We start from the raw sequence: 121,896 nt of genomic DNA, 5'->3' as shown, positions 1-121,896 counted from the left end.
ATATATTAATTAACCTTAACCACTTATCCGAACACAGGTAGGTTGCATACCCCTACTTTGATTTATTCATGTTTTTCATTTTAAATGTTGACCTTAGTAACATTCCACCACTGCCCAACACTGAATAAAAGTATTTGTGAAACTGTTGTGATGCAGCAGCTTGAGGACCTTCTGTTGTTACCACGGAGACGCTGCGCGCCCCCGCTGCAGGCTGCTGGTGCTGTTGATGTGATTGGAACCTGCGCGCGCTCACGCTCTCTCCCACACGATCCCAACCAACACACACCACCCGGAAAAAAAACAGCTGATGTCATGGACAGGACGAGACACGGCAGATAAGGGAAATCCTCCTCTCGTAAGTGATTCAGTATGTTTTTCTTAAGCTGCCGCCACTCTACGGGCCGTGTCTGTTAGCCGGACATCCAGCTGCTGGGCTTTAGGGAGGATGCTACTGACGCTTCATGCTAGCTTGTTGGTTTTGTCCAGGAAGTGGAGACACTCTCATCCTCCGAAGTAGGCCTTGATCAAATATTGTCGTGTATTTGCGGTTCTATCACGTGGCCACGTTGTCACATATCATAATAGGTTTATTTAGCAGCTATGCATGTTGACATTTTCTGTATACGTACTGTTTTTAGCCTGTTTTTGCCGAATGTAGCACCGTAGCTCTCATCCGTTTCCATAGTAACCTTGGCTCCTTCGATGTCATTCATTCAGCTTTCAGTCTCAGTATGGAAATGCGTTTTTTTGATTGACGTCCAGCTGTGTGACAGCCATTTTACAGGACGTACAAGTGGGGGTATGTCTCAGAAGCTTGACATGTGTTAATAAGGAGGTTGAGCAGTTTCCCTAAAGGGCTTTTAGGGTTTCACAGTCGCCCATTGAAGCCCATCAAGCCATTGGGGGTCAGCCATAATGGGGCCTTGTGCCCTAACTGCTCCAGGTGTATTTTCAATTTTATTTTTTTGAACAATATATTTATTGTTTTTGAACATTTACATCCAATGACAGACACTGTACAAGTTCTCATCAAAAGTAACTAGTATAACAAAGGCAAATAGGAAAGGACAATAAGATATATGTGGATAAATACATTGAAATGACATCAACATAAAAAAATAATAGAGTAGCAAAAAAACAAAACAACACTTTGGGCAAGAGCAATGTCTTAGGAATTGCATATAGTCACATTGGTTTAATGAGGTATTTTAAGGCAGACCACCAGTGAATGCTGTCTATGCCTCTGCTCTGTGTAAATGTTAATTTATCTGTCAGTTTACATAATTATGCATATATATCCATCCACCCACATCTTCACACATTTATACATGTCCACACAAATATGTACACATGTAAACATAAACACATACTTATCCAGGTGTAGTTTTTACCATGATTAGCAAGATTAATTTGTTATTTTTCTTTAAGATTATTATATATATAATTTAGGCAATCTTTATGTAAACTCACCACTCTGTAAAATGCTGCAAACACTATACTGTTAGACACTGTAACATGCAACTTTAACAGGCATAAATAAGCAATGATCCAGGTAATGTACACCATATTATATAACATAATGTATACCATATAACATTGATTGTAGAACAGATCTTGACAGTTTTGTTTCTTATTAAGAGTCAAAGCTGAGTGTTGGAATCAATCTCTCAATACCTATATATACAGTACGTATATATTTGAGGCTGCTCTCATGAATATTTTGATATCCACAGTGGGTCAAATGACTAAATGCAATATGAAAGGTGTCTCACATTACTAAGTTTACAGAGAATAACCACCTTGCTCTGGAGTGAAGTTACATTTCCAGTTAGAAAATCTTTATGTAATTTGGTTTGAACTGACCAATCTATCTAAAATGCTGCTTAAGATGAAAGGTGTCACTCATGGTACCAAGTTTACAGAGCATTATCACATGGCTCGGGAGTGCTACCTCAGCTCTATGGAGCATCACAGCATCTTTGTTTTGGTTTTATTTTCCACAACTTTGCTGTTTTTGGCTCATTCTCACTGCTTTCATCAGCATCACTTTTAGATGCAGCAGGCATGTGCTTTCAGTGGAAAAGCACTCTGATAAACCCACTGTATGATGGCTGCCCTGCTCCCAACAGCAGAGAAACAAAGTTTGCTTTAAATACAGTGTTATATTGCATATTATCACCCTATGAAGTTGCAAACATGTTCCTATTTACATATCAAGCAGACACAGAGCAACTTCAGCATTCATTTAGACTTGTGCTTCTGGCCACTTGATGCATATAAACCCAATATTCACTTTCCTTTTAGCTCTGTTGTCAAACCTCTAAAGAAAATATCCACCATGTGGCTTTTTAGCTACTAAATGCTCCACAATGTTCAGCCAGTTCCTTACGCTGTCTGTCTTCTGTTTGGTGCTGGGCAGGCAGTGCACAGTGGATTAACAGTATTTACTTTTCAAAAAAGAAATGCCTACTGGAAACATCGACAATGAGATGAAGTAGAGGGGAACTGCTGAATTTTATTTTATGTGTTTGTTATCATGAGTGGCAGCTTTGACATTATACTTAATAATTTGAAAATATTGATGAATGCAGCTTTACATTTAATTAAAAATGGATTCAAAGAGGGAGGTAAATGTTGATGTGGTCACTGTATAGTATTTACACCTCCTCGGGAGCTATATGAGTGCAGTATTACCTTTCCATAATTTGAACAAAGCATGCATATTTGGGACCCATTTGTATAATTGCCTAATTTCCACTCAAGGCTATGGTCGAGAAATAAATAACTGTACAAATGTGCTGCCCACATCAAAAAAACTTTTTCTTGTCTGTTGTGATTAAGATGATGCTGCCAGAGTGCTCTCTTCAAGAATAAAACTTCAGGGAAGAAAGTTTGCAGACTCCAACAAATACTCACAGTTACAATTAATGTGCCCAGTGATCACATCCTACCCGTGAGGAACATGTCCTCTCTCCAAATGGGAAAGTAATTGCAGTCTTTGCCACCTATACTCCCACATAATAGCACTTAGACCCTGTAATTTAGTTTTCACTCTTCTTCACGTCTCCATCTGCATATGTTAAGTGTAGCAATTACACTGGGAAATTGCTTCTAACTACATGGGGTTTATGTGGACAGTTTCTTTTCTTGGTAAGAGCATAAAAGGAAACAAGGGTGATACAGTTACATTGTTCCATCTGCATTCCCATTGGAACTAAGTGTTTTCGTTCTCATGCTTAGATCGTTAGTCTTGTTTTTAAGTTTTTAAAGGTGTACAAAGTTTTTCCCATCATTCAGGTTTTGTCACTTGTGTTGTTAAATTGCAGTTGCATCAGGACAGGTTCGACATTTGATTCATTATTTATTTAGTCATTAATTTGTTGTTTGATTGTGAAAAAAACATTTTTAGACCATTTGCTAATATATATCAACTATTCTATTCAGAAAACTCTACAAGACTACCAGATCATATTTTGCTCAATTTATAGTAACTGTAAATGTCATAAATTAGTTTTTGATATATTTCACTTTGATGGAAACACATTTCAAAACTGAAATCACAAACTTTGCACCCATGATGCAGTGACATATTTCATTTGGGTATTATGAAATTGATTGAATCGTCTGTTCTTTTCCTGATATTTTGTGTTTAGGTCAATGGCATCTACAAATTGAGTATACTGTATTATGTGATATACCTTCACTGTCCCACTTATTGAATTATGATTCAGTGCTGTTTTTGAAGAATTTTGAGATGACAAAATATAGAGTTGTACACATTCCTATGTAGCCAAGCAGATTTATTTCTGCTTGAATTGAGCTCGTCTCTCTGTTACTCTGGGTAAAAAAGTTTTAATTGAAACTACCCTGCAAAAGAAATAGCTCCTTTAAAAACATTTTGGCAGTTTGTCTTGTAGAAAGGGTTTGTAACTTCTAGAAACAGATATTTTAAAATGTGCCGGAAGCCCCACAGGCTTTGTATCTGGGTGTCGCCAAAGATATCACATATCTCAAAATATGGACAGATACACCAAAACTGTCAGCATGTTTACATAGAGACTGTATGTTTTATGTAAGTTGGGTGGGCTGAATTAATATCATAGATCTGTAATAAAGCTGCAGCCTGTGGCACTTGTGAATATGTCCTCTCACCTCTCTCTACTGCTCTTATGACTGCTACCATTCACTGACTGCTGCCGCAGGACCTCCAGGCCTTTAGGACATTCTCCTTTTTGCATCTCTAGTCTCTCTCTCTGGTTGGTCTCTCCACCCCTCTGTGACCTGGGGATGAACGCACCAATGAGGAGCCTCACAGTGAGTCCCCCTGGTCCTCCTCCACCCCATCTTCTTCTTCCACAACACCTCAGTCACTCACTCACTCACAGAGTGTGTCGCATATATGCCTTGATGTCAGACGTGGTGGGCATTCCTGTCTCTATGAGCGTACTGTAGATGTGGGTAGTGTACTGTACACCATATAAACCATGATGTTGACTAACTGTTGTGTGTTATTTACAGGGTATGCCTGATCGCATGTTATGTGCAGTGCTGGAGCAATTTCAGCTTTACTTTTCCCTTTGGTATGTGCGCTTTGTCTCCATTCAGAGTGTCATTTCTTCTTGTTTTCTTATGTTGAAACGGCCTGTATATTTTTCTTTTTCTGCATACACACATGCACACAAGCATACACAGACAAGGACATGCACAGGTAACACCAACTCAGATCTCATCACACTGTACAGTAGGTTGCACAGGTTAATCTTCTGGCGCCTTGGTGTTCAATACGATGAAGATCATATATGATCTTTGAACTGGTAAGTTACTGGAGCCTTTCCAATGTGAATACACTCGTCCTGTGTTCCATGTGTGCTACGTTGTGTATCACGGTGGCCATTCAACAATGCAACACTTTTAATTTTAAATCACACACCTCTGTTCTGGCAATTCAAGTCAGGGTAGTTTATGTTTCTGAATATACATCACAGTATATTAAACCTAATTCTACATGTAATAACATTCAAAAGCCAGTATTGATACACATCTTTTTTAATACGTTAATACTGTATTCAAATATTGGTTCACCTACAGTACAGTAAGCTCTGTTACTAATAAAGACGCGCTGGTATTTTTAGTTACTGTTAATGTGGCCATTCAGTATATGGCAAGCCAAGTGCCTCTGAGCCGCTTTAAATACAGTTAAAATGTATTTATTAGGATTTTAATCCCACATGATTGGAGTTACAAAAAGGGGTACTGCCACTGCCCAGACTTGGATGCAGCCAGATTGTTCTCCTATTCCTCATTTAGCTTTGTTCACTGTTTGATTCGCCTCCCCCTCTCTGTCAGATCCACTCTCTGTATAGCACGGCAAGCCCCAGCATGCTAAAGAGGAAACAGAGCTCACGGGTCGAGGCCCAGCCCATGACCGACTTTGGGCCGGATGAGACCCTCGCTGACAGCGCTGACATCTTCTGGATCAACAAACCAGTGAGTATGCATGTGTGTCAAGGACCAGTTACCTCAATCACACTTGTTGATGTATTTCCCTTGAAATTTTGTTTTTGAAAATATAGCGACCTTATCCAAATAGTTGGACTGAGAGGAATGTAACAAAATATTACAGCACAGTTTGTCATTATTTTGTCTTTTGTCCTCTCTCTGCAGTGGGTGCACTCCCTGCTGCGGGCCTGTGCCATCATCAGTGTCATCTCTGTGTGTATGAACACTCCCAAGACATTCGAGCATTACCCTCCTTTACAATATGTGACATTCACACTGGACACGCTGCTCATGTTCCTCTACACGGCAGAGATGATTGCCAAGATGCACATCAGAGGAATCATCAAGGTAGATAATGACGGAATCATATGGTCACAAGAACCACTTAACCATCATCAAGTTAAAGTAAAAAAATATATATATTTTTTGCTGCTTGCTAACACCAGATGAGTAACAACTCTATTATCTGTAACCAGCATGAAAGCATGGCAGAATTAGCAAGCTAGCTAACTAGGCAGCTGTCCAATAGTTAGCTAACTTTAATGCCACACTGGTGATATAAAATGAGCCCAACAGCGGGCTGTGGCCAGCTGCAGTGCTGGGTCGAATGGTTTCTCCATTCCCTGATGGCAGTAGAAGGCTTTTTTCGTACGGAAATGGGTAGTTTTACTTCAAAGTGGGTTGGAAAAATAATGACACTGCCTGTTCCACCAGTGACAGACGTCTAGTGGCACTTCATGTGAACTACAATATATCGCCTCAATACAGCATCAGAGGAGCATCTGTTTTTGTACTGTAATCATACTGTCCAGATTTTTAAATACCTTGGTATACTGTAATACCTTGATACCACCGCTTAGCCAGTTTTTGCAAAGTGGATCAAGGTTCAACCTCACTAGTTGCATTGAGCTGCAAATTCAGATGAATCAACACAATCCAAATCCGAGGTAGACAGATAATGTTCTATAGAAGCATCCAGGAACAGACAGCTGGCAGATGAAAGGCCCATAATTACTGCCATAAAAAGTGTGGACAGCTTAATTGGGGAATCAAGGATAACAAGCAGGGAGGCACCGGAGGACACAGAATTAAAATCACCAGTGCAGGAAAACAGCACAAAAATTGGAACAGTTCCTCGTTTTCCTCTTTCTCTTATTGTTCCTTTTAGTTCTTGAAGACAGATGAAACCCATCTTTGACTGTAAAATCGGAATGTATTTTTCTGTGTGTTTCAAGTAAAAATGAACTTTTAGAAATGATACAAGCATCACACATTAAAATTTCTAGATTTTTGGATTTATTCAACATGTGTACAACCTTTTTGATTGACACTTGGAAGCTGTATTTTGTAGCTGGTTGAAAGTGCCTGCAATAAACAAATGATCCTCACAGCGTGGTAAAGTAATTGCATGCTTTTATTCTAGTCAGTGTGTAATCAAACATGGTCTTATCTGTAGAGTGTCTCAGAACACACCCTCCTATTTGCAGCCTTTCTTCCTGTGGAAGACTGACCCCCTAAGAGCTTCTTACAGACTCCCTCTCTTTGAAAGTGGTAATTAAGTATGCCCATTTTTGCTGGCCCCATGACATTCCAGTTTGTTCACACTTCAGGGGCTGAATCAGTTTTGTGTTATCATGTTGAAAACAAGGCTGTTTGAATTTCTTGGTAAGTCTGTCAAAGTATGCACAGTAATTTAAGATATTGTTTGTTGTTTGTTGTTTTCTCTGGATATTGCTTCACCATTATTTTTCCACACAAAGGCTTTCTATTAGAATGAAAGCTTCCTCTGTCAGATTTTCAGAAGGTGATGGTTGGTGCTTGATATGGGCAATTTCAGAACCATAAAGACTAACATTATTAAAGCCTTAAAAATCACAGAGTAGCTTGTACTTGTTAGAATACATGAGATGTTTTGGCCTTGGATAATGATGATGTTTATTTATTCATGTTTTTTGCACCTGTTCTTTTCTTTCAGTTCTCTTGTTTCTGGCTTTTTGTTGATGTCTCCCCTTTCTTTGTTTCTCATGGTGCAGGGGGATAACTCCTATGTGAAAGATCGCTGGTGTATGTTTGATGGATTCATGGTGTTTTTCATCTGGGTGTCCCTGGTGCTGCAGGTATATTGCAACATTTGCAATTACAGGATTGTCTGCAATTATACTGGCATTTTTCTTCCTGCTGGTGCTTGTCAGTTTGACAGAAAGCAATTAATTGAAAGAGTTGGGTTATACTTCTTAACAATCAATTTCTTTTTGTTTTAGGTGTTTGAAATAGCAGAACTTGTGGATCAAATGTCTCCATGGGGGATGTTGAGAATCCCCCGAGCGCTCATTATGATCCGGGCCTTCAGGATCTACTTCCGCTTCGAGCTTCCTCGCTCCCGCATCACCAACATACTGAAGTAGAAAACTGTCATTTTCTTCACTATGGTCTTTAAATGAATATATACGTACATGTAAAAAAGAAAAAAGGATTTTTTCACTCTTCTGCTTTGCAGGCGATCTGGGGAACAGATCTGGAGTGTCTCCATCTTCCTGCTGTTTTTTCTCCTGCTTTATGGAATTCTGGGTGTTCAAATGTTTGGAACGTTCAACCATCACTGCGTTACTAATGATACACAGAAAGGGTAAGCAAAATATAAAGAAGTGGGTAATGCTTTATATTAAGGTCCTTGTAATAACCATTAATTAACAAGTAATAAGGCCCTTGTAAGTCCTTACAAGATGCTTATTAACATTATTGTGTGTTTATAAGCTTATATAAGTGTTAATAATGGCATTACAAACACCCATGACCCACCCATTATGTCTTTGCCATGCCTTTATTAATCTTATTTTGTTTGCTTATTGATATTAAAATATACTTTATTGCTCATCTATTATAAGTTAACTATAAGTTAACTATGCTTTTTGCAACTACCGAATCTAAAGCGAGAACAATGCCTTATTACTTGTTAATTAATGGTTATTAAGGACCTTATTATAAAGCGTTACCAAGAAGTGTTGCTATTTGTTGTTGGTTGACCATCTTATTATTTGTTACAACTAAGCAATTTTACTAAGCTGTCATCCTTTAGCTTTTTATGAACACCTTTAAATACCTATGATGGAGGTAGCCTTTCCTGTCTTTAATGGAGGTGTTGCTTTTTTTGTTTACTGAAGCAATAATGCTTAATGAAGTAGTTCTAAGAGGCTAGAAGATACATGCTGTACATCAAGTGTCTTTCTTAGTACAGTACATGGACATCGAAGCAAAACACCATTTTAACTCCTAAAGTACAGGCTTATATGAGCCTGAAATCACCCAGCCAGACATTTAATTTGTACATTATGGGCTATAAAAGCCAATCTAAAATAATTCCCCCACAAGCATATATGATCATACCATAAATAGCTGATGAGTACAGCTACTGAAAAACCCCAAATAAATAAAATACTGTGGGCTCACTCATCAGTGTTGATGAGTTCTTCCGGCAGGCTTTGTGCTCGCAAGTTTATATTATTTGTGAGTTCTGGAAATTGCTTTGCAGAGGTGGTAGCTTTTTTTTCTCCATTCAAGCTCTGCAGGGGTCTGCACAATCTAGATGCTACATTAAAAGATCTGAAACTTTAAATTGACAAACTGTGTTTGTATTTAATGCATTAGACCCAGTAGCCATATTCCATATAACATTTATATTGAAATGAATTATACTGTATGTACTTTGTCTCCATTTCTTCATTTGTCATTTGTTTGTTTCAGCTTAAGATTTTTTGAGGTGGGGTTGTGTGAGGTACTTTTCCATAGTCAGTGTATGACCTACTGTAGATGGCAGGAGTCCTGACACAAAATCATTTGAATTTAGTTTGGCCGCTGGTTTTTCAACGATATTGTGATAGAAATGGTTTAAGAAATTATACACAATAGACATTTTTATATCATTTTTATTATATTTATTGCTATATTGCTATATTATGAAACAACCAAATTAATTAAACAAATTCATGTTATGATCATATATGCACTCATGTGCTGTCTATAGCAATTATACTGATGACAGCAAAAGATGGGATGCTATCACTGGTTCTAGCAGAGATAGAGCTTTGATAACTTGGTCATCTTTAGGAAAAAAATCACATAATCAAACCTACATCACTGTGGTGCTTGATGCATTATACTCTGGTTTTTGTAGACCAGCTGTTAACAGGATTGCAACTGTGTCCTTTGAAAACAAAACCCTTCCACTGAACAATGGCATGCTAGTACATTTACTGTGAAAGCTCAGTTACACAGAGTTAATGATGTTAAAAAATGTATCCAGTGTGGTGAACAAAAACTTAAAATTGTGTCTTCTGACATCCTGCTTTAATGAATTATCTCAAAGCAAAGCAATGATGAGTCACCCTGATCAGTCAGTAGCTATCACCTGCTGAGCTGAGTCCGACAGATCATGACAGCATCTCATCTTTTGTGATCACTTTGGTGTGACGGTCTAAGCAGTAGCCTTAAGCATTAAAGTGGATATTTTATGTGGAGCAGCACCTCTGCAAAGACTTCTCTCCATGACTAATATTCTGAAGTTGTTTTGGTCAAGGTTTAGTTATTTAAAAAAAAAAGTTTTGATTAAAGTAATTTTGAGGGTACATAGGCAGGAGCTCACTGCTAGATAAATTGTTTAATTTAAACATTGGTGGTCAACATATTCTACGAGCAGGAAACACAGAAAGTTGTGTAGGGACCAAAATCACGTTCTTTAAAAAAAAAAAAAGCATTTTGGGGGTAAAATTGATAATTAGTCAGTGAACTTAATAATTGTAGTTTTAACATACTCTTTTATTAAAATAGCAGCACTTTGGGAGATGTGGGATCCATGTGTGTACACATTGCTGTGAAAAATCAGTATTTATTTATGAAGGATTCGATTTGAAGTATTAAGTTGAGGATGATGATATGATACAGAAGTTAGGAATCCCCGCTGAGACAAAAGATGGGGGAAGCAAACCTCATGATTAAAGCCTCAGGCTGCAGGGAGAGTTAACACTAATTATAATAATTAAAATTTCCTACATTGTCCAGCCTTTGTATTAAGGTCATTCCTGCTCAACTGCCTCCCATCTATCTGTCCTTACTGATTGTGCGCCTAAGCACCCTGAGGACATCACATTGACCATTAGAAGCAGGAAAGATAGCACACGACATTATCACATTTATAGCTCTGATGTCCCTCTGTAACATTCCAAAAGTGGCGTGGCAGCTGCACATCTAATTTGTTTGCTGCTGTGCTCCTTTCCCTAAATCCCTCACATATATATACTTCTAATGGGATATTTTTAGAAATATGTCACACAAGGACTGATGTGTCTAATCTCTATCTGCCATATGCCCTTGGCACAAAGTCAAAGCTCCCTAGCTATTCACACACAAGGGATTTGATGGGAATTGGGGAAAATAGCAGGGGAGACATTTTCTGATATGGATGTTAAATAAAAATGGTTTTGGATTTGTATGAAATCTAGAATGAATTACATATACTGAGCTGGATTTTTTTTTTGTTAATGTTGTTGTTGTTTCTTTGACAAATTTGACAAATCATTGCTATTTTGCAACCATATGAAAGCATTATTGATTATATACTTTGAAACAATTAATGTAAAAGTGACATTTCAGCTCTCTTTTATGAAATAAATGTTTATCAACTTTCATTTGTTTTCAAACTGGATGGAGAACTTGAAATAAAAAAGGTATTGTTAGTATATTTTGTCATATGCTAAAAACCATTGATTCAGTGGATTACGGGAAAACTAGATGCTTGTTAGCCGAGGAGTGCAGCGGTTGTTGACAGAACCTCCCATTTTAAATTATGCAAAGCATTACAAATTAATTTTCGTTTGATCAAACAACACATTTAGAAAACAAATATCTTATCACCAATATGGTTTGTTTTTCATTTAACTCACTAAATTATTAATATCACGTTATTACTGGACATTTGGTCTCTCATTTGAGGCTTCATTTATCTCTTCTTGTCATCAAGGAAAATTATTAATTTGATAAGATACAGTGGTATTATTCGGCCCAGCATAATAAGCTTTATCGGATTCATCACTATGCGTCTGATTGCCCTTTGTGATAGTGCAATAAATTATCCCTTCTGATCCTGTACCCCTTAATAAACAATTTGGATGAATGTCTGGGCAGCCAATTTAAAGGCATTAATTTTCATTAGAGAAATCAAGCGGCTCCTGGAATAACACCTGTGGCTAAAAGACAGGGAGACAGGGAAAGAAGGAGTGTGTGTTTGGACTCTGTATGTGTGTGCATCATTTATCTGGGAATTTGTGTTCCAGATGTAAGCTTCTTCTCATTTTAAATAATTCTAACGAGTCATAAATGTTTCAACATAATCATAAACCCCCTAATTTCATTACAGAGGGATATTAACATCAAATCTTAAAAAGATCTCACACCTCATCATTGATACTTTGAAATCTTAATTTTGCTGTAACAATCTATACCACATGTTGTATAAATATGATTTAACACGTTTTTTCTTTTCTTTTTGTCAGTAATGTGACATGGAACAGCTTGGCCATCCCAGACACCCATTGTTCCCCTGATGGAGAGGGCTACCAGTGTCCTCATGGCTTTAAATGCGTGGACTTGGAGGAACTGGGCCTTAGCCGACAGGAGCTCGGTTATAGTGGCTTCAATGAGTTAGGTAAGCTCTACACTTGTTAATTGAATGCATTGAAACGTGTGAAAACAAACTAAACTCAAAGTTCCATTAAGAAATTCTGATTAGTAAAAACTACTAAAAAGTTATTGTGTTTTTCCAGCGCATGAATGCATAGTATATTCTGTTAAGCAATGTGGAGGAAAGACCATGTGCGAGAATGTTGGAACCAGAGTGTTGCAAATACCAGCTTCAGCATAAAGCTGCTCCATTCAGCAGCATCCTGCATTCTTATCAGCTCAACGATGCTCAAATCCAGTGTCAGTGCACAGTGCAGTGGCCCTTATCTGGAGATAGCCGTGAAGGAGAGTGAGAGCTTCACAGTAAACAGTACCTTAATTTAGACATTATGGACTGGAACATGGGACATTCAAGGCAATTTACAGCCACAGTGTATTGCTTTATCAAGTTACTTTATAAATATTTAAGCAGCTTTTACTGTGAAGCTTAAGTGCATTAACGAAAAACCCTGATTTTATTATTATGGAGGATATTATTTATAGAAATGGTTCTCCCTTCCTAAGAGTGTATTGAGAAATCAGATTTACTATTTTTATTCACATCCACGTAGAGGGAATAAACTATTCATACAAACACAGCAACTCTGCTATGTCAGGAACTATTTCTAGCCCTGAATCCCATAGGCCCAGATTCAGAACAGTTGAGATGATAAGCTTAAAACAATGATATGAGGTGCTTAATAGTGGAATTGGAAAATTCTGTCAATTGATACTGATGTGCCAGCTGTCAGCAACACTTGACAGCTGCTGTTAGCTGTTTAGCTACTTTACTGTATTTTACTTGTAGTAAATATAGAGTGGTGTTCCTTCCCTCGTTTAATCATCTTTGGCCGAGTCTTAAAAGCACAGACAGTTCATTTGAGGAGAGTACATTGACCATAAAATGGCCAAGACTTTAATTTTGTAGTTTGGCCAACTCACAGAAATAACGTTAATTAGCTACATCTGACCAACTTTGTCACTGACACTGACAAAGGCATTCATTAAAGATAATTTAATCAGGTTAATGAGACTGCCAAAATGTTAGAATTCCAAGTCTTGTCAAAAAAAGAGAAAGGAACCTTGATGGCAGCGGGGTGCTGTATTTTTTCATCCTGGAAGCTCTCAGAATGTACAGTCATTATATTTGGTTTTGTCTTTTTGAAAGGCTTAGTCTGAGGGGAGGTATGATAATTGGTGTGAAGCTCACAGACCTCACTGCATTGAGCAAAAGACTAACACTGATACTTCTATCAATAACAATCTGTGGTTTTCATCACTGTACATCTTTCTGACTCCTGTGTGTCTTTCTTTGTTTAGGTACGAGTATCTTTACTGTGTATGAGGCTGCATCACAGGAGGGTTGGGTGTTCCTCATGTACAGAGCCATTGACAGTTTCCCTCGCTGGCGCTCCTACTTCTACTTTATAACTCTCATTTTCTTCTTGGCTTGGCTTGTCAAGGTTAGAGCCAGTCTCACCCTACTGCACCTTTTTTAAATAATGCTTTCAGCTTCAATTGCATGGCAGCAGGGGACAGTTGAACACCAAAAGGTTTTGGTTAATTGACATAACCTAATCTTTCACCTACAGACATAATGATTTCCCCTTGTTAGTAGAATGTTCTCTGGCTAATGAGAGAATGAATATCACATCAGAGATAGTGAAAGGAAGTCAAGAGACAGAGCTGCACTTGGTCATTTATTTTTAATAGTCACAGCAGTCTTTCTCTCCCACTGCCTCGGTTTCACTCTCTCTTTTCTTTCTCCTTATAGAATGTGTTCATTGCAGTCATCATTGAGACATTTGCTGAGATAAGAGTGCAATTTCAGCAGATGTGGGGGTCAAGGAGCAGCACCACCTCTACCGCTACGACACAGGTAACTGCCACACTCACAGACACACAAGCGGACAACTTTTTAAGGCGCCCTAAATGTGACCTGATTCTCAACATTTCTTGAACACCAGCTATCTTTAAAGGTGGTCATCTTGGTACAGAGTGCAACAAAATTCTGCCTGTTCAGCTCATCAAAGTTGCATGAATTCGGAAGAATCAAAGGAATGAACACAAACACATTTTGACAGAAATGACTTTCTTAAGGGTAACAAGAGTGCATGGTCATCAATAAATGCCTTTACTTTCATCAGAATTGGCAGCCTAAGGGTGCTGCAGAGATCTGTTTTGTGGTAGTGGTAGAGGTGACTTAAGAAACGTTTCTGTAAATTCTGTCTTTCTGCCGGCTTCATCAGCTGTCTGGAATAAACAAGAGACCCAGCTACATTTATTTAAAATATAACTACATAACTACATAATACAAAATAAACAAAAAATAATGTCCTTTGCCATTAAACTTAATTTTAAATACTGTAAACTAGAGGCTGATATTTCTTCCGGAATCCTTTGCGTCACGAGATATACATGACCCTGAAACAGTTGGGATTAGAGTCAGTCCCTTGTAGTATGAGGCTATAATGTAACTGTAACTGTATTGCCTTTAAATGGTGGATTGCCCTTCTTAGTTTGGAAGCAAGCTACTTACATTAGTGAAGAAGTTCAGGTAAAGTAAAAAAAAAACTGACTTGTAGATTAGTGCATCACCAACAGTAGCTTTTTAGTAAAGAGCAAGCTGAGCCTGAAGGGTGAACTCTTGATTTGTCAGTCTGTGTTCCAAAGGTCATGAGCTCCAGGCAGTGACTGCATTTATGTGATCGAAGACTCAAGTGACTGAAATGAGTTTATGTCACAGGACGTAAAGAGTCATCCTTAGGCCATGGTAAGGTGCTTGGAACATTGGTAAGAACTGGGTGTTAAAAAATACCCTTTTCAGGTAGCTTGGGAATCTGATCAGGATGCTTTCAATATACATCCCTTTGGAGGTATTCTGGGCTTTTCCAACTGGAAGAAGAGCCAGAACATACAGTACTAAAGGATATGGATGGAGAAAAGGCCATCTGGACTAGCTGGCATAGCAATATTTTGCACAGCCTCATGTAGCCTTGTATGATTCACATTTGAAGCAGTGATGATGTAGTACTGATTCACTTCAAATGTATATGAAATGTAAATGTAAGACTTTTCATTAGTTTGTCTGCATTATTTCCAAGACGCTGACCGCAACATCCTGAGTTTGATCTGGCTGGGATCTTTGTTGCATCTTTCCCACTCATTTCCTGTCATCTCTCCACTATTGCGATCTAATACATTCACAAAATGCATAAGCCACTTAGTGAGTGGCAACTCAGAGTTTTAAGTAGGCAACTTTTGCAAATATTCTGAAAGAAAGCTGTTGTAAAGAGTTTAATTTTTATTTGAAAATAGCAACTTTTAATTTTCTTTTTCCACGATTTATTTTAGTCGAATATGGATATTGAAAAAGCAATTACAAGATTGTTACCCTTTAAAAGGAGCTTTGTGTTCATATTTTTCACCAGCTTTTTTCTATCGCTGTGTGTAAATTGTCATGAAATCAGGCCAAAGATGCATATGCACTAGAGAGAAATAATAAGGAATACTGACAGACTTTATGGCCTGAAAAGACATTCAGTGTCATAAAGAAGTGATTCCGGTGAGGGGGAAGCAATAATAATAAAGAGTTTTTTTGGAGGTTCATACTCTGAAATGAAATAAATGCCGTAGATTGTTTCCCCATCATTCAGTCCAGACATCATTCAGTTATGTTAGTGATTAGCATTGGCTTGACATTTTTTCAAGTTTGAACGTTTAGCTGAGCTACAAATATCCTTCTAGGTATGATAGGGGGTTTTACAGCGGTCTTGATTAATGCATATTTTTATCTTGACGTGACAGGCATTTGATTGCCTCTTCTACACTACAGTAGACTACTTTGGATTGAGCAAGAGGGTTAGGAGGTGGGTTTGAAGCAGAGAAAATCATGAGAAAAAGAGTCTCTTGTTAAATATGTGATTTATGATTTCATCACAATTGAATAGTGGGAAGATAAGGAGGCAGAAAATCGGAGATGTTATTTGTTTCAGAGCTGATTTCACATAGAATATATAACACTTCATAAGGTGTTGTATATATATGGCAGCCGCCAATTGAAACACTAATAAATGCAACAATAAATACTGCATTTGGTGGGTGGCAACATGGATATGCATTTGTGTTTCGCATATATTTTGTAAAACACATCTGAAGTTATATGTTTGGATTAAATTAGTTTAGATCCAATGATTTATATCCAAATTTCCTTTTAAACATTTGACACTTTTAATCATAGTGGAGTTGATTTGACAAGCAATGAACTGTTCAATGCTGTTATTTATTAAAAAGATGCATCTTGGAAAGTCATGAAACTAAAACCTCTGATGATGAAAAACAGGCTGATGCCACTGGCATCTATATACAGCTATGACCTTGAAAACAATTAGCCTTTCTTTTCATTATCAAAATTAATTGTAATCACATCGTCATGCCCCAATCTTTATCTTAGAGGGGGGAAAACTAATTAGCTGTGGTGTAACACTTAACTGTCAATCACAGAGGCTGAAACAATATGCTCCATTCCTCATATTCCCTAGAGAGGAATACTGGTATGAGGTTGCCCCAGGAGACACAACCCATGCCACACAGCCCATCCCTTGACTTTGCTATACTGTCTCCAGATTATTGATGCTTTTAATAGAGAATAAGCTTTAAAGCTGAACTGTGTTGATAAAATGACAATGGATTAATCCACTTTTGTTTCATAGGATCAGGGGTTTTTGTTCCACAAATATGAAAAGAGTTGTAGTTAAGGGCTGAAATTGCAGTTGGATTTCATTGAAGTCTTCTTTGACTTGTCTGAAGTTGAATGATAACCCTGTTTCTTTGACATCAAGGTTGTAGGTAGTATTCTGTTTGCCATGTTATATTTAAATCAACATGATAAAAGCTATGAATTGGCAACCATGGTCTTGGTAGGTTGTTATAAAATGTGAAGCCGATTTGACAGGTATAAGGCAAAACTCAATCAGAGGCGGAGAAGGCACAGCATTTAATTAAAGAGAAGAATGACGAATGAGTGGTTGAAGGATTTCTATATGTACAAAACAAGCAGCAGCAGTTCTTTGGAGTGGCGGCTTGGTACAACTGGAAGCTTTTAATTTTAGAAACTTCAACAATTAAAATGTTATTTAGTTCTCAGTTGCAATGTATGACATTGTCAACTTTTGTTAAGGTAATTTAGAATGACATTCACAAACAAAAGTTCAGGTTTGTGGCTTCTACCAAACAACATTGATATTGGATTATTTTGTAAAATTTGAAATATGTTCAAATAAGTTCAATGGCAGTGTTATTTTTTATTAGATTTTTATTTTTATTTGTGAGTCTGTTGGTTGCCATTTTGCTTCTAGCTGAAATGTCTTAATATTGGATAGATTGACATGGAGTTTGCATTGTTTGAGATTCATGCTAGAGAATTAATTCCATTATCTTCGGTAATTTGCAGGTCAAAGTTTTTACTTTTCACAGTGAAATATCTCATCTTCTATTGGATGGATCCACACAAACTTTTGCACAAACGTTCCTGTTTCCCTGATGATGAATCTTAATGAATTTAATGATCCCCTCACCTTTCCTCTAGTGCTGCATGAGGTTGGCATATTGTTTTGGATGCAGAGGTTGAATTTCCCAATTGTGCGATTAATAAAGTAATTAATCTTAAATCATATCTTAATCTTACACCCTTCATAGGATAAATGGACTTTTCATCCAGCCCTGCCATTAGGTCAAATTTTATCTAGTGCTTTAGTTTATGACTAAATACCAAAACTAATTCCCATCCCCACAATTCTCAGCTATGTCAATTGCAAATGTTAGCATGCTAACATGGTGATTACAGTAAACCTTGCATGGACATTAGCATTCAGCTCCTAGTACCGCAAAGTACAGCCTCACCAAGCCACAAGCATGGAGTTAGACAGTTTATTCTTATTATAAAAGTTGTTATGATATTAGCACATGCTAACTACTGTATGGTTCTATGGTTAGGAAGATTAGATCAGACATTGTGGTTATGGCAGCACAACTGCGGTTAAAGCATGGTCAAAGGGAGCTTTGGACTGTCAGAAACAATGATATCAAAGTCCTTTTGGGGTTCGGGCAAGTTAATTCTTAGCACAGTCGGTAAGGAGTGAGGTGAATGAGATGGTATTTTAAGAAGTTGTCACGTCCTTGTTTTATAAGAATGATTGGTATTCATGAGTGAGCCAGCTGTCTTGTGGGTTTGAACGTCTCTGCTGTGATATTGGTTTGTTTTTATTTCTGGTGTTAGGTCCTTAGGCCTACATACTGTATTTAGAAGCTGTTTTTTGTGTTTGTACGAATCTGTGTGTATGATGCCTTCAGCTTTTTTTGTGGCCACAGATGTTTTATGAAGATGTAGCCAAAGGGTAGATGTGTGTGTTTGAGTCTTGTCCAGTACTTTGAATAGTGTGCAGGGTTTTTTTTTTTGTGTGTTCTGCCCCTCATGTGCTGTCCTTGTGCCACAGATGTTTCATGAAGACGCTGCTGGGGGGTGGCAGCTTGTAGCTGTGGACGTCAACAAACCACATGGCCGAGCGCCTGCCTGCCTCCAGGTAAACACACCACATAATTAATATGCTGCTGATGTTGCTGGTGTAAAGTGTTTCTCTCACACACACACACACACACACACACACACACACACACACACACACACACACACACACACACACACACACTCACATGCATAATTCATCGAAAGGTGACACCTAAACATACACAATTTTAACTAACTTGAACTATAAATCTGAGCTGTGTGTCTGCATATGCATGCGTGTGTGTGTGTGTGTGTGTGTGTGTGAGAGACACTTTTTCTTGTTATTTAAATATATCTGATGTTGAAATGCTTTGTATTAATAGAGAATCGGTAAACCTTATTCATTTAACAAGTGCCACAGACACACCTAGTATCACCTCATTGTTTTCCCATTTGTCTGTGTCTTCAATGGCCGTGTCAAACGACTAAATGATGGGATTTTAAATTAGGGGAGGCTCATGTTTGATGTGTAGAGCTTCACTAATGATGTTGCGCGGGTGATAGATGAGTTTTAAATGACGTCTACATGATGGACACCACTGTTGCCTCGTGGTCGATGTGATCCAAATGGTTGGGCTTTAAAGATAAGCTGAAAGCAGCGGGCGTCGCTTACAGCTGGCCCACTGTTGATAGCAGTACGGTGTAAAAGGCTGGGCCCTTGCTGTGAGATACTGCCAATAGCGTCTACGCCTATGAGAGGGAGGATAGCTGTCAACAAACCCTCATGGTGAAAATACTGTTCCAGAGCTAGGCTTGAAGGAGGCACACACACAAACAGAGCGAGGAAGACAGCACAAATAAAAATAGAGAACTGGGTGACAGAAGAAGGGAGGAAATGAGAAAAGAAAGAACGTGAAATATGCAGTATTCCCATTAAAGCAGTATGTACCCCAGAGCCTCATCATCAGTTGGAGTAGAGATTTAGATAACCAGAGGGATAAACACGACTGACTTCCCTCTGAGCCTCGTGCTCCATTACAAGGAACACCCAAAGGCTGCTTCATCTGCCTCATTCACTCAAACCAAAATAGCGATTACTGTCATCCTGTGCCAACAAGAAGACCACTTCTCAATGAAGAGTTAACTGATTGACAAAAAGAGGCATTAGGCCATGTTCAGACTTACAATAGCACTGTGTCAAGAAATACAGCTTCCATGTCAATGAGACTGCTGCTTTGGGAAAGTGGGGTTCCCAAAACAATGAAGGGCTGTCTGGCCAAAATTTAACTTAACTTTTGCAGCAATACAACATCATATAGCATTGAATTTATTACCTAACATATGCATTCAAGAGGACATTCCTGGTGGATTATCTTGGAATGTGAATTACATAATTCTGCTGTTTACCTTGAGTAGAAATGATTGTCCTAGTGATAACTTAAAAGTAAAGAGTAAAATCTGGTTCAAAAGTAAACCCAATGCAGTGTTTTGGCACTTTGAACTTGTGGATTATGACTCATTATATTCTTCTCACTGGTATGTGTAACTATACACTCACTAAAGTAACCTTTGCGATTTAGTTTTTTTTTTTTCTCACAGAGCTATTTTCAGTTTTAAAACCACCTTAAGGATGCAGACTTTGAGGGGCCGTCGTCCTGTGAGACGGACTGAATTGCACTGTGTTTTAGTGGGTCAGAGTGCAGAACAACTCACACCTCCATCACATGGAGCATTTCAGCTCTGGGCAATGGCCCAGAAATTGTGATAGATGTCTCCTGTCAAAGCGAGCCTGACACATAAAAAAAGCACCACAGAAGAAAGAAATATAGAGAGGGAAAATTATCTTATCATTCCTCTTCATATTAATATTGGGGGAGTATATTTCATAGTAGGACCAGTGTAACACAAGACATTTATGGTAATGCTCTGCCAGTGATACAAGGTCACAGAGTGGAAGAGAGGTATGCAAATGAAAAAACAGAATAACGAATGAGGCAGTGTGGTTGAAGGATTTCTCAGTGTTAGAAAAAGCAGTAGGTCTTCGTACTGGACTGGGTGTGAACACCCAAGCCACAGATCTATAAGAATGATTTATTCTAGTGGCCGACCGATATGGGATTTTGACATCGATACAGATGCTAATTTTAGAAGAAAAATATTCACCGCATGCCAATATGAAAGCCAGTATAATGAGCTGAAAAAAAAGACCTATAATAATTTAGCACTGATTTAGCACTGAAATGACTGTTGAAAAGTATTCAGAAAGCTGCTTTCTTAAACAAGCAACTTTCTTAAACAATATTTATCATTATTATACATTATTATACAATGTGCATACCATGTACCACATTGTCAACTACATCACTGTCTTTGCAGAAGGAGTCCCAAACCTTAGGTGTTATCATCTGTAGGTGATAATAACTTTCTTGTTTATCCAGCGCTCTTCTGGTCAAACAATGTGCTGATGATACCATTTCTAATTCACAACACGCATTGTTTTCTGCAATAAAAGTTCCTCATATCAGTGCATTTTGGACAGCATATATACGCAGATACAGATATATCTATGATAGGCCAATGTCTGCAAATAATATTGTCTGCTTGATGTTTTTCCGGACTACATGGCGGTGTAGTGGTTAGCACTCTTGCCTCACAGCAAGAGGGTTCTCCCCGTGTCAGTGTGGGTTCTCACTGGGTGTGAATGAGAGAGTGATTGTCTGTACCTATATGTCAGCCCTGCGATAGTCTGGCGACCTGTCCAGAGTATACCCCGCCTCTCGCCCAATGTCAGCTGGGGTCGGCTCCAGCCCCCCGTGACCTGAGTGCGGATAAGCGGATAAGGATAATGAATGAATGAATGAATGATGTTTTTCCAATTATTTCTGAGTTTTTCCTCTCCTGATCCATTCATTATGTAACTGATCAATTCAGTTGTTTATCACATATTACTGATGTTCTTCATTATCCATGACAGAAGCCAACATTAATTATGATTGCATTGATTATATGACATCATCTGAAGGAATGAGCAGTATGCCTTGATTGAATGATGAAGGATGTTGTAATTTCTTAACTTTTTTAACTCTTTGCGTCTGTGTAACCAAAGTCTATGTTACATATCAAGTGGATTTCTTGTGCAGATTTAAATTTATACTTCACACACATTTTATTAAGTATCAGTATTAAATACCCTTTAGAGGCTTAAATGTTGCCATACTAGGTTGACATTTCTCACCATTGCATACAATGACGACATTGCATTTGTATTCATGTTAAATATGATGAAAAAAAGTTAATACAGTATATTTACAGTACATGTATATTTCTTTTATGCTGAATTGTTTGTTGTGGGTGCCCACTGTAAGCAAGAACTCCTCTATCGATTTACTACGAATAAAATCTTGTGTGTGCTGAAATATTTGAGTACTTTGGTGGAAATGTGAGTACTTTTAACAGGATGTACAGACAGATGAACAGCGGAGTACATGATTGTGCTGCAAAAAGTTTCCATGAATATATTCAGATTTTTCATCATTGACCACAAAAACAAACATATAAATAAAGTTACTATTTAACAGCCTCCTTTCTAGTTTACAGGACATGATTATTTAGCACTGAAATACGGATTTTGGTGAAAAAGTGTCACTTTAAAGTAATTTTGTTGGTATTTAAATTTCTTCCACGCTACTTGAGCATTCGAAGTGTCAAGCGTGAGGCAAATAATAATTATAAGTAGTGTAAAAGTTGAATAGTACTGAGAGTGACTTTGACATGCTTGGTGCGGTGCTTAATTTTAAAAAGTCATCTGTTGTTTTCAGTTGCCAGTCATACAGTGACAGCATTTTCTGGCATGTCAAGCCATCAAACCATTCTGAAAATGTTTTGATTTTCTGATTGTGCTGATTGTCTGATTGTGAAAAATATAACCCAGCTGTTCAAACAAAACCACAAAGGCATTTTTACAGAGAAGATATGGCTGCCATGTTCCATTGTGCGACAAGGTTTGGTCACACTAATACTAACTACAGCAAGAAAGTCAATTAAACGTGATAACCAAATTTTTTGGCAAGCAGAAAACCTATTTGAAACATATCTAACTTATGATGGAAAATCCATTCATGTGCACAACAAGAATAAAGTCAAAGAATCAAGTTTAAGAAATGAGGGGAAGTCTTGACCTGGAAACTGGCATCTTAAAGTTGCAGCTGGATTTGCTTGATAAAAAAACCACCACAAAACCAGCCTAAAACTCTAATAAATTGGCCTCGATTTGTCAATTGTTAGGATGGGCCTGCCCTACAGTGACAATGAGGAATACTTTAAAAAAATGTGAAAGCTACTTGATCAGTCTGGAATATAACCCCACACCAGCAATGATTGGAGTGCTGCGAATTCAAGCAAGAGCACCAGTCCTAGGGGCGGTGGAAGATAAGGTGGCCTTTCAATTTGCGCATAAAATCAGCTGAATGGAAACGCGTGAAACAAACATAAATGGCATATTTCCATCACATTTCCAACATTGGTTTCTACTGTCTGAAGTTTGACTGGCACACTTTTAATCAATCATCTCGTTGTGCCCTCTGCAATGTTTCAATGGCATGAGACTGGAGAATTAGCGCCACCAGCTGTTTATCTCATGGCTTAACTTCTGATAATCCATACCATACCATATGTAGTGCACCATAAGAATAATACAAATGTACATGAGCATTAGTAGTGCACAACTGTTTCTCTATGGATGCGTGTAATCTATTTTCAACAATTTCTATTCTTGGATGGTTTAATAGTGGAAAAGCATGTCATATAGCGTTTGTATCATTTTCCATAAATGATGGATATCCCCTGCTCTCTTAAAGCCCTCGCCAAACACCTTATTTCATTGCTTTTTCACCCATATCAGAAGGGAGCAGTGCTAGCTGAGCAGACAGGTAAAGTGAAGGCAGGCAGTGCAGATCCAGCCTGCAGGGCCATCTGCGAGTGCCGGGGAAGTGAAGTGTGAGTTTCTGTTCTGCTCTGCCTGGCTCCAGAGTAATTGGCCGTCAAATGATTAAAATGTTTCAGGGCTGGCAGGTGGGTGCTATCTACAGACAGGCGGCCTGTGTGTGTCGTCCTGTTTGTCTGCGGCTACCTCACCCGTACCTGTCCGACTGCCTTTAAGCCACCTGTATGTATCACTTGGGCCTTTGTATTTCTGACTGTGGGCCTGTCGATCTGCCTGATGATGTCTGTCCATTTGTGCATGTGTTTGGGTGTCAGTCTGGTCCGTCTGGGTCTAACGGGCTGCAGCAGTTGGAGATAACACATAATTGATTAACCACCTGCTCTTTTTTGAGACAGAGAAAACGGCAGCTTCCCCTTTTGGGAGACTACAAACCAAAATAGCCCTCAAATAGTGAGTGCTCCTCTCCCATTTTAACAGTTGTTTCTTCAGAGTTTTTATTATTGGTATAATCTTTGTCATAGTCTTTATTTGTCATTCTCTAAACCATGATTGCCAACTTTTCTGAAATTACTTGTGAGGGTGAGCGTAGCTATTGCTTTTCCATTATTCACAGTAATGGCGGCTGTTGGTGCTCATTGGACATACTAGTAGTATCCTTGTAACTGCTGCCAATAGTGAAGAAACAAAACATCATTACAGTGGGTACCACCAGGAAGTTTTTCACAATAAAGCCTTATGTCTTACCTGATACCTGAACTTTAGTCCAACAGATAAAATCTGATAAACTTTGAATCAATAGTGTGCTTTGGTGAAACCCAATTTTCAACCGGCTCTGTGTCAGCATGGGAAGTACATGTAAATGAATGGGGAGCTCCAGTGCTGGCGGCATGGAGGGAGATCAGGCTCTGGTAATCTGCGTATACCGTCCTCTCTAAAGTGACAGAACTGATTGAAAATCGGCAGATGTTTCACTTTAACTGTCAGTATTCTATAACCACTCACTCATTGGGAAAGCTTCTACACTGGACCTTATAAAGTGTACTTTTTTATTTTGAAAGAAATAGTTTTTCTTTTGCAACCTACACAAACACTGAAATGTAAAAACAGTAGTTGCTGTTACGGAGGGCTATGGTCTTGTTATCACCACTGCTGGTGCCAACAAATAGTGAGGCACATAACCCTTCTAAAACCGCAATTTGTTATTTTCACACTTTAGTTTTTCTCTCTCAGTGTTGCTCTTGTGGTAGCAGTATAGACCAATGGAGGTTAATGAAGCATCATGTCTCTTTCCTTACAGACCTGGTCTACCAATTAGCCTCCAGTGCTCCACCATACCATAATTACACTCCAGATTGGAGCTGTGGCTGCAAAAATAAAGGGTGACACTCTATACAGGTGTACCCAACTAGTTAAAGAAAGTTAAGCCTTTAAAATGCAACAAAGAGTAACTCAAAAACTTTCAACTTACAAAGAATTTTTGTATGGGAATATTTAAATCAGCTTTACAATAACCATTATGGAATAGCTTGGAAGCTATGATAAATGATACCGGCTTCATGAAATTGATTTAGAATCACCTCTTTGGAGATGATCAGCTGATGCTATTCACTTCCTGTGTCTCAGCCCTCTGCCCACAAAGCTAAATACAGTGCAATAGCCCAGTAGCTCACTGGGGGGTACTGAGGTCCAATGAAAGTACCACCTTTTTGACCTCCCCCTCCCAAGCCAGAGGTTATTGATTCTCTCGAACCCTCCTTTTCCCATTGCTACCGATCTTTGCCCTCTGGATTTTCCCACTGACACCACTTGTATCATTTGAAGCTTTAACACATATACAGACAATGTTTCAAGGTTGAGGTCAGTTTGTCTTTATGTGGAAGGAGAGGAAGAGCACATAGAAAAGGGAAATTTGCTGAAGAGAAAGAAATTTAATAGAGGAGGAGAATAATCACAGTGTGTAAGTGTATAATGCAATACAAAACAACCTTCAAGAAGAGTGAAAAAGATGTGAACAGTCCTGTGTGATCAACACTGTTAGACAGAACGAATGACTAAATCAGATTGTTTATTCGGTCTAGACAAGATTCAGTTAGATGCACATACTGTATAGCGATATATGCTGAAATGAAATAAACTGAACTCCATAAGGAATAGCCAGACAGGAAATGGACGCAGAGGTGGCAAAGCACAGCAGATATTATTAAGAGGTGGAGGGCGCAGACATGCAGACCATCATGTTTTATTAAGACCAGTTTTCCAGCCAGAGACATGAGTCAGCCTGCTCTTGTCAGGACTGTAATAAGCCAAGGGGCTCCCACTTCGCTAGATCCCCAACCCAGCAAGATTTTACACGCCCACTCCTTAAGCACAAAGTTTTAGTTTAAAATAACTCTGTGTAGATCACAAATTGAAGTAACATAACAAATTATCTCAATTAAAATACCTCTTCTACATCTTTTTTTATTTGTTCAATGTATCCCATACAGTAAAATAGAAAAGATCCTTGAAAGAATACTGATTATCACCACTTGTTTATTCATTGCCGTTGTCACAAATGCCAGTGAAGAGACTGAAGAGATAAGTCAAGTGAAGCAGTCTGTAATCCCACTCAGTTTCTCCGTAATCTCAGTAAACAGGAGAGAAAACTGTAGCAGGGGATGATGCCAGAACATAGCCCAGTCTGTTGGTGACAATTCCTGTGTGAATACTGTTATATCCTGCCAGCTATGTGCACATGTGCTACACTCGTCTCATGTACCAGCGGAAAGAGCATTTGTCGTCCTTGGCAGTCTGAGCGAACAGACGGAGCACGGGGAAGCAGTCATTGGACTGTCAGTCTGCCTCTCTGTCTTGGTTGTATTACAGTTGCGGCCGCTGGACTCGCTCCAGGTATGATTCATATAGACCCCCCTCCTCCTCCAGATGATTGTTATGCTTATTGACACCAGATCATGTCAGAACAGCTCTTATTAGCACAGCTGAAAGTTGTCTCACCTCCTCTGTGAGATTGCAGTTTATGTCACACTGACCACACAGCCTTGAGAGAGAAAGGCGTTGCTGCGCTGTTTAAAATTGACTGGGCATAAATTGGGTGATAAAAACACAAGTACCCACACGAGAAGCCAGAAGGCTTGATGAAAAAACAAATATCTGTGTTCATTTCTGCTTATATTTTAATTTTAATATTTTTTTTACTGCAGTAAAGCACAGCCAGTATGCATTTTCCCTAAATATCAATTTACATGCCACTTGAAATTGTGTCTTTTTATCTACAACACTACTTGCAGACATCATTTCTACCACTCTTTTGCAGTCAAGCAAATGAGAGAAGAGTACATGCTGTATTTTTCAGAATGTATTTTAAAATGTATTAGAAATTAAGCTTTGCTTTGCTACCAGACGGAAAGATGTGAGCGTTTCCTGGATAAATGCCAAAGCCGCAACTTAATGTGCGGCTTCTGTTTGCCGAACTTGACTTCAACATGCCTGTGTGTGTTTATGTGTGTGTATGTGTGTGTGTGTGCATGCTCGTGCCTGTGCACAGTGAGCACCTGGTATTTGAAAGACTCAGCCAGAGGCAACACAAATAAATAGCATCAATCAAACACGTGTGAAAGGATTTTGGAGATGCGCAAGCTAAGAAACATCAAACGGCAGGGGAGAGCCATCTTGTGCCACAATTGATGCTGTTAAATTGATTCTGACATCTTGAGGCCATATATGGAGTGCCATCAGCTGGGTTGGGCGAGCTAGGCCATTTTGCCTTGGGAACAACATGGAAAATGTTATCTGGTGAAGTGCACCACATCTTTAGCCAATTTGGAATAAAAAGGGGAATGTGAGGGAAAGATTAAAAATCGATTCTGTGGCAAAGCCGGACGGGCGGGCAGACTGTATCTCCATATGACAGAGGTTACAGATGCACAATGCTCTCCAGCTTTTATTTGCAGTTGGATTCCCAAAAGCTGACAGAGAATATGGGCAAAGTCAAGACCTTGAGAAAATCAACCGTTTCATACGCACAAGCATGTACTTTCTGTTCTCTGTCAGTTTGCCTCTGTCTCTCTTGCTCCCTGCCTTAAGCACACACACACACACACACACACACACACACACACACACACACATATACACACACAACTCTGTTCAGCCAAAACACCCATGGGGGAGAGCGTCTGGTTGCTGGAAATGTCAAACTGCTTTGTCACGTCCAATCTCAGTCAGGGAGCCTAACCACTATGTGTGCAGAGTGGGCATGTGTGCATGTTCCGTAGAAACACTCAAACCAAAGGCTAGCAGCTTGGTAGGTCTGTGCTATCTGTTGAGCTAGAACATGGCAAGAATTTACATTTGTAAAAAAAGAAAAGAAAAAATGAATGGCATGTTGCATTCAATATTAAACTTATCAAGTATAAAGATATTGAGACAGCAAGACAAACTAAGAGCAGAATATACAATAGTAAAACTGTAAAACAAAGTTATAAGAGCAAAAAAGTACCTCATTAAGAAAAGGATGTTTGTGTCTTCAGAGGTAAAGTTAAAAGATGCTACAGATTTGGCAAGCTTTTGATGCTCAGGCAGGGAGTTTAATCAGCTTAAAACTTGTTTTTGTTGACAAGAAAGTGGTTTAACTTCGCACCTTCAGCATGTGGAGGTTTACTCCAGGGTATTTCAGTATACTGTGACATCACTGTTGGGTGTTACAGGTTTCTGACCACATACAACCATGCCAAAAAGTTGGGTGTGAAGAAGGGAAACAGACTAGAAACCTACAAGAGAGGGAGGCAAAACACTGCTTTTTCAGCCTGATATTAAAAAACGTGTTCTGGGTTTTTAAGACGTTTAATTAATTTAATGGCAGAAAAGACTTACTTTAATTTGAACCTTGATGAATAGTTAGTGTAAAGCTAATGTTAACCCTCAAACAGCTCTTTGAAGAAGTGCACCAGGCTGTAAAAATACATATTTTTGCTGAAAATTGGGCATTTTAAAATAGGGGTCGATTGGGATTGACTCGTTTTTAGAACCAGTCTCAATTTGCCATTTGAGGAACTCCAGTTTTTGGCACTTTCGCATTGGCAACAACAACAACAATGCATACAAGTGTTTTTTTTATATCTGGCACCCCTATTGGCAGGATTCTATTGTTTGGCAGTCCCATCCAAAACCTTTAAAAATAACCATTACAAAAGTTTTATTACTATGCCACTCCTATGGTGAAGGTATAGTGAGGAAGCCTAATTTAATTTCTTAAGGTTAGGGAAAGATGGTGGTCAGGGTAAAAATAAACCAATGTAGACAGGTCGGAAATGGGATGCCAACTGTGGTTTCCATGTCAAAGTCACACACTTTGTTGACCCAAGCATTCACCCTAACCTCCTTCCAATGCCATTTAACAGTACTAACAATCTTGCTTCTTACTCTGCCCTTGCTCCTGACAGCAGTCATAATATGCATGACCATAAGAGGTCCAAAACTTTTTGTTCTCTTAAACAGCAGTCCCTCATTTAACCACAAGTTTAATGTTCCATCAGATCATTTTATCTATAAATTGTTTTCTGAACACCAATTGAAGATCAGGCTTTCTAGAGTTTAAAGAGTTTGTACTGTAAGTGTGTATTTGTGTGTAGGAGGTTGGATGGCAGTGGTCCCGTTTTCCTGGGGCGAATTTGATCTTTCCTGCAGTGCTGCCAACACTCTTCATCTGTCTTAAAGTCTTCCTCTCATTTTTCACTTTTTCAATCCTTCCTATTACCAGTCTCACATGCAAGTCTTTTTTTAGGGTGAGCTATTCTACCCACTCACAAGCTGTTCATTATGCCACATACATGCAGTTCAAGGCTGTGATCACATCTGTCATATTGTCTTCAAAGCAACGCACAATCACAGTGTTTGTCCAAATGGGCCGCTCATGTTTCGTCTGACTTTTTCGGGGTAGTTTCCCTCACATTCTTTTAAATCATGATTGTTTCTATTGTGTGATCTCGTTGTAGGCATTCTGTTCCACTGCTATTCCCACAGGAAATAATATACACTTATTGTCAGTTTCCTTTCCTGTTTCATGCTCCCTAAATATACACTGATTCTGCTGTCTGGGTGGATTTTTCTCCCAGCATCCAATGAAAGGCTCTTGATTGCCCTGAATTTCCTGCAGTTTTGCTGCTGGCCATCTTTGTCTGTTTCCACCTCGTAATATACAGTATAAAAAACATTGGATAAGAATAAAGAAGAATACAAACAGTAACATCAATGACATCCCCCAAAAAATCCTCAGCTTCAATCTTGAAATTTAAATGAAACATACCACTTTTCAGACACAAATAATTGTGTTATCCTTTAAAATTCTTACAAAAAAAATCCTGTAATCACATCAACCTAAGTCCTTTTTTATTAGCTGCTAGCTTATTGATACCTTAACAGACGGCTTATGTTGCTATTGGCTAAATACTTATAGTTAAACAGCTAGCGTGTGCTGCCGGCCAGGTTAACGTTTATGATAACTGTTTAACACTTCTATGTTATTGAAACGGGAACGTTACTAACCTCTCAAAATTTCACATGAAGACATAGGTGTCTGTCTTACACACGTTTAGCCAAGTAAGTTGTGCTACTTGTCTTAATTGCCACCACTTTGTAGCATTCCTTGGAAATAGTCTTAAAGACATCTTTCGCCTTCCCCTGGTAGTCTGTCTGAGTATCGATTTTTTTGACAACCCTAATAGTCTACCGTTGGCACAAAAGACAGACATATGCTACCACATTTTCTGTATTTTACTTTGAACATCTGACATCTGACAATTCTAGCTCAGTGGAACATTATACCTATCTTCCTGTCTGTACGCCTAGTGCCTGAGTTATAACCTCCAATTATGCTGAAAATAATTAATTTAAAACAAACAGCTGTACTTCATCTTCATGGTATTCCTGACTCATATCCAACCAGAATTTGATCAAGTTCAATGGAAAACCGAATGAAAATACACACTTCTTGTGTCCTCTCTGCCTGTTGTGTTCAATTTACATTGATTGCAATTGAACACTGCTCTGTTTCCACAGCAACTGATGCGATCCTCCGTGTTCCACATGTTTATCTTGAGCATGGTCGCCGTGGACGTCATTGTTGCTGCTAGCAACTATTATAAAGGCGAGAACCACCGCAGGCACTATGATGAGTTTTACCTGGCAGAGGTGAGATGTTTTTCTCTTTTTTTTAATGTTTTTTTTCCCTTTTACTTGTAGCTCAAAATGTGCACCACAAACTGTCATTAACATTAAGACAAACCCTTTCAACAAGGCTTTTATTTTTAAGTTTCATTTTTATTTGTATTATTTGATTTTTTTAAAAAGCATGATATCATCTTTCTACAAAAGCCTGTTCAATGACACAGACATGTTTTTTTTCTAGATGTCCTTATTTGGAATGCCCTCCATGATAATGTCTGTTACTAATAAGGATTTAATCCTGCATAATGCAGAGTGCTTCATGATATCCACTCACATGATGCAACTGGTGATTTTAGGATATCAGGCAGTTTATAAACCATAAAACTGTTTATAAGCATTGTTCAATAATGGCAGAATATTTTTCATTTCAATTGTCTGGTAAGCTTTAGTATGTTTATATTTGTACAGATGCTCTTAAATGCACAAGCCACTTCTGTACAGTATGTGTCATGCAGGTTGTTTTGATGTCATCAGTATTCAGGTGGTAAGGCGCCAACAAAGACAGTGAGGAGTGTGCCCACCTCCCCCATCTCCTTCATACCTCTCTCTCTCTCACACACACACGCAGCTGAATGGAAGAGATAAGAAAGGGGAAAAAATATCAGACATAATATTACCTTCTCTCACTCCCTCCATCCATATCATACAGCCATCGATCTGCAGATTTGTTCCAATCTGTGTGAAGGCTGTGAAGGGAAAATAGAAAATGGAGGCTCTGGGTTTAGAGTTAAATGGAGAAATACAAATTTTATTGGTGTGCTGCCAATTTTATTCTCTACTTCTTAGTGTGTTCCTTCACTACTGAAGACAGTGCTGGTAGAAACATTCAGATGCTTTACATAAAGGAGTCCTCTAAGGAATTAGGGTAGCACATAATGTGGGGGGACTAGCAAGAAACAGATTTAAAATGGTAAGGTCAAAATCTATGCAACAGAGATCTATATATGCATATATTTTCTCTATACTTCGGATCAAGCTCAAAAAAGACAAGACACAGCATTTTCCATAATGCAGCTTGGTAGCTTTATGTTCAAAACTACATTTTAGTGTTGTAGCTGATGGAGGCTGAGCTACTTTATACTCTTCGGTAGTTTAATCTGTAACAATGCATCATTTATAAATGAAAGTAATATATAACTGGCTGACTGTCCCTATTGTACACCAATTAGGGCTGTCACGATATCAGATATTCACTACATGATTATCATGGTCAAAAATGTTCATTATGAAGATATTATTTGCAGTTTAAAAAAAAATCAAATTCATCTTTAACTTTGTTGTGTGTTTTTTTTTCTTTTTTGGCAAATTATTTCATCTTAAAATATGACAGTAGGGAGGGAGATGGAGATAGGATCTGTCACCATAATTGTACAGGAATAAAAAAAATTCATTGCACGGTATTCTTTTCATTCAAGGAATAGTTTGCCTCCATTAACTGCTGTAGGATAGCTTTATGTTGAGAGAGATTTGTGGTGGCAGGGAGTAAATGCCAACCCTAATTGCCTTTTTTTCCATTCCATCCCAGGTTGCCTTCACTGTGTTATTTGACCTGGAAGCTCTGCTGAAAATCTGGTGTCTGGGCTTCACCGGCTACATCAGCTCCTCCCTGCACAAGTTTGAATCTCTGTTGGTGGTAGGCACCACACTGCACATCTACCCTGACCTCTACCACTCCCAGTTCACCTACTTTCAGGTACGGACACACACATACACACTTTTGCATGAATAGAAGCCTGCCTAAACACACATAAATCTCTTTATATCTTAAATGTGAAGCTGAATCATCCACACTTGAAATAAAATTGCAGTGAAGAACAGAGGCTGTGAATCATTTAGTGACATTTCTTTCCCGTGGCCTGCATTAATGAGTATAAATCAATCATATCAGTCTTCTGTGTTGAAACCTCTCCTCCATTCATTGGAAATGCTTTAAATGTACTGTCACCACAATGTCTAACAGCCATTCAGTAAAGTGATTTCTAAGTTAAACTGAAGCATTTTTCAGTCATGACACACTTTTGGGAAACATGATGTGTTTTCAGTGAAAATAATTGTACTCGGATAGTTTTATTTGATGATATTTTGCATTAACCTGAGCCTGACTGTGGGGTAATTAATTAATGTATGTGAGGTAGAAAGTTGGGGAAGTCCCTAATCATTCTGTAGGTGCAAGCAATAATGTGTGATCCCTTTGACCTCACTAGAGATGTTTATTGTAATGGTGGTCTGAATTTTTTTATTTATTACAAAATGTAGTATTTATACTATAAATTCAGTTTTTGCCTATACATTTGTGTGCGATCCAATATCATCCAAAGTGTGGACAGTTTTTTTTTTTAAACTTCGTTTTTCCAGTTCTTAAGGCGATTCATTCATGTGTATGTTCTGAGCCATGTGGCAATGGTGCCTTGCAGCATTATCATCCATCCAGAGCCTTTAAGTATTGCACTCTGCAGACTGTAACCCTTTGACCTTGCTGTAGGTCGCAAAATGTCGCCGATAAAAAGCTCTGTGGATGATCTGTTGGTAAAGGGCTTCCTGATAGCTCTTTAATTAGCCTTGACCACACAAGCTGCCCTGAGCCTTTTTGACTCTCTCAACAGCTGCCACCCACATGTGTGACGCTTACATTGGCAGCTAACACATGCAAGCGTGTATACTGTAGCTTTATTCTATTGAAAGTATAACTGTTGTGTGGCTGTTCTCAGATTTTTCTTTTATTTAAAACATTCTGATTATTACTGCTCCAAATCAAATTATGTTTTTTTTTTAAATTAGTTTTTCCATTCCTCCAGGTCGTGATTTCAGTATAAGAAGAAAATGAATTTGCAATAACTTTACACTTGCTTTAGATTAATAATTTCGTCCAGTAAAAAGCCAGATATCTTGTTTAATTTTTCCTGAATTACACTCCCTTATTTTGCATTTCTGAATTATGGTGCATTAATACAAAATGCATCCATATGACGTGCAGATGACAAAAAATTATGACCACTTTTGACTTTGTCCAAATAAAAATAAAAAACTGTCATAGCTAAACAACATGCACAGATAATACATGTTTGTAGAGCTGGACGATAAAACCTCAAATCAATATCACCATTAGTTGAACATTTTACCTCCATTATGATTATTGAACGATTATTTTGTTTTTGTTTTTTGCCCTCATAGTTAACTGACATGGTCTCTGCTGTAAATATGCTCAATTGAAGCTGGGATATTTTTTTCTCATGAAAGAGTGCATATCTATGTGATTTTAAAGAAATTAAGGAAACTATTATTGAATATTTTGTACAGAAATCTGAAAGAAAGCATCGCTTGAAATGAAAACGGCACAAGTAGAATTCAACTTCCCTAAAGTTTTTCCCTAAACAGTTTTCCGCAGTGTTACCCTTTGACTTCTTTTTGTTCGGAGTCATCCAAAGCCAAAATGTGTCCAAACGACGGACATGGCATTTGTCTTTTGTACAATACAATCCAGTTGCTCAGTACATTTTGTAAACTTTATTTAAATTATCTAAATAATCGTCATGGGCAAGATTACGTCGGTTAGAAGTTCTGAATGCCGGTCTTGATTCATTTTCGATAAATTGCCCAGCCCTACATGGCATAATGTCAGTAGTCTGCGTTAGGCTAATATGCAGTTTTTAAAGAGCAACTGGGAGTTAAGTGCCTCCCTCTCTCCTAACTCGTGGGAAAGCATTTCTTATCCACTTTCTCAGCTGAAATTTTTCCAACTAGGCCCCAGTCTAAACAGGTGACATTTAGTCACAAGTGATTAACCTTAAGGCTCTGTGAGGGAATTAGAAGTGTGTGCTCGCAATAGCAGAAGGCAGCAGGCTACACAATCAATGATAGTTTCAGGTTTTTATTTTATTTTATTCAACCAAAGGGCGTTTCACTGATAATTGGTTAGCCTTACCAATTGTCTTTCAGTCTGGACCAAATGTCAAATACTTTAGAGCCTATACGTACACACACACACACACACACACACACACACACACACACACACACGCACACACACAGACAAGACACTTGGCAGAATGATTTTTAATCAGCCAATGGAACCTACCTCGACACTTCCTTTCTATGTGTTCAGAATTGCAACGACTTCAGTCGCAGCACGATTTAACAGTTCAGTCAATGCGTTCATTTGGAAAGGCAGGGCATTGTATAATTTTTGGACATTTCTGCTAGGGATGCACTGATCCGATTCTGGTTTTTGGTATTGGGCCAATACGGGTTTAAAATTCTGGATGGGATATCTGTGAAGGCGACAATGTGACACATTATGAAATTCAATTTTATGTTAAGCATTGCTTTGTCTTGCAAGAGGCTAGAGACAGAGGCACACACTAGCAACACAGCTGGAGAGCCATTCTCTGAGTGTCGTTTGTTGTTAATCACTGGTTGCAGACACACAATACTCGTAGTAAAAAAACAAGGTTGTCATTCAGCTATGCAACAACATTCTGCTATTTATCGTTTTCCCTTCTGCAGATCTGGCCCTGAGCCTGAACTGTGGTTGGGATAGCCCCTTGTAAAAGTAATTTGTTCCGCACATCAAAGTGATTGCTTTCAAGATAGTCTCAGACAATCCTACTGTCTATTGCTCATTTCATGTCTGCATGAGTAGTTGAGATAAGTTTTTCTTTTGCAAGTGTCACACTTATTTGTTGGATCGCAGATATACTGTCAACAAAGAACCCAAGTATATAAAGTATAGTGCATTTTCTGTTGCAGTTTTTTCTGTTTTCCTATTTTATGTTGGGAAGAATAATCCCAATAGTATATGTATCCATATTATAGACCTGGGTGAATGAGCGTGGTTAAGAATTTAATACAAAAAGGAACAATATCAGATCTATCAAGCTACTGTACTCACAGTTCTATAGTATCATGTCATTAGAAATGGTATTGATGGCCATGGCGGCACATAATCAGAGCCTGCTTATTTTTTGATGCTGCACACAAATAAATAGTCAAATCACGTTTTTATTTTTCTCAGTACTATGACTGGTTGTTATTATTGAGAATAATTAACAGCATTGTCATTCTTGCACGCCAAATTAGATTTCAAAACTGTGTTGGCTTCAGGCTTGGCACATAAACCAAAATGAGCCACGGACTGGTTCTACTGTTATAGCCTTATATCCTCTGTGACCCTGCCTTACTTATGGTTTGCTCCTCGCCCCAGAGCTTTCATCAGTTGTAAAATGGATAGTGGTCATCATGGTCTGTCAGGAGTAGAAGGTATAGTGTCTTCCCATCCCATCTGTCATCATGCTGTGGGTGTTATTACTGTATTTGTTTACTGTAGGGTTCCCTTTTTGGCCCAGCATCCCCCGTTTGTCTCCTTTATTTAGCTGTGTAGCTGAGGAATCTGAGATAGTCATTCGTTTGGCTTAGAGCGGGGTTCTAAAGAAAAATCTTTGGCCAGAGGAAAGGCAGTGCTGAGCTCGATCAATAGCCACTCTCTGGATCCCCAATCAAAGCCTCACCAATATGCATTACCTTTTGGGGGTTGTTGTCACCGCAAGCAATATAGGGACTTAGCCTGTTGACAGAGTACAGTGTCACTGCAGCTTCACCCCTGGGCTTAGATCAATGCTCTGTTTTTTTAAACCAATATCTAATCAATGCACTTCTATGTTTTCTCTCTGATATTTATTTTAAACTATCGTCAAAATACCACCTCTCTTCTCTTTGTGCAGATTATAAAACTAGCGTGTCAATGACCAAAATTAATGTTTACACAAACCGCAAACTAACAGTAGAAATATATGTCTTTCTTCCCCTCAGGTGCTACGTGTGGTGCGTTTGATTAAGATTTCCCCAGCTCTGGAGGACTTTGTCTATAAGATATTTGGTCCAGGTAAAAAACTAGGCAGCCTGGTGGTGTTTACAGCCAGCCTCCTCATCGTCATGTCGGCCATCAGCCTGCAGATGTTCTGCTTTGTGGAGGAGCTGGACCGCTTTACCACATTTCCCAGGGTAAGAAACCACTCACTCTCACCCTATCACCAAAAGGAAAATAATAAAAAATAAATCAATAAATCAATAAATAAAAAAAATATATATATTATTTAGGGGTGTCCCAACTGTTTTTAATTCCTACTTTATTTAGTTTGGATCGCAGCTCATATCAGCGGTTATTCAGCAACAACCACCTGATTTTAAATTGTGTTTTTCCACTATGGCCGGCAGGTTCGATCCCTGACCATAGCAGCCTACATGACGAAGTATTGAACCCCAAATTGCTACTGATGCTGCGTTCATTGGTGTATGAATGAATTCCCAATGGTGGTACCGTTTAGGGTAGCCTCTGCCACCAGTATGAATATGTGGGTGAATGAGTGCCGTCTATAGTGTGAAGCACTTTGAGTGGTCGCAAAGCGACTAGAAAATGTGCTATTTAAGTGCAGGTCCATTAACCTGCAAACATGAATTGTAATTATAATAATAAACTTTATTTATAAAGTGCTTTTCTTAAATATGTGGACAGAACCAGCAAACTCTATAAGTCAGCACACATTTTTTAGAATATGTCAAATAACATGCAATGTAGTTAAAATTAGGAGATACAGGTAATTTATGAAATACATGCTATCAAAATTTAGAAAGGGGCCTGCAGATGCTAATGATGGGTAGCACGATGGGTCGACAGATGTGGTACCTCCTTTGATTTCTAAGTGCTCATGAGCTTCTCTCTCTCTCATTAGCCACATCTTTCCAGCCTCATATTTTTTCCCTCCTCTCCAACATCTCACTGATCCCAGGCACAGCAGGATATGAGAGGTTGCTCGTAAACAGATGCCACTTGTATGCTGTGTTACCCGTCTCGCTCTCATTTTCTCTCCGTGTTTCTGTATTGCTTGTGCTTCACACACCCGCATGTATGCACACAGACACACATCACGTCATAGTTAATGATGTTTGGCTGTCTCCCCTACAGGCAGACCTGTTGCTGGGTTTATCTTTATCTGCAGTGACTGGGATGTGGGAGCAGGTGGGAGGGGCTGGGAGGGAGGAAAGGGAGGGGGACACTGTCTAGAGGTGAGATGCTAGGGAAGAGGCGCAGGCGTGCCATTTGACTCCAGGGGCCACAGTGTTGCAGCTGGCTGTTTCCTATACTTTTATCTGACCTCTACCAAGTAGGTGAGAGGGCAGCAGGACAGAGAATAAAAAATAGGGTTCTTCTTACTTCCTCTCTTCTTTCTCTGACTTTTATTTCACAGTCTCAAATCGCTAGCTAGAGAAGGATGGATCAGAAGGGGATATGCGCGTCAGCTATGTGATATTTGCTCTCCTGTGAAAAAGCATGTTTCAAATGTCAGATCTGTCTGTTTCTCTGTGTAATTTCCTCCCTCTGCCTGTCTCTCTCTCCCTCTCTTCATCGCTTCCGCTTGTACACTCAGTTGCCCTCTCTAGCCTTTTGCATCACTCACCTCCTCTAATGCTGTGCTCTCCTCCCTATAGGCATTCATGTCCATGTTCCAGATCCTAACCCAGGAGGGCTGGGTAGATGTCATGGACCAGACTCTGGTCGCTGTAGGTCATATGTGGGCTCCGGTCGTAGCCATTTACTTCATCCTCTACCATCTGTTTGCTACCCTGGTGAGGAAATGACTGTGCTGTTTCAAATGTATTGGAGCTTTTTAATGTATATGTTAAGTTCCATAGTATATTTGCTGCAGTATTTTTGGTCAGTAAGAGCAGGTTGATGAAAATAAGTGGAAAAAGGATCCATGAATTGTTTTCTTAATGCATTCAATGAGTGCCCCTTCATTGTTCTCTCAAGTGGTACATCTAATCACAGTTAATCAGACTTGCAGCCGTAAGGAGTGCTGACATTTCAGTGTTTGGCCTTCTGATATGGGGAGCATTCAGACAGCACAGACAGTCTCTCGATGACTCACACTTCACCCCAGACAGACGGGATGTCTTCCAGAGCAGAACGAGCAACAAATGCAATTACTAAACAGACTTTGTACTTTTGAAAAAGCCTTATTTTTATGGTAATGGCATTAACATGTTGAAATGTGTTTGTACGCAGCATATGTTCTTATGCACTCCCTCTTGTTGCATTTTAGATTCTGCTCAGTCTTTTTGTGGCTGTCATCTTGGACAATCTGGAGTTGGATGAAGACTTGAAGAAGCTCAAACAGGTAGGAAGCTTTTGTAAATTATTTCTATAGAATAAACAATTCATGTGAAGGGGAATCATTATGTTGAAATATGAGCAGCTCATTTATTTGCATGCACAGCACTACGATTCCAAATATAGTGAAGTAGCTACTCAATAATGAGTATCTGTCTCTGAGTTAGTGGTTATATTGTGCAGCGGTGTAACATCTTGCAAACTCAATTTTCATTGCATTAATCAAATGTAGTTGCAACCACTTACAAATCAATATCAACCCAGTCATATACAGTAAGTACTGACCAATCAGCAAATGCTTTGATAATATTGTGACTATTATTGCCTACTTAAGGTGTTGCTGATATAAAATGAACCACGATTCTCTACCTGCAAGGCCTAACTTTCAGCTCAGAAACTCACTTTGGTGAAAAGTTTAAGAATTTAACAAGGTTTCTTGAAGTTTCTCAGAAAGGGCTTTTAACAGGCGGTGTGTATGCTTTCAGTCTTGGACAGTTTTGAATTGTTTTGTACTGAGGGAGAGGACTGTCAATCACCTCTTACATATAATTCTGTTTCTCTTAAGTTAACTCAACCACGACCATGAAAGAGTAGAGTGAGCTAAGCTAAGATTGTGACATGGCATTGCCACTTAGCTTAGCCACTGTGGCTGGTTGATCTCAAAGTTAACATTCTACTACAGTTACAACTACAGTTGTTCCAAACACTCTTTTGAAATGCAGAAAACAACCACAAAATAATAAAAAGATAACAGGGTAACTACCTTTGACAAAAATACGACCATAAGAGTTCAATTCAGTGTTGCAGTGAATAGCAGAAGTCTGTTTTCATCACCTACTTTTAGTTTTAATATCTGACCCTTTTCAGAAGGATGGTTTTATGTGAATTATTATCCCTGCATCCTGTACTTTTGACGGTCTTACTGTACTAAGTAATTGTGTTGATTCTGATCAACCATGGCACTGTTCAGGAAGAAGTACCAGCAGGCTGATCACTTTGAACTCCATGCATTGCATTATCGGCAGCTGCAGAACACTGCAACACAGCTGCCTTTTTGACACATATAAAGGAAACAAGGATATACAGCTTCAGTGGGCATGCCACAGTTTTCTTTCTTACTTGTGCAATATTAAAACAGCCAGTTTTATCCTGCAGACATGGGCTACCATTGTATAAATTGTGTATATTTTGTAAAGTTTCAATGGATTTGATTGACAGAATTGCCCTTTTATTAGTCATGATAGCATGCGGCAAGAAATGGCCAGTATACTGTATATTCCAGTATAAATTGGCAACAGATTTTTCTGCTGCTTTCTGCTCCTTCTTGCTGTTTGCTGCTACAGACTTTCTGTTGCTACCCAGGGAAGAGTGACAAGGGTGTAATACGCGCCCCCATGTGGGCAGGGCTCTGAGTAATTCCTTCATTTTCACCTTTTTGGGGTTTTCTCTAGAGGGCTGAGTAAGTGGGCAATTAGCTTTAACAAAGCAAAACCCTGTTGTGTGAAAAAGCTGGCAATTAAACACACACAGATACATACACACAAGACCTTGGTGCTTGTCATTGCTTAACGGGTGAACCAGTCATCCAATGCAAATGAGGTGCAGTTGCAGACGAACTTCTCTGTGCAAATTGGTTTTTGAATGGTCACATAGGGAGAAATGCTTAAAATTAAAGCCTCTGGTCAGTTCATGTCGGTAGCCATAGAATTCTTCAAAAATTAATTAATTTATAACCTGACGCACATTAATAGGTTTGCACACATTGCTCACATCCAACGCTGCACACTCGTAGACGGGTGGCAGGTCTCAGCTTGCCTGGGCAGGTTATTTCCCACCCACAGCTGAGTGATTAGGCGCAGTGACTGTAAAATTGCCTATTTTACAGGTGCTTCAATCACGGATACGGAGACTGACTATAAATAGACCATAGATTGTGATCACCCTCCCACAAGAGAAGGCTTCTGCAAACATTTGGCAAAAGCCCAATGACATGGCCAACCTTCCTATAAGCAATGCACACGTGGGCTGTGAGGGATGAGAAACCAATTACAGTGTATGTGATGAATCATTTTTGCCTGCTGTTTGATGAATGACTTTACTGAGTTGGTAATGTTTGTTATTTGTCCTTAATGTGACCATGGCAAGCTCTTTAAAAAAGAAATAAGATATTCTATACAGAAAATAGTATCACATAATGTCTTTCTTTTTCAAAAACAGTTATATATCAGTGAGCATATGGGATGGATATCAATCAATATTTAGAGTTTGACACACAAAAGCCATGTGTGTATTCTCCCCCCAGAGACATTTTTAATTCTTTCTTCTGCACAGTTGGTTGGACACACAGACAGTTGCTGTGTTCAAATTAATTAGAAATAATGGAACAACAAATTGAAGCAGAATGAAGAATTCAAAGAGCGAGATCATGCAAATCTTGGTATTTGAAGTGAACTATGCGAGGATGTTTATGTGTTTTGGGGTGAAAGCGTGGGATGCTTTACACAAGTTGACAATAGAGGGAATAATGTAAACAGTTACATTGTTGGTGGCATAATTAGTGGCAATTGTTGGCTAAGTGAGCTAATCACAGAAGCATTCACTGTCACACTGACTGCTGAATTTCGAGCTGCTGTGGAGAAAATGTTTTTGAAAGTAGTTGGTGACAGTTTATCTTGCCCTAACATCCCACTCCCTGTCATGCTCCATGTGTGTCAGAAATATTGTGTGTCAGAAATATCAGGAGGAAAACCAGTCAAACATGTCAGTTCTCCTTACACGCCATTGTATTTCTGCTTCTACCCATGAAAGACTTGAAGCACAGAAGACGTGTGTGGTTGCAGGTGTGCCAGCGGTGTTTGTTCGTGTGTGTGTATGTGTCACAGTAAAATGAAAATTCACATGTGCAGCGAAGCTTTTAGTGATAAGGCCCGTCTGCACAGCACAATTGTGCATGATGATGTTGAACTGTTCTTCAAATTATTTTCTGAATATGTTGGTAAGTCACTGCAAATGTCATATTCTACAATGTGACATTCATGCACGATTGATACAGTGTACCTTCTGTCTTTAATGTAAAGTAATCACCATCAGAATGTATTTTCTTTCTTTCTTTCATGCACTGAAGTAAGCCCTCTCCATTTAAAGTCATTCACAGCTCTCTGGATCTTTGACTCCAAAGTGTGCTGACTGGCAGCTTCTTCTCTAAAATGGGGACCTATGTTCTTTTCCTTTTTCTGTCATATATTTGAACTGTTAAAATGTCAGATTGTCATATTAAATGTACCCAAATTTTCAAATAATAATGCAGTAAACATGTGTAAAAATAAACCCTGTGACCATCGTGAATACTCCTTTTCAAATGTTTTCCCTCTTTCTGACGTCACCTTGTGACAGATATGAATATATGGTCATCTGCACTATGCACACTACTGCAGTGTTTATATTACATTCACTTTTAAATATAGCTGCATTCTAATGTCAGAAAAACTGTAGTATTTTCAGGTAATCTAAGCCGTTTTTGTTGAGTTCTCCCAAACTTCTGCTTACATTTCTGCTGATGTTTGATTTTGTGATTTTAAGTTTAAAAGCTTTATTGGTGAATTTTCATGGCAGAAAATACAGTTGCTATACAGTCATTCCACTGCCACATGTAGAAACTTGTAACGTCAGAGAAATCTCTGATATTTATATTTCCCCCCAGTTTCGGATTACATTCCTGTTGGCAATTGTCCTATTGTGTAGATATTTGTCTTGAAGCTTTTATTGGTCATTTTTCATGGTAAAAAGTGCAGCTATATTCTGTTACAGTCATTCCTCTGGCTGCAATGACGAACGCTACAGAGACACCTAGAGCACAGATGCAGACCCTAAAACTCTGGGCAAACAGAACAGCCTCCACTTTTTCCACAAGGGCGGCTTATTATTATTTTTTAACATTAAAGCATGGAAACATGTTCTAGTCGAAACAAGTTTGAACCGGAAAATTAGCATAATAGGACCCCTTCAAGCCATTCACTACTTTTTCATAATGGTGTTGCAGTCAGCCAAAGCTTTGACCAACCCATCTTGGGAATTCATTTTACTTTAAAGCGTAATAGGTCAGTAACATACTGTTTGCAGCAGTCCTGTGAGAATGTAACATTGCAACATTGGATGAATATAGAATGGGAAATACCTGTGAGTCATAATGCATAAAGAACTGCACACCTGAGAGGCCAAATAGTCTGTTTGGCTGCTGCTACGAAAAGAATCGCCTCATGACTCACAGCTGAAAATAGAACTAATGCTGTGAACAAAGCTGTAAAAGTACAGCAACTGTGACAGACTGCAACATAAATATACAACTTATAGGTCCTATAAGCCTGCTTAGGCCAGACAATACAAGGCAATAGCTTTTACCTTTTCAGCTTAATAAAGATGGTGATGTTAAAGTGGCAATATTTTACAAATGTCTGCTCCGTTATTACCTATATCTGTGCTCAGTGAAGCAGATCAACATGGACAGACTTACCAGGCAACACTTTTAGGGCGTCATCATGTTGTCATCAGGACTGGCTTAGGTTTCCACCTGTCACTTCCTGCGTATAAGTTATGTCGCCATAGCCAGGTGTGTGTGTGTGTGTGTGTGTGTGTGTGTGTGTAACAGCAGCACTCTGCCCTTGTCTGCTGATTTGATAATGACATCATCAATAAGGCATGTAGCTTAAAACATCTGTCATCATTTGTATGCTGATTGTAGCCCCACCTTTCAGGGGAATGACTTGCATCTGTCAACCTCAACAGACCATTTGTCTTGATTTGCTTTTTCATCTCGGAGTCAAAGCTTGAAACGTCAGGAGAAGCACAGAGGCTTGTGGGTAGTTGCGCTGTGATCAAGCAGATCAGTGTTAGCTCGCTGCGCTGTAATATCTGGTCGCTTTAATGTTGTGTGATGTGATGAAAGAGATCTGAATCCATGCATTGTAATCACAGCCTGAGAATAGGTTTTATAGTTATTTGCTTTCGACACAGAAACAGACACAGGCACACAGGTGCATGTGCATACACATTCACGTGTACGTTCACATAAAGAGTGGTCATTAATAATTAGGGAAGTGCGAGAAAGCACTGCCTCAGCTAATGAACAACTGGTTTATTGTGCCATACTGATGAGCCAGGAGCACAAAAGAAGTAGGAATTTCTTAATGGAAAATGCACTTGCACACACGCACACACATATATATATGCATTTGTTCACCAGTGCATCTTCCACTCATCAATGTTGATTAGGATAATGCATTTATTGCGTGAAATTAGGTTTGATAGATTTTTAATGAAATGAAGGCTGGGACAGGAGAAAGGTAGACAGCAGAGGAAAGCAGAAGTGATGGGAGGAAGTAGACAACCCCCCTCCCTCCCTTACACATACACACACAGCCACAACTCACATCGGCCTCCCAGGTGTGTTTCTGTTCATAGCTGATGTGAAACTTGGGAGAGTGCTGAACTACTCAGGAAATATCATTTTAAAACATTTATACTGTGCGGCAGAAACAACTATTACTTTGATAGCACAGTCGAAATCAGTGACTAGATTTGAGCATGATTCTTTGCATGAGTTATGCTGGGCTTACACCAAACGATTTTCACAGTCGCAGATTAAAAACTGAAAGTCTTTAGTAAATCTAGGAGTTTTACTGGAGTCACATCGTGCTCCCGTCATTTGATATTATCGCAAGTCGCAGTGACGTAACACAATCAACAACCAATAGATGAGCGGGGGAAAGGTTCGACAGGAAAAAGTAACATCACAATAATGTTAGTAAGCTCAGTCCTAAATAACAATATAGAGATGTAATATATTTACGGCCACAAGCAGGATTTTGGAGGGCGCTGTTTCTTAGTAAAGAGAACAGTAAGGAGACCCAGTCAAAATGTATAAATACATGTAGGCCTATACATAAATAAGTAAAAAGGAGGTAAACAATGTTTTAAAGTAAGTTTTAATTCAAAAAGAAGAGGAATTTCTCAGAGGCAGAAAGTAAAAGGCTGACGTCCAACAGGTGCAACACAACAAACTGGTTTTGTTTGGTAAACAGCAGAAAACAACAACATTTAATATCCTTGGCTGGTATTCTGTTTAAAGAATTTCACGTTTGCAGGGTGTATTTATCTTGGATAATGTTTTAATAATAAATGATGTAGTCTAAACATGTTTTGCTTTGTCACCATTAACAAACAAAACACTGTAGAGTTTTATCCGCTCCAGGCATCGTTACCATAGTCTAAGATCAATTCTCAGACTCAGACGTGTGGACTTTACGCTGACTCAAATTTGCGTACAAGAGCTGAGAGCAGACGTGGGATCTGATCGTACCCTCCGCTCACGTCCAAATTGATAAATGCCGAGGCTTGCGTAGAAATGATCTTACGCCCACTTTATGCTCACTTTCTGTCGTACGCTCGTTTGATAAATGAGGGCCATTGTCTGTAAATGGTTACAAAACAACACGCTTTAGAAAAAAATCTAAATAACATAAGCCTTTTGTTTGACCTGAATGTCAAAGTGCTTGATGTGAAAGTGCTGGGTAGCAATTAAAAACCTACCTGGTATTACTTGCTAGATTATAATTATAAATCAACTAATGTGCATTTCATCATCGTCTGATGAAATGCAGCTGAGGCTCAGATGGTAGAGCAGTCGCCCACTGATCGGAAAAACATTTTCTTTCTGAAAGTAACAGTAAACATTTCTTAGCAAATTGTACAGAAGTTGTTAAAGTTACAATCTGGATGATCTCATTTTCTTCTCTTTGGCGGCACCAATGGCAGTAAGCAGTATTGCAAGGGTTTTTTTGGATCTTATTTCCCAGCAATCCAAACATTGTTTAATACATCTGTCAGTTTCCATCAACTGTCATTCACTGCTCAATTATGAATAGATTTTTTCCCAAAATTGTCGCCACATGGACCCAGTTTTTGATAGAGCCAATGCAAGAGCTTTTCTCAATGGCCCTCAGACTCAATCAACTGATTTATTCTGCTATAGATAGTGACTTAACAGTCCGTTATATTGTTACTTTAAAGAGCAAAATCATCATTTAAAAGTGAGATGCAACCAATTTTGGCAGATGTTTATTTAGCTTAAACTGGAATAAGTCAAATTATTGCAGTGAAAGCTGAAAACCTTGTGATTTTTGTTACAATCTCTTGTCGAATTAGGGACTCATTACATGCTGTTTTTATTGTAAAGAGCGAACATTTTTACTTTTAATTTAGCCTTTTTTTCTCCAAACAAAATGCAGTGTGGATTTTTTTTCCTCTCTTTTTTGTGTTCATGTACCTCAGCTGACAGTGAGTCTGAGCCATACATGTAAAATGTCAAAGCACTACCCCAAAACACCATTTTTCAACACAACATGAACGGGCCAATAGCTGCATGTGATTTGAAAAACAAGTTTGTCTGTTGGATGTTGTTGCTGCCTGTTTTTGCTCTACCTTCATCTGTGGTGTCATAGGTCGCTGGGTTTTGTGATGGGAGAGACTGATGGTCCATCTCCAACCAACAAATCATTCCTGCCCACAGACAATGTCTGCAGGACCAAGGGGAGGTGCAGAGAGAGGGGAAAATGTTTATCCTGTGCCAGTAGATATCAACCAAATAGAAAAAGGTGTTTACCCCTAAGGGCAGTGATGATGATGATAATGTGTGTTTGTGTGTATCTCTATGTGTGTGTGTTTGGGTATGAATTGTCAGCGGTGATAAATCTGTGTGTGGATTTTTGTGCACACACTCATTTTTGCATTTCTGTATGTGTTTGTGTGAAAGTGGATACGTCTGGCAATCAAACGGGTCCTCAGGCCAGGCAGATGAGTCATGAGGAACACATTTGGGAAATTGATAAAAAAGGAGCAAGTAGAAAGCTCGGCAGAGAAGAAAAAGCGCTCAGAACGTAGCTACCTTGCTTTCATCTGCAGTCTGTTTACATGATGCATGGAGACGAGCTGACGTTTGAAAACTTTGCACATTGAGCTCTGAGACCTCTTATTCTGTCCTTTGTCATTTCCTCTTTCTCTTTTTCCAGGTATGTAAAATTCTTATGAGCAAAGGGGAGAGGATGTAGCTGTGTGAGTGTTCAATCTATAGCTGACATACACATATTTGTTTTACAGACACAGTAATGCTGCTGTTTTCGGGCTTAACAAAGTCAAGCCTCTAACAGAAGCTGTTTTTTAGATGTGGATGCGCGTACGCCTCCCCTCAGATGGTGAAAGTCTGATTCAGTTGCAGAAAATTTTGCAGAAAAAGTTGCTAATCCAGCATTGGCAATTTCTAAAGTCTAAAGACAGACTTATCAAAAAGAGAGTCTTAAAAAGTTTTGGACAATAAATGCGAAGTGGCAAAGTGTTTTAGAGATGGAAAGTAAATGTAGGCTCATGACTGCACCTAATTGAAGTTCATGTTCATGTAGCTAGCGAGAGCCTCAAATCTCAGTAATTTGTCTTCAAGTTTGCAAAGAAAACAGGACGATAATTCTTATAGAATTGCTGCTTTATTTCAGATTGGCATAATTGAAATTAAATACTTGTACTCTTGCAGTTGTGTGCATTTGTCCATGCTCATCTTGTAGGCCAGGCTTAGGACAGAGAATGGGCGCTGCAGGGCTGTACTTTCAAGTTTTGGTGTTTTATTTATTTATTGCCTTTTCTAGAAAACGACCTACTCCAGCTTTAAGTACAGTGCAAATAAATATATCCATCTCAAAAATACAGTATTAATTGGGCTATATTTTAGCAGGCAGAAAAGACGAGCAAATCAAAACTGTACAATTTCCAGAATGTAACTTGTGTCCGTGCTCTTTATTATTTGCCAAGGTGCTGCGATTGGTTCCATGATACTCATGTCCATGCATATACCTTGTAGCCTCTTGCCTTTGTGATTTTCGACCCACAGTAGCCTCAGGAAGGATTTTTTTCTGCACATACTCAGGGATAATTGTTGTTGTGAGAGCCCCCAGATTATCTGACCATGTGCGGTTCAATTAAAAGCTTCAGAAATGATAAAGTGGACTGCTGTGCTGCATAGCCTGAACTATCTAACCACACTGCCATCTAGTGCGCAGCCTACACTTGCAACATTTGAATTATGATTTGTTGTTGTTCAAGGATTTATGGCTGGAGCAGACAAATGGGTGTGTGTGTGTATGTTTATAATTGTGTGCCTCTTTGTATCGCGGAGGTCTATGTGGGCCACCAGTTGTGGCATGATGGATGATGACAAATGACTGCTCTCTCAGATCGCCAAGATGTTATCAGTGTAAGAGATATTGGTGTGAGGGAGGGCCTGCTACTAGATGAACATCCTTAAAGAAACACTGTGGGGAGTTCCACAGGCCACAGACAGAGGGTGTGATGTGGCACAGAGGTAATCAGATTGCTGCCCCCAGTGTGCCAGGCTTGTCAAAGCTGGCGTGGAGAGAAGCGTGACAGTGACAGTGTGTGGTTGTCAGTTGAGTTGCGTCTATGCTCTCGTTCCATATTTGTCAGTTGAACAGAGTATGATCTGGCATCGACTGTGAGAGATCAAACGGGAGGATAGGGAGGTGGGTGAGGGAGATTGACTGAGCGATAAAGGTGAAGGAAGAGATAAACACATGGGGAGGGGAGGGAGAGAAAAGGAGAACAGCAGGAGTGGGAAGATAGATGTTTGCTTTGGGTATAAATGAGGTTTAGGATGAGTAGACAGTGTTCCACAGCTGTTACAGGAACATACAGCATCACTGTGGCAACAGTGACACAACAGGGGCTTTTCTCTCCAGAACACAACTGATTCTTTACAGTATCTATATGTGCATATGTATATATATTCCTACATGCTGTCTGCTCTCTGCTCCAGCCACACTATTTCAGAATGCACTCAGCATTGAATACATATTTGGTTAAGGAGAATTTAGTTTGATCAAATGCGTTATGGAGTGATTGTTTCATGGCTTCCGACCAAGGATTTCCTTATTTATGAGTTAAACTAAAAGCCTGTCCTCCATTTACGTGATTTAATGGACCAATGACTTATTTGGGGATTTAGTAGAGGAGAAGAAAGGCAAAGAAGACAGAGGGAGCAGAGAACAGAAGAGCTAACCCCTTGGAGAATCCCAACACAATGTGTTCTTATCTTGTGAATGTCACCTTCATTTTTCTATTGGAAGACACTCCAGGCACTGTGCCATGTCTCTGCCATGTTCTCAAACTAGCACATGCACACACATACACACAAACATAGTCACGACGTACCCGTGTAGAAAATGTTCTTGACAAAGAAACATTCTTTTTTTTGTTCCTGTGTTGGCAAGTTTGCACTTGGCTTCAATCACACACATTTCATATCTATGATTGTTACTCCTTTAGTAACTTCCCTCTTGAGTATAGCATTCCTGGAAAGAAAACTATTAAAACAAGAATGGAAAGAATGGCTGAAGAATTAGGACAAAACTCTGTTCTCAGATTTTTTTCTCAAGTGAATGTCTTGGGTAAGTTATTGGTAGAACAACAAGGCACAGGTACATTTAGTTAAATAGCTCTGTTTTATAGTAAATATCGACTCCATAGAAGTAGAATAGGAGTAAAACGGACATTCAAATGCAATGGTAGTATAAACTTCAGTATAAATTAACTTAACTAATTAACTAACCCTAACCCTGACTCATTGAGGTGAAGATTTCCAGTAAACTGGAGTGGTACCAGAGCCAGCCACAAAATCTTTGTTATTTTACAACTTAATACTTCATCCAAGCATTACTTTCCACTACACTTGGAGGAGAGCAGACAGCTTTTATAGCTATCCAGCCATTCATAACACACTTTAGGGGCCCACTCACATGTGTTATCACCATACCATCTTACAACAATCGCCATTTTGTTATGTACCAGCCAAACGACCATGCCAACAGTGCAATATCTGTTCTATTTCTATTCTATTTCTATAATCCACAGAGAAGTACTAGTATTGATCAGGCAGATGTAGATGTATGTCCTTCCAGTGCTTTTACAGATGTTTTACATTTAGATTCAACGCTTTTTAAGCCTTTTTAGCCTTTAGTCTGTATAGTCAATGCAGGCAGGGGACATGAGGACACAGAGAGAACTGAGATCCAAAAAGCTTCCCAGCCAGGAATCTTGCAATAACTGTTAAAGGCATGAGCCCTAACCACGAGTCTAAGACTGTCCTGAAAAGACCCAAACCCAAAGGCACACAGATGAATGCATAAACATGTACTGGTACATAGGAATTGTATTACTGGTATCCGCAGTTGTTTTGGGTGTTGGAGGTAGCTATTAAGGGTTTACAGGCTGTGTGGCTTTTACAGCAGCTCCACAGCATGGCTCATTACTCAGCTAATGAGAGGAGAGGGTGACCCTGCTAGCTTGTTCTCAGCCCTTCCACCCCTGGGTATTACGGCTGGACTGGCCCAAGGCCGGGGGAACCCAACCAAGACTGTAAGGGAATGTGGAGTGCTAGGTTAGTATGTATGACAGGGACCACACATGATTTGAGATTGCTACATAAACTACAAATATAGTACAAACATCTTCTGCTGTGCCTACCATGCTGAGTGACTGTTCACGCAGAAAGTAAAGCTGTATTAATACTGAAATGTGCAGTCTATGATCACACAAGCGCACATTCTCACACATACACAGCTGTTGTCTGGTGTTGTTGCTGAATGGCAGCCTCTGATGTCTGAATGGCTGTACGTACATCCTCCCACAGGCACTCTGCAAGTGTGTGTGGGCAGCAGTTTTGTGGGCGGCTGTTCATCAGTTCCCCATTGTTCCATTGGCTGGTCTTGAAGATTTTCATACTCTGTGTTTGCGTGTCTCTGAGGGACTTTCACAGCAACGATCAGAGAGTTAAGAGGAATTACACAGTGGGAAAATGAGTACTTGCATGCCTATCAGAGTCAATAACTTGTGCTTGTGCTTTTTATGAAGGCTAATGCTAAAATGCTCAACTGACCAGAATGCCTAAGAGAAATATTGACTGTTTTTTTCCTGCCATAACAGTGACTTCCAAATTGTTTGTGTGCAGTCAGAGGATCAGTTGTAAAAGGGGTAAACCCTTCTCTAATTGGACCCAGTGTTCTTTTTGTCTACTTGCAGGGCAGTTTGAAAGAGAAGAATTTTAAGGTTGCACATATTGAACAGATAAGTGTCCAACCTCCAGATGGGTTAGTCATTCAGCTAAGTGTAGTTATCACCATTGTATCAGCATGCAGCTGCCATGGCTGGTACTGCAGTTGTTGAATAGCCGATGTATCATCATACTCATTATATAGAGGTTTTAATACTGAACACAATAGTAAGTAGTGTCATGTTGCAGGGGTTTCGCTTATTTTAAATGCTTTTCCTCCAGGCTCATTTTCACTCTCCAGCTGCTTGTCTGAGGCCATTTTGGTGCTGACTATTTTATCATCTCCCCATGCTCCCGCTGAACTATAGCTATGACTGAATTTGGTCTAATGCTAATAGTCAGCATTAGCTTTTTGTCCTCCTCTCAGCGTTGGTCAGAAAAGCTGTGGAAATCCCGGACGGAAAGCTCCTTGGCTCAGCCGAGCCTGAAATTGGCTTGAATGGTGGGGGAAAGCAGTGGCAGGTCACCTGAATGGATCTCAAGGCAAAACACATTAGTCTCGGCTCCATTGTTACACCACCATACACTAAATCTCATCTGTGGCAAGCGAGGCAGTAGTTTTGATTTATTAACCATTCATTGTGACACAAAGAGAAACACAGAGGCATTTTCCCACACACACACACATGCATGTATACACTTGGGAATACTGCTGGAATAACTTATTTTTGGGCCACACGATTGATATGGCAACTTTTTTGTGAAGGTACCTCATATCATCTGGCAGACACAGAGAAATATTAGCATTTGTTTGGAGGCTTTCCATGTCCCCTTCGCCTATATAGGCCCAGAAAACTCTTCTAGTGGGTTCATTACCACAAGCACTACCTTTCATATACGTAGGCTGCAAGTTCTGATCCATTGTTCCTAGAAAAGTATTGACAATTACCACTGACAAAGAAATATGCTGGGTGCACTGAAAAACATAAAAGTGCATGTACTTTATGAATTATATTGTTCATGAGTGCACTTATACAGGAGAAAGCAATTCCTCTTCTATAATACAACAACACCTAAAACCAATAATCAGTAGAGAATAGATTTTCCCGGTAAGTGCTCTGTTCCTGAACTCTTGCATGTCCATGTGTGCTTTATTGATCCTATGTATTGACTAGACTGAAGATCCAATGTGTAAGCACGTATGGCAACTTACTAGTGCACCCACTCACCAGGTAAAACCTTACCAGAAAAGCCTTACACAGTAATTTAGGAAGCTACAAATTTGGTATGTTAGCAGACTAACGATTTTTCTTACATTGGCTTCCTCAACATTCTTGCTATAATGCATCATTACACCTCCCTCCCCAAAAATAAACTAAATGGTCCATGGTACAGTGGATACCGATTTGTTTTCCCAGGGTAAATTGAAATTAAATTCACTGCATCCTTTGCTTATTTATTTCCACAGTTGGCGGGTCCCCAGATGTAGCATATAAATAAATAAACCGATAAATTGAATTACATGAATAAGTGTGCATCACTCACATTACAGTGCACTAGTCTGTTTATGAGAAAAGATTTTAATAGCAAATCTTTTTGAATGTTTGGTCTGTTCCTGTCCCTGCAGCTCCCTTTTCCTCTTTTGGGAAATTAGAAAGGGAGGAATAATGGGAGATCAGTGAGAGAAGGAGGCAATGAACTAAATCTGACGTTACAACTAAGATTTTAGGACTTATATGAAGAGATGTGGATACAGGAGATGCTCACTGTGATGGGGAATTATTCTGAGGGGCTGAGTGCAGCAACAATGGACAATACATGGCACAGAAAGTTTTGCTGTAATGGGACACTGCTGCAGATAAGGGTGTAGAGCCTCGGCTAAACTGTACATCTCGCTGAGTTGGCCCAATTGATTAGGACCTTTGGGAACAGTATGGTCCATATTAATTCTGCACTGTGTGTGTGTATGTGTGTATGTGTGCATGCTTGTTTGTGTGTGTTCTGCTTTCTGGGAATTCAGCAACCAAATATACTGTACAGGTATTATTTGAGATGACTGCAGCACTTTCTGAAAGTTTTACCGAGAGAACCGCAGCACTAGAAAGAAGCTCCCTAACATATTTTCTTTTCAATCCCATACTGCTGTAGCAGATGTAGTATAAGATGTCTCGTTTGTTGCTTTAAGCAATATTAGATCCACAATTCACTTGTCTATTTGTAATCATCCCTAAAGTTTTGTCTCATACTTATTTTCTCATGCTTTTCTTCCTGTCTTCTTCTTTCTTTTACTTATTTTAGTCTCTCTCTCTGTCTCTGCCTCTTTCTATCCCGTGTCTATCTTGGGAGACAGAATATAGACAGAAAGCCTAGGCAAGCAAATGCTGGTACATAATTCCGTCTTCACAGTATGCCACTCACTGCTCACCCACTCACAGTAAAAAAGAAGCTCCCACATTTTAGTCTGCTCGAAAAAGAAAATGGATAGACAGATTTCCATTCCCTTCTTTGTCAGGTCTCTCCTTCCCCCGGCTGTTATCCCTCAAATACGAGGGGCTGTTCTAGTCATTCGGGCGCTCCCAGTCAGACAAGCGCAGAGAGAAATACCAATACACACGAATAGCGTGAGGGGACGTTCGCATTGGTAGACAGACAAACGGCATGACTGACGGAGAAACATTCTTCAAGCCCAGTCAATATGCTTCACAGCTATTTCCTGCTCCGAATGATAAGCTGCCATTCACCATTGCTCTAAATGCAGTTCACTTCCAAGCCTAATCTGCAATGCATCAGGGGTTATCTCCAGGCACCCAGACAGAGAATACCTACAAGGGGATTTCAATCAGCCTCCCCCATATGTAATTAAATGGAAATAATTGGTTTCATTCCCTTTGTCATCTTTTTATTTCTCCAGCCTGTGCCACAGTGCCTGCACACATGCACATTATTCTAACTGTCGCTACCGTTTCTTTTCTCCATTAACCACTCCAAAGTAATCTTTCCTTTTTCTTTTGTTGCCTTCTCCATTCTTTTCTAAAAGTAAGTGGGATCTCATCCTAAATGTGGTTGTCCATACTGTATGTGGTGTGTGTGTTGTAGGTAAGTGTGTTGCTGCCATCATCAGGCAGAAACATAAAGCTGCACTCTTAAGTCCCTGATAACACCTCTGCATTGTTGTCTCTTGCAATACCAGGCTTAGTCTCTCATGCTTTTTCTCCATAAATACCAAGGGTAACTTCATTCAGTTCCTCAACTTTCCACACCCAGACTACAGTAACAGTGTCCTTCTTTCCCTTTGTATCTTTTTTAAATCTCTCTCTTCTTCATTTCCATCAAGTGGCTGACATTCCCCTTTTTCTGTGCCTTCTCCTGCTCTTCTGTTCTGTGCCTGAACTGGTTCTCTCACACCTCCTTTAGCTCAAGCAAAGTGAAGCCAATGCTGACACCAAAGAGAAGCTCCCTCTACGACTAAGGATCTTTGAGAAGTTCCCCAACAGACCTCAGATGGTGAAGATATCAAAGCTCCCATCTGATTTCACCGTGCCCAGGATCAGGTACACAGTCACAGCCGGACGCACACCAAATCAATTCATACAGCATATATTTTTGGGGATATTTTTTATGCCTAAATGTCTGTCTTACTGCTTTGCATCATGATGCAGTCATGCCATTTTTAATGAGCCAGAAGTGGCGCTATTTGGAGAAGAGGGTGGAGCTGGGAAGAGGACACTAAGTTACCAGTTGACTCTAGCCTTACCTAGCTAGCATGGTTAGCAATCTGCATCCGTAATTAAAAATGCAGCTGACTCATTCTTTTAGTACAGCCAGATGATGAACAAGGCTTTTTAGGTGACCAAAATGTTATAATTAACTTCAACAAACGGAGAACACACTGTAAAAAGGTTAAAAACACACTGTTCATTGTGGTTGTAACTTTATCCTGCTTTATGATGAGATGTACTCTAAATGGGACTATGAGTAACAAAATGCACATCATGCTGTATTGAAGAATACTTTACACTAGTAATTGAGACCATAAACTAATTTAGAAAATGTTTACTGGGGCAATAAATGAAGTGAGAAGTATGGTCATTTTCTCATAGACTTCTATTCAGTTAGACTTTTTGCAACCAGTGGAGTGCAGGGGGCACTGGTCGAAGAAGATGTGCAGGTTTAAGGCATTTCCACATTGGCTTCACCTTTCAGACTGGAGGTTACCACTTGGTTCCAGTCTAATTCAACACTATGACCAGCCAGTTAAATAAAAGTAGTTAAATTGGTTTTCTAAAAACAGACTGAATGGAAAAAACAGGCAAAAAAATCTTTGGCAGGCACTTTGTGAGCCATTTTATGTTTCAAGCACCAGTAAGAGTTATTTTTCAGCATAAAAAGAAGAAGAACTAGGTCATTAAAATGAACATCAATTTCCACCATACTCAAACAGGCCGCATCAACGAAAAAATGGTTTATTGAGTAGAAACTTTGTTTCAAGAACAGTACAACAACGAGCAGCTGAGATGGAAAACCCATTAATGTTGCAACCATTTTACAGATATTTTTACTACGGTATTGACCTGACGTAAGTGGAGAAAATGTTGTAGATAGTAAACAATAAAACTGCGAATAGTCAGTTTGTACCTTACTGTATGCAGTTTTTAGCAGGGGAGCTGAACTGTGTCCAACACAGTGGACCTCATAATCAATTTTATCATTTAGTTGCTGATTAGTGCACAGCTGGGTCCTTTGCTCCCTGAGAAATCTCCCTCTGCAGCCCATCTGTCAAGCTGCTGCAGCAAGAGCTTCTACTGACATATTTTCTAGCTGAGAGGTAGTTTAGTGCCAATTAAAATGTTTTTTGACAATAAATCTAAAAAAAAACAACAACATTATTTCTTCAATTCTTAAGCAAATTGAGTTCTTCAGTAAGAATCTGTTTATTACAATGCAGCACGTTTGTGTGTGCTCTTTGTTGTTGTGTTACTCTAGGGAGAGCTTTATGAAGCAGTTCATTGATCGTCAGCAGCAGGACACCAGTTGTTTGTTCCGGCGTCTCCCCTCCGCATCATCTTCCTCCTGTGACCACTCCAAACGCTCTGCCATTGAAGACAACAAGTATATCGACCAAAAGGTACTTTCGCACACTTGTTCTCTTACTAACGCACCCGCAGAAAGTGGATACATAACTGATAAACCAATAAGAAGCTATAAGAGCGTACAGTGGCAGTAGCCATTTGTAGTTAATGTTCACTGTGGTATGCATGGTGTGTTTTTGGATGGTGCACTACATTTAACAAACTAATTGACTCTCCTTATGTGCTTTCTCAGCTTCGCAGGTCAATATTTAGTATCCGAGCTCGTAACCTCCTGGAAAAAGAAAATACTATCAATAAAATCCTGCGGTAAGACACGTCTACACCTCCCTAATAAGCATGGTTTTGGTGATTTGCAGGTCAAAAGTCGTCTAGGTTATAAGTGAGCTAAATTTGGTTTAATTTTACTGCTTTTTTAATAAAAGCAGTAAATAAAAGTTAAAAGTTTTAGGGCGGCGTTTTAATGACCTTTCCTGTTCTATCTTTCACTGTCAAGCAGGAAAATTCACTGCTGCTAAAATGCTGCTGAAATAACAGTTATATGTAACCCAGATGTCTATAAAAAGTTTCACTTTTTAACGAAATCTCGCCCAATGTTATAGGGCTGTACATTTTTTTACATGCAACATTCGCACTGCGGTTTTCTGAATGAAGCTTTGAAAGTCTGTCATCATATTTTATGATGTCATCTGTTGACTTGCCTCCCTTTGTGTGTGGCAAGCAGGAGGGCAAACAGATTTTTGACCGCATGTGATGTTTTTTTAAAGGCTTCACGCCAGCAAGACTTTTGGACTTTCCTCTGCAGCCACCACAAGCATCTAATTCTACAAATACTATAATACTAAGAATTTTAGTGTTGCTAATCTTGAACAGAAGCTGTGTAAAAATACTGTGACAAAATAGAAAAATAAAAGCAAATGTTGACTTATAATTTGAATGTCAACATTATGAATTAAGCTGCGAACTATTGAGTACATCCCTTCAATTTTAACCCACTTGTCTTTTGATCTGCAACTTTAAACAGCTCCCACTTTTGAATGTCAGTTGATTGTGATCTTTTGGTATTAATCAGCAGATGATAAGATTTTGCAGTGAAACACCATCCTTAGAGACCCCAGCTAGATGTGTTTATTATCATCATCCACAGTCTTGAAATACATCCGAGTCTTTGTGTGGGTGAAACTAATTATGTACGTGCATATTAGATGTAACTCTGCTGTAACAGTACTCTGGCATTGTTAATGTTACACACACACACACACACACACACACACACACACACACACACACACACACACACACACACACACAGACCCACTTCAGACTCATTTACTGTCGCGATGAAGTAAATGGATAATTTGCTGTTCAGCATGGCAGAGCTGGCACTAAGTGTAGATTAGCTAGCCGGCACCGTGTCCAATCTGGCTCGCTCTTCTTCCCCCCCCACCTCCCTTATTCAGTCAGTCTGAAAGATAGACAGTATATCAGCAGTCATAACACGTTCTGTCTGGCTTGCCATCTTCCACACAAACACACAATTAGGCTCACAGTCGCACCAACGTCGGCAAACATGCACAGAGTCCAGCATACGCAGGCACTCATGCATACTTACTGCCAATAAACAACTAATCGCTCAGAGTCTCCATAAATGATTAAAGTACACACGCTGCCGGTGCCCACAGTGTCATTAGCTCTGTTCTGGTACATGACTCTGCTGTTAGCCAGAACAGAAAGGAATGCACACACACACACACACACACATGCTCTCACTGACTAATGGAATGATTGGAACCTATTTCAAAATAACAGTCTGAATCGCCGCTCTTATGGACCCAGAATGACGAAAGTCGAAGATAGCTCGTTATGCAGGAACATGGACCAGATCCAGCTGTGTCGTGGTTGCCAGCTGGTGACCTCACACACTGTTCCTTTTTTTAATCTTCATTATATTGATCATAAGGACAGAAAAAACATGTTTTTGTTTGTGTTTCACAGCGCTTGTACCAGACAGCGTATGCTAAGTGGATCCTTTGAAGGCCAGCCAGCCAAAGAACGCTCCATACTCAGTGTCCAGCATCACATACGGCAGGAGCGCAGGTCTGACCGCACACACGCATACAGAAATGAAAATCTTGTCTACCTGCTCAGTATTGCTGTGCATTACTTATCTGCTCTTTGTATCTGCAGATCTCTCAGACATGGTTCCACTAGTCAGAGGATCAGCCGAGGGAAGTCGTTGGAGACACTCACCCAGGATGTGAGCACACACTAATACCGACAGCGTATTGTGTCTATTCCTTAAAACAGCTTAGAAATGAAAAACAAAACAAAAATACATCTTATATAACTTGATCATCTCTTCTGTTTCCCCAGCATTCCAGTACAGTACGCTATCGTAACGCACAGAGAGAGGACAGTGAGATCAAAATGATCCAAGAAAAGAAAGAACAAGCAGAAATGAAAAGGTATTCACACAATATGACCCAATATCACCTTGTAAAATAACTTTCTGACAAAAGGAAATCTATCTTGTACATCCAGTTCTTGCTGTTTCATTGTTAATACCCATATAACTGATTGTCCTATCTCTGTGCTTGTAGAAAAGTCCAGGAGGAGGAATTGAGGGAAAATCACCCTTACTTTGATAAGCCTTTGTTCATTGTGGGGCGGGAGCACCGCTTCAGGAACTTTTGCAGGATGATTGTCCGAGCTCGCTTCAACGCGTAAGATCACTTTTGTATTTGCATATTTATCTGTTATCAGCAGCCTCTTGTTGCTCAGACGAATTGGACTTCAAGTCTTCAATACAAAATAATGTGCATTTTCTTATTATAACTGTCTCATTAACAGTATAATAAATAATTAATCAAGTTGGGCATTAGGGCGTGGCTGCCTTGTGATTGACAAGTCACCACAACAGCAATTTAGCACTCAGGATTGGAAGTGTGGCAATGCATCAATGCAGCTCCACCCTTTTGTCCAAATATGGTCACTTCTGGCTTCAAGAAAAACAAGATGGCAACAGCCAAAATACTAGAATTTAAGGCTTTAAATTTGTAGTCCACAAACCAATAGGTGACGTCACAATGACTGCCTCCACTTTTTTTTTTATGGTTATTGGTATGGTTATTGCCCTTGTGTGAGTTTGGTAGTTGGTAGTTATAATATTTTTGCTTTGTTCTGTCAAAATTGTTACATTTTATTTTATTTGTATGATTTCATGTCTAGATCCAAAACCGACCCCATAACAGGAGCAGTGAAGAACACCAAATACCACCAGCTGTAGTAAGTGTGATGAATTATTGATTCCTCCGCTCTCTACTGATCTGTCTGTTCTACAACAGTAGAATACTTATTAATTCTGCACCTTATTACCTGCCTGTTATGCTTGCCCAAAACTGGTGGTAAGGAATGAAAATTGCGAAGTGAAAAGCTGTGAAATAGATTTCACCCATTATGCAACCTGATCGTAATTCAGCCGAGCACAGAGTCTTATTATTAAAGCGAGAGGCAGTCCTTTGTATCAGATACTGTTGGTGCCGGGGGATTTTAACTGACATCCTTCTGTAGAACAGATTGGGCTGCTCACACATACACACACAAAGATATATTCACTCTCTCCTCACATATCATCCCTCTCTTTTTGGCGTTTTTTTCTTGAAGGAGTATGTGCTGGTTTGCAAACCAAATAGCTTTCCTGACCTACTTACGCCGAATATACTAATTCTCTGTTCAAATTCCAAAAAAACTCACTGTGTTAATGTGTGTGTCCCTGCAGCGATCTTCTGGGCCTTGTCACCTATTTGGACTGGGTTATGATAGTAGTAACCATCTGCTCGTGCATCTCCATGATGTTTGAATCACCCTTCACCAGGGTCATGCATGTCCCCACACTGCAGGTAATAAAAAAAGATGGATCAATGGCTGCATGAGCAAATGAGCATATGCATGATTGCACAGATGTTACACCCTCGCCCTCTGTTTCAGATCGGGGAGTATGTGTTTGTGATCTTTATGAGCATCGAGCTCAACCTGAAGATCATGGCCGACGGGCTGTTCTTCACCCCCACAGCAGTCATCAGAGACTTTGGAGGAGTCATGGACATTTTCATCTATCTTGTGAGGAATCTCATCCAATCGGAAGTCTGATCATAATGGTTAAATCACTGGGAAAAGTATTTGAGGGTAGACTAACTACGTGTCATTTGTCTTATTTAAATTGTAGCCGATGAATATAAATAGCTTAATCTAGTTTGGTGGCCTCACTGTCATCATTTCACATATTATTGGCTTCCTGAAATAACTGATCTGCAGTGAATTTGCATGTAGATTATGCAAAAGATGGATTTAGTCTTTGTTCACTGGTTTTGCAGTAGAACCTGTCTGTCTCAGGTTGGTTGGGATAAGGGAATGGGACAGCTAAAATGTAAATTAAATAATGACTCTATGACATAAACACATTGCAATTCTACGATATAGGATGCTTTCCTTCATGCTGTCCTTGCTTTGTAGGTGAGTCTGATCTTCCTGTGCTGGCTGCCTCCTGACGTCCCTCCTGAGTCTGGGGCTCAGCTGCTGATGATGCTGCGCTGCCTGCGTCCGCTCAGGATCTTCAAGCTGGTACCCCAGATGAGGAAGGTGGTGCGGGAGGTTCTCAAAGGATTCAAGGAGATTTTCCTGGTATATAGTTTGCCGTATATAATTTCCACTTGTGCACGGTAGAACAGAAGGGCTTAACAGTGGTCTTTGTCAGGTTGCCATCAATGATAACCACTTTTTTAATATATATAAAACAGCAAAATGTGCAAAAACAACCCAAAATGCTTGGCAAACGCTTTCAAAAGTAAGTTTACAGCCCTAAATAATTAAACTGTTTTCAAATTCTACTAGTTTTTCAGTTTTTTAAAGTTATTTTACATCAGATATTGAGGTGAACTACTTTACATTTACTAGCAGATAGAGGTATTTTTATTAATTAAAATATATAAATCACAGAGTGTCGATTGAACTACAGGTGTATGCATGTGAATGTGCATAAACATAGCTCCCTCTCCTCACTTTAAGCCACATAATGAAGAGAAAACTACTTAGAAAAAATACTGAGAAACCTAAGTGGCGATAAAATAAACATTTTTATTTCATGTGTGATTTACTTTGTTTTCCTTATCCGCCAGGTAGTTAGTTGCACTTCAGTGCAATATAACATAACACTTAAAATGACTGAAACTCTAATGCAGCACTGTTAAATTGTAATTACAGTTATGAAAAAGCCTTAAGATGTGTGAAAAACCATGATATAAATTGGAAAATGGTTGGCAGTATAAAGTATTTATGATTTATAGTACACGGCTTAAAACATGCAAAACTACAACCGGGATTTGTGCCATAATGCATCTTATTCACCTTTATTGGATTGTGTTCCTTTTGTTATTACATTCCTGGCCTTTTTCTGGGCTTTGCTTAGCTTTTGCTTTGCCTTCCATGGATTTTTATTATATTATCAGAAGCTTGCAATAGTAACTGATTCTTTCTGGGTCCGACTCAGATTTTTCCAGCTGAGGTCTCTACATCCACAGCTGTCTGACATCCTTAGCTTGCTCTTTAATCTCACCGGTTTGGATTATGTTGAACTGTCTACCTTAAACTCTTGATTGATTCTCCTGCAGGTTTCCATTCTGCTCCTCACACTAATGCTGGTGTTCGCAAGCTTTGGAGTTCAACTGTTTGCCGGAAAGCTTGCCAAGTGCAACGACCCCCATATCCTTAAACGGGTACAGCAAGAAACATAATCTCCTCACTAAACCACCCTCTCCCATTCCACACTCCCTGCAGAGAACCACAAGCCGAATAAGAACAAGGGGTTTCCCCAGTCAAATCAATATTCCAGGAGTTTCTTTAAGCCCACTTTCTTTAACAGTCATTATTTTAGCTTGAGCCATAGTAGATCTTTTATAATATAGAAAACCATTTACAGATGTTTATGCATTATTATGCTCAAACAGATCCTCAAAAGGTACATTTTTAGTAATTTAAGCTATAGTTCCTAATAATAATAACATTCTACTCACCGAGTTAACAGGTGAGAACTGGGAATGCCCTGGTAATATTATGCATGAATATTATCTTTGCATATCAATGAGCGGAAACACATTTCTTCAAACTATTTTGATTTTTAATAGTTAAGATTCAATTATATCAGATATGACTTTATTGTTATTCCACAGAGTACAAGTACTGAGACAATGAAATAGAGATAAGGATAAGAATGCAAGATAAGGCAGCCTTATTAAACTACTTATGCATTATGCAAAAACAATTGTTATTGTCACATTCTCTGCTCGTTTATCATTTTAGCAAATTAAAAGCTCAAGTTATGTAGTAAACCACTTCACTTGCAGCAACAGCAACACTCTGTTCTAATGGTTGCTTTATTTTGCTGAAAACTTTATTTATAGGATGACTGTCACGGCATATTCCGAATAAATGTCAGCGTTTCCAAAAACCTCAACCTGAGACTGAAGGCTGGGGAGAAGAAACCTGGTTTCTGGGTACCAAGAGTCTGGTAAAGCTGGCTTTTTTTTTATTACTGCTGGATTTAGGATTGTTTTTCTTCAGCCACTGATTGATTTATCCATTTGATCCTTCCTCAGGGCCAACCCTCGTAATTTTAACTTTGACAATGTGGGAAATGCCATGTTGGCTTTGTTTGAGGTGCTGTCCCTCAAAGGCTGGGTGGAGGTCCGAGATGTCATTATTCACCGCGTTGGACCGGTACTGAACCTCACTTTACCTTTCCTTGCCTTTCCACTCGCTTCCATCTAAGTGTTTTCTGACTGCTGATTTTAACAGTATGAAAAAACACATTTTAAACTGTTTAAATACCTTTATTTCTGCAGATCCATGGCATCTACATCCATGTCTTTGTGTTTCTGGGATGCATGATTGGACTCACTTTGTTTGTGGGTGTTGTTATTGCAAACTTCAACGAGAACAAGGTAAGAGTCAAGCGTACAAAGACGCATCCTACTTTTTTAAAGATTATTTTATGGGTGTTTTTTCCTTTATGTGGGAGTAAAGAGACTAGAGAAGCAGACAGGAACAGACACATTCAAACTTGTGACACTGCAGTTACATAGTATTGATTTTAGACCTCCAAGCTTGCAAAAACACCATCCCCAGGCTTTTAAATGTGTTGTGTCTCCCACCACCAGGGCACTGCTCTACTTACAGTGGACCAGAGGAGATGGGAAGATCTGAAGAGCCGACTGAAAATAGCCCAACCTCTCCACCTGCCCCCTCGCCCAGGTGCTCACATATGAAAAAGAGCACAACCACCAATGGCTTTGGCAGTTCATTCCATAATACACAGCATTGAAAGAGCATAAAGCATCATGTTGACATTACAGTATGAAAGTCACGTCTTTGCCCCATTCCCTGATTGATCATGTGGTGTGCCTGTGCATCCCTAAGTAGCACCAGCATGATTAATCCATATGTAATAGTCCTTGTTTTTCATTGAGGATTGATGCCTTGTACGATTCATCATGACACCCAAGTGATGACTAGCAGCAGGAATGAAGAAGCTGAATAGGAGGACGGATAACGGGAAAGGCTCAGACACTGAATCATGCATGCCACAGCCTTATACAGGAAATTTGTTTAGCGAATGGATGACATTTTCACACCTCTTGTGAGGTAAACTACCACACCAAATTCACATTTATGAACAAGTACTAACCAGATGAGTGTTGGATTTACTTCAATTTTACACACATGAAACTATATTGCTATCGATCACATTTCTGAGCAGCGTTACAGTGTTGCTCTTCCTCCTGATTGGAGTCGTGAGAATAGTTGAAGTGCCTCAGAGGCAGTGTGGGAAACCGCCTGTTAGTACAGTTGAAGCTGAGAACTAACAGAAAATCAATGGCTTCAGTTCTAGTCAGCAGTGCCGCTGACACCAGCAGTATCAACCTGACTTTGATCCACATCCAAAGGCCCTCAGCACTGGCGCCACTCACTCACTACTGGCAGATCATTACAGCCTGAGCTGGCCTTTGCTCACACGGTCCCACTCAGAGTACATGCAAAGATGCTCTCTGTGGTCCGCAGTCATATGTAATCACACAGGCTGCCACTCAGATGTGCTGCTGTTAAATCTCTGTTTCATGTTCATTAGATATTAAACTCCCTGCTTTGAAGTAGAAACTACAGACAGCTGTAACAGGGATTTGCAACAAAGATCTCTTCTAACAAGGATTTGTTGTGACAAGGATCAAATACTAAAACGTTCCTGAAATTCAAAACTAGAATACTGACACAGATGTGAATGAGGTTCCAGAAACCCATAGGGCAGCTATAGTCCTAGTACAGTATCATTAAGGACAGTTAGGAAGGGATTCAGTAACAGCCAATTACATTAGCTCCTCTCATCTCTTATTAAAGCAGCTTCAGTTACATAATGGGCTGAAGAGAAGACTCTACATCTCCTGTTCAAGTTAAATTTTTGTTTTAGGATATGAAATAAGGGGTAAAGCAGCAGCAGAATTAAGTGTTTTGGGAACACCGAAGTAGTCCATGAGTGCCATCTGCAGGACAGTAAGGGACACCACCACAGATTCAGGCACTGCTGCAGCCAGTTCAGACATTCAAATCTGATCACTCACTTGTCCAGAGTCCCATCCTGAATTAAAATATTACACAATGTTCACAGAGAATGTATCCTAAAAAAATAAAAAAAAGTTAATTAAACAAAATAAAAAGAGTAAAAAACAATTATACAATTAATAATAATAATAATTACAATAAAATAGAATAAATGAAAGTAACAGTGACAGTAAATCCTAAAAAAAAAGAAGCTTCCACTGTAGCATTGTAACTGCAAGTATTACATTATAGAATGCAATATAGGAATAAAGGTAGGTTAATGTGCATGTACATACAGTACTGTGCAAAAGTATTAGTCAGGTGTGGGGAAAAAAAGCCTAGAAGAATTTATGCTTGTTTGAAGGCAAAGGGTGGTCACACCAAATATTGATTTGATTTAGATATTTCTTCTGTTCACTCACTTTGCATTGTGTTAATTGATAAAAAAAAATAACATTTCTATTTTTGAAAGCATTCTTATTTTACAGCATTTTTTCCCACCTGCCTAAAACTTTTGCACAGTACTGTATATACACACCCATACATATTCACATACATACACTCCCAAACACAAGTCTTTGTTGGTTATGCAAACACAAAGCTAAACAAAACAGATGAGAAATGTTGTTATATTTCTGTACGTATCTGTAAATCTCTGGTGTTTTATCTGCCTGACAGAAAACGGGGGTTTCCGGGCCAAGATGTATGACATTACTCAACATCCCTTCTTCAAACGGGGAATTGCTGTGCTGGTGCTGGCACAGTCGGTGCTGCTCTCAGTCAAGGTGAAGCCATATATCACACTGCATCCTGTCATTTCATTTATGAATGATTTTTATTTATTTTGCATGTCAAGTAGTGAGATATTTCAATGTGTTAAATAAATAATGTGAACTGACATAATAACATGTGTTAATGTGTTTTCCTCCAGTGGGACGTGGACGATCAAGTAACATTCCCTCTTGCCACCATGTCTGTCGTCTTCACCTTTATATTTGTACTGGAGGTGAGCCTGTTTCCCTATCTACTCATCCATCAAGTTTTACTTTGATTGCCTCCTCCGGGCATAGACGTCTGTCTGATGCTACTTGTTGGTGTTGTTACTCAGGTGACCATGAAATTCATAGCCATGTCTCCAGCTGGTTACTGGCAGAGCAGACGGAATCGCTACGACCTGCTGGTCACGTCTTTGGGTGTTATCTGGATAGTCCTGCACTTTTCCTTACTGGTGAGACAAATGACTTTCACATTAAGGGAACATATTAGGAATTAATGTTTAGCAAATATTACACAAATAACGATATAATTCCCCCCCTCTAGAATGCTTATACCTACATGATGGGCACATGCGTGATTGTCTTCAGATTCTTTACAATATGTGGGAAGCATGTGAGTATAACTGGATGCTAGAACATTCTCAATTTATAGTCTTTTGCCAAAAAATGTTGTGTAACAATAAAATATGCTTCTGTGTGATGATTAAAGGTGACTCTGAAGATGCTGCTGCTGACTGTAGTCGTCAGCATGTACAAGAGTTTCTTCATCATCGTGGGCATGTTCCTTCTTCTCCTCTGCTATGCATTTGCTGGCACTGTTCTCTTTGGAACTGTAAAGTACGGAGAGAACATCAACCGGTAAGGATCAGATCTTCTGTTCATTAACCATACCAGGCTGTATGTAGATACAGTAAAACATATCTATATAAAGTTGTCTGATTCTCTCTGTCTTCCCTTGTCACAGGCATGCAAACTTCTCCACAGCGGGCAAAGCTATCACCGTTCTCTTCCGTATTGTCACAGGGGAAGATTGGAATAAAATTATGCATGACTGCATGGTAAGATGGGCTGCAGATCCAGCACACACCCCCACAGACAAAAGAACACACCATCTATTCCCAATCTAGCAAAAAATAAACAATACTGTATTTTTTCTTGAAACATTATATTTTGTGTTGAAAGGGTCGCTTCACCTCAATTTCCTGCCGCTACCCCAATACAATGGAGGCGAAAAGATTTTTGTTTGTGGTGCTCACAGCAAAAATTAACAGTTACTCTGGTTACTCCCTGTTGTTCACATAACTTTGGATACTCCACAGACCTCACTGTCAGCAGTTTTAGGAGAGCTACTTTCCAGCAAAGAAATAGCCCTGATGAAAACTGCTGACATGGCTTTCTGCATGGCTTGATATAACTCTGTAAATAAGAAGATATATTTTTTTGTAATTTGGGACAGACTTTTAGTGTTTCATGGAACATATGGTATGTTTTTATGCCCCATACGTTGATGTAATGTATGGTTGTTTTTCTCCAGGTTCAGGCTCCATTCTGCACCCCGGACAAACATCGCTACTGGGAGACTGACTGTGGCAACTACGCTGGAGCGCTTATCTACTTCTGTTCTTTCTACGTCATTATAGCCTACATCATGCTCAACCTACTCGTAGGTCAGTGTCTGTAGTAGGGACAAAACTGTATGCATGGATAAAAGCCATTCAAAAGAACGACAAACCTGTAATTTGGCAGGGAGCAAGGGCTCTGTTTCATGCTGTTTTATATTATCCAAGACTACAGAGCTCATAAAGCAAACTTACATGTGGTTTTGTTATCTCTCCGAAAAGACAACAAAGAGTTTATCCACTGATGAGAGTTGAGTTAATTGCGGGCTATTATCAGCAAAATGATCAAACCGCTTCATGCAGAAATTATGTCTTTTTCACGTCAGAGGTTGCCTTACAAGAAGAGGGAGGGAGGCAGAATGACATGGCAGAAAGAAGAAGGGGTTACACAGAGGGGCATGAGTAGAATCTAAATGAGTTTTAAGACTGATCCAAACCATTTCTCTGCCTCTTTTTTTTTCTCTGGTTTGGTAGACTCTATCTATATCATTCACTTTTATTTGTGTTGTAATCTTGTCTGGAAAGTCACAGATGGTGAGGCATAAACCACAGATACTTATTGTGATGCAAGAGCCACCACTGACCTTTTGCAAAGAACACTTTTTATGGAACAAGAAGTTTGATATCACACACTAAAGAAGCAATGGATGGGAAAAAGCAAGCAAGAACAGCAAGATTGTTGTGAATAAAAGTAAAGTACAGAATCGAGTGAAAAAATAATGTCAACAGGACTGTGTTCTTGCTTGAGGTCATGTTATGAGATTCAATATAATAACAGTGAATCACATTACAATAATATGTTGATTAAAACCTAGACTAAGTCTCCCAGAAGCCAAGACTGTTGACTCGTGGCATCATAAAAAATGAATTGATATTTAGAGTTCTAACTGGCGAACAGCAGAACAACTTGCATGCATTGTTAGACAAACACAAATCTTAAAATTAAAAACATGTGGATGTTATTATGGAAAAGTTGCATGTAAGAATCAATTTATCTCACTTTTGCCGCAGCCATCATCGTGGAAAACTTCTCTCTGTTCTACTCCACCGAGGAAGACCAGCTGCTGAGCTATAATGACCTGCGGCACTTCCAGATCATCTGGAACATGGTGGATGACAAACGGGAGGTGAGAAATTAGCAATAGGAGAGAGGATGAGGACACAGCAGAGGGGAGAGGGTGATGATCATATGGCTATATGCAAAGGATGATATAGAAAAGATAAAAGCGTAATGAGTGCTAATGAGAAGTCCTGAAGGGAACAAAGTATTGAATTATTGGAGTAAAAGTAATTAGAACAGTGTGTGCAGGATTTAAAATGTAGACCCCAACTTCTATTTATTCATTAAGTCATCTGGATGTATTGTTGGCTTTTATTTTCTGCAGCAGGCTTGCACAATTATAACATACAGAACAATATATGTATGTGTGAGTAGCAGCCCTTTCATTTTATGACCCATAAAAAGGATCAATCAGGGTTTTTTCATTTAAAGCTGGAAACTCAATGCAGGTCCAAGTCTGAGCATCACGGATTTGATTCAGGTCAAAGCCTCTTAAAAATCCCTCCGACTTCTAGGGTGTGATCCCCACATCCAGGGTGAAGTTCCTGCTTCGACTCCTCCGAGGCAGACTGGAGGTGGACCTGGACAAAGACAAGCTGCTGTTTAAACACATGTGCTATGAGATGGAGCGACTGCACAGTGGAGGAGATGTGACCTTCCATGATGTGCTCAGGTGACCATGGAACACCTACACATATACTTCACACAGATATAACGTGTCTAAGATAACACTATTTAACACCAATAATGTGCTGTGCACTTAATATACTTGTTTCTTAATCTAAGTGAGTACCTATTTTGTTAATCTCTAAGTGGAGCAGTATCAGAGATATTATTCATTTCTGCCATTTGAAATTCTGGACTGAGGAATCATCACTGGAGGAAACTATATTTTGCACAGGAGCTAACAAAACCTGCATCTAAAGAGAAAGTGGGACAGTATGTCTTCAACAACTTGGCTCCCTCTTATTGAAAATATCAAACGATTTTGGGGTCCTTGGAGTGTAGCGACTCATATCACATCCCATCATTTTAGGGTTTAGAAGTTTTTAAACTTTAGTTAGATCTTGATGAGTTGGCGCTGCTTCTGTGCAACATTGAGAGCTTTATATGGAAGCCCAGAAAGTGAGATTTTTTTGGGGGGGAAAACATGTCCTATTTAGACTCTCAGGGCTTTTGTAGATTTACCTGTTGAAGTAATAGTTCTTGTTTTAATGTCCTGATAAGCTGTATTTCAATTGAGGCATAATTATATTCCACTAAATATGTCTCTCTTTTGTGTGTGTGTGTGTGTGTGTGTGTGTGTGTGTGTGTGTGTGTGTGTGTGACAGCATGCTGTCATATCGCTCAGTGGACATTAGAAAGTCTCTCCAGCTGGAGGAGCTGTTGGCCAGGGAACAGTTGGAGTACACCATTGAAGAAGAGGTTGCCAAGCAGACCATACGCATGTGGCTCAAGAAATGCCTCAAACGCATCCGGGCGGTTAGTCTCTCAACAGAAACATACACAAACACACAAATTCCCAGTGGATTTACAAACATAAGTGTCCAGTAGACAACATCACACACTGACCACACACGTCCATGTGCCCTTGCAGAAGCAGCAACAGTCGTGTAGCATCATCCACAGCCTGAGAGAGAGCCAGCAGCAGGAGCTGAGCCGCTTCCTCAACCCCCCCAGCATAGAGACCACCTTGCCAAGTGAAGACCACAATACAAACAACCCAGACAACCCCTCGCAGCCTGAGGTAAAGCCCCACATCCATACCGACACCACATACACACACACTCGCACACGCTCACAGCTTGATGTATAGCAAGCACATCATATAATCTGCAGGTGTGCGCTTGCAGTGGTGAAACAAAGGATCTCTCCTCTTTGTTTAGATGAGTGGTCTCCAGCAGCTACTGAGCCCCACGTTGTCAGACAGAGGAGGCTACAGGCAGGACTCTTCAGACCTGGGGAGACCACAGAGGAAGCTGGGACAGTGGCGGCTGCCTGCAGGTGTGTACGGCTCTGTTTGCTGTCACAGTTGTATTTCAAGTGGCACAGTTCTGTAGCAGATGCTCTCTTTAAGAGTCCTTCCACACCAACTCACCTAGAACCCCCAGCTCATGCCATGAATTCAAAGAATCATCAAGAAGTAAATTATCTTTGTTTTTTTTTACATCAATTTTTCCATCTTCCATTCCCATAGCTATATTTACCAAGATCTTGGCACTCATTTTTTTGTGCAGGACCAAATAACTTCTAGATGTGATAATACTATTTTAATACCAGTCAGAATTCTATTCCAAGAAAGTGAAAACTAGCGGAGAAAATCATTTAAATATTAGTTTATTTATCTTTCCCTTTCTCTTTTTTCTTCTTTTTTTCAGGTAAAAAATATTTTTTTATAAATTTGATTTATTTTTGCACAAATACATGTTGCAAATTATCATCAGGCATTCTTGGATGTTCAGTATAAATTTCAACACAATTCAGTGAAGAATAAGCAAAGAATTCACAAAAAGAAATTACAAAAGTGATGACATTTAGTTCAGAAACTTCAAAAATTGTATTAACAAAAAACGTTTTTGAGGTAGAGGACTCTACAAGGTTTCATGAATTTAAAAAAAGTTATTTTCAAGAAAATCCATGATGTGAACCGGGTGTTCTAGGTTCAGATGGCATAAAAATTAACCTAAGGTGGAGGTCTCAAGTGTGTCTCTCTGCCATTGAAAATCAGCTTTATGTGACTTTATATTAAAGAAAAAGTGGTTTATTTATTTATTATTTATCCAGACAGGTCAGTAAGAAACTAACTCTTATTTACAACAGTAGCATGGCGAGAAGCAAGGCCCCCTCTTTTTTGGAATTTAAAAAATAAAAAATAATAAATACATGTTGACACGACAAGAATCAGACTGTGAATTCTCTGTTCTTTGTGTTTGTTGTGTCAGGTCGCACAAGTGTCAAGTCCATAGTGTGTAAGATGAACCCTGTCAACGATGAGGCTTCTTCGGGGTCAGAGGTGAAGAAGTGGTGGACCCGTCAGCTGACTGTGGAGAGCGACGAAAGCGGCGACGACCTCATTGACATTTAGGGAATGAGGCGCGACGCATCCTGCAGTTTTTTACAGATGAGCTGGGAAGCTTGCTGGCTGACTTAAGCTGTTTCATTTCCTCTTGCTGTCCCCTGATCACTGAAAATGATGCTTTTTCTATTCTCTTTTTTATCCCGGTTCAGAACTGTTCAGAAAGTATGGTCGGCTGGTGTGTGCAGGTTGTCAGTGATACTTTCTTTTAGCAGCCATTTTGACATGCAGTGAAGATTTTGTACCTCTCGTGTAGGTATTACGATTCCTCTGTGATTGCCACTCATTATGATTGCTGAGTTTTTCTATGCAGGCACTTATGGTGTTAAGGCAGACTGTGACAGGAAAAGACATGTTGCATTCATGAAACAACCCAACAAGATGCTGCTCTAAATGTTTTCTACTGTTTTGCTGTTTCATGTTGGAAACAGGTAATTACGTTTGTGCAGCTACAATAATTTGTGACGTCCTTTCATGTCTATGCTTTGTCTCTGTTCCTCTGTTTTAGTCCCTGTTTCTGATAATGTCTCTTCAGTATTAATCGTATAAATATCAATTTTCTTATAGTCACTTTATACTTAAACCAGGCCTCTTGTCCTTGCCAATTGAAGCAACTTTTAGATTTATGACTGTGAATGTAATTAAAAGTCAAATCTATCTTATGTATTTGTGTGGAGTTAAAACATGAAATATTTTGTAAATTATTATAAATCTTTAGCTTTATCAAATATTAAATTATTATAATAAAGGCCTACATGGGCATTTATGAGCAAAAAAATGTTGCAGATGTTATTATTATTATTTTATTTCATTTATTGATTTATTTTGTTTATTTTATTGATTTATTCTTTTTTATTATTATTTAGATAATAGAGTGTTTGTAGCTTGGAATAGTTTTGTTTTTTTATTTTTCAAACTTTTAATTTGAAGAACATTTCAGAACACACACACACACACACAATGTGTACATTGCCTGTATTACCTTAAACACAGGTCGTGAGTCTGTCCTCTTGTTTTGGCCTGCCTGTTGCCCCCTTCCTTCATCATGACTTGTTTTACACAGTGATTCAATTTATTTCGGAATTTAATTACCCCTCTATGAGTAAAAAAAAAAAAGAAAATATCTGGGATTAGACTAACGAAGGGGGTAATTGAGTGGACAGATGCTGTTTAATGATTCTCCTCGCACACATCTGCTCGGATCTCAGTGCCGTCTCACCTCTTCTCTGCAGAACACTGCCCTCTCCTGGATACATGCTGAGCTGCCCTGAAGAGCTGTTGAGCATTTATTTTTTCTGACTATATTGTCCCGACTTTGTTCTGTACATTAATTGTCATGTATGATGTGTAACTATTTGGATAATTTCTAATCTGGGGTGCAGGGCTGTTCCTTCTGACGACATGACATTGTACAGTTCTCCTATATTAAGTCATTGCTTGTCCTGGCGCTCAGCACTTTCTCCATTTCACAGTGATGGCTGATGATGACAGTCTTGTCATCTGCTATGGGCAGCTTGCTGAGGACCTAGATGAGCTCAGTTTCCATCCAGCCGCCCGGGTCAGCGTGAATCTGCCGTCCACAGATTGAAATGTAGTTGATCCAGTAGACGGGCACTGTGAGTACACACACCCACTCACACAAACAAACACATAAACAGAGGTGTGTGTGCATTAGCCTCTCATTTTACTCTTTGTGTTCCTTGATGATGTATTTTCTTTCTCGTTAATTCATCAGACAATCGCTCCGGGTTAGATTTGAGCTAATTGACTGCCGGCTGCAGCTAAAGCATTTTCCCTTAACAAGGGCCCTTGTTAGACACAGAATTAGCCCATTAAAAGAGACAGGGTCTTCATTTGTCCATTCAAAAGCCCAGTAAGTTCCACAGTTGATGGAGTGTGTATGGGGTTGGCTGGATAATGAATGTGAGTGTAGAGAATCAGCTGCCTGTGGGACGCCTCCTTACTCTATAGAAATCATGACTTACTCACACATTCCAGTCTCTCGATGACTGAGTGCCCCCCCTCGACATATGGTCCTGTAGGGAAACAGTGTGACATCAGCTCTCTTGCCAATCAACTGTCTTTAATTTCTCTTTTCTCGTTCTTTCTTCTCCTCAACCATCGCCTCTTAAGCTCCACTTAGCTCAGAACTAGCTCATCAAAGGGCTTCTTCTCTTTTTTCTCATTTTCGCCCTGCGTGGTAGAACACTTTTTTGTCTTTTAATTGCCTCTGCATCACACTGGCTCATACAGGGCCTGTTGTTTTTACCCTCTCTATTGTAATTTGCCCATCTTTCCCTTGTGCATGTCCACTGCTTATTTAGGGCCTAATTGAGGCACTTTAGTAATTGAGGAGGAAGTTCTTAAGAGCAGAGGGAGTGGAAGATTGTCTGTGAGTCGAGATTACCTGTAATTAAAGTACATGATGGCTTTGATGGCTTGGTCCCCTCCTGTTGAGATGTCGCCTTCAAATCCTGGTGGCAGCAGCAGCATCACATAGACTATAAGAGGCCTCCTCTGCCTATACTGAAGTAAAAGACAACCACACACACAGATACACACACTGATGGAAATACTGCAAGTGCTGTATGCATGACTTACAGAGCCAGTGAGCAGAAATTCTTCAACAGCAGACACTTCACATACTGTACATCCCCAGTACAGTTATTAATGACTCTCCATGATGATAATGATTTATAAAGCAGTTCTGGAGGAGGATGTGTTGGAAAGCAGATATAATTTAGAGCACTCTTGTCACCCTCCCCCAGAAAGGCTGAATTTATACCTCTGAAACATCACACAGAGACAATGTGGCCATGTTATCTGATTATTAAGCAGAAATGAGGTGTGACTGCCCTTGAATGTGTAAATGATCACTGTTTCGAATGGCAGAGATTTAAAGTGTTTAGAATCCTCATAATCAGAGTTATCATCAGCCAACAGATTCCAACACCTTTCTCAAGAACAAAAATGATGCTCAATGCTTGACTCAGTTCAGTTTTGGCTGCTGTCCATCTTGTCTTAACTTGCATTCCTGCTCTATTGTATGTCTCCTCTGCTGGTATTGAAGCATCATGACAGAGGAAAAAACAGACAACTGCACTTAAATACATATTCTATGATGGCACATTAAGGTAAGACAGGTGAATAGGGTTAAAATTTGTATCACCTTGAAACATCCCCAGAACAATATTTTAACGTTGTCTGATGGTATAGTTAATTTGGAACTAAGGCATTATCTCATACATTTCCAGAACTTTGACAAATTAAAGTCAAAGATTTTTTACAGAGGGACATTTGGTTACCTCTTTTTATCAGTCCATTAATCAGATCATGTATTATGATATTTGAACACACCACAATTTTATGCTTAAATATGCATATGGGACATTATCCAATTCTAACTTTTGATGAATTTAGGACAAATCCACATATGCAAATCGATAATGTTTAGTAAAATAAACACAAATATGTATTTTGGATGTTTACTTTCCACTAGTCTCAAAGAAGACAAAATCTCAAAATTGACCATTTTTTTCCTGTATTATCTTGCCTTAAACAAACACAAGAAGGAGCACAAATATATAAACTCACTACTTCACTCAAATAGAAACTTACCTGTAAACCATAAACTGAGCAACCTGACCTGAGAACAGACCGGACCATCAGTCCATACAACCAGGGATGTCTGCCGTCAGTAAGGCTGATTAGAGTAAATATGAGGTGAAGGAGGGTAAAGATGTTCTCACTGAGGTCCTCATGGCTATTGTTCCTTCTAGACACTATTGAGAGTGTCTGTCTGCAGCCTTGAGCAATTAGGAGACACGGACAGGGGTTAAAGCAAAGTGAGCCTCATAAGGAGGCCATTGTTCCCCAAGGCCAAAGTGATGTCTGTTTTAAAAGATGTGCTGGATTAGCTGGCATGTACATTTAGTCCAGAGAGTAGCCATTTATTGTTTCAGTACATGACTATATTCAGAAGTGTCATTTTGACTCTTTTCTGAAGATTAATATTCTGTTTTCATCATTTCAATGTAGTGTGCTCTCCGTTTTTAGATCCTCGTTGTGAATCTTTCGCTCCATTCCACACGTTCTTAGCCTCATAAATAAGGTGGTGGCAGTGCAAATTAGCCGCCTGTATCTTATGTCAACATCCACCCCAGGTCTAGGCCTGATCCTGTCCCTGTGTTTTGAAACAGATGGCTACTACTACAATAAAAAAGTAGCAAATTATTTTAGCAGCAGGCGGCAAAAGCAATTAACAACTGGCATAATGTGTTGATTAAAATCCATTCCAGTCTCAATGAAGGCAGAAAAAACTCTCCTCTTCCACTCAGTCAGTTGGCGTACATCCACCACGCAAAGTACGCTGACCTTGACCTGACCACAGCTGTCACACGCTTAGGACCAAAATATGATTGTTTGACCTCATTCACTTTCCACTGAATATGCAGGAAAAAAGGCCAAATCTTTTGACTTATGCGGTGGTAACAGTTACAATGAATTAAATGTACAATTAATCCTTTTTTATATACATTGACAAAATGGCTCATTTTCCCCATGTGAACTTCAAGAACAGGTTAAAAATCTATAGGTAAAAGTCAAGGTCAAGGTTTTTATTTCATCATTGTGACATATTACAAACAAGTAGACAGATAAGGTGCGCCGAAATATGCCAAAAATTAAAGACACCCTGTGCAGGAATCATCCGTTATTATTTGTAAACTCCACATTCAAACTTGGTCCCTCCTTCCTGGCTCAATGAAAGTAAAAGCAAACCCCAGATTCACTCTTATTTTGAAATGAGCTTTGTCTGCTTGGTGTTGTCTGCTCATTAAATTTTTTGTAGCTTTGTGCACAACGGGCCATGCCCAGAAATATCGTGAATACAGCAAAAGCATAAGAAGAGAGAAAGTGCATGCAGAGGGCAGAGTCTCTGCAGATACATTCTCTACAATGCTTTTTATAATCTTGCATAGTATAGCTTTAACATGCATCAGAAACAGATGTTTTGATTTGAATACGGTACAGGTTTTTAGTTGTTTTTGTCTCAAGCTGTCATTTCCCTGGTTTTCTCTGTTCATAATCTCCACAACTGATCTGGGACAGGCTGTTTTCCGCCTAATTAGAACAAACATCTTCTATTTCTCCATATAAGTTCAATTTAAAAGCCTGTTTCATGCTTGAAATGTATCTCTCAGATTTAGACTCAGACTCTGACACTCCGGCTCCTTTGTAAATGTGATGAATGCAGGAAGTCATTTTTCAGGCCTTTACCTCATGTACCTCATCAACTGCAGTCAATTGCCACCCCACCGATCACCGAGCATCAAGTGCGAGGCTGTACTTTGTCTTTGAGCCAGAAAATCTCATTTTCACTAAACACCTAATCAGTCCCATTCATCTGGCTATGGTTCCCTAGTTCCCCAGTTCTACACCTGGCTTTGGCGTCTTTAATTACTGGGAGACAGGCTTTGTCTGATCTGAAGCCAAGATTGGAATATGAGTGGAAAATTCGGAAGGAAATCATACAGGCTCAAACCAATTCAATTACCCACCAATCAAAGTAGAAAGGCCTGTAATTGCAGTGAAAGGGTAACAATGAGAGCCTCCACTTCAGTCCGAACATTGAGGGTATTATTAGCAAGGAATAATGCCTGCCTGCAGGGGGTGCTATGCTCAAACTATTAAATTTCACTGCAGCAAGCAATCTTACAGATCACTGGGAAAGCATTTTTTAATGTGATTATAGCCCTCGGTGAAACATTACCTTATAATTTCATGTTTTTAACTCTGCCATTATGTCAAATTGTGCATGAATATGGTGTTTGTGAGCAAGGGAGCAGAAAATGGATGTGACATGAAAAAGCAAAGCATTTGCAATGCAATGTGAATTAGGAAATTCGACTGTAATGTACTAACAAGGACAGAGAAAGCAGCATTATTTAGGGAAGATATTTCACATCAGAATAGACCAGATATCCTAAAATAAAACCTGTAAAACAAAATGCCTGGCTGCATCCCTGGCTGCCTTTTCCTCCATTTCTACTCCAATGTCAGTTGTATCTTCAAAGCAAACCAACAAATAGAAGCCGTGCTACAGTGAGGTCAAGCTGAAGAAGAATGGCTCTCAGGCTCCATCATTGTGTGCTGGAACATTGTGCATTCACACAAAAGAACAACGTGCTTCCTCCTCAGCTCAATAAGCATCCATACGTAGTGTCTTATTCTACAGAGATCAAAGACTGCCTTTAATTCCAGTCGGCCCGCACCTGCCCACATGTCCCTCCCCTTCCTCTGGAAATTGTGAATGATTTTAATGTATGTATTTCTGATCTGGCCCCCTATTCCTCTGTGTCCAACCTAGTCATTTTAAGCTGCAGACCCAGAGATGTATAAAAGCCCAGACAGAGAAGTGGAATGGCAGTGACAGAGGCAGAGAAATATAGAAATCCGCTGCCGACTGACAGAAACCCCCACTGGCTGCAGAATGGGATAGTTTGGGACAACTCAGGTACAAAATGACAACTTCAATTTTGCCTCTCCTTTGTTTTTCTCTTTTTATTCCTCTTTGTTTGGCTGCATTTGAAGATTGCCAATCAGGATATCAAACGAGAACGCTGTTGTCATATAGTTTGTTTTCCAAACGTAACCTTTCTCTGCTCTGCAGTCACACTCCATTTTTCTGATTCCAAAAAAACTCCCAACTCATGTGCAGAGTACGCGCATGCATGCATACACACAGACTGGCACGTGGGCACATGCGCCAGAGCAAACAAACAAAATCAAACAGCATCAAACAGTATCAAAGTGAAAATCAGTGTCCTTCATGGATTGTGTGATGTTACTGATTATTTTCTGCTTGGCTTGGCACAGTTCTGATTTTTTAAGACAGTGTAGATCTGATTTCAAAATAAGATTCTGATATTTGGCATGACAACTTCACAGCAATTAATTTCACACTGAGGACAGGATAAGTTACTGGCCACAAGATTATTTGGATAAATCTGGTTTACTTGTAACCTAATTTTAATTACCCTAAAAAAGGAATCATTTTGCTATTATAGCTGCAAATTCTCAACAGTTTAACTTGATTAACTCCTGGTAAATAGACTCTACATTTGTGCTCAAAAGACAGAAGAGAAACCAAACAAGCAAGTCAGTAAGTGTACCATCAAATGGTTTGTTGAGCTTGACCATTCTGTTGAGGATGAAGTTACAGTATAGTCTTCACCCTGCCAGAAACGGGCCTCTCCAGCCTCCACACAATTCATTATTACTGATGTGGCTCTACAGGGAGTCCGTCTCTATGGACACATACACACAAAAACAGATAGATAGCACAATTGTCGGATTACCAGAATGTTGTGTAAGTTTGCTAACTTAGTGTATACTCTATATGAGGCAGTGGTAGGGAGTAATGGAGGCCAAGGGATCCGGACTCAGTGGAGCGCAGACACAGGCTTTTGTTGTATCAGTCTCTGGGTGAGAGAAGGGGAAGCATCCTGGAGTTCAGGCTGCCTCCATTTCTGTCCCTCTGAGTGCTTACAAACACAGCAATCTTGCCCCTTCCTCCATTCCTTTTGCAAATTTGATCTTCCAAAAGGTTTATAATGAGGAGCAGTGCAGAACACAGACCAGACAGTTGCATATAATTAGCTCTGAATAGTTTGCATTTTTGTTTACGTACTCAGAATTGGCAAAAGAAAGTGAATGCCAAAAAAAATTAGCTCCACCACTGGGATTTATTTATGTTTTTTGGTTTTACAACTTTGCATCACTGAAGAATTATTAAGTAGGAACAAACTCATTAATGTCAAATGAAAACAACAAACAGATCTGAATTATGTTCAAAAAGGACACAAAGTATTTGCTCCTAAATGAATTCAGCTTGGGCTGTTTTTTTAAGAAATCGCTGGAGGTTACCTGCGTTTACTGAAACAGTGTTTGTTGAAGGTTTTTAGGTCAAATATATCTGCATCTGAAAGCTCCAGCAGCAGTAATTCAGTTTTCTGGCATGCATTATGAAGACAAAGGAAAACTTTTCCCAATAATTTTAATAAAATTTCCTGAAAAAGTTTACTACCCCATTTTCTCTTGAGCAATATTTACCGGTACTTATGTTAAATGTAACATCAAATACCACAGTGCATAATTGTTCATAAGGAAAATATAAGGCTAAAAAAGGAATACAGTCATGAATGGGATTAAATGAAACATACTTGACAATAAATCTTCTGCAGGCATTCAGATTTCTTTCTGCTTTCAAAGAACAGGAAGGAAGTAATTGTTAACTAACAGGCTAGATGAGGATTTAAATGAGTGTTCCTCTATCTGGCTGCAGGGGGTAATCAGCAGTAAAGTGTCCAGTGGTTGTGGTGGAAATTGTAGACACTTGAGTCATATTAGATTTTTTAGAATATATTCTAAATGTGTTGTGTTGTACATAAAGTGCAGAAGAAAAATATTTAATTATGCATAGAAGATGCAAACACACATCTACAGTATCAGTCCTGTATTATGCCTGCTATCAGTTTTTTTTAGCAATATCAACTCTCATACAAAAAAGAATTAGGAGTTAATTTGTCATTTAAGTGTATATTTTAGACATTATCTTAGTCTGCGTGCATTGAAGGCTGAATACTTTTTTGTCATTTCTGCAGTGTGACTTTGCTGCTTTTTAAATATGGCTCCATCATGGCTAAAATAATGTGAGTAAAGTGCTGTGAATACTGAGATGCCTAAGGCTTTGTTAGGCTGAGTTTGATGATAGAAAATCCCATCATCAGAGCATTAAACAAAACAAAGAAACAATACATATAAATATAAAAAATAAATCAAAATGTACATGTAAGTAACTTAAGAGAAATATCATGTTTCATGAAAGCAACAACTCAAAGGATGTTGTTAAAAAAGAAAAAAAGATAGACGTCAAAGCATGTAATGTTGACTACAAAAGCTTCTTAAAACCTTTTTTTTTTTCAGAAACAGAACCAGCCACAGAATAAGCAGCATCACTAACAAATAAACATAAAAGTCAGTAAAGTTAACAATGTTCAAATTCACTAACATACATCAATTCACTCTTTAGGAAAACAAAACAGCAAAACTGAAACTGCCTGAATTACACCATCAATATTTAATAAACTGTTTCCAACATGATTGATTTAAAATTTTTGAAGTAATAATAAGCATATGTTTAATTATAGTGCAAAATTTAAACAGTCAAAATTACTAAAAGTGAAACATGAAAATATATTTAAGCAGAAGTGCACCTTTTGATACAATAAATACAACTTTCAGTGGTCTCAATCAGTGGTCACCAATTGTTATTTTTAATGAAAAATTACACACTCAGCCCTGATGAAGCACTGTTTGTTAAATTCTGATTAAATCATACCTTGATGTTTTATTTTTCCTCATCTTTAACTTTGGTTGCTGCTTATTTAGTCATGAATATTTAACATCATATACAAACACTTGTACTAGAAATATAAGCAGAAAGTTTTTCAGGAACTTTAACATCGACTTCTTTGGTATACTTTTTGTTTTTCTTGGGAAATGATAAAACATGAAAAAGTCTAGGGGGAATGGCGCGGAGAATACTTTTTATAGGCACTGTATAGGACTTCTGTTGTTCATGTTCATGTTCTTCTTTCATGCTCATTGTAATATCTCTTGATGTATTCCCACTGCATCTCGTTGTTGTTGTTATCAATGAAGACTTCAAATATAATTTTAGAATAAAGATGCACTTTATAACACAACCTACATACCTAAAATCAACATTTCAGAGCACAAACAATAAAGGCAGAAAACAAGCAGACAATCTTACACACTTTATGTTTAATCTAGGCCAAATTCATCAGAATATTAACAACAACTGTTTATGTGAGGGCCTATTTATAAAATAATGCTGGGCAAACTTTTTCTTTTGTCCTTTTCGCTTGTCCCACAACAGCAGTAGGAAGCAAACCTACACAGCATGACCTCTTTTTGACTGTATCAGGAAAGGGCACGACACCTGCAACATCTATCACTCTGCATGGGCTAAAGATGCTACAGTAACTGTAACCCTCAGTCTGAGCTCCGCATTCACCCCTAATTTTTCTTTAAATACCGCTTTAGAGTTCAACTTACAGCACAATTCTTTACACGTTTACTCAATGTTTTGTACCAATATGACACATACTGATAGATAGACTAAGGTACAAGTGGACAAGAATGTGTAAAAAAAACAGTTATGTATATTACCAGTCAAATATTTGGATACACCTTCTCAGTCAATGTTTTTTCTTTATTTTTATTATATTTTTCTACTTTGTAGATTTATATTAAAGACATCAGAACTATGAAAGAACACATATGGAATTATAACAAAAAAACAGAATATGTTTTATTTATATGTACATGGTTGCTCATGAAGTTGGAATAAAATATATTTTTTACCTCTTTCCATGAAATGATTGTGACAATGTGATTTATTCTTGACAGATAAAGTATTAAAACTGTATTAGTCAATCTCTTCCAAACATATCACAATGAAAATTAAACCACAATTAACAGAGGATTGTGTCTGAAAACAAAATGAATCCAACTTTATGGGCAACGCTGTATACATTTAAGATTCTTCAAAGTAGTTGCCTTATGATTTGATGGTCTCAAACACATATAAAACATATTCTGGTTTGTTATTACATAGTTTCATATCTGTTCTTTCATAGTTTTGATGTCTTCAGTATTAATCTTCAATGTTGGAAATAACAAAAATAAAGAAAAACCACTGAATGAGAAGGTGTGTCCAAACTTTTGACCGGTGCTTTATATAGCATATCTTAACAATAATACAAAGTGTGTTACAAAAGAAAATAAACCAGCATAGACGAATGAATGAGTTTAAGCCCAAAATGAGCAGAGAGGAAGACAATATAATGTATACGATCTAATAAATAGGAATAAAAATATCTATTTCAAACATTTCATAAACATTTCAAAAAGAGAAACACTTAAAAAGGAGATTTAAAATAAGTTAGAGAGTGATTTCCATAGTATGTGGACGAAGAAGAACACTAATCTTTTTTTTTTTTTTAAAGTGCATAAGTTTACATTAGAAATCATACAAATCTGTTCATGAGAATACGTTGAGTTAGAAATACTCCCAGTACCAAGATCTCGTTAAATTCATCATGAATGCCAGATCGTTCCTCCTATTCTAATTATATTAAGCTTCATAGATTGTTACCCCTTATTTCTTACAACCAGTGGTGAAATGTAACAACATACATTTATGCAAGTATACTTAAGTACAATTTTGAGGTACTTTACCTGAGTATATCCACAAATGTAACTTTATACTTCTCCTTCACTACATTTAGCTAAAAGCTTTCAGGTCAAGATTAAACATAAAAAACATGATCAATTTAAAATGATTGTGCATGTTTATAAATTAAACTTACTTAAATGCACCAAAAGTAATAATACAATAATATCATTGTATCCATATTTTATTCCAAATATATATTTGATATATAAAACAATTTGGGGCCATTCTGCGTAACAAGTACTTTTAATTTTGATTCTTTAAGTACATTTTGATGCTGCTACTTTTGTACTTTCACTGAAGTAAGTTTTGAATGCAGGACTTTTACTTGTAGTGGAGTAATTCTGCAGTGTGATACTATTATTTTTACTTGAGTATGGGATCTGAATACTTTTTCCACCACTGCTTACAACCCTTGGTACATGAATATTACACAAATGCTCACTGATATTGGTAAGAATACACTGTACATTGCCATCTATAATCGAAATGATTACCTCTTCTAATATCACGTCTTCTCTTCATCTTGAACCATTAACAAAGAAAGAAAATAACATTTCTCCAGCTGAAGGTTTTCTTTGAACTGTAAATGCAACACTGCATTATGAAGGGATTTACTCCATGCTGCGTGAAAGATGGGAAAAGTGGAATTATGCAGGTATAATGGTGAAAAAACTCCTTTTTATGTCATGTGGCAGTTATGATCTTTACAAAGATTGCTCCAGCGTACAGTAATAGGCAGCAGCAACCTTACGGACTCTCCACTGTACCCTGAACACTAATGACTCATAAAGCCTCGCTGCCACCTCAACTTGACAAATGGCAAATGTCAGCGGCATATTCTCCTGGTAGGCATAATTTTATTAAGTGCAAATATCACTGTGCTCCTTAGGAGACACTCAAAGGTTAGACCAACAGCTGTAGCAGTTTCGTGTGTATTAGCTGCGATTCTGCAGCAAGTCAGGCTCCCCTGAGTTGATGGACACAACCAGTCAAGCATGAGGAGAGATGCTCTAACTAAATGCAATAAGGAGAAGCTCAGGCTAAGATCATGTTTATTTAAAAGCCTGGGACAATAACCTAATGGAGGTCAGTAAGGTAAGGGGGGAGGAGAGGGGGAAACAGTAAAGAGAAGAGGGAGAAAATAAGAGACTGGTGGCATATAGAGAGGCAGATCATTTTTTCCCATTTATTGGCTGTGGTAATTTGTTGACTCACTCATCCATGCAGAGTCTTTATGTTTAATGCAGGCCTCCAGAGGGGAAAGGAGGGAAGAGAGAGGGGGGGAGTAGGAAATGGAAAGACAGGCAATAGGGGGTTAGGGGGTACCCTGAGAGTTTAGCCTCCACCTCTCAGTGTGAGAGGCGGAGGTGGATGAATATCAACCCTTAACGTGGGCCTCACATGCTAATGGGGACTTTATATTGGCTGCTGAATACACCTGCCAAATAATTGATGGGGTTGTCCCAGATTGTCCGGTTTAACTTACAGGTGGTGAATGGAATAAACGTTATACAATAAGATTTAAATGTTCTGTAAAATATCACATCATTACAGTTTCTGAGCATCACTTATGATAAAGATACACCCAACGACTCTCCTACTAACTCCCAGTTCAATGTCATCCAGCTGTCAGATGCTTGTCTGGGTTTTGACGTGTGCTGTGGTTTGACACCCATCATCCTCACCCAGCTGTTACTGGCATGCCTGCCCTGACCTGGCCCTCTGAAGGGTCATACCCATGTGGACAAACATTGGTGGCCCACTGCTGGCAGTGGCTCCCTGTGAGTCCCATTTACAGAAAGGGTTACCACTGTCTCTTCTACTTAGAGACCTGAGAGCATCAACCTGTCCTTTACAACTCACTGACGAAGACTGAAGCCTGTAACGTTTGATATTTTTAGTTTGTTTTAGTTTAGAGTCACACTGTGAGGTTTCATTGTAAATAAGTGTTAAAATCAGTTAGTTTGGGGGGAAAATGTGTGGCAGCTGTTCAGATCTACTTCAAAAGTTGTCTGTTGAAAGGAAAGATGCGCACAACTGAGCAGGATATTGGTGATGGTGACATGTGATGGACTTGACAGTTTGGACCTTGGCTGAGGCTTTTGTTCTGCCCAAACAGTCCCAGGAACTAACAAATCCAAGAACCAACTCACAAACAAAAGGTCCCAATTGTACATATGCACCTCTATGTGCAAAAAACAAGTTTAAGAAGCAATGTATCATGCCAGAACAAGTACACTACAGTGCAATGTTTGAATCAAAGAAAATGTGCAGTGACGTAAAAAGATTGAATCTGCTGCAAGACAAAGACCCTTTATACAAAGAAGTAATCAGCTTCTGAGTCTCTTCTGGATGTTTCCCTGCTTTTTGTTCCAAGTTTAAAAGACTTCACAAAGGTTAAGTTTTATCTCACTTGATCTTGTATCTCTGTTATCAGCTACTCTCTCTTGCCTTGTTTTTATACTAGTTGAGTAGCTGAACTTAATCTACAAAAAGTTGCATAAAAAACACTTTTAAATGTTTAACTAAGTTTGAGGCCACCTAAAGGAACTACCTCACGAGTAGACTTGTCGGGGTGCTGCTTTCTGCCCTCCAAATGCAGGTAAAGTTGCATAGTTCTAAGCTGTTGCCAGTGTTGATACTCTAACTTGTGATGAGAATTTATTTTGTGAGTTTTGTGGGAGGTTGTACACAGATGTTTTGATACGTCTCCCATTTTCATGAATTCATCAAGAATTTTCTGCATTATTAGCCTCTCTCTTTAGTGTGGAGTCATGGAGTGTGTCTTCATTACATACAATTACATTCCTTTTATTAGTGCAACTATTATACAACAGAATATACAGCAGCATTAATGCACATAATTCTGCTCTTTGCTTTGAATTTCCTTCCTTATCGTTTTTATGTCAAATCCTCAATAAAAGCACAGTTGCTAATTCAACTGAGCCTCACATCATATTAACTTCAGAACAAAGATGAGATCAGTATTTAACTCTCTTTGCTCGACTTTCATCTATTTATAGGCGCCTCTTTACTGATGTACTGTACAGCTCCTCTGTACGTATGCCAGAGATGTAACATTGCTATAATGAAGCATCTCATGGGTATAGAATGACATAAATAAAAGCCTGGAGCTACCTACAGCTATAGAAATATCTCATAAAGGAATCACCGGACTGTACCGTACACCCTGCTGCCTAAAATAGCACGTCTGTGCAGCATGATATACACAATGTGCAAACATCTGTGCCCCTCTGTGAATCTTCCCCATTGATGATGAAGTCTGGACACACACACACACACACACATCACAGACGATGGCTAAGATGTACCTCCCATACGGACGTGTGTTGAAGCTCCTCAGGGTGCATTTCTGTCTACTGTATATGTATGTGTGCAGACGTGTGTGTACATGTGTCCCCAGCCACTTCCCAGTATCACTCCTCAGCGCTCTCTCTCTCCACCAGCGCTGTCATAAGATAATGTGACAGGGTGTCAATCATGCCGGGGCCTGGGGTGCCATTGCGACAAGAGCGTTTTTGGCGGAACACTTTTGTGAGCAACACCAGGGAGAGGGCAACAGCAGGGACCACAGTGCAGAGAAAAAAAATCTACCAGGTCTCACACATCCCTTCTTTTTTTCTACAATCCCCCTCCGGCCACTCCATTCATCCGACCATTCTTCAGGTCTGAGTCCTGACCTCTGTAAGAAGGAACCCTGTGGGAGTCACATGCAGACAAAATGTTCCCTGAAAGAATCATTGCAGGCATCTAGTGAATGATCTGGGTGTCTGTCCCATCTCCGCGCCCAGGGGCCTGCACCGTAGTAGGCTGGCTGGGTGCTGCCACTCTTCCACTCAGAGCTGTGATGTGTTATGATGGCTCCGTCACTCGGGGAAGCAGGGCCGTAGACACCTGTGGAGGCTCTGGGTAAAGTTGATGGAATTGGACAGGACTTAATCTCTGTCTGTGTCTGCAGCCGAGTGTTGACGACTGTATTTGTTGAATGTCTGGAGTGTAGGCATTATCTAGCTATTGTTTGTGGACTTTTCACTACAATTGAGGAAATTCTTAATGATTATTTGCATGTTAATGGGGGGTACAGGGTTTGGGAGTAACAAGATGACATATTTAAAATACAAAATATGAGTATGTATGTGTTTTGTTACAGTTACAGTTTAAATTTCTGCTATTCTGAATACAGGTACTGTCTTGTTTTGAATTCAGTTTGTCAGCACAATTACGGAAAAACTACTCAGCAGACGTTCATGACACTTAGTGGAAGGGTGTGGCATGGGCCCAGAAAGAACCCACTAAATTTGTAGAAGATCCAAATCACAAGACAGATGCGCTAATTATCTTTTTGCCGGGCTAATATTGTTATATTCGGCATGGTGGTGAAGCTCTGTGCTCTCCGAGTGCACTTCTGGTTTGTTTTATTTGCTCTGATATTCATATGAGGCACTTTTTTTTTTAATGTGTAACAATTTGTGCAGGTGCAGTTCACCTGCCAGTGCCACATAACAATGGCAGAGGAAACAGCCAGGACACTGTGTGAAATGTGTTTTTGGCATAGAAATATAATATCCAGACAAAAAAGCTCAGCAAGTTGATGTTGAAGTAAAAGTCAAATTGTAATCCAAAGTATTTAAAATACCTCAATTGATTTAAGTAATCGAATATAATATGTTATAAATTATATTTTAGGGTATGTATTCAGTAATGCAGTGGAATACAGTCATATCTTTGGCTTGATTTGTGTTCTGTTTTGGTGGCTGCTTGGTTAAGGGCTCAAAGTAAATAAAATATATAGTATACAGTATAGTTGTTGCCCTATAAGGTCAACATATTTCCTATATTTTTAAGAATGGAATGAATGAATGATTCATTTAATCAATCAATGGGCCCAACAGGAGGGTGACTGAAAAGTGACACACTGTAGTGAGAGTGCCCTTAAAGAAGACAAATCCACAGCCATGCATGCTTTAGTTTTACATGTTTCTTTCCTCCTGCACACACACCAACTAACGTCTGTTTTAAGCGCAGCACATCTTTGTTGGTAGAACCTGATAGAGACAGCATGTGTTGTTCCCGAACAATATGGACGTGACATCTGTGGCTCGTATACAGAGATACAGAAACACAGCACACAAGTAATCTGTGTAGGAGTACAGTCAGCACAAATGTGCGGCTATGCCATCACAGCAAAAATATGATAAGAACAGATGCCTGCCTGCAGAGGTTCTCGATGGCGACTCGGTGATGGACGCCAGTCTCCTGGGTGCTCATCTTGATATAAAAAAAGCCCTTATCATAGAGGATCACCATTCCCACCTGGTTGTCCTTCGGCCTCATGTAGAGAACAAACGATTCCTTCCCCACCAGCCATCTACAAAGTGCAAAGAACCACAGTCACACACACACACACACACACAATGGTTGAATCCAGTGTGTAGAAAAACTGTTTTAACTAAGATGTAAGGAATGACAGAGGAAGTCATGAATATGGGAGCTGCATGAAATATGGCTTTTATGCATATTTAGCTTTGGACTAATGTTAACGCAGAATAGTGTGCAAATTACCACACACCACTGGATTCACACTGGAATTATATTTTTCCCCTGTGCCTCAAAATTAACCCTTCAAACCAAAAACCAGATGCACACAGAAACTTCTAAGTGGCACAGTAAGCAATTAAAGTAATTAGATAAGGCATTCACATACTGACATTATTTTTTAATTAATACATCAACAGCCATGTATTCACATTTCCTACAAAGGAGAAACACATGCAGCAATGCTAAGATCTTATGAAATATATAAAGACTCATCTTCTTTCCTTGCTGGAACAGTTTAGAATAAAAGAAATCAAAATGACCAGCTCCTTCTCCAGACTTTGAAAAGTTCTGTGACACATTGGCAGCCTAATAAAGCCGCAAACTTTTCAGCAGAAAATACTTCGTCGCACATATTCTTTAAGAGCAAATTTACTTTGTTTTACTGAAAGATGCTTACTTTGCACTTATGCATCATTATTATAATGTGTCATCTCATCGCTTTTCTTTCTTTAGGCAATGGATATTAGCGGCCATCTTAGCTCTTTAAGTGATAGTTTCTTTGCTCCTGCCTGCTGTGTTTCCCCTCATTAATGCAAGCTATTCTCCATCACCGTCCTCTGTGAAGGGACTCTCCTCATGCAGGCCACAGAACTCTGACAAGGATGAAATTACTGTTAGCTTTCACACCTAATTAAAGTGTAGATGGATCACCTTCAATGGAGTTGACTGTATTGATGTCATTCTCTTACAAGACAGGGCTTTGACTGTAAGTAACCGCACTTATGGTCGCTGGATGGATCCCTGTACATGGTGCTTTGAGGATGTTTCTCAGGTTGTTCTCCAGCTGCATCTGTCAGACAGAGTCCAGCTGTTTTCCACTCAGCTGTAGAGTGCATAATGACTGTTTCTCCACAGAACGGGAATTACAGCACTAATATTATCATCACTGTTGTATATGAAGGTTGTAATCAGATTCTATTCCTTGCACAATATTTTTAGAAGCATTTAAAGGTTTAATATGTAACATTTCCGCATTAAAATGTCTAAAACAAGACAAGAACTAGACTTATATTGTATATTCTTTTGTGTTTTGTAATTACATTATCCCAAATGTTTCCAACAATGTTCATATCTACAGAAATCTATAATTTTTTGAGTATCAAAGACATGACCCATGTTTATCATTGCCTGTCAATGGCATCTCTGTGTTATGTTTCTCTGCAGAAGCTGTCATGGATTAACTTTTAAACAAGTTTGAAGCAATATTTTACAATAAAATGTGTAGCTCTTGGTTGCTTTTTGCCTATATATATTAACCTAATGAACAATTTTTATGATCAGAAGATCACTGAATCTTAAGTGATCAGAGAAATAAGCTTAGCAAACATTAGCAGCAGAGTTTGATCCTCCACCAACATGCAAAACTGCATTAATAAAACAAATAATTTAAAAATGAAACAGCTTTAATACGTTTTTTTCTTAGAAGTTTAAATAGCTGTTACATTTTCTTGGTGAAGAGAAGACCTCTGTAGACAATCTGGCTGAAAGTAAAAATGTTTGAATCTTAATCAGAGAAACTATCTGGGCAAGTGTGGCAGCTCGGCTCCAGCCTCTCTGCTGATGTGCTGAAGAGCATTGTAGAAACACATGTTGTTCTAGTGAAATGGCTTTATTAAAGGTTTTTACTGGTTTTAATAACTGGGTCCATTTCTTCTGAGAGGAGGAGACCTCTGAGGACAATTCGGCTCCCGGTACAAGTCTCCTGAAAATCATTCATCTTTGGGGAGCTTCCAGCATTCATTGTTTGGTCTACTTCAGATTTTTTTAATACATATATATATATAGATTATTTAAACGAGTAATCGATGTCCACGATTAATCGATTAATCGATTGTCCACAAACCAAAGAGGTATTCAATTTATTGTCATAAAGGAACAAAGAAACCAGATACTGTATATTCACATTGAAAAAGCTGAAATCAGACAATTTGGATTCATTGTCTTAAAAAAAACTGCTCCAACCAATTATTGGATGATCAAAATTGTTGACGATTTATTTAATAATCGATTATTGTTCGATTAATCGAATAATTGTTGCAGCTCATAAGCAGAAGTTAATGTTTTTTACCAGGACCTGGTTTGTGCAAACAGGAAATTTGAAAATCAGAAATTTGGTTTCTGGTCATGATAAATGGTGTAATTTTGGCCACTACTGTAAAGAAACCATGTCATATACAGGATTCTCTCTAAATTCTAGTATCCCAGTGTATGCTTAACCAGACTCTGCACACTTTCATTTTGACTAGAAGTTGTTTTTTGAAATCCTTCAGTGGGCTTGTTATATAAATGAATTTTCACTTTCTGCAGGAACATGCTGTATTTTTCCAAGCTGCTGAACAGAAGGAAATGAGAGTGAGCTGAAGAGAAACCGAGCACCCTCAGCTGAGAGATGAACACTCAGGGATATAAGAGGGGAAGGACGGGTATAAATAGGTTTCTTGCCTAAAGTCGGTTCTGTGCGTGTATCCTTGTCTACGTTGTGTAATTCTGCACATGCTCGTGTGTGGGTTTTGTGTGCTGCATATGTAAGTAAGTGACAAAAGGTGAGCAAATTAGCAGTTCTTACATGCAGGTTGGCAGGGGGAGCTTTAGAAGAGCCTTGAACATCAGCAGCTCCTGATGAAGAGCTTGGAAGTGCTTGAAACGGCGTTTGATTTTCCATGTGAAGTCCCCGTGGCTCAGCTCAATCGTGTAGAGATTTGGATTCAGCACCTTTGAGGTGAACATTTCAAAAGGAGACGGTTCAGCTCCACCGCATCAATAGTCGCTTACAAGAACTTTGGAGGAGATGAAACACGTATAACGATACAATACTGTCTTTAAGGATAAGTTTGGGGGATTGTGATATTAAGAAACTTTTGATCAGAAAAGGTGAGGCTTACAGCTTTGTCAAAATAATGAGTGAAGAGCACCTTTTAAAGAGGTTCAGACAGGGCGTATGACAAGCGATGACTCAGTGCCTGGTTTACAGTCAATTATATCTCACTCACCTTTGTTGTAGATGTCTATTCCACCTCTGTCACCCAGACAAAAATAGGAATGTTTTCCAAGAACACTTTGGAGTCCAGTGACTTTAATGAGGGGGAAGTTGTAGAAAGATAGAGAAGGAATGGTTCATGCTTCAAGAGAAAAAAAGAGACAACTAAGGTTTAAGCGAGCAGAATAAGGAATCATTTTTACCTTCCCAACTGGGCTGTAACAGACTCTTGCACATTGCAAATGTGCTGCACAATCACCACTTTCAAATAAAAGGAAGTCTTTGAGAAACACTGCTTTTGGTTGTCTTTGTTCTCCATATGTAAAGTAACTTCAAGGAGTTTTAACAGGATGATGAAACAGTCTCAATTTAATACTGATACTTCTCTATGACCTGCATAAGCAAACAAAACAATCAGCAAGAACATTGGCTATTTCTGTGTATTTATTCTTTATCCTGTCACTGGATTTATTCCTTGCAAAATCAGAAGAAACAATATATGACACGCAGACCGGAAGAGCCAGTTTACATTTTCAAAGTTAAACAGTAGCATGTTAGCGAGTTAAAGGGAAGCAGGAAAACATGTTTTTTTTATAAAATTGTATTTTTTTCGGTTATATTTTGTGGTTATTGCTGATACTGGGCCAAAAACCTGAAAAAAAGAAATATTTGAAAACATTCACAACTGATCCTGAATTGGCCCTCTTCCTCCCAGTCAGGTATGTAAAATGTCTATTTTTAAAAAATATAGGCCTACGACATGTATGGATTTACATCAGTATATTAATAAATATTGATGGCTAAAACAAAGTTTACCTTGTTCCATCATAGTCATATTACAGTTATAAATCTTACATAGCCACAAAGGAATAGGCCCACCTTACCTCATTAATACAGTATGCATCCTGCAAACAGCAGTGTTAAAAAAAAAAACGCATTAAGAACACGTGCTTACACTCGTGTGAAACACATACATGCACTAGCCAGATCAAGATCTCGAAGACGAAGGTGGTGGTGCTTAAGTAGTACCATCTTTGTCCACAGGGGGAGCCAAAATCAGCCAAATAAAAGTTGCTTCTTGCTGCTTTAAGGTCTGGCTCTGTGTTGATGTATTTTTTGACTGATCTTGTGGTTTACCATCAACTTAATTTCCTTTGCAGCTGCAGAACACTGTGTGCGAGCACCAGGCAGATCACACAGGCCGAGACTGCCAGAGAAAAGACTCTTGGAAAAGTTTGTGTTGAAGAGCACAAGTACTCTCTCTCTGACTCTCACCATGGTGCAACACACCTGGGAAATGTTGTATAGCAGCTCTATGTCCAACTGATATCACATACAGCTTTCATTAAAGGCAAAAGTTATAGCATGACATCTTCAGACCTGAATTTTACCAGTTATATGTTCAATTTGGACCATGCTCCTTCTCTCATGTACTAATGAAGTTACGTCACTATTTAATGTAAAATAAAAAATGTTATGTTCATTGCTGAAAGTTCTTTTATGTTAAAATTTGGTACATTTGTGCTCGTTTCATGGAAGTTTTCAGAACTTTTGCAGCTTTCTTCAAGTAACATATGGAAGTGACTTAACTTGAATATAAATGTGATAACATATAAAAAATTAAATTTAATCTAAAATAAAACTATATTTTTAATGTTTGTGTATTATGATTGTCCTTACCTCATAAAAGCATCAGAATAATATTTTTTCAGGCTTCTGAGTTTGTTATTAGAGACCAGATATTCAGAGAAAGAGACTCATTTTTTTGAGACGTCCTGTGTAATTCCCATTGCAAAAATCTTCAAAGTAACATTAGATAGTGTAAGTATGCCAATATTACACCCAGATCATGAAAGTGAGGTTTTTATGTATACAAATGCATATCAAAAAGTTTCCCACTCTTTGAGTTTGACTCTACTTAATGAGGCCGAAGTCAAATTTGAAAACAATGTTTTTTCATTGGCTGAAACCCATAAATATTTCATGTTGGAGGTCTGAAGGGGAAAAACACACATTAGCCCAAGAGATTATTTTTGTCCCGGGTGCAAAAGTTGTTCTAGCACATCTATTTTTGCCAGATCTGTAATCTTTAAAAAAAAGTGAAATATTTCACCACAAAGCATGTTTTACAAATATAAACTTTGCTCTTCATTAGTAAACATTTTCTTTAATAAACAAGGCTTTGGAGAATATCACTGTATATCTCCCGCAGAGATCAGAGAAAGGAAAACTGTTCCAACTGTGATTAACAGCTAATGATGAAAAACACATGCAGGCTGCATCGTTCTTTTCGGGACATTGCGTGATGCTTTGCCATTTCTTCACTTTCACGCCATTTGACCCTGACCTTTCCTTTCTGCTGAGATTCTATGTCAGACTGCACACAATCAATGTCTGTCACCTTCTGCGTGATCACAAAAACAGTGGACCCTCCCTGACAAGGTCTCCACTGGCAGCCTTGTCTCCCTGCATTTGGGCCACTAGATCTTCCATTGGTGGTACTGGGACATCCTCCCTCATTATCTCCGTCACCCCGCCCTGGCCAGCCCGCTGGAAGTGATGCTAATAACATGAATACCAACTGACTGACATGGGTGAAGAACCAGGAGATGAAATCCATACTTCATGCATTTTGCATGTGGTGGTAATTAGGCAATTTCGGGGGTACTAAATGTTTCTGCCAAAGTATCCGAGTTCCTGGTGAGAGAGGAAAAACTCTGCTGAAAGCTTGTAATATGAAGGCCAGATGCAAAAACTGACTAAATTATGTGAAGACAGTCTGAACTGATTTGAACATTATTAGCAGCAGCTCCAATATTTAAATCTCACTTTGAAGCTTCACCAAACTGGTAGCACCCATAACAATCGTATTTGACTGTGCGGATACTAAGGGTGATGTTTTGAAGCACGGCCTTAATTATGTGTGCTTTCTTGCTGAATAAGTGTCTACTTCTCTAACCAACCCTGAGACCCATTTTAAAGGTCTGAGAATGTGCCCTTGACAATATTTCCCCCCTCTCTTCGCCCTGGGCCCCTGGCTCTGGCCATTAGGGAGATTCCTTGTCTTCCCTAAGCAATGACAGGTGAAGTGGAGCACAAAATCCCAAAGCCTACCATGGGCCTCTCCGCAACCTCAGCACCGCTAATTCTTACAGACTATCATCTTTCTATTAACACTTCTTTCTACTAACATATCTTATGACAGACAACAGATTACCAGTGTTTGAAACGACAGCCACACAGTCAGTGACAGAGAACACCGTGCTGTTGTTACATGCACTGACAATGGCAAGCGGCTCGCCCTACCAGACAGAAACACTGTCACACTCAGCTCAGGTCAAGATAATAAATGGTGAATACACACCAAGCTTTTACATCCTCTGAGAGTAAAAAAAAAGTTATCATCATGTGTTCCAATATTTATTAGATTATTATGAAATTGTGATTAATCTTTTAAGTTATTTCTCTGCCTATATATGCCTGTCTATATATATATATATATATATATATATATATATATATGTATTAATATACTTGGTTCTTCGCATAACTTGATTATTCAAGAAGCCAACCCCAGTACTTAAGAAATGACATTGTCTATTGCCAAAAGTGTAAAAGTATCCACAGCACATGCTTTACTTGAGACTGAATTTAGCATATATGGTCACCCATAAAATTGGAATAAAAAATATTCTATACCTCTTTCCATGAAAATGTTGTGTGATTTATTCTTGGCAGATAAAGTGTATGTCTTGTCATAACTTTATTAATCAATCTCTTCCAAACATATCACAATAAAAAAATTAAAACACAATTCACAGAAACACACTATGTCTAATTGGCAACCGTGTATACTACTACTATACTATACTATATTATACACTATACTATATATTCTAATCTTTATGTTAGGATATTTTTATATGAAAAAACATATTAATGTCAGCTTCTATAAAGTGTAAAGAATAAAAATTATAGCAACTTCAGACCTATGTATTACATGGGGGTTGAGTGATGCTGTACATATTTTGTAGTCTTAAAAATACAGTCTACATGAACATAAAATCTAAATTACATGCATTACACTTTGTCTAACAGTTACTTGCAGAAATTAATGATCCTTCAAATTAAACCATTGTCTCATTTGCACGGCTAAGTAACCCTTTAACTTGAAGTATTGCGAACAAAAAGCAGAACTCAGTGTCAATCAACACTCTAATGTTCAAACTATCAATGTGCTTTAATATAGAAACAAAACCTATTTCCATATTCGTTATAGTAGCAAACTTCTCTATCATATAGGCACTCATATTTAAATTGGTTAACTTTCAGATGAGAGAATAGAGAAATTGCAAAAGACAGATTGTAACTTAACTGTGTATCATGATAAATTTGCAGCACTCGCTCAATATGTGTTGGTATTTATTTGTGTGTGTGTGTGTGTGTGTGTGTGTGTGTGTGTGTGTTGTGTTGTGTTTACTGTAGACCAGACTGATTGACAGTGTTTTTGCACTGATCTGTGATCTGATGTATCAGCAGTTCTCCAAAGGCAAAACAAGGATGGCTAATCAATGATGAGATTAGAACATCATGTCAGGATAAACAGAGGAGAGAGTGAAAAAGGTGAGAATTTTTTTTTTGTAATGCAGAACTTCACTGGGAAATCCCAGTAGAGGGAAGACAAAATGAATAAACCAAATAAATAAGATGCATTAAAACACAAGGACAGCCTCAAGTGTTGATAAAGTCAGCAAAAACTTCTCTAAAACTTTACAGTCATCAGAGGATGAAAATTCAAAATCAGTAGAAGAAAAACACTTTCTTGGCCATGCATTTGCTTTAGGAACATGTTGCTAGATCCAGCAATAAAGTTCTCAGAGAGGCTAAAATGTGTGTGTTTCTCTGATAAACCTGTAAGAGCTTCCCCAGGTTGCTCCATGTATTTATAAGACATTTTGAATGAAACCATAGTATACTCCACTTTAACACCATCCCCGCACAGGCAGAAGAAGACTGCAGCACTTCAACTATTGGCTGACAACGACCACGTGACTACTACGCTAAACAGGAAGTATTGCAGCCGGAGCGTGTATATTTGTTTACAGCCCGGAGTTTTCCGTCTGCACCTCCTCGGGGTTGCCTTATGTGGCTGAAAATCGTCACAGTTTGCGTCAAAATATTTAAAATAGATAGCGCGTAGTACCGATATAGCTACAACCGCGCTGCTGCCATGCCAACACCGTATAAATGGGAATAGCACCTGCTAACAAGACATGCTAAAGTCACGCTTTATTAGCCTGCTGTCTTCCAATGTACCACTCGTTTTCTGCTGTTATGGGTCGGTGACAGTGTAATAATTGAACCTGTTAGTATCAAAGTGCAAAGTTTATCACCACGTTTGTGTGCAGACACAATTATTGGCTCATTTGGCGACTCTACGTTTGCTAGTTAGCCAGCTGGAAAAGAAGCTAACATGGGAATTACAAAAGACACAGTGACCTCTCTCAATCTCTCCCTCAACAGATAAGGTATGAATCCACCAAATGTATACAGACAATGCTTCTTTAATACGCCTGTTGTCATTTTTACAACCACTGATTGATACAGTTTGATATCGTCTGCCTGCTTTTATCCTCTCCCCCCTCAGGGACTAGATAATGATACAGAATGACCAAAGACCAGGTACATTATGGCATTACCTGAAGTTTATTGGGATCACCAAATACCACTTCCAAAGCTTGCTCCAGTCCAGGCCAAGGTCACTGTCGCCCTGGTGGCACTTCTGTGCTTCATCAATAGTTATGATGGGGAGTTTGTGTTTGATGACTCCGAAGCAATTGTCAACAACAAGGTACTATAATTCTTTCCAATGGTGCCCACATGCACATATTTGCATTTTTGGTTTACCCTATTTCTTTTGCAAAAATTATCTACTTTATGTTGTTGCCTGCAAATGTTAGGGCCACTGACATCAGTCTAATTTTGTATTTCTGTTCCAGGACTTGAAACCAACAACACCTCTGAACAACATCTGGAGCAATGACTTCTGGGGAACCAACCTGAGTAGCAACTCTAGCCACAAATCCTACCGACCTCTCACTGTCCTCACATTTCGGTAAGGGCCAATATTTTCTGTGTGAACTCAACCGTTGATACACAAAAATATGTGTTTCCTGATCAGCTGACAGGTGTAGGAAGACACCACAACATAGTTACTGTCAACACAACAAACTATTTGAATGCATGTTATAGTAATAGAAAATTCTGGTTTATTTCAGACTGATATATTTCCCATAAATGTGTCCATTATGGCTCTATGGGGAGTTCTATTTTTATTCTCCACCTCCACCATGACTTATCTGTATATGGTGAGCCTTCTACAGCTTTCCAGATAAACTAGACTTTTACAAGAATCATATCAAATGTTTGATTCTGAGTTTGGCTAAAAGTAAACACAGAAAGAAGCTGCATGGAAAAGCCATTGTGGCCAACTACACAGGGTGCAGTTAGCCACAGTCTGCATCCAGGCGGAGGAGCACATCAGTTTGTTTGCATGTAGAAAAGAGTTTTGTACAGCTCAGACAGTTGACAGGGAAGTCTTCCATTTGGGGGCTTATTGGTTTGGCTTTACAATGACAGAAGTCTGTGCAGTTATACTGGTTTTTGCATATCGCCTGGCAGCCCTGTAATATTCAGAAGCTTCTACTGATCTCAGCAAACACCTGCCGACAAGTTTGTGGTTATAGTCATGAATAAGTAGTTTGGTGGTGAGAATCTAGGATCAGTAGGTAGATGAAGGAGGGGTCCATTCTCTCAGCACGGTGTAGTCTTCCTCCAACATGTACTGTATTACCTGAACAGCTTTGTCAGACTCTGGTGCAAGAGCAAGCAATCAGTTTTTCACACATACTGTGAGTCATCAGGATTATAGAGGGTGTGTTACCTGTGTCAAACTTATAATGCCACAGAAGAAAACCTTTCTGTCTCTCTGCCTTGTGAGCAAGGACGCTGGTTGGCGCCCTAACAGGTCATTCTGTCTGTGGCTGGAGGAGAAATAATGGGCCTTGGCTCCTGTGGCTTGGTCATTTCGGTTAACTTCCTGCCTCAGGTTGAGTTGTCTGTGTGGTTCCCTAGGAGGGCTTACATATGCTGAGTGTGCTGCTCCTCATGCCCACAAATACTTTTAAGTGGCAGATTTTGACTTCAACCACTTAACAGTGTGGTGCAGTCTGACCACAATAGTAATAGTGGAGTTATTGTCAAGCAGCTTATACAGTTGAACTCCATTTAGGGCAGCATTACAGCACACAATAACTGGTTCTCTTCTTTTTTCCACACTGCCCCAACAATCACATCATGTCAGGCTTTTCAATGTTTTTTTTCATCGTATTTCCCCGTCTTGCTGTTGCAGGCTGAACTACCTCTTGGCGGGAGGCCTGCACCCTGTTGGCTTCCATGTGCTTAACATCATTCTCCACGCTGTCATATCTGCCCTCATGATTGACGTGTTTGCTATACTGATCGGTGGATTATTCTATGATGAGAAGGGTACAATACTGAACCACGCTCCCAAGACCTCTCTGCTTGCTGCCCTCTTCTTTGCCGCACACCCGGTCCACACAGAAAGTGTAAGTAGGGTTCAAGTTCAACGGTTTATTTCGGTTTATAATGTCTCTTAAGTACATCTGAATTCTTGGATACTTGGCTCCCATTAAATAAAACAACCAGTGCAACAGGGTGCACTTTATTGTTGGTCTTTAATGCCAGTGAAGAATAACATAGTGCACCTCCAAAGTACTAAACCATACATATAGCTGGAGACTTTGATATTTGCATACTGAGTCGCATTTCACGGTTGTTCTGTTGTTTGGATACAGCCATATTAGAGTGGTGGAAAAGTATGCACCAAATCTGTTTTTCAGTTTGCACAACAGCAAAAGCATGCTCAAAATTGTGCTGCACTCTCAAAACCTTTTAGACAACCCACCAAATTACATAATGGCAAAAAAGAAGATGCTGCAAGAAGACACTAATCATCAAACACAGCACAGTGCACCAGATCACAGGTTTCACAGCTGCAATCGCTAGTGGTGTTAACGGAAAACTTTTGATTAAAAAAAAGCTCTGTGTGAATGCTGGAAGAAAGAACTTTGAAAGTTTTGATTGACTTGAAAGCTGTATTAAAACTCTTTCTCTCCATGTAGGACAGCATGACAAAATGTCACATTGTCCAAGACATTGTAACTGTTGCCCCTCAGTAAATATTCCCTCCATATTTTTATTCATATTGATTTGTCTGAGCTGCATTTCCTCCTATTTCCTCCCTTCTAACACAGTAAGTGACTAACATGAAGTATTTACATGCATCTTTATACAGAACTTGTGCTGGGTCTGATACATCCCTTTTCCACCAACATGTTATTGGTTTGGCTTCGAGCACTTAATATTGAACTGTTCTGAGAATTTGGACCAAGCTTAGATTGGTTGAAAATCCAAAAAGTAGATTCCCAGCTAGAATCAAGAAATTAACAGGTTTTCCTTGACCTGTAGTGCGAACTGTGACGGCATCAGTTGTGTCATATATGTGTCAGAATGGCCAAAATATATAATATCTCTGTAGCAATATATATATTTCACAATATAGTATGTGTTTGGTAACTTATGGTTCGCTCCAACTTTACTTGCAGAAGGATCAGAATGTATACAAATTAAGTAATTGTTTTCTGTAAAGCAGTTTGGCTGCTATTTTTTAATATAGCATTATAAACTATATAGTATACACCATATACAGTTTTATATCATTTTGACTCATCATGTATATCGCCATATTGCCCAGCCCTATGCGTCATAATCTACAGGTTGGCAAGAGACTGGAGTCTTGCACGTAATAGAGTTCTACATCTGCTCATCATAAATATTTGGTCCATGCTGGTATTTTGGATAAAAAGAAAGGGGGGTATCAGTTGCTGTTGTGGGCCTATACATTCTCTCGAGACCTTGCACTGGTTGTAATTTTGGGCAACAAATAAACTTTTCTTCCCAGCATGAATTCCCTACAGCAGCACATCGTGGCATCTCGACATACTAGTCCAGAGGTTTTAGTACTGAACATGCAGTGGTTCCATGCCAAGAACAAAAGCCCAGTCTCAGCTGGGAGTGCAGGGCCAAGGTCCGTGTGGTAGCACGGCCTGATTATTAGTTGTGTTGGGATGCTTATTGACCTGCCAGCATATGTGTGTTTGCTGTAAAGCCTGGCTGGAAGGCAGCGGTTCCCCTTCTCCATTCTCTTTAATCATGCAGGTCAAGGACTAGGTTAGACCTGGGGGGGTGGGAGGCAGGCTGACTGTTGGCTTAAGCCCACTGTATGTATCAAAGCAGGCAACCCCAGGATGCCAACCATACTGTACCCACACACTGTATACAACACACACACCAACAGGCCATGCTGATAATGAGGAATTCTCTATTAATAACCCTCTATTGAAAACTGGATTCCCCATGCAAAACAGAATGGATAGTAAGGAATGGAAGATGTAATACAAATCAGTAATTCATTGCGTATGATAATGCTGTTTTTAATATGTACTTACCATTTGAATTTATGCCTTTTTGTATCACATTTTAATTCTCTTCTCTTTCTCTCTCTTTTTCCTTCTCCATCTCCATAAGGTGGCAGGTATAGTGGGTCGAGCAGATCTTCTGTGCGCTCTGTTCTTCCAGCTGTCTTTCCTCACATACTGCAAAGCTTTCAACACCGGTATGTATCTAACACAAGTATGATTATTTGTGTACACTGTAGTACTGTACTGTGTAAAGGGCTGACAGTGTGTGCTGATGCCAGCTTCAAAACATTCTGTCTTTGTGTTCTTAAATCAGTCAGTTTAAACACCTACATTTTAAGCCTGAACTGTCCATAACCAGCTTGATCTTGCCTTTGTGTTTCCAGGGAGTGACAGAGATGACAGGTTTTCTGTCCAGTGGGTTGTGGTCAGCCTCTTGCTGTGTGCTGCAGCGATGCTCTGTAAAGAACAAGGCATCACAGTCTTGGTACAAAGTCTTGTGTTTTTTTTTTGTGCACAGCCATGTTGTTGATTATTTCATCACATCCAGTCAAACAGTGTTAAAAGAGAGGCCTCATCAGTGTTACAACACAAATAACCCTTAATGAAGACATACCAGTTCATGTGATCTCTTTTTTGTTCGTCTTGCTTATATGAAAAGTCTCACGCATTCCATGTATGATATGAGCTAAAGAACCATTTTTCTACTGACCTATATACATTTTAAATGCCATTTCTGCTTCCTTCTATGTACTTTCCTTCAGGGTGTAAATGCAGCCTTTGATGTCCTCCTGATCTGTAATGTTAATGTGTATGAACTCAGCCAGAGGCTACTCCTTAGGAAGAATTCACTCGATGTGAGTTACAGTTTCTACACCCTCCCCCTCTTTACTGTCATAAATTATGCACTCCCTTGTATGATTAATGTCACATCACATACATTGTCTGTGAAAACCAATAAGCTTTTTAGTTCATTGTAATCATGAAACAGCGCTTGCAAGTAACTCAAGAAACATGGATTTTTTTTTATTTGTCAGTGACAAGTGTTGATATTCTCTGACAGGTAAGTGAGACGTTTCAAACGGGATTGCTTACACGATTGGCTCTCATGGGTCTTGGAGGACTCTCAATGCTCTATGCACGCTGGAGGATCATGGGAACGGGACCACCAGCATTCACTGAAGTAGACAACCCTGCCTCTTTTGCAGAAAATATATTTCTAAGAGTGAGTAAGATATTAAAGCTGGGCACCCTTTTATCCATAAATTACATCTTTTTTTTTCTTTATATGTTCTATGCAACAGTTAATTGGCTGTAATGTCTGTAATGGTCTAATCAAACATCTAATACTCGTTGATCTTCATCATGAAACACAGTGATTGACTTTGGCTTTTCTTCTCTCATCTCTCTCTACTTTCTCCCATTCTGCACCCCTCCTGTTCCCCTTTGATTGGCAGATAGTGAACTATAATTACTACTACTCTCTGAATGCCTGGCTGCTGCTGTGTCCCTGGTGGCTGTGTTTTGATTGGTCCATGGGCTGTGTGCCTCTCATTAAGTCAGCCACTGATTGGAGGATGGTGTGGCTGCTGCTGCTCTGGTGCATCCTGATAGGCTTGATAAGCCAAGCCTTATGCTCGCAGGACAGCCAGAGAAGGAGGTAAGCGAGCAGAGCCATCTCACACTCGCTGTAGATGAGATGGAGTACATGTTGGCCTCTCTAGACTTACACTTGATTATGAAAATTGTACCATATCCACTGCAGTGTGACTAGAGTACCAGTTCTCGATTGAGTTTCTGTTGGTTTAGAGACAGAATGAGTGTGTGGGTTCACAGGGAAAGTTTCCTGTGTTTGGGTTTGGGTTTTTTTTTTAACTTTCCTTACCGTACAACACTCTGTTCTCTGAGCACACAAGCCCAACTGTCATGCCATCTCACTTTAAAAACTACTGCTACAGACATTTTTGATTGTCATACACATGTATATAATCCTTAGGCGTTCTGTGACCTCTTTCTCTGCCTGCCAGGACACTGACCTTGGGCCTGGTGCTGCTGGTGGTCCCTTTTCTGCCGGCCTGTAACATTTTTTTCAGGGTGGGCTTCGTCATTGCTGAGCGAGTGCTCTACCTGTCTTCAGCTGGCTACTGTCTACTGCTGGCCTACTCCGTGGGACACTGCTGTTGCCGCTGGTCCAGATGTAGGGTAGGGCTAAAGCACGCCAAAGCCACAATTCAAACACAGTGACCCTTTTATTTCTATAAGCAACCCAGTCACACTGTGCTGGTTTTAAACTCTTTTATTTCACCACCTGTTAATGCAGATTTAACGATTCAGTAACTCAGTGATGCAAAGAAGGTACAGTCAAGAGAAATGACTAATGACTCACCTATAAAGGGATGAAAACAGCAGGTGGTGTCCACGTGTCCATATTGCATAGATATATTTGCAGGCTGTTAACTCTGAGTCACAGATAATTGATTTTTAAGCTTACAGGTTCAAATGATTTACAGTACACGGGTTGTTAAATGTCTTTTTTTTCCCTCCTGTTATTTTCTTCCCTGTTCCAGAAGCCACTGTGTGTGTTGGTGTTTGCACTGTTGTGTATGTATGTAGCTCGCTGTGCTCTCCGCAGTCACCAGTGGCGATCAGAGCAAAGCCTCTTCACCAGTGCCCTGTCGGTCTGTCCGTTCAATGCCAAGGTAAATATCTGTGGTTCTTTGTGTTTGCCTGCCTTTTTACAGCATGTGTCAGTAAAATGTTTGTTCACATGTTGAATAAATTGCAGCCAAGCAATTGAAGTCACACTCTCATTCCCCATTTGTTGACAACTGATTCCTCAGGTCCATTATAACGTTGGTAAAAACCTGGCTGACAGAGGGAACTCTACTGCTGCTATTGCATATTACAGAGAGGCAGTCAGGTGTGTGTCCTCACAAGCAGAAGCAATCCAAGCTGCTAGCTGAATTATGGCAGTATGTGTGAGAGAGGGCTGAGTCATGTTAACTGCATTTTTCTGTGGCTTTCAGGCTACATCCTACTTATGTCCATGCCATGAACAACCTGGGGAATATCCTGAAGGAGAGGAATGAACTGATCGAGGCAGAACAGCTGTTGTCTAAAGCTGTTTCTATTCAGTATGTTGCCCTACACACCTCACACTACAGACAGACAACTCATTTATTTCACTGACTCCAGGTATCTTGAAAAAGCTCTCTATTTTTTATTTTTTTTTAATCCGTGCAGACCTGACTTTGCTGCAGCTTGGATGAATCTTGGTATAGTTCAAAACAGCCTGCAGAAATTCGAGGAAGCAGAGCAGAGCTACTGGAATGCCATCCGCTTCCGGAAAAAATACCCAGACTGCTACTATAACCTCGGACGCTTGGTGAGACTCGAGGGTCTATCAAACAAATAGGCTTTTATACAAAGAAACAGAGGTTATAGTCAACTTGGACTCTAAAATTAACCACATTAAAAGTAGAAAAATTACTTTATATTTATATATATTAGTCAATCATTTTTTTTATTGCCATGATAAGAGAACATTTTATAACTGATTCTTTCTTGTCATGATAGTATGCTGATCTGAACAGACATGTGGACGCCCTGAACGCATGGAGGAACGCAACGGTGCTAAAACCTGACCACAGCCTGGCCTGGAACAATATGGTCATACTGCTGGACAACACTGGTGATGATGAAATACACACACACACACACACACACACACACACACACACAAGCTGCACATACATTACATATATACCAAGTATTAGTGATTTAATAAATGAGATCTTTTAAGACAGATCACTGTCACACAGACGACATTAGACTTTTTTTTTTTTTTTGTCATACCATGTAAATACAATATGTATATGAATAATGATAATAATAAGCTTTACTCATTTGTGAATTGATCATTTATGAGTCACTTAACTTTCAAAGAACTCTCTGTTCTGGGTGCAGCTTGTTCCAGCATTAACAGCCAAGAAACACAGCGTTGTTATTTTGGAAAAGCAGGAAATCTAAATGGCCAACAAGATTAGACCGGAAGAGCAGGAATCAGCAATGCTTGAAATTTATGTATTAAAGCTTTGTGTAGTGAGTTTTGAAGGCACTCTTCCCTGCCGTGTGGAGAATGCTCTGATTTCCAAACGCTCGAGCCGTTTTGTCAGAAGCTGCTCCCGCGGGGGCGGAGTCTCCCAGGAGGGCACTGGAACCATCCAATCAGGGCCCAGTATGTTCCTGATCAAACGTGGGCAAGCACAGCCAGAACAGCGCCCCCTCAGAGTCCCCCCACCGCATTTGTTCCCCAAATCTGACAGAAATAATTCTACCCCTCTCCCCAGCTCCCCACCAAACAAAAAAAAAGAGAGAGAGAAAAGAAGAACAATAGGTGTCATTTTCAAATAACAAGGAATTGGGAATATTCTTTTCTCTTTGGTGTTCACCCCCCCTCTTTTGTTTTGATCATTACACAAACAAAAGGCAGAATCAGTGTAGATTCAGGCAGAGGCGCTCAGGCACAGTCACACATGTAGTCACATGTTGGCAAGCTGCGTCTGAAGGGCACAGGCCATGACTCAGGACGTGACTGTCATTGCCTCTCTGTCTCTTTGACTGTCTCTCTCTCTCTTTCTCTTTGCCCATTTCTGGCCAGACATCAGACGGGTCTGTGACAGAGATCAATAACCCAGTGGGCCTTGTGTTCAACCTTAATTAGGAGACTAAACCGCTCCTCCATGTGTGGAGAGGGAAAAACTCTGCCCTAGACACTGCTGACAAATACAGCAAGCAGTCAGATTCTCTGTTATTACAGTTGTCTCTGGATTTCTCTTAACTGTATGAAATAAACATTTGGTAGTCTATATGTTGGCTACCATGTTGTGTAGATTGCACAAAAAATACAAGCTGTACTACATGTACAAGCTGTATATGTGGTGTCAATAAAAATGACTTTTTTGATCCTGTCTGCTCTGTCTTCAAGGTAACTTGGGTCAAGCAGAGCTGATCGGCCGAGAGGCTCTGAGGCTCCTCCCTAATGACCACACTATCATGTTTTCATTGGCTAACGTCCTGGGGAAATTACAGAAATATAAGGTCAGTCATTGTCCAGTTAACATTTCAACTCACTTTATTATTTTTTGTGCATGTTGACGATTTTATACCTTACATGGTCGTTAGGGTGCATCAAAAAACACAATTCTTGAATTTTGATATGGCTGGGTGCTAAAAGTGTTCCAATATATGTAGAAACAACACATGCAAAATATTTTCCCAGTACATGATGATTTAGGGGTGCCACCGCACACCTGTTTTTGTTGGATAAAGTGGTTAACAGTGCTCAATGGTCGCCATGGAGATCTGAGGTAAACAATACTAGAGCTCAAGAAAACTGAGGTAATCTTTCTGTGTTGGGTATGTATTATTACATATTACCATCATATCTGTAGTTGTGTCTTTATATACTTATTTATCATAAGTCATTTAAGTCATATTTATAGGTATTTAGACTATATACAGTTAAAATTTGAGTATCTACTATCACATGACCATAGGCCACTACTACTATTGCCATCACTATAGACCAGTACTCCTATCACATGATCACAGACCAGTACTCCTATCACATGATCACAGACCAGTACTCCTATCACATGATCAGAGACCAGTACTCCTACCACATCATCACAGACCAGTACTCCTATCACATTACCACAGACCAGTACTCCTATCACATGATCACAGACCAGTACTCCTATCACATGATCACAGACCAGTACTCCTATCACATGATCACAGACCAGTACTCCTATCACATGATCACAGACCAGTACTCCTATCACATGATCACAGACCAGTACTCCTATCACATCACCACAGACCAGTACTCCTATCACATCACCACAGACTAGTACTCCTATCACATCACCACAGACCAGTACTCCTATCACATCATCACAGACCAGTACTCCTATCACATGATCACAGACCAGTACTCCTATCACAGTACCACAGACCAGTACTCCTATCACATGATCACAGACCAGTACTCCTATCACATGATCACAGACCAGTACTCCTATCACATCATCACAGACCAGTACTCCTATCACATTACCACAGACCAGTACTCCTATCACATCACCACAGACCAGTACTCCTATCACATGATCACAGACCAGTACTCCTATCACATGATCACAGACCAGTACTCCTATCACATGATCACAGACCAGTACTCCTATCACATGATCACAGACCAGTACTCCTATCACATGATCACAGACCAGTACTCCTATCACATGATCACAGACCAGTACTCCTATCACATGATCACAGACCAGTACTCCTATCACATGATCACAGACCAGTACTCCTATCACATGATCACAGACCAGTACTCCTATCACATGATCACAGACCAGTACTCCTATCACATGATCACAGACCAGTACTCCTATCACATGATCACAGACCAGTACTCCTATCACATCATCACAGACCAGTACTCCTATCACATCACCACAGACTAGTACTCCTATCACATGATCACAGACCAGTACTCCTATCACATGATCACAGACCAGTACTCCTATCACATCATCACAGACCAGTACTCCTATCACATCATCACAGACCAGTACTCCTATCACATGATCACAGACCAGTACTCCTATCACATGATCACAGACCAGTACTCCTATCACATGATCACAGACCAGTACTCCTATCACATCACCACAGACTAGTACTACTATCACATCACCACAGACCAGTACTCCTATCACATCACCACAGACTAGTACTACTATCACATCACCACAGACCAGTACTCCTATCACATCATAGACTAAAGGCGGCTGTGGCTCAGTTGGTAGTGCAATCGCCCACTGATTGGAATGTTGGTGGTTCGATCCCTGACCATGGCAGCCACATGTCAAAGTATCCTTGGGCAATACTGAACCCCAAAAGGCCCACGATGCTGCATTCATCAGTGAATGAACTCCCAATGGTGGCAGGTGGCACTAGTGTGAATGGGTGAATGAATGAATGCGCCATCTGTAGTGCAAAGCACTTTGGATAAAATCTCTATATAAGTGCAGTCCATCCATTTACCATTTAGACCACTACTACTATCACCATCCTTGTACACTACTACTATCCACTACTACTATATAGTGCAGCAGGCAGTTGAGCATGACCTACCAACAGCCAAACATTGCTGCTGCAAATGCAAGCTAATCCCTGAATAGGACGGTTACTCTTGGGTGGCGGGTGGGGAGACATATCTGGGGGGATACGCACTGGCTAGGTTCAGAGTTCAGGTTCCATTTCCTCTCTCTTTCTCCCTGGTGATGTTGTTCAGTGGAGCAGACTCTGGCACAAGTTTAGTTAGTGTCAGCTCTTACCATTAGGCCCTGTTAGTTGCCAATGAGTTAGCCACTAGAGAGGGTGTCTCAGTAACGCACCTTGTGTTTAGCAATAAAGTCAATTAAACTTTATATGTGTGTCCAATATCCATCACTGCTGCACAAAATTCAGGGTAAGGCCATGTGAACATGTCCCATTGACTTCCATTCATTTCGTCTATTGGACAAATGAATGGAGAATCTTGAAAGTTGAATTCTGGGAAATGCCCTAGTTGCCCAAAGGGCAAACAAACAACTTTTGCTTTGATAACCCTATAGAACATGTTAGTGTATAGAAGTTCACTGTACTCAACATTTCCAGGTCAACCTTTTGGCAATTAGACCAAAAATTGCAAATTTTTCGAAATTTCACCAAAGTTCATGTGTTAGGTGGCACCCCTAAATCTCAATGGAATTCCTCAAAACTTTGCAAAAGTCATTTTTATGTTAAGTGGAACAAAATGCAATCCCAGCCAAATTGATATTTTGAAATTAAAAATTCCCATTCAAATTTGATGCACCCTAATGGTCGTCTGTGTCTGCTATCATATAGCAATGTTACATTTCTCTATATAGTAAAGGTAAAGATAATTCTAAAGGTTTTTCTTCCTGGTCCTCAGGAGTCAGAGGGCTTCTTCCTTCAGGCTCTCCGGATCAACCCAAATGCTGCTAGTTGCCATGGCAATTTAGGTAAGCTGCTGCAACGTTGGTTGTATCAGGTTTTACAGAGCTGATGAGAATAGATATTATATGTTTTTTTTGGCATTTTAAAACAAGCTACACTATGGTTATTTTTTTGTTGTTGTTTTTTTTACTTCTTTTGACTACTATGACGTTTTTTTTGATACAATGCTACATTTTTTTAAACATTTAAAAAATATTTTGGGAAAATACTATACCATTGCCATTATTAAGGTAGTATTGTAGGGATTTTTTGTAGCCATTTTTGGACACACTAAACTTTGACTTTTTCTCAATTGTTGGGCATATTATGATTTAAATGTTTTTTGGCATACTATACTATAACCATTATCACCATAGTATTCTATGGTGGTTTTTTGGCATTTTTAGACGTACGATGGCAGGGTTTTTTTTTTCAATTTCTGGACATACTTGAATAGGGCCTTTTTTGGACATACTTTACTACTACAATGATCAACATAGTATTTTATGATTTTTTTTTTTGGCAGTTTTGGAAAAACTGAACTTTGACAGTTTTTTTTTTGTTACTTTTTTCCCACATACTATATTATGAAGCTTTCTTTAATTTTTTCACATTCTATAATATGTGGGTTTTTTAAAATATTTTTGGACATACTATACTATGCCAGCAGAAGCAATGTTTTACACCCTATTGCATAATTACACCTGTATTGAATTAATAGAATAAGAATGGTCTCTGCTTTTCAGTTTTAACAGCATTTCTATTTTTCCCTCAGCTGTGCTGTATCATCGCTGGGGAAAGCTGGAGCTGGCAAAGAAACACTATGAGCTGTCTCTAAAGTTGGACCCTGAGGCTCCTGGGACCAGAGACAACTATAACATGCTGCGACGCAAACTGGACCAGCTTAAACGGCCCACACCCTGAGGGAGCCTACTGGGACCCCTGCCTGTTTTAAACACATTTTTTCCATTGTTCAATTTGGTATTATTTTATCTCACAAATTCCGGCTTTGTACCATTTGGAAATAAAGACCATGATCTGTGTATCAGGCTCTAGTGTTGTTATTTTGGGGGGCGGGGGGTCCTTAAAGGGAAAACAAGAGAAAAACAATATGTTACACAGTTGCAAGTTGTCCTTTTGTAGCTTTGACTATTATTAAAGACTTTTTCATGTACGAGACTGCTTGTGTATCTAAATTAAGTATCTGATTTAATATCCTAATTTGTATGCGGCAGGTGTGCTGCATGCCAAATGGTGTTTGTGCTGTTTTATTTTAGTATTTTTAGTATCATTATCAACATACTATTCATACTAGTCAATGTTTTTTATATATATAACACGTATATTTTTATATATTTCTGGACATGCAATACTATGACATACTATTTGGTGGCATTTTTGGACAAACTACACTTTGACCCTTTTTGTTTTTGTTTTTTACTTTTTTCGACATACTATTCTCTGCTGTTTTTTCGTTTTATATTTTTAGACAACATACTATTCTAAGGCAGGAGACAAATTACAATATTATCATTGCTTGACATTTTTTGACAATATACCATGACTTTTTTTTTCTTTTTTTTGACATACTATAATATTGTGGGTTTTTTTTTTTTTTTTTTTTTTTTTTTTTTACATACAATACTATTACCATCATCAACGTAATATTCTAGTGTGTTTTTGTCGCAAATTACATTTTTGGACAAATTACACGTTGACCATTTTTGTACTTTTTCCCCCCAATTTGTGGACATACTATGCTATTACCATCATCAATGTACTACAGTGTATAATGTAAACCCTACTTCTAGAGTGTTTTTGTTGCATTTTTCAACCAACTACACTACATTAAACTTTTGACTTTTTCAACATGCTATACTATGATGGGTTTTTAAAACATTTTTTGATATACTATGACTTTTTTTAATACAATTTTATTTATCGCATTTTTGGACAAACCTCAAATTGACCAGAATTGTACTTTTCTTGACATACTATATAATATATAGTAAAATATAAATAAATAAATATGTTGGGGTTTTTTTTATATTTTTGCACATACTATGCTATTACCATTATCAATGTACATATTCTGTGCCGTTTTTTTTTTATAGGCATTTTTGGACAAACTACAGTTTGACCGTTTTTTATTTTTTATTTTTGACATATTATAATATAGTGTTTTTTTGGATTTGGACTTTTTTAAAAATTTTTGGACATACTATAATACGGCTTTTTAAAATTTTGGACATGCACTAGTATTACCATGATCAACATACTATTCTAGGATTTTTTTTTGGTATCTTTGGACAAACTTAACTATGACCGTTTTTTGCCTTTTTTCGACATTATTCCATGGCAATCTTTTTGTAATTTTTGGGCATACTATAATATGGCTTTTCATGAGGGGGGGGGGGGTGTTACACAGTTTCAAGTTGTCCGTTTGTAGCTTTGACTATTATCAAAGACTTGTGTATCAAGTATCTAATTTAATTTTATGGGTGTGAAATGTGTATGTGGCAGGTGTGCTGGATGCCTGTACCGGTTACATGGTCGTTTGCACTGTGCTGTTTTGTTGCTCCATTTGAAGGCCATGTGGAACTGATCCATGGTGAACCCCATCCTCTTTTCATCTCTTACCCTGTGTTGTGTCAGCTGGACAGAGCACCATGCATGTGTGGGTCTAGAGAATTTGTTGTAAAATTTATTTGATTTGGCCCTTTTTCAGCAGTTCCAAATGTCCCTATACTCATAAGCTGCCACAGCTTGGAGCGAGAGCGCTAGTCTGCACACGGCCACAATGTATCTTTCTTTACTCAAGCTAATGTGGTTATCATGTTTGTTTTTGAATGCCCGTCTCTTTCTTCCTGAGTGGGATGGCACTCTGAGGTTCAAAACCCCCTTTGCCTCCCTGCTTGCAAAGCCTCTGTAGTTAATGGGAGAAAGGTGTTTGTGCTGGGAAGTTTTTCTGAAGTGTCCATGAGGAGACAAGGGGTCAGCTGAGACAGGAAACCCACGGCCGGTGCTGTATGAAAACAGCTCTATAGCACAGAGCCTTCAAAGGGAGAAGGGGATGATCTCCCCGGGGACTATGCATGCACGCACACACATACATACTCACACACAGGCCCGGTCGTCTTGAAGAATGCTGCTGAGGGAAAAGGCGACCCCAGTGTGAAACATCAGTCAACAAGTGTGCAGCCGAGGTCAAAGTTCAACGCACTTCTATTTTTTCACCTGCTTCCTACAGCTTGCAGGGAACTTTTGAAGCTCTGGCGGGCTGGTATGGCTTTGCTTTCGGGGCTGCTAAGTTTGTTTACACATACAGTACAATACACCAGTTGATGCTTTGATGTTTAGAAGATGTTACTGATATGCACATCGGGGGCGCCGCGGCACACACGACCAGCGATGTCCTCCGTGTGTGACCTCCTAAATATGCAACTAATATCACATGATGAAATTTCCCTGTTACTCAACTCTGTTTTTATTTTTGTTGCTTTGATGTAAAGAGCTTGTGGTAGATATATCTGAAAGCACAACAAATAGCCCATACACACAGCACACTCAAAGTATTGTTTAGTTAAAGATGAAACCTGTTTCAACAAGCTTCATGTAAAGGTCAGTGTGGTGAAAGGGCTTCATGCTATGGAGCCAGTGCAGACAGAATAAGATCAAAAAGCTTTGGATAGTGACATTCAAGACTGAGAGCTTTTCCCTCATATTATTTTTCGTCATGCAGTGTAACATGCAGTGCAGCCCGTGTACGGTCGGCTACAAAACCATCAGCTATTCGCTTTATGTACATATGGATCTTTTCTTTACTTTCTGTGTGATCCTTTCATTGGGTGCCGGCAGCTGACTGTCTAGCTGCACAGCTGTGCTGGCACATCAGTGGGGGAGCCCACTTTTATCATAATCATTCTTTGAATACCTTTCATTATCATAAAATATGTGAGTATTAAAGGGATGGATTCACCGGCCCAGCCAACATCTTCATTATCCATTCTGACTGACAAAAACCTGCTGTCCTAGGGAGTGACATTAATAAAAGATGGGATACTCCAGCCTTATGAAGTCCTCTCCTTGTTCTCTGGGTTTTCACTGTACACCTTTTACCTGCTTGGATGCTCTATCACAATGATACAATGAAATCAGCTCCCAGGAGGGGTCCTTTATTGTGTTCTCTTAATCACTGATGAGTTTTGATCATTGTAATCAATGGATTTGTGAGAATCATTTCCGATTGTTCACAGCGAAAATCTAAATTCAACAAACTTGTTATGAAAAAAAACCCGAAAACATTGTCATCCCTTTGTTGCAGCAGCATATTCAACAGAAGAACAAGAAGCAGGGGAGCACTAATTTGAACCCACTGAGGGTGTTTTGGAACAGCAGGTGTGCTATTTTGCATCTGATAAGCACCTACAGCCACCCCCCAACAAAATAAAGAAACACAGGGCTTATCCAAACTGCTACAATGAAATGTCCATTAAATGAAGACGCAGAGGGAATACACCCGGAAATTGAGTGACTGGGCATTCAAGAAAAGGGCCTTTTGAATTTATAATTTTAGCTTTATTGTTTGGGAAGAAATTTAATGCGGCTTACATTTATTGTATTTTGTGCTATTTTAGAGAACACTGGAAGCAGGCGTGGCAGCTCAAAGCGCACACACACACACACGCAGACACACACAATCACGAACATACCGTACATCTGTAACAGTGGCTTTGACAGAGTTCTCATCAATGTGACAGGATGTGATCAAGGGCAGGCCAGTGATGTGTCCGCTGGGCCTCAGTACGGCCCGCACTGTCCCTCCCTCCCGCTCCCCCCAAACCACAACAATCCTAATGGGCTCTGATGGGCACCTCCATCTTGCCTGTCTAATTGATGTAAATACTGCGCATTTGAACCCACAGTCCTTCCCACCATCCCTACCGGCCCCTCCCTCTCTTTCTTATAACAGTAGGGGTCAGAGGTTAGGCTGACTGAGTGATCATTAGAATGGCAGCCCTTATTAGAGGAGCAGCTTGTCTGACACCCCATCCGCATCCCAGAGAGGGACCCACCCTGTCTGCTTCATCTAGATCATATTACATGACACGACCTCAGAACAGATACTACCAGTGCACTACAACACTGTAGGCCACTAGGGCACGGTGGCATTTTCGGAGGGGTCCCCTCGCCTGTCACAGCGCTTTCCTGACACCACTCTGTCCGTCTGGCTTGGATGCACTCTGTCATTTTAAGGAGGGCTACTGTCAGTGGGTATTGGGACCGTCGTGTCTACATGCCCTGGCATTTTCAGTTGCGTTCCCTGTAACGGAGCATCCAGCTACCCTCTTGAGAGTCTGTGATGTCGCGGCCAATGATTAATAGTTAGAGATGGGCTATAAAACGTCCAGTGTGGCCAGATGCTAGCCAGGGCTTTGCTGAACTGATATAATGGACATATTCTGCCAATTTGGCTCCCTTACAAAGCCTGGAAGTTCCCCAAGATTGATTCTGTTTCTATGTAGCGGTGCCCTGGGGGCTGAATGTTGAGGATGCACTCTTGTGAAAAATGTTGTGGTGTATTATCTTCAGCTGAGAAAAGCACTAAATGCTCATGGATGTAACAAAAAGGCTAATATACTCGCTGACATTTGCATGCAACAGTGAAAATTTAAGCCGATTTATGATCATTTTATCATTTCTTAAGTCAAGGAAAAGCTCTCTGGATGTGGATGAAAAGGCAGGGGGGGCTGGGATAATTTGCAGCAGGAGCCTTCTGAGGCTGTTTTGCAAAACAAAACGAAGCAGCTAGACCCTTATTGAAAAATATAGTGCAGTGAGACGGAAATTTATTAACTGGCACCAGTTAATGTGTGCATTATTCATTTCTGGTGAGCATGAAAAATGATCTAAAGAGGTTTGAAATTGCAGACGCGCAGGCTGACTGCACAGTGGCTGGGCTTGCTGGTTCGTTTCATCCTCTTGCAGGGGTGTTTGGGCAGAGAGGTGGAGGGACAGAGGGATGGAGGATGGAGGGGAGGAGTGCGAGCCCCTTTCTGGACAGTAGGGCTTTCCAGTAACAGCTGTGCTTCTCTCACGAGGGGGCGGCAGCAGCACTGGGAGAGAGGCTGCTTGGGACAGATGGACCGGCCCAGCACCACCTCCCCTCTCACCTCCCACCACAGCTTCTCTTATTAAAAATACATCTCTACCACTATTATTGTGTGTATCAGAGTGTATGTATATGTGCACTCATGTTGAATGTGATGCTCTTCCTCTGTTTTACTAACTGTATTTAAAGTTGTGAACATGTAAGTACAGTACCACAGAGTTTGAAGCTGCTCTTTGAGGTCGTGAGTTTAGAGCAAGACTAGTGTGATTAATTTTTCTTTTCATATTTCCCTTCTCTTTCTCTTGTCCTCTCGCTTTTGAACTGAATCTCTCTCATCCTGCCGCTCTCTCTGACTTTCTTCTTCTCCTTCTTCTCTCCACCGCTGCTCCAGTAGGAGGTGGTGGGCAGTAGTCAGTGCCAGTGGCATATGGCTTTCCACTGTGCTAAACATTCATACAAAAGACAGGCCCATCAGTCATGGCTGTGGCCGGATGAGGGGAGAGAGCAGGCCTCTGATGAATGGTGTTTAGGACTTACCTGCTGTTAAAACATTACCTCCAAAACACCAGCTCCCCGATGCACGCACAACATTCAGAAGTGTATAATATCATGAAATACGGCCCTTGTGTGCACACATCATGTACGCCAGGTTATAGCAAATAATAAATATGCTTCTTAAAGCCCTTGCACGGAACCCCAGGTCAGGCCTTCATAGACCAATTAATGCAGAGCATCTGCTGTATAGTGGGAGCATGCTAAAGAACTTCCGAGCCATTTTAGGCAGTTTAATAAGGAGAGCTGCTTCCTGCTTGCTCCAATAGCTCTCATTGCTAGAGTAAGCATGGAATGGGTCTCCTCGATTAGACCAAATTAATCCATTCTTCAGGGATTCTTTTTCTGGTTCTATGGTGAAACCGGCGCGCCTTTGTTCTTCCTTGAGCCCCGGTGTTTTTTCTGCCAAATTTAACAGAAGGCTCGGAGGGTAACAGGGGTCCAACCCAGTATCACCTTCTGGAGCAGAGCAACTAGCGGAGAAAGACAATCAGCCTGAACCCTGCTGTCTCCAGCACAAAGTGAAAAGACTCTAATTGGGCTTTTTTACGCTGCATTTTCCTGCAGGATTGCTGGATCATGAAAAAGCAATTAAACCTCAGAGCTGCAATCCATTCATTCTCATTTTTATCCTTTCATTGGAAATAGACAAATTTGAAATCACTTATGTGAGTCAAGACTTATGCCTTTTGTGATTTTTTTTTTTTTTGGTTTGTTTTGTTTTTAATGTGGGAGAGACCAGCTGTCGGCTCAAAGGATCCTATAACATATTTAGACAAATGGAAATACAGTCAAATTACAAGAAAATGAAGGTTATTCAGCAAATGACATCAAAGGTACTCGTGTAAATTCAAATAATGATCTTTAAACTGCATTCATTTTAAACACAAATCCTTACCTTTAAAACTACATTACAATTACTGACAGGACTGTAGTTCTCAGTGTGACATCTAGAGGCAGTGCTGCCCACAAAACCATGACCTCAGGGCTGCAGAGAAGTCAGAATACATCCAAGATGTATAATCTGTACAGAGTGTTGATTTTGTTTTAGCTTTAGAGGGAAAATATATAACAGTCAAAGAGAGAGGTCAGAGGGCAAAGATAACATATCAAAGCACAACATACGAATTTAGTAAAAGTCCATATTTAAATGACATTTAGTTTTTGACAGTGTGGTGTGTGGGTGAATGAGACATTACTGCAGCTCTATTTTGAGACCTCATATAAATGTGGAATACATTTACTCTTCATGACAACAGATTGTTAAAAAAAAAAAGAAACTTAAAATTTTCAACATAGACAAGATTTTTTATATAGAAAAGTAAAACATTATGATGCATGGTTTGACATTTTTTCTTCAAAATAATAATAATAATAATAATAATAATAACCTCCAAAATTATTTCCTAACACATTATATGAGTGGATATGTTTTATACCCTGTAATCCAGAGGAGCTTTAATTAAAGTTTCACTTGCTATTCACTAATTGTTTAAAAAAAAATCCTGCGTGCTTTTTCATCAAACATTTTAATCAAAATCTCATTTATTAGGGGTAAGTTTACTTCCTGGAATCTGTTGGGAAAAAACAAACAAAAACTTGAGATGACATCCAAGTAAAAAAACTCCATTTCAAATATTGACTCTAATCGAAAAGAACATGAACTGCCATCAATTTCAAAACATTTAAAGTGATAAAACACAACAAAATACACACTAAACTCTGGGGAGTAAAAATAGAAGACAGATACACACAATTGAATAAAATTGACAAAAGATTGAAATATCTTATTAATGTGACATTATGTCACATTAAATTAATCAAATTACATCATGTGCAAACTAATAACTGCATCTCCCTAATTTACCTTTAATAATTTCCTTACAAATTAATTATTAAGGCTTTTATAATCCCCCTCCCCCCACTGTTGACTTTAAAATTTCCACAGCAATAACTCATAATTAGAGACACACAAGATGACCACCAGCCACTGGCCCCATTTCAATCCAGCATTGTTAACCAAGCGCTTAACTATCTCATAACTCCAAATGTTCCAGTCGGAGGAGTCCATACATTGTAAATTAGGTCTGTTAATGTACTCTGCTCCAAGACACACAGAGGGACACTGGTGGGTGTAACCACACACACACACACACACACACTTGCAAAGACTATGCAGTAGGGTTGGCTTTGCACGCACTTTTGTTTTTTCCCACCGTGCACAAAGTGATCAACTATCACACCCCAGACGGTGAGATGTCAACATGAAATACCTTCATTTGCATCAGCTTTAAAAACTGCCTGACTTCTTGTTATGCCAGCGACCCACCAGTGTCTCCATAAAATTCACTTTAGCCATGGGGGTCCTGAGACCTTGCTAAATACTGCCCCAATACTGCTGTCAACAGTCCGTCAATCACATGACAAATCCTTGTGATTAAACAGAGCTTCACTGGCTGCTTCACAATGGACTGGAATCAACTGAATTAAGTCTGGACGTGTCTGTGCCGCAGAATTATGTCATTATGTTATTTGAAAAGACCTTTCTACAGAGTGAGAAAAAATCTTCATTAGAAATAAAAGATCAAACTTAAAAATCTTCATGTGAAGCATTTAAAATGTTCTTAAAATCTATGCGTGAATGAGCATATTTATATCTTTTTTTTCCAGATAAAAGTATCTCATATTGCATTATTTAATTTTTTAAATTTGCCCTTTCACAAAATAAAAGTGGCCTCATGAGAATTAACATAAAAACGATGAAATACATGCATTGCATATAGTAAAATTAATTTCCTGATGCATTCTACCTAAATTAAAATCTTACAATACTTTTAATGAAGTAGCAGATATTCTTTTTTTTCTTCTTTTTTTTAAAGACCACTTTCACAACTTTTTGTTTATTTAAGAGCTGATTTAAAAAGCAACAAGCAAAAAGTGACACCAAACCATTTTCTAAGGAGGCAGTGAGTGGACGCATCATACAAATCAAGCTGCCTTGCTAAGAGCATCTAAGCAGCCTGCAAAAGCCTCAGACAGACAGCTGAATAAAAGGCGGCTGAAAAGACAGGCTGTGGTAAGATAAGAGGCAACATCTAATCTGACTCGGATAGCTGATATAGCCGTGCCACATCTAAATCCAAGAGGTTTGGTCTGAAGAGGAAGGATTTAACTTAAACCCCTTTCAACGTGCTAAATGTGTTTTTGTAATTAAACCCATACAATTAACACTGACAAGCACAGGTCAAAGAGAGCACAGCTCCTCTGTTCAAACGGACCACGGCGAGAGAAAGAGGACAAGAGAAAAGAGAGATGAAGAGGGAAAGATAGAGGGAGAGAGAACACATGCTGCCGCACTACAACAAAGTTACAAAAGCTGGCGAGCGAGAGAAAGAAAGAAAGTAGTGAGTGAATGAAGGGTGAGGTGGGGAGAAGAGTGAGAGAGGCACCTTCATTGAAGCCGTATGGATTTCAGCATTCAGGCTATACTGTGCTCTGCAAGTTAACCTCCAGACCACAGTGTTTACTCTGGGACGGTGTTCCAGATCTGGGGGGATATCCAGTTCCCTGACATCAAAGACACGGAGCTGTTGGAGCAAAGCTTTTAGCTGCTCCTTAAAGCTCGACATTAAGTGAATTGGAGCAGCTGTGGCAATTTGTGACAATATTTTTACTGTAAATACAGCTCCACATGGCCGTGGGTAATGGATTACCAACAGCAGGAGTACTGTCATTTTAACACAAAAACTATCTGAAGGGGGACAACAGCAGAAACAAAATCAAAATGCACTACTTGTGAAAGAAAAGAGTATAAATGTTGCTAACTGTAAAATCACTTAGACAAACGTTTAAAATCAAAATAAAGATTGTAAATAAATATAATGATGTGATATGAATCACTTCCTTTTTGTTACATCTTTTAATGATTCATGAGCCCCAAAAAGCTGAAGTTTAATTTCTGATTTATAATCCACTGCATTAAGCACTGATTACAGGTTAAAAGAGATCAAATCTTTTCAAAATAAAAGTATGTTTCAAGCCATTGAAGACATTGTGGTTCTGTTATATTCACTCAGAAAGACTATTTTTTATGCATATCAGGTAACTTTTTTTTATTGCTTTAGTATAAAATGATTACAACAAAAAGAATTATTCTTCCAAAATAGAATTTAAATCAATTCAGTGGCATGGTACATTCTGTTCTTGAAATATATTTTAGATTAGACATCAGCTACGCTTCCTTTTGTCATGTCTTATGTTGTTTTTGCAAAACGTGGATCTTCATTTATATTTTTATTAAAATGCCATGATGAAGTATCAGTTTTACTTGCTGTCTGACTGTAATTTTATTAACACCGATTTGACTTGCATCAATAAATAATAAAATCCTTTATCTTGAAAAAATCAGTTGGATGTGACATTAAGTGAGTGATTAATCTTTTCTGCAATTTCTTCTTTCAATATTATCCATGTGCAACATAAAATAAGAGACTCAGGTAATTCTAAGTGAAGCTGACAACACCCCTAAAGAGCACACAGTTAAAACTCTGCTCAACCAGCCATGAAATCATAATGGATCTCATTCAGAGGCTACTATGATGGTCCACTCATTATTGTGGAACCATTGAAAACATTGCTACTTTTATTGCTGCCAGCGCCACATGAAAGGGTTTAATGTGAGAGTGAAGTGAGGCCTGCAAACTGAAAATGAATGAAAGGAAATCTTTCTTCCGTCTCTGTGTTGATGAAATGATCTGTCTTATTATAATTATTGCTCATTGCCTCTTTCCGTTCCAATCCCTAAATGTTTTTTAACCAGTCCGTCTCTTTTCAAATGAATACATTATGAATACAGTATCAGACATAATGGGACTCCTGGACTTTCTCGGGGAAAACAACTAATTTATGTGTTTTTTATTTACACAATCAATGTTACAGTCAAAAATAATTTTGAACATTATTAAAGTATAGGGCAAATGATGGTAGAAAGAGTGTATTTTTCTTTTCCTTAAATCGCTGAGACAAATGGACTGTTCACTGTTTGTATGAGGGTCATGAGGGAGCCTCTGCACATCTCCCCTCTGCACAAACAGCCAGAAGAGCTGCCATGATCTTAGTGGGTTCTTAGTGTGTGACCGATGTCACGGGCCTCACGGCCTGATGGACACAGCTGTCTTGCCGCAGGCAAAAAGGAGGAAGGAGGGATAGTGGGAAAAGATACAGACAGGAAAAGGAGAAAGAGAGAGGGCAAGAAGAGACTGTGTGTGTGTGTGTGTGTGTGTGTGTGTGTGTGTGTGTGTGTGTGTGTGTGTGTGTGTGTGTGTGTGTGTGTGTGTGTGTGTGTGTGTGTGTGTGTGTGTGTGTGTGTGTTTGGCGGTGGTGTTGATTGTCCTCTGGCACTTTCTGGGGCATGTGCCCACTCAGCGTGGCATCCCGCTTATTCAGCACCCCACGCCGACCCCACTAAAAAACTCTACACAACGGACGGTAGAGCAACACACAAAGTAAAAGTCACACAAACGCTTTTGACACAGAAGGAAACAGCACCTCTCATGTTGCTGACCGCACAGAGCACGCACACACACTCACATGAACACTTGGCAGGTAACACAGACACAGGTACCGGTGCCTGGACACCGCACGGCAACATGATGAAACATAGCTGGTGAAGTTGCTGGAAGCCATGAAGGAAAGCACACAAATGTCCCAGGAGATACGTGTACTAAACAATGGAATGAACACAAATGCCACAGGACTTGGCAGAGAAAGTCTGGGAAACAAGGTACACGGCAGAGTTTTCTTTTGAATGAATTTGAGCTGAGATTGTCTTTTTTTTCTACAATATTGTCTGTGTGTCTGTGTCTGTAAACGCATTGGTAAAAGAAAGCTGGAGGGATGGACATAAAAAAACAAGTCTAGCTGTATCTATTCATATATTATTCATTTGAACTTTATTCTGATATGCATTTATATCATGATGTGGAAAATGTATGAAAAAAATGAGTAAAAAAAAACGTTCACTATGATTTATTTGAATAACAATTTGCTTGAAATTGTACATTTGGACAGCAGAACATTTCAAAATAAGACAATGATATGATCATTTCCTGACAATACAACCCTACTGAAAGTCAATAAATGACTTCCCAGGTCTGGTTATAGGTCTATATATTGTAATATACCCGCGTCAGCTGCAGTAATGTCTGGCTCCTTAGTGAGGCCCTGTCTGTGGTGGACAGGGCCTAACAGAGCCCAGCAGGCT

The 121,896-nt window shown here is 39.3% G+C and overlaps 2 protein-coding genes across 5 annotated transcripts; both read left to right on the top strand.

Moving 5' to 3' along the window:
• Nucleotides 1–293: 293 nt before the first annotated feature.
• On the top strand, nt 294–72,187 carry nalcn (sodium leak channel, non-selective). Of its 4 annotated transcripts, none has more exons than XM_059342566.1 (45): nt 294–355; nt 4,203–4,314; nt 5,347–5,487; nt 5,665–5,847; nt 7,533–7,616; nt 7,761–7,900; nt 7,997–8,125; nt 12,045–12,196; nt 13,531–13,673; nt 13,985–14,089; nt 18,705–18,791; nt 30,714–30,845; nt 32,407–32,574; nt 36,687–36,878; nt 38,364–38,501; nt 38,978–39,052; nt 54,566–54,702; nt 56,135–56,276; nt 56,474–56,547; nt 58,234–58,335; nt 58,426–58,495; nt 58,612–58,703; nt 58,839–58,961; nt 59,467–59,523; nt 60,017–60,137; nt 60,226–60,357; nt 60,751–60,918; nt 61,905–62,009; nt 62,694–62,800; nt 62,889–63,009; nt 63,135–63,233; nt 63,450–63,543; nt 65,563–65,669; nt 65,816–65,890; nt 65,993–66,112; nt 66,205–66,273; nt 66,370–66,518; nt 66,625–66,718; nt 67,195–67,327; nt 68,291–68,406; nt 68,855–69,012; nt 69,671–69,821; nt 69,937–70,086; nt 70,226–70,343; nt 71,282–72,187. In XM_059342566.1, exons 2-45 carry the CDS (start codon nt 4,288–4,290, stop codon nt 71,422–71,424), a joined length of 5,223 nt encoding a protein of 1,740 aa, XP_059198549.1. In that variant the 5' UTR covers nt 294–355; nt 4,203–4,287; the 3' UTR covers nt 71,425–72,187. The 4 variants fall into 4 exon arrangements, 3 of the variants coding, with proteins under 3 accessions (XP_059198549.1, XP_059198547.1, XP_059198548.1); XM_059342564.1 differs by lacking the exon at nt 294–355 and adding an exon at nt 4,519–4,580 and having other exon boundaries at nt 391–4,314; XM_059342565.1 differs by lacking the exon at nt 294–355 and having other exon boundaries at nt 391–4,314.
• Nucleotides 72,188–97,001: 24,814 nt separating this feature from the next.
• Nucleotides 97,002–110,013, top strand: tmtc4 (transmembrane O-mannosyltransferase targeting cadherins 4). Its single transcript, XM_059343334.1, is given in 18 exon segments — nt 97,002–97,034; nt 97,036–97,185; nt 97,334–97,449; nt 98,746–98,962; nt 101,004–101,091; nt 101,281–101,381; nt 101,659–101,751; nt 101,958–102,119; nt 102,352–102,554; nt 102,922–103,096; nt 103,462–103,593; nt 103,735–103,814; nt 103,921–104,028; nt 104,138–104,279; nt 104,471–104,585; nt 105,882–105,994; nt 108,927–108,996; nt 109,746–110,013. Coding segments are annotated over 18 exon segments (2,247 nt in total). The 3' UTR covers nt 109,895–110,013.
• The last annotated feature ends 11,883 nt before the right edge of the window (nt 110,014–121,896 follow it).

Source organism: Centropristis striata, chromosome 10 (assembly GCF_030273125.1).
Source record: "Centropristis striata isolate RG_2023a ecotype Rhode Island chromosome 10, C.striata_1.0, whole genome shotgun sequence".
NCBI lineage: Eukaryota > Metazoa > Chordata > Actinopteri > Perciformes > Serranidae > Centropristis > Centropristis striata.
This window is presented reverse-complemented; position numbering and strand designations above follow the sequence as displayed.

What these genes read in the sequence shown, in the direction of transcription:
- nalcn (XM_059342564.1), top strand. Translation starts at nt 4,539, where the DNA reads ATGTGCAGTGCTGGAGCAATTTCAGCTTTACTTTTCCCTTTG. An exon ending in TCTTGGCTTGGCTTGTCAAG is followed by an intron (nt 13,674 to 13,984) that starts GTTAGAGCCAGT and finishes TTCTCCTTATAG; the next exon opens with AATGTGTTCATTGCAGTCAT. An exon ending in CCTCTACCGCTACGACACAG is followed by an intron (nt 14,090 to 18,704) that starts GTAACTGCCACA and finishes CTTGTGCCACAG; the next exon opens with ATGTTTCATGAAGACGCTGC.